The sequence below is a fragment of the Macaca thibetana genome, chromosome 14 (genome assembly GCF_024542745.1).
Source record: "Macaca thibetana thibetana isolate TM-01 chromosome 14, ASM2454274v1, whole genome shotgun sequence".
NCBI classification, from domain to species: domain Eukaryota; kingdom Metazoa; phylum Chordata; class Mammalia; order Primates; family Cercopithecidae; genus Macaca; species Macaca thibetana.
Genome location: NC_065591.1, coordinates 102,002,967 through 102,147,145, shown reverse-complemented (window position 1 = coordinate 102,147,145; position 144,179 = coordinate 102,002,967). Strand labels below are relative to the sequence as shown.

Genomic DNA, 144,179 nt, shown 5'->3' with positions numbered 1-144,179 from the left:
CTTGAGACCAGGAGTTTGAGACCAGCCTGGGCAATGTAGCAAGACCTTGTCTCTACAAAAATTTTGTTTCAAAAGTCTATAGGATTATTTCAATAGACAGAAAACACAATCAAGTAAATTCAACACCCTTTCATGATAGAAACTCCCAACAAACTAGGACTAGAAGGGAACTTAAATAGATGAATGGCATTCTATAAAATACACACAGCTAACATGAGACTTAACAGCAAAAGGTTGACTGTTTTCACCCTAAAATCCATGTAAGATAGAATCTAGATACACAGTGAGCTTGGAGAGTTGGACAAGAAAATCAAGAACAAGAAGAGTTAGTCATAAAAAGAAATGACTTTGATGGATACTTTCCTGAAAAGGTGAACACTGGCACAAATACAAAAGGCTGCAGACCCCTTGGATGGTTCCTGAACCCTATAACAGGAACAATGTTGTCTACCGTTTCAATGAACTGTTTCATAGTCCATCTTGTTCATTGTTTTAACTCAACTATTATTGTAGGGAACATTGGAGTTAGTTACCCTTAACTAATCTCTAAATTTTGGTTTCAATCCTACTGCTAACACCACTACACCAACCACTACTTTAAAAAATCTAACAGATTTTAAACAAACTCTTTTATTATTTTCTGTGTCCATTAAGCAAGAGACCTGTACAGTAGTAATGATGGTGGCTGACATTTACAGAGTACTTACAATGTACCAGGCCCTGTTCTATGTTCTTTATGTGTATTAATTAACTTGCTACAATAGCCATAAAAGTAGTCACTATTATTTTCCTCCCTATTCCAGGTGGGAAAACTAAGGCAAGGAGTTAATAAGTAATTTGCCAATAGTCAATCAGCTAATAAGCAGCAAAGTTAGGATTCAAATCCAGTGATCTGCCCCCGGAGCCTACATACTTGACCTTTATGTAATCCTGCCCCTCGAAGCTCAGCTGTTTAATGTGAAAACTATAGCCAGGGCCCCATAATTCTTTGGTCAGGGGTTTTACACCTTTGTAGAAAAGAAGTTTGGGGTTGGGAAATCTAAGAATTGTGGTAAAAACATCCCTCCTGTTTCCTTGGCAGCGAGCAGGGCTGTATATACGTTTGTTTGTTTTTGTGTTTTTAAATTGTGTAATGAAAGTGGTCAGCTCCAGTAAGCCCACTCCCATGAAGGGGGAGATCTCTGAGTGACGAGTTGTCTCAGAGAATCTGGTACTCAAGAGGATCCATTAGGGCCAGGCGTGGTGACTCATGCCTGTTATCCCAGCACTTTGGGAGGCCGAGGCAGGCAGATCATCTGAGGTCAGGTGTTCGAGACCAGCTTGACCAACATGGCAAAACCCTGTCTCTACTAAAAATGCAAAAGTTAGCCAGGTGTGGGGGCAGGTTCCTGTAATCCCAGCTACTTGGGAGGCTGAGGCAGGAGAATTGCTTGAACTTGGGGGACAGAGGTTGCAGTGAGCCGAGATCGCACCATTGCACTCCAGCCTGGGTGACAGAGTGAGACTCCGTCTCCAAAAAAAAAAAAAAAGAACCACAGAAAAATTATCTGGGAATGGTGGTACATGCCTGTAGTCCCAGCTACTCAGGAGGCTGAGGTGGGAGGATCAGCTCAGGAGGTGGAGGCTGCAGTAAGCCACGATAGTGCTGAGTGATAGAGTGAGATCCTACCTCAAAAAAAGAAAAGAAAAGAAAGAGTATCCATCAGACTAACTAACCAAGTTAGGCAACACAGTATTAGAGCAAGAGCGGTATTTCCGGGGATCAGGACCACAAAGACTAATGGATTGCCAATGCTGAATATGAAGGCCTTGGGACTGAGGGCAGGTTCCTTGCAGAGCAGACAGAGCAGAGAGGGAATTTTTTTAAAATTTATTTAGAAAGAAGAAGAAAGCTGGGCCCAGAGAGTCAGGGGTCTATTTGAAGGAAAATCAGCTGAGTCCCAACCTGGGAATGACAGATAATCTGAAGGCTAATCCCAGAGAATAGACACAGAACCGAGTTCCGAAAAGACCCAAACATTTTTCCTGAGATTCCACCAGAGATGATTTGTTTAACGTAACATTGAACCAGAAATCCAAGGAGCTCAGTCTAGCCTCCACCCTGTCAGCCCAGAGAGTGTGGAGGGCAGAAATAATCGGAGCTGTGCACTTTACAAACTGCTAATCCAACCAGGCTACCACTAGACTGCAGTGAGATTAGGATAAAAGAAAACAAATCTGGGTTTTGTAAACCTATCCGTTTCTGTGCTCTGATATTTTCTCTCTTTTCCTTCAGTTTATTTATTTTGGGGTTTGTTTTTCTCTTTTAATTCCAACCAAGTCCCAGATGAACCAAAAGGAAAACTGATTTCCTACACCTACATCAGGATAAATAATGGAAATACTCCAGAAGCAGATAAGGTGGGTGAGAGCCAGAGAATCCGAGGCTGGGAGAAGCCTGAGGAAGTAGGATGGGGCAGAGTTCTGAACAGCAGGGCACACTAATACCTTCCTTCCTAGAGATTCTTACCTTATCTTTATGCTTTTCCTTGAGGTTTGTGCTTACACAGTGGCCTTGGGCAGAAGGTGAAAGAAGTTTTGTGACTTCCCATTGTCAGGGCAAGAGAAACAAATCAAGGATTGCCTCTGTGGAATTGTGGAATGTTTGTTATCCTGAAGAAAAGCATTTGTCTTCTCTCACGGGGGAAATCCTGTCATTTTATCTTAGCACTGCTCCTGAAATACATAGTCTCCACTGCCTTTCATATAAGGGGCAACCAGAAGTGCAGGCCCTAACCAGGGTACCCATCCAGGGGCAGTGGCTTAAGTTCAAAATCAACCCCTACAACTGCTCAGACCATTAAAATGACCTTAAAATTAAACCCTCTACTTGATCGCTATCTAGCTTCCTGCCCTGTCCTTTCCTCCTTCCTTCACCCTTTCCACAGAACAGAATGGCTACAACCTTGAGTAGAGCAACAGAGGTCAACACCAGAGATGAGAAATGAACTCACGGGCTGATTGTGCAGGGAACCCCTAGTACATCTAAGAGCTGTGAGGAAGCCAGGAAAGGCCCGTGCAAGCAATCAGCCTTGTTCTCTAGCTCACTCTAGCTTGCTGACAGAAAGTGCCCGGATATCCTTATGGGATACCCAGCTGCTTTCGGAACTCTGAAATGGCCCAGATTGAGGCATTTAAAAAAATCTATCCCCCCTCCCCCAAAAAAACTATTTCTATTTTTTTAAATACACTTTCCTCCTTTGGGTTAAGATTTATACATTGTCTTTCCTTAATCTCTTCTACAGAATCTTTGCAAATAAAGTGTGAAATTAACAGACTCTTTTATTATTTTCTGTGTCCATTAAGCATTTTACAATCCTCCTTCCTATCTTTCCCTTCTCTCTTTTCTCTTTCTGATGCTTACTTTCCAACATAGCTTTCCAAAGTGAATTTAGGAAGTAAATGCATGATTTATGTCTTTGTCTCCCTAATTTCACTGGTCTCCTTTGCAGTCTTGTCTATATGACACTCACACACCTACCAAAAGAGAGCACATTCATAAGTTTGTGAGATAATGTCTGAGTTGATATTATCTTTGTCTCATTAACCTACATCTGCAGAGTTGTAAAAAATGCAGTTTAAAAGGTTTAGAGTCCAAATGACAAAATAGTTCCCAGTGCTACAAAAGATAGAACTGAAGGACTATGTAATTAACATGCAAGAAGGATTTTCGGCAAATTTTTTAGCTTCTGCAGCACAGAAGTTAAATAGTGGGGCTGGATGTGATGGCTCACACCTGTAATCCTATCACTTTGGGAGGCTGAGGCGGGTGGATAACCTGAGGTCAGGAGTTTAAGATCAGCCTGGCCAACATGACGAAACCCTGTCTCTACTAAAATACAAAAATTAGCCGGGCGTGCTGGCAGGTGCCTGTAATCCCAGCTACTCGGGAGGCTGAGATGGGAGAATTGCTTGAACCTGGGAGGCAGTGAGCCAAGATTACACCACTGCACTCCAGCCTAGGCAGCTGAGTAAGACTCCGTCTGAAAAAAAAAAAAAAAAAAAAGAAGAAGAAGTTAAATAGTGTGAAGAAGACTGAAAGACACAGTGAAATCTTTATCTCCAAAGGAACAAAGCCGAAATCTTTATCTCCAGAGGAACAAAACCAGCTCAGGAATTTTTTGAGAATGTATTCTTAAATAAAATCAGGTCTTTAAGGTTGTATAATTTTATAACACTGTTACTAACACTGTCTGTTAGCTTATATTTTATCAAATATGACTCCTTTTAAATTACAGAAAATTCTTATTTTAATAAAACTAGAAGGATTCATTGTTAAACTAGAGAAGATGGCTGTCCCAAAGATAACGGCAGCTGACTGTATAATTTTTCCTAAGGCAATATGGTTTTACACATTTCCTCAATTTACAAATAGTGGAAGTTTACTTTATCACATGGGAACCCTGGAAATTTCATCAAATGCATGTTTAATAAACAAATGAGTTGTTGTTTCAGACAAGCAGAGAGAGAGACTTTTAAGCTTCAGACTTTTGATAAACGACAGAAGCTGACTAACTGCTGAGGACCAGTCTGACAGGAATTGGCAACGATAACACACAGAACAATGAAGGGCCATTATCTTAGAGTTCACAGAAGAACGGCTTGGCACCTAGCCAGATGTATAATCAGTTATTTTAGTGTTTATCACACAAACCAATAGATTTTTCCAAGTAATAGTAAATTACGTGTGGCTCTTTTCTTTCTTTTTTTTAGAAAAGGATTTCCTGACGACCTGTCTAGAAGTTATAATAATATCTTTGTATATTTTCATAAAATGGTACATTATGCACCTATGATAAACAATGGGTCTTTGGTATCAGCTTTCTGATTTGGGGGTGTTTGGGGAATTTTATTTTTGGTGGTCCGCTTTTGACTTTCTTAGTCTGTATCAAAGCTGACTTTACCTCAGTCCAAATCTCCTAAAATACATGCTTGTGAGGCTGCACTATATTAAATAAGGAGAGACATGTTGCCCATACAGCAGCCTGGTCTCCATTCATTCAAAGAAGAGAGAGGAGCAGAGGTAACCTGATACCCAAACATCATCTACAATGTGTAACTCAAGGCTTATACATATATATCTTTGTAACCAAATATCTGTATTCATTAGCACATGGCAGCAATTGCTGCTTCATTAACACACCTCCAATTTTAACTGCCTTGTCATATTATAACTAAAATCTAAATTGTTGGTTGTGAAGAGAAAATAGTCCTCAAACTCAAATCATTAAAGGTTGTATTAGTAGGCTGTCATAAAGAAGTCAAGCATTTGTGTTTTTAATGTTAATAGGGACATTCTTAATTTTTAGCAACTGGAGACATTATATATCCATTAATATATTTCCTAGCAAAATTAAAACATGACTTGCTCTTGTCCGTATTTGGTACAAATTTAAAAATTATATTAAAGTAATTGCTCAAATTTCAAATAATGGTTATAATGTTCAAAAATCCAATATCTGTTAACAAAAACTCTCAGCAAAAATATGAATAGTAGGGAACACCCTCAGTCTGATAAAGGGTACTACTAGGGTTTGAATGTTTTTGTCCCACCCAAAATTCATGTTAAAACTCAATCCCAACACACCAGTATTTCAAGGTGTGGCTTTTGGGAGGTGATTGAGTTATGAGGACTCCACCCTCATCAATGGGATTGGTTGCTCTTATAAAAGGGCTTATCTGAGTTTACCCCTTTTTGCCCTTCCACCTTCTGTCATGTGAGGATGCAGCATTCCTCCTCGCCAGAGCGTGCCAAGTTCACAGTGCCACCTTGAAAGAAGAGAGGAGCCCTCACCAGGTGCCAGAACCTTGATCTTGTACTTTCCAGCCTCTGGGACTGTATAAAATACATTTCTGGGCTGGGCACGGTGGCTCACACCTATAATCCCAGCACTCTGGGAGGCCAAGGTGGGTGGATCACCTGAGGTCAGGAGTTTGAGACCAGCCTGGCCAATTTGGCAAAACCTGTCTCTACTAAAAATACAAAAACTAGCCGGGCATGGCTGCCCATGCTTGTAATCCCAGCTACTCAGGAGGCTGAGGCAGGAGAATTGCTTGAATCTGGGAGGTGGAGGTTGCAGTGAGCTGACATCACACCACTGCACTCCAGCCTGGGTGACAGAGTGAGACTTCATCTCAAAAAAAAAAAAAAAAAAAGAAAAAAAGAAAGAAAATACATTTCTGTTTTTTACACATTACCCAATCTCAGGTATTTTGTTATAGTAGCACAAAATGGACTAAGGCACCTGTGATAAACCTACAGCTAACTTCACAATTAATGGTAAAGACCTAATGCTTTTCCCTTGATATTGGGAATGAGCAAAGGATATCCATTATTACAATCTCTATTTGAGATCGTACTGTATATCTTAGGCTGTACAGAAAAGCGAGAAGAAGAAATAAAAGACACATGGATTGGAAAGAAAGAAGTAACACTGTCTTTATTTGCAGATAATATGATCACCTATAGAATATCCTATGGAATTACCGAAAAAGCTACTAGGACTAATAGTTGAGTTTAGCAATGTTGTGGAATACAAGGTCAATATACAAAAATAAATTATATTCCTACAAACTAGTGATGAAAAAACCAAACTTGAGAATTATAAAAGCAATACCATTTATAATAACATAAAAATAGAAAATATTTAGGGATAAACTTTGAAAACGACAACATTGCTGAGAAAAATAAGGGAAGATATAGTAATGCAAACATGCAGCATGTTGATGAATATAGGGGACTCAGTAGTGTTAAAATGTCAGTTCTTCCCAAATTGACCTTTACATTCAATAAAATTCCAATAGAAATTTTAGCATTCTTTTTTTCTGTAGTAATTAAAAAGCTGATTCTAAAATTCATATAAAAATGCAAAGTACATGGAATAGTCCAAACACATTTGAAAGAACAGTTGATAGACATATACTACCTGGCTTCAAAATTATTATATTCAAAATTATTATAAATCTACAGTATCAAAGGTGTGGGGAATTGGCATAAAGGAGACATTTAGAGCAACAGAATGGAAGACACAGTCCAGAAATAGACTCAATTGGTTTTCCACAAATGTACCAAGTCAATTCAAAGGGGGAAAAAATATCTTTATAAATGGTGCCAGAAAAATTAGTCATTACCCATCCGCTATGATTCTCAACACTTGATTCACGTGATATGCAAAAATTAACGTGAAATGCATTACTGGCCGGGCACAGTGGCTCAAGGCTGTAATCCCAACACTTTGGGAGGCAGAGGTGGGTTGATCATGAGGTCAGGAGTTCGAGATCAGCTTGGCCAACATGCTGAAATTCCATCTCTACTAAAAATACAAAAGTTAGCTGGGCGTGGTGGCATGTGCCTGTAATCCCAGCTACTCAGGAGGCTGAGACAGGAGAATCACTTGAACCTGGGAGGTAGAGGTTGCAGTGAGCTGAGATCACACCATTGCACTCCAGCCTGCGTGACAGAGCAAGACTGTCTCCAAAAAAAAAAAAAAAAAAAATACATTACAGACCTCACTGGAGAAGTCAAAACTATTAGATCTAGAAGAAATACATAGAAGAAAAAACATTAAAAAAAAAAAAAAAAAACGAGTTCTCACTCTGTTGTGCAGGCTGGAGTGCAGTGGCGAGATCCGGGCTCACTGCAACCGCCACCTCCTGGGCTGAAGTGATTCTCCTACATCAGCCTCCTGAGTAGCTGGGACTACAAGCAAGTACCACTACTCCGAGCTAATTTTTGTATTTTTTGTAGAAATGAGATTTCTCCATGTTGCCCAGGCTGGTCTCAAACTCCTGGGCTCAAGCCATCTGCCCGCCTTGGCCTTACAAAATGCTGAGATTACAGGCCTGAGCCACCATTGCCTGGTCTTAGAAGAAAATTTTATAGATGTTTAGTTTGTTAAACAGTTCACAAAAAAAATCATGAAATAAAGAGAAAAATAAATTTCACTTCATCGAAATTTAAAATATTTGCTTTTTAAAAGACCTTGCTATGAAAATGAAACAGCAAACCACAACTAGGAGAAAATCTTCACAAAACTTTTATCAGACAAAGACTTTATCTTGAAAATAAAAATATCTCTTCTAAATTAATAAGAAGGCAACTTTTTAATCGACACATAAACACAATAATTTGTTGAAATTGGGATTATATTGCATGTAATATTTCGTATCTTTATCTTATTTATTTTATTTTTATTTTTTATTTTATATATATTTTTGAGACGGAGTGTCACCCAGGTTGGAGTGCAGTGTTATGATCTTGGCTCACTGCAACCTCCGCCTCCCAGGTTCAAGCAATTCTCCCACCTCAGCCTCTTTTTTTTTTTTTTTTTGACATGGAGTTTCGCACTTGTTGCCCAGGCTGGAATTCAGTGTGCTGCGAACTCGGTTCACCACAACCTCCACCTCCTGGGTTCAAGTGATTCTCCTGCCTCAGCCTCCCGAGTAGCTGGGATTACAGGCATGCACCACCACGCCCGGCTAATTTTGTATTTTTAGTAGAAATGGGGTTTCTCCATGTTGGTCAGGCTGGTCTCGGACTCCCGACCTCAGGTGATCTGCCCACCTTGGTCTCCCAAAGTGCTAGGATTACAGGGGTGAGTCACCACGCCCGGCTCACCTCAGCCTCTTGAGTAGCTAGGACTAAGGCACATGCCACCACACCTGGCTAACTTGTATTTTCAGTAGAGACTGGGTTTCAATATGTTGGCCAGGCTATTCTCAAATTCCTGACCTCAAGTGATCTGGCTGCCTTGGCCTCCCAAAGTGCTGAGATTACAGGTGTCAGCCACTGCACCCGGCCTGTATTTTGATTTTAATTTAACATTACATTATAAGCACTTTTACATGTAATGACATAATTTTTAATGCAATTTTTCTTTTGCATAAGAAACATTACATTGTTCATTATATACATTATTATATTGTGGTATATATTGTATAATATAATTTAACGTTTTTGGGGGAACGCTTAGTATGTTGTCCAGTTTTCACTATTGTATATAATGCTGTGTTGAACATCTCTGTATGTTTGTTAAGCCATGTTCTTATTTTTTAGTTCAGATTATTAGAAATTGATAAATGACCAAAGAGTATAAATATATTTAAGACTTCTGATACATAATGCCAAATTGATTTTTAGGAATTTTGTACCAATTTACACTCCTATTGAAAGTATATAAAAGTATATAAGATAGCCCGTCTTACCATATTCTTCAAAGCATTGAATGTCATGGAGCTCTTACATTTTAACACCATTTTTCCTCTCCGTTTAAGGAAACAAGGAAATTCTTTGAAGGAAATTATTATTTTGACATCCTATTTAAAATATATGACTCAGCTTTATGGAAAAGTAAAAACTAGAGCATTACTTTTATGAGATGAGCAGTGTCATATTTATTAACATTGCATTAAACTGTAAGTCATATATTTCTTACTCTAAAAAGCATGTTAATAATTTTATTTTTCTTTTGCTAATATACAAATTCTCTGCCATAAATAGTCTCTGATTCTTGTATATAAGCAAGTAAAATTTTTGTAAGACTTTTAAGGTGTAGCTTGTGAAATGATGAGTTCATTTTTCTTTTTAGCTTAATGTTTTATTATAGGTTTCTGGTAGAAATTGTCACCTGGTGAAAAATGGTGATTACTTAGCAAACTGGTTTGCTAATTCCATCCTAACTGTAGTTTCCATAATCCCCACGTGTCATGGAAGAGACCCCATGGGAGGTAACTGAATCATGAGGATGGTTATCCCCCATACTGCTGTTCTCATGATAATGAGTGAGTTCTCACAAGACCCGATGGTTTTATAAGGGACTTTCCCCACTTTTGCTCGGCACTTCTCCTTTCTGCCATAATCTGAAGAAAGATGTTTGTGCTTCCCCTTCTGCCATGATTGTAAGTTTCCTGAGGCCTCCCCAGCCATGCGGAACTGTAAGTCAATTAAACCTCTTTTCTTTATAAATTACTCAGTCTCAGGTATTTCTTCATAGTAACGTGAGAACTGACTAATACACTTAGCTACAAATATCAAGTATAATTTTATAGACTATGAATAATTAAAACTATTATCACTCTAGGGCCTACAGTCTAAGTAGATTTTCTGGTTTCTAATTGTTGTGTTATGCTCTGGAAAAAAAAAAAAGACACAGATCAAGTGGATTTTCATGTTTGTGCATTCTATAATACAAAATGCTGAGTCATCTGGGTCTTGGTTTTTTTTTGTTTGTTTGTTTTTGTTTTTTTTTGATGATTCTGACCTTCACCCAAGTGATTCATATGTCCCTCCTGGGCTAGCACAAATAAATTATTTTGTCTCAGACAGCCTGTGATGCTGGAGGGCCCTTGGCCCTTGAGAGAATTCAGGCAGGGCCAAGGTCCATAGGCCCAATGTTAGATCAGCTTTGGGTGGGATATTTGAGAAGAAAAATGGCTAAAAAGCAGACAAGTTATATTATCTGAAGCTGAAGAGTGAATGAGTATTCTTTGGATTAGGTCTACAAGAAACTTGCGCAGAAAGTATCTAAAATGTGATTTAGAAGTAAAGCATGTGCATATGCATTAGCAATTGCAGTATGTTATACAAATGGACTAAAATGATGAAGAGTATATTGAAATAATATGTGCAAGTATCTTAACTTTGGTGCTTTCATGGTGCTCGGTCCTTTGTAGGTCTTAACAAAAGTTTGCTAGGTGAACAAATGGTTGATAACATTTGTTTACATAGCAAACTTCTGTTATCAACCAAAGATAACAAATGGTTGTTATCCTGAAATCCAGAAAAAAAGCAGAGAATAAAAGAACTCTAACAAAGGAGAGACACCTTGGATTTGGGTGTTACAAAATAACCTTAGATGATTATTTGTGAGAAGAATGAAGAAATGAATGGGGAAGATAAGTTTGAGTTACCTTTGAAATTTAAATAAATCACACTTGAGCCTTTGTCAGCTATTGGGGTTCAGAAAATGATACCCCAAAATATGGTGCTTTGGCATGCTGAACACTTTGAAATAACAGAAATTGGAAGGCCTCAGAAGTAGCTTTAGAAGCGAAATCTCTCTCTGACCTTCTCTTGCCTTCCTGTCTCCCATGCTCTTCCTCCAGCGAGACAAGCCATAGAAATTAAATTCCCTTTCCCTGAGGCTGGTCAGAGAAACTAGAACCCCTCTGTACCAAAGCCAGTCATAAAACCTGGAAAAATTCCTGAAACTTTCGCATGACTTTCTGTATAAAAGCTGGCCATAAAGACAGTATCTGACCTACCTTGTCTGTCCTGTATGCAGGAAGAAGGATTGCTCCACGGGAATGCCAAGAAGGATCTGACCAGACAGGCCTTGCTGGTTGCAGAGTATATTGGTCTGCTATACCCAGCCCAGCCTGAGAACTGAACTACCCTTCAAATTCATTTCCATAGTGGGGGAAAAACACCTTTTGAGTTCCAAAGTCATTTATAGCATATCTTTTTTGTTGTTTGGTTTGGTTTGTTTTTGAGATGGAGTTTCGCTCTTGTAGCCCAGGCTGGAGTGCAATGGCATGATCTCGGCTGACTGCAACCTCCGCCTCCCGGGTTCAAACCATTCTCCTGCCCCAGCCTCCCAAGTAGCTGGGCTTACAGGTGCCCGCCACCATGCCCAGTTAACTTTGTATTTTAGTAGAGATAGGGTTTCACCATATTAGCCAGGCTGGTCTTGAACTCCTGGCCTCAGGTGATCCACACACCTTGGCCTCCCAAAGTGCTGGGATTATAGGTGTGAGCCACTGTGCCTGGCCTATACCACATCTTTGGACCAAAAGGCCCTTCACTAGTTGAGAATGTCACTCTTGTGTTTCCCCTGAAGAGCTTATTATAACACCTGCACGTGTGTCCTGGAAGCCATCAAGTCTACAGTACAACTGACAGTAAGCCACCAAAGGGGTGCAGAGCATTGGGTGGCTACTATCTCAATGTTTCAGTGCCATCTTGTTCATTCTTTTGGAATCAGGTCATTAAACAGACCAGAGAAAGCTTCTTGAGACAGGGAACAGAGGCATAGCCCAGTGGCTTGACAAGAACTCCAGAGACTAACAATTGGACTGGGTCAAGGACCCAAGCAGATTTACAAAAAGCCTAGAGCTTGCCACCCTTTTTCACAATAGCTCCTAAATACCTGCCGGTAACAGCCAACTGTGACTCAGACAGTCTCTCCAAATTTAACTGTAATCATTACATTTATACATTAAATTATTATATTAAAAGGCATTCACATATTGTTACTAACTAGTTTTTTTTGTCTTTTTTTTTTTTTTTTTTTTGATAGATCTTGCTATATTCAGGCTGGACTCAAACTCGTAGGCTCAGGTGATCCTCGCATCTCAGCCTCCTGAGTAGCTGGGACGACAAGTGCACACCGCCTCACCCAGTTCATTCAGTTACTAACTTATTGAATCTCAACTTGTGTAAAGCAATTTATCTTGGAAGAGTAGGCTGCTCTTGAATTGTTTTAAGTAATGGTGATATTTTAGGAAGTAAGTGGCAGAGTCACAAAGTAAACAAGTCCACAGTACAACCTTGTCATTTAAATACAGTAACCTTATCTAGATATTGTATTCCACTAGTATTGCCAAATACAATATTTGAGGAATACCAGTGATTTTCTTTGCACTTGGTAAGTGCATTATGTTGATGCTCAGAGTTGAGTATATCAAATTGAGATCAAGTGGGTTGTAAGTAACATTAAAAGTGGAGTCAGAAACCCTAGGTTTTAGTCCCCTATTAACTTCTTGGATGCTTTTGTGCATTTATTCATTCATCCAGCCAATTAACAAATAGTTATCAGACATTTTATAATACCCTGGGCATTGTGCTAAGTGCTAAAGCACACAAATACAATGTACATTGTCCTTGCATTTAAAGACTTGTATTCTATTAGAGATGACAGACATCAATTTTTGAAAATGCAACCATTAACAATGTAACTGCGATTTAGTGCTACAAAGAAAAGTTAACCTGGAGATTGTACCAGGGAAGTTAGTACAGACTTGAATTGTGATTTAGATCTGCAGGATAATTAGGTGTCAACTAGGTGAATGGGGCTGCAGGAACTGCATATGCAAAGTCCTAGTGACTTGGATGCAGAATAATCATATTCTAGGAATTATAGAAGGCCAGAATGACTTGAGCTCAGAGAACAAGGGCAAACCAATGTCTAGCAGTCGGAAGTCAAGAAATGGGTCTGGAGAGTGAGGGAGATGGGAGGAGAGGTGAGATCATTGTCATTGTATTTCAATACATTAACTCTGGATGCAGTTTTGAGAACTAATTGTAGGGGCACAAATCGACAAGAGACCAGTTAGGAGGTTATTGCTGGAGTCCAGAAAAGATAACAGTGTGTGGCTTCGTGGATTAAAAAAAAAAAAAGAGGTAGGCAGAGGCAAAAGGATAAATAGCATTAAGTAATTAATAATAGCATCAAGTAATAAGTTGGGTATAGGATGCGTGAAAGAGGCAGTGGGTGTTAAGGATGAGTCCTGTATCTCCAACTGAGATAGAGAACAATGATAGATGACCAGATTCGAGCAAGACAAACTCTGGAGGTCTTAATTTCTGTTTCTGCAAAGTATGAGTAAAACTTTATTTTGGGCCGGGCGCGGTGGCTCAAGCCTGTAATCCCAGCACTTTGGGAGGCCGAGACGGGCGGATCACGAGGTCAGGAGATCGAGACCATCCTGGCTGACACTGTGAAACCCCGTCTCTACTAAAAACTACAAAAAAACTAGCCGGGCGAGGTGGCGGGCGCCTGTAGTCCCAGCTACTTGGGAGGCTGAGGCAGGAGAATGGCGTGAACCCAGGAGGCGGAGCTTGCAGTGAGCTGAGATCCGGCCACTGCACTCCAGCCTGGGTGGCAGAGCGAGACTCCGTCTCAAAAAAAAAAAACTTTATCTTGAAGATCTGTCTAGTTCTAAAATTGTATGCTTGTATTACATAATTCCATCATTTTTCAAAAATCGAGTGGCCTGTCTTGAGTGGGAATTGCTTATAGGTAAATGTATTGTTTATTTATCGCTACATTTAAAAATTACCCCCAAACGTTAGTGACTTAAAACAACAAACATTCATTATCTCACAATTTCTGTGGGTCAGGAAATTAGGAGCAGCTTGGCTGAGTGGTTCTGGTTGAGTTTCCTAGGGGGAGCATTCAGGATGTTGGCAGGGGCTGCAGGCATTTGAAAGCTTGACTGAGGCCACATGTAGCCACTTCCACAATGGCTCACTCACAGGCTGTTTGCAGAAGGCCTCAGATCCTTACGGGTGGCAGGAGGTTTCCATTTCTTACCACATGGGCGTCTCCACAGGCTCCTTGAATGTCCTCAGGACAATGGCATCTGGCTTGCCCCAAAGCAAGATCTGAGGAAGACTAACAAGGAGGATGCAGCCAGTGCCTTTGGTGATCTGGCGTCAGAAGTCACAAGTCACATATCTTAGACTGGGTGATTTACAAATAATAGAAATTTACTTCTCACAGTTCTGGAGGCTGGGAATTCCAAGATTCAGGAGCTGGCAGATTTCGTGTCTGACGAGGGCTGGCTCTCTCTGCTTGAGATACAGCACCTTGTTGTTATGTGTCGTCACATGCAGACCGGTGGAAGAGGGAAAAGGGAGAAAGGCGGGGTGAAGGCTGTTTTATAAAGGCATTAATCCCATTCCTGAGTGACTTCACCACGTCCTAAAGCCCCCACTTCTTTTTTTTTTTTTTTTTTTTTGAGACGGAGTCTCGCTCTGCTGCCCAGGCTGGAGTGCAGTGGCCAGATCTCAGCTCACTGCAAGCTGCGCCTCCCGGGTTTACACCATTCTCCTGCCTCAGCCTCCCGAGTAGCTGGGACTACAGGCGCCCGCCACGTCGCCCGGCTAGTTTTTTTTTTTTTTTGTATTTTTTTAGTAGAGACGGGGTTTCACTGTGTTAGCCAGGATGGTCTCGATCTCCTGACCTTGTGATCTGCCCGTCTCTGCCTCCCAAAGGGCTGGGATTACAGGCTTGAGCCACCGCGCCTGGCCAGCCACCACTTCTTAATGCTATCACATTGGTGATTAAGTTTTCATATTTGAATTTTGGGGCACACATTCAGACTATAGCACATACTGTCAATTCCATTTTATTATTTTTGTTAGAAGCAAGTCACTAAATCCAGCCCACACCAAGGAGAGGGGAATCAGGCTCTCATTTGACAGGAGGAGTATCACACAATTTGTGGACATATTTTAAAACCACAACAGAGACTGGATACAGTGCCTCATACCTGTAATCCCAGTACTTTGGGAGGCCGAGGCGGGTGGATCACCTGAGGTCAGGAGTTCGAGACCAGCCTGGCCAACATGGTGAAACCCCATCTTTACTAAAATTTAGCTGAGCATGGTGGTGGGTGCCTGTAATCTCAGCTACTTGGGATGCTGAGGCAGGAGAATTGCTTGAACCCAGGAGGCGAAGGTTGCAGTGAGCTGAGATTGCACCATTGTACTCCAGCTTGGACAACAAGAGCGAAACTCCATCTCAAAAATAAATAAATAAATAAATCTCATATGCTTGACACTTCAGAAAGTGCTGGGCAACTTTTCTTGATAGTAAATAACACTGTTAAATACAACTAAAGTGTTATGAACTTCTAGAAAACAGCTGCCTAGAATACTTAGTGCCAACATTCTGGATGAATATTTATTCATTTATATATTTACATTTAGATTTCTCTCTATCTCTGTAATGAGATAAGGGCAGTCTACGAATGTACAAAGCTATTGAGTCATAAACTAGTGGATTTTTTTTTTTTTTTGAGACAAGGTCTTGCTCTGTCACACAGGCTGGAGTGCAGTGGTGTGATCTCAGCTCACTGCAACCTCTGCCTCCTGAGTTTAGGGATTCTCCTGCCTCAGCCTCCTGAGTAGCTGGGACTATAGACATGCGTCACCACACATGGCTAATTTTTGTATTTTTAGTGGAGACAGGGTTTCACCATGTTGTCCAGGCTGGTCTCGAACTCCTGACCTCAAGTGATCCACCTGCCTCGGCATCCCAAAGTGCTGGGATTATAGGCATGAGCCACCACTTCCGGCCACTAGTGGATGTTTGTATCTATAATTATAAAATACTATAATAAGTGATTATCTGTGCATACATGCTTTCCGCCTATGTTGTAAAATACACAATGAATTCTGTAAATTACGTATTGTTTTGTATGAGAATCAAATCTTTTTTATGCGAATCAGAGTCAGAGCTGAAGAATTTTACAGCTTGAAGAAAGCTTGCAGATGGTCAAGTTCAACTTTCTCATTTAATAGATGAAAAAACGGCTGGGTGTGGTGGCTCACGCCTGTAATCCCAGCACTCTGGGAGGCCGAGGCAGGTGGATCACCTGAGGTCAGGAGGTTGAGATGAGCCTGGCCAACATGGTGAAACCCATTCTCTACTAAAAATACAAAAAAATTAGCCAGGCAAGGTGGTGGACACCTGTAATTCCAGCTACTCAGGAGGCTGAGGCAGGAGAATCTCTTGAACCTGGGAGGCGGAGGTTGCAGTGAGCCAAGATAGCGCCACTGCACTCCAGCCTGGGCAACAAGAGCGAAACTCCATCTCAAAAAAAAAAAAAAACAAAAAAAAAAAACATGAAAAAACTTGAGTCTGTAATAAACAAACAATTTTCCCCCCTAGAGTTCTCAGTTTGTGGCAGAAAACCACAGAGGGTCTTTTGGTAATAATGTTAGAAATGGAATTCAATGGTCTTTTGAGATCTTTGTTTTTTTCAGTCCTGAATATCTATGTTGTCTTTTTTTTTTTTTTTTTTTTTTTTTTGAGACGGAGTCTCGCTCTGTCGCCCAGGCTGGAGTGCAGTGGCGCGATCTCGGCTCACTGCAAGCTCCGCCTCCCGGGTTCACACCATTCTCCTGCCTCAGCCTCCCGAGTAGCTGGGACTACAGGCGCCCACAACCGCGCCCGGCTAATTTTTTGTATTTTTAGTAGAGACGGGGTTTCACCGTGGTCTCGATCTCCTGACCTTGTGATCCGCCCGCCTCGGCCTCCCAAAGTGCTGGGATTACAGGCGTGAGCCACCGCGCCCGGCTCTATGTTGTCTTAAAACAACTTTCAGGAAAGGCACAAAAGGCATAACATTCTCCCTATTTTAACATTGTTTGCAAGTAAGTTACAGAATAGCCCATTGGATCTTTCAAGGTCACTTAGTAACTTGTTTGTAGGAACTGGGAATGAAGCCAAGGTTACAGATTCATTTGTTTAGATTCTTTCCACTCATTTATTACTTACCTCTGAAATGTTATTGCCATTTATCACAAACTAAATTGGCTTTATTATATATGCAGAGAGGATTAGGTAATAGCTTTACCTTGTCTTTGTGGAAGACCAATATACACTCATATCTGTGAACACATGATGAATTATGTACTTATGTAATTTGATCTTCGATAGGGAGAGAATAAAGGCAGGAATAGACCTGTGGTTTCCTGACTCTTAGGTTAGGTACATTAACCATTAAACTTCTATCTACCGCACTGAAATTTTATAGCTTTTATCAACAATTAAATTTGTATGACTTACTAGGCATACAAAGTAAACGATAAGATAGTTTTATTTACTTTGTCTTTTTTTTTTTTTTAACTGAGAGCCATTATATTGGTGAACACATTGTGAATATGTACTTAATTAAATGTGCAAGATAATGTGGATAGTATGAAATATCTTGGTTTATAACGGAAAATTCTCTTGTATTTCTTTCTTTGTAGAGGTTTGTTTGTTCATTTGTTTTTTTAAGTGACAGGGTATCCCTTTATTGCCAAGGCTGAGGTATAGTGGCACAATGATAGCTTACTGTAACCCTGGGCTCAAGCAATCCTCCACCTCACCACCTCAGCCTCCCAAAGTGCTGGGATTACAGATGTGAGCACCACACCCAACCTGTATGTATAGGTTTTTAAAAAGTAGTTGTAATTTTGCATAATTACAGCTTTTTTTTTTTGTTTTTTTTTGTTTTTGTTTGTTTTTTTTTTGAGACGGAGTCTCGCTCTCTCGCCCAGGCTGGACTGCGGTGGTGCGATCTCGGCTCACTGCAAGTTCCGCCTCCCGGTTTCACACCATTCTCCTGCCTCAGCCTCCCGAGTAGCTGGGACTACAGGCGCCAGCCACCACACGCGGCTAATTTTTTTTGTATTTTTAATAGAGACGGGGTTTCACCGTGTTAGCCAGGATGGTCTCAATCTGCTGATCTCATGATCCACCCGCCTCGGCCTCCCAAAATGCTGGGATTACAGGCGTGAGCCACCGCGCCCGGTGGATAGCTTTTTAAAAATAGTGCTGGAGGTGATGGTTCAGGAGACAGAGGTAGGAGGATTGCTTGAACCCAGGAGGTTGAGTCTTCAGTGAACTATGATTGTGCCACTGCAATCCAGCCTGGGTGGCAGAGTGAGACCTTTTCTCAAAATAAAAGAAAAGAGAAAAAAAAAGTGAATAAAATTTTTGATGGAAAAGCATTTTAGTATATTTTGATGTTTTCAGTTAATTTAGTATCTAATACTGTTATAAAATTATTGGCTTATACAAAACTGTATTTTCCAAAGAAATAGTTGGAAATGAAAGGTCTGTTTTAGCATGCTATGTTATTTAACAAGTATTTATTGCATGTCTCATTTGCCATAGTTTTTAATATTAATAGTTCATATATTTCCAGTTACTGAATACATATTTGTTTCTAGATTGTCAGTAGCTGCTTCAAATTCAGTATGTTCCTAACCTGCCTAATTATCTTGATTTCTTAGTTCTACTTCTTTTATTCTCCTCATTTATCTTAATGGCACTTCTGGAAACCTTGAAGTCATTTTCACATTTCATTTTCTCTTACCCCTCAAAGTCTATCTCCAAATCTTTGAACGGATTCTATTTTCTCTTCTTCATCCTCACAAACTCCCAAGTTCAGACCCTCGTCCTGTCTTGCTTGGGCCTTTGTAGCAAAAGTCTATCTAAAGTAGACAGTTTTGATCTCACCATCTATGCTCACTGTCACTGAACCAGGCAATCCATGTGGCTGCTAAGTTACCTTACTAAAATATAAATCAGATCACATTATTCCTCTTCTTAATACCTCTTATAGGTGCATTCCTGTTTCCTCAAGGGTGAAGGACAAACTCTGCAGTACCTGAATGGATCTCAACTTACCTTTCTGAAGCCTCTACTCATACATATCTTCATATCTAAACATCAATCCCATCTTCCTACTCAGTCTCCAAAGCTGGTTGGTTGTCTTTCCTCTGCTTCTCCTCTTAGAGCAACGGTCCCTACATTTGTTGGTACCAGGGAATGGTTTCGTGGAAAACAATTTTTCCACAGACTGGCAGCAGGGGTGAGGAGGTGCAGCAGGAGATGGTTTGGGGATGATTAAAATGATTCAAGCACATTACATTTATTGCACACTTTATTTCAATGATTATTACATTGTAATATATAATTAAATAATTATACAACTCACCATAATGTAGAATCAGTGGGAGCCCTGAGCTTGTTTTCTTGCAATGAAATGGTCCCATCTGGGGGCGATGGGAGACAGTGGCAGATCATCAGGCATTAGATTCTCATAAGGAACACGCAACCTCGATCCCTCACATGCACAGCTCACGATAGGGTTTGTGCTTCTCTGAGAATCTAATGCCACACTGATCTGACAGGAGGAAGAGCTCTGGCAGTAATGCGAGCGATGGGGAGCAGCTGTAAATACAGATGAAGCTTCATTCCCTTGCCCAACTCTCACTTCCTGCTGAGATGAGGTTCATAACAGGCTACGGACAGGTTCATAGTCCAGGGGTTGGGGACCCCTGTCTTAGAGAACTTCTACTGTCCCTTCCTCCACATGGTGTTCTCTTCTCTAAGCAGAGTGAATTGCCCTCCTCTCTGTCTCCCTTGACACTATGTGTCTATCTTTATTATAGCTCCTATTGCACAGCATTGTTTGCTTTTCCCATTACTGAACCAAAGGGCAGGAACCAGCTCTTATTCAAACTAGCAAGGGGCCTGCAAGTCAATGTTTGTTCTAGATTTAAAAAAAAAACAAAAAAACAAAAAAAAAACTGTTATGTATAAACCATTCTTGGAAAAATGATTTTTTTCCACTTTCAAGAAGTACTTTCATATGTGGTAGGGAGACAAATGCTTTGTTGACTATCATCAGAATTCCAGAATTCAGAATTAGCCAATATACTGTGGTGAAGTAGATTAGGACTGTAGCATAGAACTGTTAGTAACAGATTGGTTTGAGTGGGGTATTTTAATTCTTTTTTTTTTTTTTTTTTTTTTTAGATGAAGTCTCGCTCTTGTCCCCCAGGCTGGAGAGCGATGGTGCGATCTCAGCTCACTGCAACCTCCGCCTCCCGGGTTCAGGGATTCTCCTGCCTTGGCCCCCCAAGTAGCTGGGATTACAGGCGCCCGCCACCACGCCCGGCTAATTTTTGTATTTTTAGTAGAGATGGGGTTTTACCATGTTGGCCAGGCTGGTCTAGAACTCCTGACCTCAGGTGATCCACCGCCTCGGCCTCCCAAAGTGCTGGATTATAGGCGTGAGCCACCGCGCCCGGCTTTTTTTTTTTTTTTTTGAGACAGGGTCTTGCTCTGTCACCCAGGCTTGAGTGCAGTAGCCCCATCATGGCTCACTGCAGCTTCAACCTCCTGGTCTCAAGCAATCCTCCCACATCACTCTCCCTAGCAGCTTGGGACTATAGGTGCGCGCTCCCCCCCCGCCACCTGCCTGACTTATTTATTTTTGTAGACACAGGGTTTTGCCATGTTGTCCAGGCTGGTCTCAAACTGCTGGGCTCAAGTGATCCGCCCACCTTAGCCTCTCAAAGTGCTGGAATTACAGGCATGAGAGCCACTGTGTCCAGCCGAGCATTTCTTAAGTACATTATATGACAGACTAGAAAATTTCTTTTTTTTTTTTTTTTTTTTTTTTTTTTTTTTTGAGACAGAGTCTCGCTTAGTCGCCCAGGCTGGAGTGCAGTGGCGCGATCTCGGCTCACTGCAAGCTCCGCCTCCCGGGTTCACGCCATTCTCCTGCCTCAGCCTCCCGAGTAGCTGGGACTACAGGCGCCCCGCCGCCTCGCTCGGCTAATTTTTTGCATTTTTAGTAGAGACGGGGTTTCACAGTGTTAGCCAGGATGGTCTCGATCTCCTGACCTTGTGATCCGCCCGCCTCGGCCTCCCAAAGTGCTGGGATTACAGGCGTGAGCCACCGCGCCCGGCCTTAGAAAATTTCTTGTAACTAATGATTAATACTATTTTTTCTTAAAAGAAAAGTAGTTTTAGCAAGTGTGTATGGTTTTAACCCTTGAAACCTGAGGTGTTGGAATAAAAATAAGAAAGAAAATTGTTAATTAAATCTCTAATATTTCATTTAAAAGTTCATGTATCTGATGTAAGAAACAAAATTGTTTCTGCATGTGTGTAGATACTACAATCAATAGTAAACCTGACCCCTGACCATAAAATTCTGTCAGCTCAGCTTTCCACAGTTATTCTTAGGAAAGAGTGGCTTTGCTGCTTTTATGTAATTGGCAATCCATTATTGGAGTAAAACTCAACTCAGAAAGTTTTGGGCTGGGTGCGATGGCTCACACCTGTAATCCCAGCACTTTGGGAGGTCAAGGTGGGTGGATCACAAGCTCAGGAGTTCGAGACCAGCCTGGCCAATACGGTGAAACCCCATCTCTACTAAAAACACAAAAAAATTAGCCGGGCGTGGTGGTGCATGAGTGTAGTCCCAGCTACTCCGGAGGCTGAGGCTGCAGAATTGCTTGAACCTGAGAGGCGGAGGTTGCAGTAAGCTGAGATCGCACCACTGCACTCCAGCCTAGGCAACAGAGCGAGACTCCATCTCAAAAAAAGAAAAAAAAAAAAGGTTTTGTTTCGTTTTGGTTTTGGTCTTTTTGGAGACACAGGTCTTGCTTTGTTGCTCAGTCTGGAGTGCAGTGGCCTGATCATGGCTCACTGCAGCCTTGACTTCTTGGGATTAAGCGATCCTCCCACTTCATCCTCTCAAGTAGCTGGGACCACAGGCGTACACCACCATGCCCCGACATTTTTTTTTTTTTTTTGGTAGAGATGGGGTCTCACTATGTTGCCCAGGCTGGTCTTGAACTCCTGGGTTTGAGCAATCCTCCCACCTCCCAAAGTACTAGGATTACAGGTGTGAGCCACCACACCCAGCCAGTTTTCATGTTTTTAATTTTTGCATTTTATAAATAATATTGTGCATTTATGAATAAAGCTTTTGCTGTATTTCAGATTATTTCCTTCAGAAAGAATTCCAGATATGTGATTACAGGTTCCAAGAGTTATGAACATTCCTTTTTTTTGAGACAGGGTCTCACTGTGTTGCCCAGGCTGGAGTGCAGTGGTGCCATCATGTTACTGGAAAGGAGTCCTCATCCAGACCCCAAGAGAGCGTTCTTGGATCTCATGCAAGAAAGAATTCAAGGTGAACCCATAAAGTGACAGAAAAGTAAAGGAATTGGCCAGGCACCGTGGCTCACTCCTGTAATCCTAGCACTTTGGGAGGCCAAGGTGGGCAGATGACCTGAGGTCGGGAGTTCGAGACCAGCCTGGCCGAGAGGTTGAAACCCTGTCTCTACTAAAAGTAAAAAAAAAATTTAGGTGAGCGTGGTCTCAGCCGCCTATAATCCCAGCTACTTGGGAGGCTGAGGCAGGAGAATGGCATAAACCCGGGAGGCGGAGCTTGCAGTGAGCCGAGATCTGGCCACTGCACTCCAGCCTGGGCGGCAGAGCGAGACTCCGTCTCAAAAACAAACAAACAAACAAACAAAAAAGTAAAGGAATAAAAGAATGGCTACTCCATAGGCAGAGCAGTAGCTTGGGCTGCTGGACTAAAACTACCCATAGTTATTTATTGATCATATGCTAAACAAGGGTTGGGTTATTCATGAGTTTTCTGGGAAAGGGGTGGGCAATTCCCAGAACTGAGTGTTCCTCCCCGTTTTAAACCATATAGGGTAACTTCCTGATGTTGCCATGGCATCTGTAAACTGTCATGGTGCTGTCGAGAGTGTCTTTTAGCATGTTTATGTATTATAATTAGCATAAAATGAGCAGCGAGGATGACCAGAGGTCACTCTCATTGCCATCTTGGTTTTGGTGGATTTTGGCCAGCTTCTTTACTGCAACTTGTTTTATCAGCAAGGTCTTTATGACCTGTATCTTGTGCTGACCTCCTATCTCATCCTGTGACGTCTAATGCCAAACCTCCTGGGAATGCAGCCCAGGTCTCAGCCTTATTTTACCCAGCCCCATTCAAGATGGAGTCGCTCTGTGGTCAACGCCTCTGACAATCATAGCTCACTGCAGCCTCAAATTCTTGGACTCAAGGGATTCTTCTGACTCTTCAGCCTCCTGAGTAGCTAGGACTATAGGTACATGCCACCATGCCTGGCTAATTTTTATAATTTTTTTTGTAGAAATGGGGTTTCACTGTTTTGTTCAGGCTGGTCTTGAAAATCCTGGGCTCAAGCGATCTTCCCACCTCAGCCTCCCAAAGTGTTGGGATTACTGTTGTGAGCTTCAGCATGGCCAGTTATGAACATTCTTTTTTTTTTTTTTTGAGATGGAGTCTCGCTCTGTTGCCAGGCTGAAGCGCAGTGGTGTGATCTCGGTCACTGCAATCTCTGGCTCCTGGGTTCAAGTGATTCTCCTGCCTCAGCCTCCCGAGTAGCTGGGATTATAGGCGCATGCCACCACACCCAGCTGATTTTTGTATTTTTAGTACAAAAACGGGGTTTCACCATGTTGGTTAGGATAATCTCGATCTCCTGACCTTATGCTCTGCCTGCCTCAGCCTCCCAAAGTGCTGGGATTACAGGCGTGAGCACAGCACCCTGCCATGAACATTCTTAAGGGTTGAATCACAGTGCCAAATAGCTTTATAAAGAGATTATTTCAGTTTACACTCCCACTCACAATGTCTGAGAGTACCCTTTTTATCTCACCAGCCTTGAATGTTATCTTTTACTTAAATATTTACTAATATGATACCCAACTAAAATGTTGCAATTTTTGGTCTGTTTGCTGTTGTAGAGGATAGGATAAAATCAAGGCTTTTGGAGTCAAATATACATTTGGGTTTGGTCACCGCTCTGCCACTTCCTAGTTTTGTTACATTGGGGAAATTACCTCTTTTTAAGCTGTTTTTATTCATGGATTGTTTTTTAAAAGGGCCAATAACAGTATTTATCCCAGAGGGTTTTTGTAACCATTAAAACAGACAGTCATGTAAAAGAATTTCACACCAGTGTCTGGCACCTGATTAAAAACAGTGAATCCTTCACTTTCAGTTGCAAAAGTGTGTTATATAATTTCATTTGACTAGTGTACTATGTAGGAATTTACAAAATACTTTTTTTCTTACCTACTTCATGGGAAGTATTACATAATAGTTTGACTATGCCTGCAACCTGAAGTGGTAGGCTGAACAATAACCAAGATAATTCTTGCAACCTAGGGAGAAGGTAGGGAGTGATCTTTTGGTGGTCCCTAAGAACCACAAGAACCTATTTGGTTACAAAGCACACACCTGGTTCTCATCCTTGAGGAATTTGCTATCTAAAGGCCCTTGAGTTTTACCCTTGAGTCTCTTGGGGGCTTTTAATTGTTCAGAGAGGTCTCAAAGGGCAATAGTGGAAACTCACTGGAGAGGCAGGCTAGTGAAAGTGATTTACAGATATTTCCTGGAAAAGCTACTGTCTCACCTAAGGTAAATGCTAAGGCAGGAAGTATAGGAGTTATTTGTCCTATAAAAGTACATATACTCAGTTTTGTAATTTGAATCTAAAGTTTGTTCACAAAAGCTAAGCCAAAAAAACTATTGCAAACAGGGCAAGCCAGGCGAATCTGATTTTGTGCGCTTGCTGTTTGTATATTCACAGCAAGTTTTGCTCCCTGAATCATCCCATCCGACAATGCTGAGGGGACGCAGCATGGACAGAAGACTGATCCAGAAATCAGGAGCTTCCTGTCTCATCCCAGCCACTAAAGTGAGTGGGTTAGACTTAGTCTTAAGATTGAATGCCTAACTTTCTCTAAATCTAGAATTATGTAGCTTTGGCGGCGCTTTGGGGCCCTACTTCCAACTTTTTCTTGCTAACCCACTCCTTCCAACTGCCAAAGCATATCGTTGGTAATAAAAAATTATCACACATCCTTGCTTGGATTAAAATTTGCACTCCTGATTTGGGGTCTTATCCATTGAAGTTTTGGTGAAGTTTTAAAATTGTCGCTGAAAAATTAAGTTTTTCTAGTTGGTTAAAACCTGCCAAAATAATGTAAACGTTCTTTGTTGCAAATCTAAATTCCGCTCAGGTAGGCCCTTTTCTCTCTCCCAGTCCAGGATCTTCAAACCTAACAGCCAAGTCTCACGCTCCATTTGGTCCCCGGCTCCCTCTGGGAAGAATTCCTCCTCTGGGGGCGACGGCAACGCCCTCAGTGAGTTTGCTGGCACCAGCGGGAGTTTCAAGTTTCCACTCGTTGGGGAGGCGGCGGGCACACTCCGCGCTTTGGGCTGGGCGGCTCCGCTTCCCTCGACCGCAGGCTTCGCTCGAGCCCAGCGCTCTCCAGAAGGGCTCGACCCTCCGGCGCGTTCGTCCTATTTCCCTGGGGGCTCCCGAGCCCGCAGCCTCCCCCCTCGCGTTGGCCGGCCCTAGACCGCGACCCCCGGCCACGCCCAGAGCCAGGCCTGCGGCTGCGAGCCCGCGGGAGGGGCGGGGCGCGGGCGGCCCCCGGCGGCGGCGTTGGCGCTCAGGCTGCGGCGCGAGGCAGGCCGGCCGGCCGGCAGAGGGAGGCGGGGGGCGCCGGGCAGCCCCGCCTTTTCCCCGAGGAGGCGCCGAGCGGCCATATTGCGGAGCTGTCTGCGGTGGCGGCGGCGCCTGTCGTCTCCCGCGGCCCAGCGCTCGCACCACCGCCTCTCCCTCCCTGCCGCAGCCGAGCCGCCGCGCAGCGCCCCAGCCACACGCCGGCGGGCAGAAGTCGCCCGCTCTCCGGGTAAGCCGCGGCGCCCTCCCTTCCCCCACTCCCCGCTCCCGGTTCCTCCGGAGACGCTGAGGTGGCGGCGAGAAGTTGCGGGGCCCGCGCTGCCCGGCCGTGGCGCCGCCGCCAGGGCCTGGGCGCGCCTCCGCTCGCGCCCCTCGGTCGAGGCGCCACCGTGGTAATGGCCCGGCCGGCCAGGCTCCTATCCGGGCTGGCGGGGGCCGCGAGGCCCTGCCCGAGTCGTGGCTGAGCCGCGGCCCGAACGTGCCTGCCGGGCCAAAGTCGACCCTTGCCGCCGCGCGATTCTCCTCTCCTCGGGGCGCGGGGTCTGCCTTCAGCGCCGGCCTCGGACCCCCGCGCCCTGGGGACGGTGGGCTACCGCTGCCTGGACTGGGCCCCGGGCCCGGGCTGGCGTCGTCCCAAGGGTTGTTTGCAAATCCAGATATTCATCGTAGGTAGAATTCGATTTTGCATTTATTAGAACTTGTCCCCCGGCCTCCGGTTTGAAAGGAGGGGTGTTGAATTACTAGACAGCGTGCGTTCCGCCCCAGTGGCAAAGGGGATGTTGCATGACAGGGTTTGGGGCACCAGCCGCTCCCACCGCCAGCACCCGCCAGGCCAGGGCCGCGGTTCCCGTGCACAGCTCTCCCTGCTGCTGTTGCAGCTTGGAGCCCCTAACTTTCTCGGGCCCTTGAGGCCGCTCAGTTTTAGCGTCTCAGACCCCACCAGACAAGTTCAGTTCATGATAGCCCTCTTTTCCTTTAAAGGATTCTAAGCTCAATTCCCGGACTAAGTTTGAAAGGGGGCAGTGCATTTTTTTTTTTTCTTCAGTTTAAACAGACTACATCACTTCCTAAACAGATGTCACGTTTCTTCAAACATTCCCAATATTTGGTTTTTTTTTTTTTTTTTTCTTAAAGAGTAATTATTAGGTTGGAGGTGTGTTAAAAATCAACTTCATAAAAATATATTTTAAAATCCAGTTGAGATTTTGGTGGAAGACACGTTGCTGAGGAGCTCGATGGCAGTCTTGTGGCACTAACACTGGCAGGATGTAGATATAAAAGCCTAAGATGATAAGGGTTTATTTGATAAACGAGTACTTTGACATAGACATTGCAATCTATTGTTTACGGAGCATACTTCTTTTTTTTTTGGAACACTAAATACTCTTTTATATGACTGATGGAGCTAAGAAGGAACAATTACCCCGTTCATGTTGCTGGATAAATAATGGCTTGATCCATTTGCCAAAACAGCATCACTGGATTTGAGAAAGGAGACTAATATTCAGGATTGCAGTTTTTTATTTTCAGAATTCCTTTGCTTTCCCCAGTGTACTTTATCTTCCAGAGACTAACAATACTTTACTTCAAATACAGCAACATGTAAAACACTCCTTTTGAAGTTAATCGTATGCTGTAAAGAGGATTGCAATGACTTTCTTTGCTTAATCGCTTTTTTATATATGATGGAATTTAATAAACAGTTGGTGTATTAGTAAGGAATGAATAGACATTGGCATTCTTTACAGTTTTATTTAAATGAGACAGAATTTGATTATGGCACTGAAATAACGTTGAGTTCTTGACCTTAGGAAACACATACAATGTTTTGTTCACTCCTGTATCCACACACATGGAAGAGTATGTAGGAGGGGCTCAGAAGTAGTTGTAGAATAGATGTAATTTGGGTGTAGGGAAAATACGTTGAGTCTGTCTTTTTTTTTTTTTTTTGGAAATTTTGATTAATTAACTGAAACTCAATTTAATTACTTTTCTTTTAATGCTAAGAAATGACAGACTTTGCTGTTCTTTCCCTCCCTTGCTGAGTCTCATTAGTCTCTGGGATGGGGAACGCGTTGTTTTTTGTTTATTGGTTTACTATTCCCAAGAGAAGAATTGGATTTTTTTTTTTTTTTGGAGTCAGTACATTTTTACTCAAGGAATTCCATGTTGTGATTTCTTCCACTGTCCATCAAGTTCACTTTAGATTCTCTAAAGAGCTGCAGTCAAAAGATTTATCTTCAAATTAGTCCTTTTTAATGAAACTGATGCTTATTTTAATCCAGTTGTCCTGTCAGCCCATCTTGCTGTCGCCCAGGGTGGTATACAGTGGCGTGATCTCAGCTCACTGCACCTCCGCCTCCCGGGTTCAAGTGATTCTCGTGCCTCAGCCTTCTGAGTAGCTGGGAGTACAGGCGGGCACCACCATGCCCAGCTAATTTTTGCATTTTTAGTAGAGACGGGGTTTTGCCATGTTGACCAGGCTGGTCTGGAACTCCTGGACCTCAGGTGTTCTGCCTGCCTCGGCCTCCCAAAGTGCTGGGATCACAGGCATGAGCCACTGCGCCGGCCAGAATTGGATTTTATTGTTCATTTTTTATCTTTGGCAGGCTGTTGAAGTGAAACTCTTTATGTGTTTTTATTTTGCTTGCAGTTCTCAATCTTTTAACCTACTCTGTGTGATCTGATATAGTAGAGTCTGAAATGGTGAATAATGGTGAGAATCTTGTTTTTTCATCCATTTTTAATTTAATGCATTTTAATTTATGCTACTAATGTTTAAAAACGGGGTCAAATTTTAACCAGTATTTCCTGTAGACCAAAGTCTAAAAAAATATGTTTTATTGAGGTTGTGAAGACTGAGCCATGCTAGTGGAGTTTATCTGTAAGGTGTAGCTAAATATAATTTCATGTTACTTCTGTGAATCTGGGAAGTCAACCAAGTCACTCTTGGGTGTCAGGGACCTTCCTGCAGACCACGAGCTGGCAGGTGGTACTTAACTGATACTGCCCCTGGGGTACAAGATTCAGTGGAGCTGGATTGGGTTGCTATGGACTCCACCCTCATTGTAAGTCTCATGGCGTTACTGATCCAGTTAAGGCTGTTCTGGTAACTTCCTTGATTGTTGCAGCCAGGTTGTGCACACTTCTTTGGTGGTAGAGGTGTCCAGTCTGGCCCCAGAGAGTTCCTGAATTTCTAGCCTATTTTAGAGAAATCCTGCTTTTCCTATTTAAGTTTCTTGTATATATCTTAATATTTATATTGAATGTGTAGTTTAAGCCATTTTTTAAAAAAACTATAAAAGTCATATATTTTTTGGCAAAGTTTAAAAACCCAGAAAAATGTGAAGGAAAAGATCAAAGTTCTCCGTACTCCCTAGAACACCCCAGCCCCTTTCCCAGTCCTGTTTTCCATAGGTAGCTGCTGTTGGCAATTCCTTGTTTACGGAAAATGCCAGTAGGTATGCAGGGATAAACATATACTTTGTATCCCTTATTTGTGATTTTAAAGTCTTGTTAAAATAGGGTTACATTGTAACAGACATTGAAAGGGTGCTTATTAACTTGTGTTAAACATTGAGTAAATCATATTTCTCATGTTTTCATCATTTGAATAAAAGCACACAATAGAATTCCCTATGCTAATTCCCAAGCGTGTATATGTGCAGATTTGTTTTGTACAGATTTTCTTGATTAATGATTGAAGATGAAGTTTACTATTTGTTTTCTTCTAGCATATGGCATATAGTTGACAATGAGAAATGGTGTCTTTTAAAAACAGAAGGTTTATGATTTGATGTGGGAAATATCCACATCTTGCTCTTAACGAAAAAAGTTTGCCAACTCCTTAGAAAAAACATCCTGTTGAAAGGATATTTTAGATACAGAATTGAAGAAACAGGTACTGCACTGTTTATTTTCTCTAAGATTATGGAATTTATAAAGCTATGAACTTCAGTATTAGTAACTGAGATAATGGACTGTTTTCTTCTGAGTTGTAGATAATCTCTATGGCTTTCAGGACGTTAAATGCTTTTTTAAAAATTTATTTGTGAAAAGTTTAAGTCAACTAGGACTGACTGCAGGTAAATTTGTGAAGTGAGCACTCTTCAGTTTTGAGCCTTAGGTCATTTTAGATGCTTTGGCATCAAATAACAGAAAATTCTCCAATTGGTTTAAACAATGAGGAAATTTAATGTCATTTTTTTCTTATTTTTTTTTTTTAAAAATAGGGTCTTCCTCCATTACCCAAGCTGGCGTGCAGTGGTGCTATTACAGCTCACTACAGCCTTGACCTCCTGGGCTCAAGTGATCCTTTAAGTTCCTCCCACCTCAGCCTCCCTAGTAGCTGCCACCAGAGGTGTGTGCCACCATGCCCAGCTTTTTTTTTTTTTTTTTTTTTTTTTTCGAGACAGGGTCTCCCTCTGTTGCCCAGGCTGGAATGCAGTGGCGTGATCTCAGCTCACTGCAACCTCCGCCTCCGAGGTTTAAGTGATTCTCCTGCCTCACCTTCTGTAGTAGGTGGGATTTAAGGCACAAGCCACCAGGCCCAGCTAATTTTTCTATTTTCTTTTTTTTTTTTTTTTTTTTTTTTTTCTTTCTTTTTTTTTTTTTTTTTTTTTTGAGACGGAGTCTCACTCTGTCGCCCAGGCTGGAGTGCAGTGGCCGGATCTCAGCTCACTGCAAGCTCCGCCTCCCGGGTTTACTCCATTCTCCTGCCTCAGCCTCCCAAGTAGCTGGGACTACAGGCGCCCGCCACCTCGCCCGGCTAGTTTTTTATGTATTTTTAGTAGAGACGGGGTTTCACCGTGTTCGCCAGGATGGTCTCGATCTCCTGACCTTGTGATCCGCCTGTCTCGGCCTCCCAAAGTGCTGGGATTACAGGCTTGAGCCACCGCGCCCGGCCTTCTATTTTCAATAGAGACAGAGTTTTACCATTTTGGCCAGGCTGGTCTCAAACTCTTGACCTCAGGTGATCTGCCCGCCTTGGCCCTCCCAGAGTGCTGGGATTACAGGTGTGAACCATCGTGCCCAGACAACAACTAATTTTTTAAAAAACCTTTTTGTAGAGATGGGGTATCCCTATGTTGCTCAAGCTGGTCTCTAATTCCTGGGCTCAAATGATCATCTACCTGGGACTTCCTGCCTTGGACTTTTGGCCTCCCAAAGTGCTGGGATTATAGGTGTGAGCCACCATGCTTGGCCAGAATTTATCTTACATGCTAAAAGTCCAGAGGTTCAAGAATGGTTAAATAATGACATCAAGAACTCCTCTTTCCAACTCTCTTCCCTGTGATTTTTCCCCGTTAACTTCATACTAAGACTGCCCTTCCCCGTATCAATTTGGCTGCTGCAAAGGAGCCAGGAGCAGTGCTGTGGACCTGTAGTCCCAGCTACTCAGCATGCTGAGGTTGGGGGAATCACTTGAGCCTGGGAGGTCAAGCCTACAGTGAGCCCCTTGTCCCAATCTGGCTGCTGCATCCCATCCAGACAGAGCAATATCCAAAGGAGTAAGAGGAACTGTTTCTAGAAACCCCCAAGCAGATGTCTTCTGAGTCTCATTGGCCAGGATTGGGGCACATTCCATATCTAACCAGTCAACTGGCAAGGGTAATGGAATTGCTCTTTCTTGCAACTCTGTTCCCAGTAGATTCTTTACTTCTTTTTTCTTTTTCCTTCCTGCCTCCATCCCTCCCTCTTTCCCTGTCTCCCTGCTTCTCTCCCTCACTGTCACCTCTCTGCTGCTAGAGTGCGGTCTCATGATCATAGCTCCCTGCCACAAACTCCAGGGCTTTGAACTCTACGGTTCAGGCAGTCCTCCCACCTCAGCCTCTGGAGTAGCTAAGACTACATGTGCATACCATCATGCTTGGCTGATTTTTATTGTTTTTAGAGATACGGTTTCACTGTGTTGCCCAGGCTAGTCTCAGACTTCTGACCTCAGGTGATCCTCCTGCCTCAGCCTCCTAAAGTGCAAGCAACCGCACCCAGCCCCGTTATTTTCATTATTCATCTATATTACATGTCTTTGGTTCTTTTTTACCCTCATCCAAAGTCATATCCGAAATTGATCCGTTACAGATAGTCATATGTAGTGAGCTCATATCTTTCTAGGTACCAACTTCAGTTAAATTATGAAAGGAAAAGTGTTGATTCCTGTTAAAATACTTGGCAAATTGTGGTCCATGGGCTAAACCCAGCCTATTCCCTGCTTTTGTAAATAAAGTTTTATTTGAACACATCATAGCTTACTTGTTTACATATTATCTATGACTGCTTTCCTGCTACAACAGTAGAATGGTTTCAACAGAGACTGTATGTATGGCTTACAAAGTCTATAATGTTTACTTAACTGGCCCTTTACAGAAAAAGTTTGCTGACCACTGCTTTAAGGTGTCAGTCATACATTCAGACAGTTATTATATGCCACTACTCTTTGCATTTGAGAATGGAAAGATGAGTAAAATACTGAGGAGTTCTCATGCTAATGGGAATATAGATGTGCCATATTGTATTCATAAAGTGTGTTAAGTGCTTTTTTTTTCTTTTTGATATAGTGTCTCTGTTGCCCGGGCCAGAGTGTAGTGGCTTGATTAAAGCTCACTGTGACCTTGACCTTCCAGGCTGAAGTGATCCCTCCACCTCAGCCTCCCAGGTAACTGGAACTATAGGGGCTTGCCACTGCTCCCGGCTTTTTCATTTTTTGTAGACACGGGGTCTCACCATATTGCCCAGGCTGGTCTTAAACTCCTGGACTCAAGTGATCCTCCTGGCTCAGCCTCCCAAAGTGCTGGGATTACAGGCGTGAGCCACCACACCTTACTTGTTAAGTGTTGTCACAGTAGTGTATATAAATGAATTAATACTCATTGCAGCAGCATTTTGAGTACAGTCTTCTGTGATGTGAGTTCTGGATGATGTTTCTTGCTTTCTTTTTTTTTTTCTTCTTTGTTAAATCTTCCTGTTGTTTTTGTAAATTGATAATCTTTTTTTTTTTTTTTTTTTTTTTTTGAGATGGAGTCTCGCTGTCTCCCAGGCTGGAGTGCAGTGGCTGGATTTCGGCTCACTGCAAGCTCCGCCTCTCGGGTTCACGCCAGTCTCCTGCCTCAGCCTCCCGAGTAGCTGGGACTACAGACACCTGCCACCATGCCCGGCTAATTTTTTGTATTTTTAGTAGAGACAGGGTTTCGCTGTGTTAGCCAGTATGGTCTCGATCTCCTGACCTTGTGATCCGACCACCTCAGCCTCCCGAAGTGCTGGGATTACAGGTGTGAGCCACTGTGCCCGGCCGATAATCTTTTAATAACCAGAGTGGCTGTGTTTATAAGAAAAAGTCCTGGCCAGTACATGGAATAATGTGGATACATGAATGCAACATTAGGACTCTTGTTTTGTTTTTGAGACAGAGTCTCACTTTATCACCCAGGCTGGAGTGCAGTGACATGATCTCAGCTCATTGCAACCTCTGCCTCCTGGGTTCATGCGATTCAACTGCCTCAGTGCCCCAAGTGGTTGGGACTACAGATGCGCACCACCACGCAGGTCACCACGCCTGACTCATTTTTGTATTTTTAGTGGAAACGGGGTTTTGCCTTGTTGGCCAGGCTGGTCTTGAACTCCTGACCTCAAGTGATCCACCCGCCTTGGCTTCCCAAAGTGCTGAGATTTCTGGTGTGAGCCACCGCGCCCAGCTAACATAAGGACTCTGAGTGAAAGGGAGAATGGGAACATAGAAAATCTCAGCTGTGGTTAATTGACTTTAGATCCCTTTGGCTTGGATTAAATTTTCTTAGCCATTGTGAGGACACCTGATAGTTAAGCTGTTTATAAGTTGTAGATTTAGAAAAACTGTAAAAACTTAGTATGGTTGTTTAGCAAAGTTCGTATATATCACCAGAAAGCTTACTACTTATATCTAATCAACAAGCAGCATGGTAATTACAGTTATTAAGTATATCAGATTATCTGGCCTTTAATTTGATTGTTAACTTAATTGAAATTATTGAAACAGTTTTGGATAGAGATGGTTAAGGCTTGAATTTGGGAGGCCTGGTTGTAAAGAGTTTTTTTTTTTTTTTGAGATAAAGTTTTGCTCTTGTCCAGGCTAGAGTGCAGTGGCACAATCTTGGCTCACCACAGCCTCGGCCTCCCAGATTCGAGTGATTCTCCTGCCTCAGCTTCTCAAGTAGCTGGGATTACAGGCATGCGCCACCACGCTTGGCTAATTTTGTATTTTTAGTAGAGATGGGGTTTCTCCATATTGATCAGGCTGGTCTCAAACTCCTGACCTCAGGTGATCCACTCGCCTCGACCTCCCAAAGTGCTGGGATTGCAGGTGTGAGCCACCGCGCCTGGCCGTAAAGAGCTTTTTTTCTTCCCCATGTTCATGTTGGTTCTCTCTTCTTAGTGATGCTTATTAGCTTGGTCATTTTACAACATAAAAAGAGAGAGGAAACTATTGCCCTTGACACTAATCAGCAGAAAAATTTAAATGAGTATTATGTGTAAGATTAATTCAGCAAAATCAACAGACATTTTGAGGCCCAACTGTGAACCAGGCACTGTATCAGTTTTTCTGAAAAGGGCGTTAATATCTAGAAAATTAGAAGCTTAATTTTTTTATAGTAATAGAACTGCCATATAGCCTCATTGACTGCATTAGAGAATATTGTCTAATTATAAAGACATGTAAGAAACATATTGACTTTGTTCTCTTTTGAAAATAAGCTATAATATCTGATGTTTCAAAGCACATCAAGGGTAGAATTATTTGTGAGAATTATTTTGTGTTTGCTTCTTTCCCGTTACATAAATGACTTTCATGAACTTATCTTTGTTTTCCCATTTCTAAACATTTTTATGTGAATGTTTAATGTTTTCTTAAGAGTGAAATGAGGAAGTTGAACTGGATTTAGCTTTCTTACCTTTTAGTATTTCATAATTGCAAATGATAGGGTATTATTTTATTTTCTGTTCACCTTAGGAACCATACAGATATGATTTTGCTTTTTAAATGTACAAAATTCTTAGAAGAGATTCTAAATTCAGTGTAAAACTTTGGTGTTAATATTGCAGTTCAGCTTTATAAATTTTAGAAATTTGCTATGCATTTTCAGTAACATGTATATTACTCAAATGTTGAATATTTCATTTCCTTGAAAATGTCTTTAAACCAGAAATCATTTCTACATGAGCAAGACTTAATATCTTATTTAAAACTGCCTCTCACCCTTACAGGAATTCCACTTACAGAGATGATCATACCAGTTGTTAATGTGCACTTAAAACATCTTTAGAGGTAGTCTCTTGACCTGATAACAATAGAGGAGAGAGCTTTAGTAGCCTACTTCTTGAAAAGCCCTAGTAATTGTTTGGTATGAACTTGTCTAGAATGGTATCTGAGAAAAGTAGAGTAAGATAATCAAAAGAGCCCAAGACTAGGATTTAAATGAACTTCTGTCTTTGTTAAGTAGCCCCCTGACATTGAACAAGTCATTTATCTGAATCTTAATTTCTTTGTTAGAAGAATGAGAGAAACACCTGTCTTGGGCAGGAAGGGGAAGGGCAGTTATAGTGAAGATTAGGAAATATAGGCAGAATGGAGAGTGAACATTCTACAAATGCTCCCTGTATTCACTACCCTTCTTGCTTTTGGCCTTATTTCTTTTTTTTTTTTTTGAGACGGAGTCTCGCTCTGTAGCCCAGGCTGGAGTGCAGCGGCCGGATCTCAGCTCACTGCAAGCTCCGCCTCCCGGGTTCACGCCATTCTCCGGCCTCAGCCTCCCGAGTAGCTGGGACTACAGGCGCCCGCCACCTCGCCCGGCTAGTTTTTTGTATTTCTTAGTAGAGACGGGGTTTCACCGTGTTATCCAGGATGGTCTCGATCTCCTGACCTCGTGATCCACCCGTCTCGGCCTCCCAAAGTGCTGGGATTACAGGCTTGAGCCACCGCGCCCGGCCTGGCCTTATTTCTTTACTTGCAAGATGGAGCTAAAAATTCTTGTCTTCTTTGCTTCACTTAGGGAAGACATGGCGTTATATAGATAAAAGTGCATTATTATTTGTTATTAAATTTATTAACACTGAGCTAACAGCATAATAATCATAGTTCTTTGTGTATTAAAGGCTTTAAACCTGGGTACCTATGACCTTGAATGGGGAAAAAGTTGCATCTTTATTTTTACATTTTCTTCTATTATTAATATAGACAACATTAACATTAGCAGTACAGTACCAGAGACTGTCTGTTTTTTAATTTAATTTTTGTTTTTTATAGCGATGGGATCTCACTCTGTTGCCCAGGCTGGAGTGCAGTGGCACCATCACTCCTGGGTTCAAGTGACCCTTTGGAATAGCTGGGACTACACATGCATATCACCACACGCAGCTAATTTTTTTGTTTTTTGTAGATTGCCCAGACTGGTTTTGAACTCCCGGCCCCAAGCCATCCTCCTGCCTTGGTCTCCCAAGGTGTTGAGATTACAGGCATGAGCCCCCACACCCAGCCCAGAGACTGTTTCTAATAGAAACAGTAGATACTTTTGTAATACGTTAAAGCTGTTAAAATAACTTACTTAAAGTATTAAAAAAGAAGTATATATATTAGTGTGTTTTTTATGTTTTGATAATTATATTCCAGTGTAATTCGTTTCTTTTGTAATTTTCTGTATTTTGTGCATGTATTTTATGCATTTAAAAATACTTTTCTTGGAAAGAGTTCATAGGCTTCACCAGCAGGGCCCATGCGGGAAAAATAAAATGATTAAGAACTTCTTTAGTAGATTCCATTATTGTGTTGATTGGACTGCCAGAGTTGCCTTATTCAGTTTATATTGTTTGTTGTGCTGCTTTCTCCCAGTAAATTGGCAGAGGAGTTCTCTTGGAATATTTTGGTCTCTGGAGAGATCACAATTATGTTCAGAGGTCATTTGTAAGTCTGAAAAGGCAAAAAAAATTAAAATAATTAAAATTAGGCTTAGGAAAAAGAGTATCTCAAAAGTAAAATCAGGCAATCTGCTATGAATTATTGATGCTTCAGTGCAGGCACTGCATGGACTAGACTTTATAACACCTGTTTTACCACCTGACAGGTGGGAGTCTTGTGCTATTGACTTAACAGAGCTCAATGTGTTAAGCGTGAGGCTATTTTTCCATTGTATTAGGTAGAAAGGAGACTGTTTGAGGGTTACCCTCAGAGTTAAAAGACAAAGGAGAGAATGTTTATTGTGGCTATTTTGTCTCTAATGTGTGGCAATGTGTTTGAGTACTTATTCATGTGAGTGGTTTTCTCGAAATGGGAGACGTTTGCTGGCTGGCAGCACCTCTCACGACTTGCTGGGTTTGTTGCTGCCATGACTGCACTTTTATTGCTTTTGGAGGAGTAGGTATGGAAAAGAGCACAATATATTGCTTTAGGAGGAGTAGGTATGGAAAAGAGGCAGGGCAAGACCACTTTAAGACATTTAAGAGTGGGAGAAAATTAAGAATTTAATTGGTTTAATTAAGTTTAAACCAATAAACTTGCAGATTAAAATTAAGAGAATTAAGAGTGGGGAGGAGGGAGTAAATTTTTATTTTTATGAGGGAAGAGTGGAAGTATACAAATATTTGATATATAAATATGTCTTTGATATATAATGGTTTAGGCAACTTATTATTTATTATTATTTTTATGCTTTTTTTAATAGAGGAAAGGAAAGATTTGAAAGACCAGGTTTTGTTTCAAGTTAGAGATGGAACCCCAGGATATGCATCTAGGTTTCTTTGTTTTCCATGTGACATTTTATGAAATTATGTATTCTGCTACTAATAGATGCCAGTTTCAATTAAAAGCATACTAATATATTCATAGACTAGAAATGTCTTTTTTTTTTTTTTGAGACAAAGTCTCACTCTGTTGCCCGGGTTGGAGTGTAGCGGTGTGATCTCAGCTCACTGCAGCCTCTGCCTCCCGGATTCAAGTGATTCTCCTGCCTCAGCCTTCTGAGTAGCAGGGACTGCCGGCATGTGCCATCATGTTCGGCCAATTTTTTATTTTTACTAGAAACAGGGTTTCATCATGTTGCCCAGGCTGGTCTCGAACTCCTGACCTCAAGTGATCCACCTGCTTCAGCCTCCCAAAGTGCTGGGATTACAGGCATGAGCCACCATGCCTAGCCAGAAATGTCTCATTGAGGTTAAACAATATTCTCTTTTTCTTTTGAGATGAAGTCTCACACTATCACCCAGGCTGGATTGCAGTGGCACGATCTTGGTTCACTGCAGCCCCCGCCTCTCAGGTTCACGCGATTCTCCTACCTCAGCCTCTCGAGTAGCTGAGATTATAGGCACACACCACACCCAGCTGATTTTTTGTACTTTTAGTAGAGATGGGGTTTCGCTGTGTTGGCCAGACTGGTCTCGAACTCGTGATCTGCCTGCCTCAGCCTCCCAAAGTGCTGGTATTACAGACTTGAGCCACCGCGCCCGGCAACAATATTCTCTTGATATAAATATTTTCCATTAATAACTAAATTGGTATAAAAACTTAGGTTTTAATAGCATTTGTACATAGCTTTGTCCTGAAAAATTTAAGGTAGAATTTTTACATCTGTGTGTTATATATATAAGCTAATACAAAATATGTATAAGCAATTTCATGAAATATGTTTTTGAAATTCTAATCTCTGATTTTTAAAATTAGAAACTTAACAAAACTCTGTTAAGTACTAAGTGTGTACCCAGACAACCCTTTTTAATAATACCTGTGTTGTTCCGTGTTGATGGATGGGTAGTTACATATTCTGCCTTTCCACTTTACCTTACCTAAATGTTCACAGAGTTTGTTTTAATAATACCAACAAACAAACAAAAAAATCTCCCACAAGCCCGGAGTAGTCCATAATGTTATCAAATAGCGTCGACATTACTTTGGTTATTGTAATCACTGGCTATTGTAAAGAATGCTGCTGTGAATATCTTGATACAGATTACTTTCTTTTATATTTAGTTTGGGGGAAGAAATATCTTCTGGGAGATTTATTACAAAAGCAGAATTTCATATTGAAAAAAGCAGTGTAGCTTTCGTTATGTATTCTCTACTTTATAGAAATGTGGAGCCAATATATGGTGATACCTACAATACTTATCTACTTGTTTGCCAACATTGTTCGTCAACCTTGCCATGAATAATTAATATTTATTTTGCTGGTTTAATGAGTATATCATTGGTAAAACACTTGTAGTTTTAATCAGTAGAACATTTGTGTGTTTTTTTAACATAAGGTTTGTTGGCGAAGTTTCTTATTGAACTGTTTACGGAGTGGAATCTGAGCAATGTCTTTATATGTTTAACCATTTGATTACTTTGCATAACAGCTTTATTATACTGTTGCAGATTTTTCTACTGTTTTTTATTTTGGTATTTATTTTACCTATGTAGAGATTTAAAATAAAATATATTTATCTTTTTTATTATAACCTATATATCTTTCTTAGTCATATTATGTTATCCTTCCAAAACTGGAATTTTTTTCAAGTATCTTTTTTTTTTTTAATTATTTTTTAAAAAACATAGAGACGGGGTCTTGCTATGTTTTCCAGGCTGGTCTTGAACTCCTGGGCTCAAGCAGCCCACCTGTCTCAGGCTCTCAAAGTGCTGGGTTTGCAGGTATGAGCCACTGCTCCTGCTTTCTTTTTGAGAAAAATATTAAGTTACTTACATTTTATTAAATGACATTGTGAAGTTATGGGTCCAACTTTAGTTTACTTATTTAGAATAATTCTGTTTTTTCATTGTAAGAAATTAGTTTTTTAGGCCAGGCGCGGTGGCTCATATCTGTGAGCATCTTGGGAGGCTGAGGCAGGCGGATTACCTGTTGTCAAGAGTTCAAGACCAGTCTGGGCAACATAGTGAAACCCCGTCCCTACTAAAAATACAAAAATTAGCCAGACGTAGTGGTGCACACCTGTAATCCCAGCTACTTGGGAGGCTGAGGCAGGAGAATCGCTTGAACCTGGGAGGCGGAGGTTGCAGTGAGCCAAGATCGCGCCACTGCACTCCAGCCTGGGTGACAGAACAAGACTCCATATCCAAAAAAAAGAAATTAGTTTATTACAAAACCTCTACATTTTCATTTACAAGTTTACAGATTTCATTTTAATTCTTCGAGCCTGTTAATATTTTAGAATATAAACATTCTGGTCTTTTCATTCATTCCTTTTTTTTTAAAAAAGTGGTGGTATTCTATGGAATTTTTTTTTTAAATGTTTTATTTTTTAGATTTTAGACAGAGTCCTGCCCTGTTGCCCAGGCTGGATTGTAGTGGCGTGATCATAACTCACTGCAGCCTCAAACTTCTGGGCTCAAGTGATCTTTCTGCCTTAGCCTCTTGAGTAGCTAGGACTACATGTGTGCTCCACTATGCCTGCTTTATTTTTATTTTTTGTAGAGACACTGTCTCTCTTTGTTGCCCAAGCTGGTCTTGAACTCCTGCCCTCAAGTGATCCTCCTGCCTTGACCTCCCAAAGTGCTGGAATTACAGGTGTCAGCCACCATGCCTGGCTACTATGGATGGTTTTATTACCTGTCTTTATACTTAGTGGTTTGTGAATATCTTCCTATGTCATTTAGTATTTTTCTATAACATTTTGATGGGCTGCATTGTGAGCTTGTGGATCCTGAGATATACCATGATTGACCTAGCTAAACTCCCAGTTTTACATATAGTTTTATAAATTGTACTATAATTAGTCTTTGTAGTTGTAGCATTGTACATATTTGTTAATATTTTCTTCAGGTATATTTCTACAAATGAAATTAGTTAGCAGTCTTTTCCTATCAAAAAAGAGGAAGACAGGCTAATACATTGTAGAGCTCTGGATGCTGGGTGTCAAAAGACTTGTAGTTTGGCCATTTATTGCTCATGTAACTTAGGACAAACCATTTTGGCTTGGGATAAAACTTTTAGTGATCATATTACTAATTGAAACAAATGCTTATGTAATCTAAACTACTATGATTCAAAAAATGGCCAAAGTTTTGATGCAGACACACGTCTTATATATGTGTGAAGAATTTAAATAAAATTGTTCTATGAAATATGAGATGAAGCAATTTTGCTGAACCAATAGGTTATAGCTCATTTTTTGTTTGTTTGTTTTTTGAGACGGGATCTTGCTCTCTCACCCAGGCTGGAGTGCTTTGGTGATCTCAGCTCACTTCAACCTGCACTTCCCAGGCTCAAGCAATCCTTCCATTACCATGCCTGGCTAGTTTTTTGTTGTTGTTGTTTGTTTGTTTGTTTTTTGGTAGAGATGGGGTTTTGCCCTGTTGCCTAGGCTCCTCGCAGACTCCTGGGCTCAGGTGATCCTCCCACTTCTCAAATTGCTAGAATTATACACGTGAGCTATTGCACCTGGCCTGGAGGCTATTTTAATCAAGACCTGAGATGATGAGACCTGAACTAAGGCAGTAATAGTAGTTGGGATGAAAAAAGGGTATAGAATTTAAAAATTGTACTGAAATACATTTAGGTTCATGAAGGTAGGTGAGTGTAGATGGGAATAAGCTAGGAAATGATAAGAATTAAGAAATGAGGGGTTTATACCTCCAACAGAATTTCATTGTCTAGTGGTTCATGCCTGTAATCATAGCACTTTGGGAGGACCAGGCTGGCGGATCACTTGAGCTCAGTTTGAGACCAGCCTGGCCAACATGATGACACCCTTTCTCTACTAAAAATACTAGTATTTTAGTATTAGCTGGGTGTGTTGGTGGATATCTGTAATCCCAGCTGCAGAGGCTGAAGCAGGGGAATCGCTTGAACCCCGGAGGCAGAGGTTGCAGTGAGCTAAGATTGCTCCACTGCGACTTCTGCACTCCAGCCTGGGCGACAGAGCGAGACTCCATCTCAAAAAAAAGAAAAAAATCTTGGGAGGAAGTTTCCTCTGAAGAGGTTTATTGGTAATCAATTACTTGTGATTGAGTAGAATTTGGGAAGTGGCCTTACCTAAATTTCATTTTTATTATAACTTACAGAGAATTTCTCTTTTATTAGTTATGGCATCTTTTCTTTTCTTTTTTTTTGGAAACACAGTCTTGCTGTGTCGCCCAGGCTGGAGTGCAGTGGGACGATCTCAGCTCACTGCAACCTCCACCTTCCGGGTTCAAGTGATTCTCCTGCCTCAGCCTCCTGAGTAGATGGGATTACAGGCACCTGCCACCATGCCCAGCTAATTTTTGTATTTCTGGTATAGATGAGGTTTCACCATGTTGGCCAGGCTGGTCTCAAACTCCTGACCTCAAATGATCCTCCTGCCTCGGCCTCCCAAAGTGCTGGGATTACAGGCATGAGCCACCATGCCCAGCCTTAGTTATGGCATTTTAAACAGCAATCAGTAACTTTTTTTGTTTGTTTATTTGTTTGTTTTTAAGACAGGACCTTGCTCTGTTGCCCAGGCCAGAGTGCAGTGATATGATCACTGCTCACTGCAGCTTCAGCCACCTGGGCTTAAGCAGTCCTCTCACCTTGGCCTCCCAAACTACTGGGATTACAGGTCCCAAAGTGTTGGGATTACCAATGTGAGCCGCCGTGTCTAGCTGAATGCAGGTTGTTAGTGTGCAGAGTTTTGCCTGTTTCATACACATTGGGTGAATAAGCTATTCATATTTTTCTTTATTCATATTTTCAAACTTACAAGAAGAAAAAATAAGCCAGGTGCGGTAATCCTAGCACTTTGGGAGGCACAGTTGGGAGGACTGCTTGAGGCCAGGAGTTTGAGACAGCCTGAGCAACATAGGGCAACCCTGCCTCTACGAAAAAGTAAAATAAAAAAAAACTAGCTGGGCATGGTGGCATGTGCTCATGATCCTAGCTACTTGGGAGCCCAAGGCAGGAGGATTACTTGAACCTGGGAGGCTTAGGCTGCAGTGAGCTGTGATGTCACCACTGTACTCCAGCCTGAATGTCAGAATGAGACCCTGTCTTTAAAAAAATAAAAATTAGTTTCTTCCATTTTTTTACAGATTACATTAATCAGAATTTCCTTTTATTTTTGGCAGTACAGAAAAAAAAACATTGAAAAAGTGTTCTTAAGCTCTTCAGAATCTGAATCCATCTGTCCTCACTTTTATTGTTCCTTTCTCTAACATCTTGGATACAGAGATGAGCCTGACTCAGAGAGTGAGCTTTTGGGCCCTAAGCAATGATGTTTCCTTGTTCTTTGTTGTCTGTAATTAAATTAAAACTTCTAGGTAGATCAGTGTGTTTATACCAAGTTATTTGAAATGTGCGGTATTTTTAATCTTGGATTTTAGTCTTTTTAGGGAATGTGCAATGCTAGTAGAAGACATTGAAAATTAGAATGAAATCACTCCTTGTTACTTTAAATCCACCTTTTCAAATATTTTTATTTATATCTTACACAAATTATAGTTAAAACAAACCTTATATAAAAAGATAATACATTATGCTTTTTTTTTTTTAACAGAAAGTGACAACATAATTCATAGAAGTGAAGAATTTTTAAAGAAGGTAACAAAAAGAGAAAGAAAATGCCAAAACCAGTAAGTGTATTTTATTACATTTGACAGTATCTACATAATAAGATATCATTAAATTCGTTTTGGAACAAGGCAAAGAATGTTGGTAGAGTTGTTGGAAGAAAAAGGCACTGATATTACTGTTGTTTTTAAATTAATGTGACCAGAGCGTAGTATTATGTGGTCATGAGTTCTAAGGTCAAACTAAGTTCTTACCTTGGTTCTGCCACTAATCTGGGTGACTTTTGTTAATTTAGCTCAATCTATCCAATTTTTAATTTCCTTACATATAAAATGGGAATATAATTAGTTACCCAAGGGAGTATGGTAAGGGTTAGAAGAATCTGATATATATATTTAGTGCCCAGTAAATGGTAACATTGTTAAATGGGAGGAAGTAATGAGAGGTCAGAAAGATCTATGAATTTTAGTTTTCTCATAATTCTACTTTAGATGCAATTGATACCCATACTGATACTATATAGTCTTAGATTTTTTTATTTAAGGGTATACTTGTGATTATTTTACTTAGTTTTATAGTTATTTGGTTCTTGACTAAAGTTTATTCCTTTATTCTTAAGGTGTAATTGTTCTTAATCTAATAAAGTAAGTTGTTTTTGTTTTCTGGAATGTTTCTTTTGGCCAATTACAATTTTAAAGAAAGTCATTAGTTATCATTTTTGGGATTTTCTAGCATGGATAACACTTTGGAATGACTGAAAGACTCAGCAGGTCGCAAACTGTGCTTTGTTAGCGGGAGAGAAGACTTAAAAAAAGGCATACAGATCAAAAAGAAAATTTCGTATTTGCAGATGACATGATTGTTTCTGTAGAAAATCCTCATAAATCTACAAAACAATTACTAGAACCAATAACTGAATTTAGCAAGATTGCCAAATACAAGATTGTATTTAAAAAAATGGCCTTTTTAATATAAAAGTAGTTTGGTTATTTAGTTTGGTTATTAAAAAGCATGACATACTTAGTAATAAAGGTACAAATGCTGTACAAGATCTCTACACTGAAAACTAGCTATAAGAAATTAAAGATTTAAATATGTAGAGAACTATAAAATATGTATAGAGATCTTTATAAAGTTGTATTAAGATGTCAGTTCTCCATAAAAGTTTTCATAAATGAAATTCAGTTCCAATCAGTTGACTCCAGGCAGTCTTCTTTGATTAAAATTGACTAGCTGATTCTAAAGTATATTAATATATGGATATGCCAGAATGTGCACAGAATAACTAAAGCAATTAAAAAGAAAAAAAGAAAACTTACACTCCTGGATTTCAAGGTTTATTTTTAAGCCACTAAATAAGACATTGAGGTACTGATGAAAGAATAAATAGATTAATAGAATCAGTGAAATGAAAATACACCAACACACATACATACACATATGTATTCATTAGATTTTTGACAATGCTGTCACACAATTTAATGGAGAACTATAATTATTTTCAACAAATGGTATTGGCACAAAGGGTTATCCGTACAGAAAAACATGAACATTGACTGTTGTCTCACAATTTACAAACATAAACTCAATGGATTATAGACCTACATGCAAAAGCCCAAACTGTAAAACATCTAGAAGAAAACATAGGAAAAAATCTTTGTGACCTTGGAGTAGGTGAAAATTTTTTATATATTAAAATTTTAAAAATTTTATATAATACACAGAAAATCTGAACCATTTCGAAAAAGTTGGACTTAATCAAAGTTAAAAACTTTTGCTACTGAAAGATAGAAATAAGAACATGGAAAGGCAAGACAATGGGATAAAATAATTTGCCACATAAAGTTCTTTTACGGTTCAATAATAACACAACTCAGAATTTTTTTTTTTTGTGGGCAAAATATTTGAGCAGATATTTCACAAAAGAAGCTATATTAAAGACTGGTAGGCCAGGCGTAGTGGCTCACGCCTGTAATCCCAGCACTTTGGGAGGCTGAGGTGGGAGGATCACTTGAAGTCGGGTTTGGGACCAGCCTGGCCAACGTGGTGAAACCCCATCTCTACTGAAAGTACAAAAGTTAGCCAGGCATTGTGGCGCATTCCTGTAGTCCCAGCTACTCGGGAGGCTGAGGCAGGAGAATTGCTTGAACGCAGGAGGCGAAGGTTGCAGTGAGCCAAGATCGCACCACTGCACTCCAGCCTGGGTGACAGAGCGAGACTTGTCTCAAAACAAAACAAAAAAATAACAACAACAACAAAAAGACTGATAATAATCCAGTGTAGATAAGGATGTGGAGCAGCTGTGACTTTATTGTATTTCTGTTAGGAATGTGAACGTTTACAGCTACTTTGGAAAACTCCTTGCCAGTATAATTGAGTGGAGAGTGTTTATTGTTCCTTAAAGAGTCAAAATTATTATGCGCAGTTGGATATCAGTTGTGTGTTGTTGATTCATTAAAGATTCTGGAAGTATAGAACTTGCCTTGTGGAGGAAACAACTCTTGAAGCTAGATAAGTTTCAGAATGTGGAAGTTTTTGGATTTTAGAACAATGAATATATAATGTATTATGTGCATATGTCATTATATCATGAAACTCCCATCAAGGTCTATGGCGTCACCTCTGAAACATTGATATTTTTATAGTTTAATGGGTGAATAGTCGCTTGAAATGGAATAAATTAATTCACTACAAGTGATAGTCTTGTATCACTTCATGTCAGATTTTTGCTCAAAATTAACTCATCTTCAGGTGTCAGTGCTTTTAAGATGTCAAAATTATGGAATAGGAACTGTGGACCCATATTTACAAGACTCACAAAGCCATAATGATCTAGGAGAAAATATCTGACAAATGAGTAAAGTGATTTATATGGAGCAAATTATAAGCACTTCTTTCAAAAGATTTTGAAAGTCATTAAAGGAGATCTAAGTCAATGTAAAGTGAGAAAACCATAGTCATGTATAGAGTCTGTATTAATAAAAATGTTAATTCTTACCAAAAGATACTGAAGAATTTTGTGTTGTTCCAATACTAAATCATAAATGGTGTATTTTGTAAAGTTCACAGTTTTTTTTTTTTTTTTTTTTTTTTTTTTTTTTTTTGAGACGGCATCTCGCCCTGTCGCACAGGCTGGAGTACAGTGGCATGATCTCGGCTCACTGCAACCTCCGCCTCCCAGGTTCACGCCATTCTCCTGCCTCAGCCTCCTGAGTAGCTGGGACTGTAGGCGCGCACCACCATGCCTGACTAATTTTTTTGTATTTTTGGTAGAGACAGGGTTTCACCATGTTAGCCAGTATGGTCTCAATCTCCTGACCTCATGATCCGCCCGCCTCAGCCTCCCAAAGTGCTGGGATTACAGGCATGAGCCACTGTGCCCAGCCCAAGTTCACAGTTTATATGGAGCCAAGAGCAAAGATAATGATCCAAGACTAGTCAAAATAGTTCTGAAGAATAATGGAGACTTGCCCTACCAGGTATCAAGACTTATTTAAAGAAATACTAATTAAGACAATATGATATTAAGAGTAGTTTAATTTACCAGTGGAACAAAATTAGATCCACACTTATGCAGATACTTGATTTGTGACAGCACAGACTTTGGAGAATAAATAAACTAATTAATAAATGATGTTGGGATTTTTTTAAAAAACCCATATTTTCATTCATATGGAGATTGAAAAATGAAATTGGACCTCTAACATCATAAGCAAAAATCATTGAAAATTATGAAAATCAAAATAGGAAATATATGAATATCCTTATGACTCCCGAGTATGGAAGGATTTCTTTTTTTTTTTTTTAATGTTTTTATTTTTTAGTTTTTTTTTGAGACGGAGTCTTGCTCTGTTGCCCAGGCTGGAGTGCCGTGGTGCAGTCTCGGCTCACTGCAACCTCTGCCTCCTGGGTTCACGCAGTTCTCCTGCCTTAGCCTCCCGAGTAGCTGGGACTATAGGCGCTCGCCACTACGCCCAGCTAATTTTTTGTATTCTTTAGTAGAGACTGAGTTTCACTGTGTTAGCCAGGATGGTCTCGATCTCCTGACCTCATAATCTGCCTGCCTCGGCCTCCTAAAATGCTGGGATTACAGGTGTGAGCCACCACGCCCGGCCTGTATGGAAGGATTTCTTAAGGACGACAGAAAAAATTGGCCAGGCACAGTGACTGATGCCTGTAATCTCAACACTTTGGGAGGCCGAGGCAGGTGGATCACTTGAGGTCAGGAGTTCGAGACCAGCCTGGCCAGCATGGTGAAACCCCATTTGTACTAAAAATACAAAAAATAGTCGGGCATGGTGGTGCGTACCTGTAATTCCAGCTACTTGGGAGGCTGAGGCAGGAGAATTGCTTGAACCTGGAAGGTGGAGGTTGCAGTGAGCTGAGATCGCGTCACTGCACACTAGCCTGGGCGTCAGAGTGTGATGCTGTCTTGGGGAAAAAAAAAGATGGTAAAAAATTGATATCTGTGTGTAAAATATTTATAAGTTCAACATTGAAATTAAGTATGTCAGTTTATCATAAAGGAACGCTATGAAGACAGTAAAATGACAAACCACAATATGGGAGATTCTTTTGTAAGAAATAACTGACAAAGGATCAGTATCAAGAATATATAAAGACTTCCTAAGTAAAAGTAAGAAAAAACAACCCAATAGGTGAATAAGCCATATGTGTGAACATTCAAAGATGAGAATGAGTGGTCAGTTAAACATATTGTATTAGTTTTCCATTGGTCTGTGACAAATTACTACAAATTTAGTGTTATAAAACAGCACCCATGTGTTATCCCATAGTTCTATAGGTTAGGAATCTGGGGTGATGTGACTGAGTTCCCTGCTTCAGAGTCTTATAAGGCTGAAATCAAGGTGTAACTTATTCTGCAACCAGCCAGATAAATTGATTAGCTTAGGTCCTCCTAGATAATCTTCCTGTTCTAAAGTCAGCTGATTAGTAATCTTAAGTACTTCTGTAAAATCCCTTTAATCGTGTAATGCACCATAATCATGAGCATGACACCAGGGGCCATCTTAAAATTCTGTATGCACGTGCCATATACAGAAATGTGTACTTCATCAGCAATCGAGGATCCCACTTTAAGACCATACTGAGATACCATTTTCTGCTAACTGAATTGTCAGATATTAATAAATCTGATAATGCCCACTGTTCCTGGAAATAGAGAACAGCAAGAATTCTTATACAATGCTTACGGGAGTATACGTTGACGCAGTTACATTGTACAGTTCAGCATTATGTGGTAAAAGGAGAAGGTGTGCACACTTTATTACTCAAGAATTCTGACTATATTCTGGAGAAATTCTGACACTCGGAGACATGTACAAGAATGTTCATAGCAGTATTGTTCTTAATAGCCAAAAAATTGGAGACAGTGTTCATTGACAGTAAAATGGGTGAGTAAATTTTTGTTTGGCCACATTCAGACTGTTGCATAGCAGTGAAAATTCTAATGACAAAAGCATCAGGGAATCTTAGAAACATATTGTGAAAAATTAAACTAATATAGTGCAATTTTAGAGAATTTATTGAAGTAGAATACACATACCAAATGGTATGGGGGTCCCAGCCACCCAGGAGGCTGAGGCAGTAGGATCGCTCGAGCCTGGGAGGTTGAGGCTGCAGTGCGCTAGGATTGTGCCACTGAACTCCAACCTAGGCAACGGAAAAAAAGTGTGTAGTTGATGAATTTTCATGAAGTGAATATACCCGTGTAAGCATTGCCCACATCAAGAAAGAAAACTTGATCAACAAATATTGTGCGGTTGTATTACAGCTAAAAATCAAGAAAAATGAAGCTATTTTACATATAGATACATATATTTATGTTAGAAGCATTTTTTTAAAAAAGCAAAGAGAATAACACAAAATTTAGGTTAGTGGTTACCTGTTGGTATTTACAAAGAAGAAATACAGTGATATATGCAACATTATTTACCATTTCTTGTTATTCAGTTGGATGGTAGATTTATGGGTTTCATTTTATTCTTCTTCATTGTTTACATATGATACATGTTTTGTATATATCATTTCTTAATAAGATACAGTTTTAGAAAAGAAAAAAATAAGATTATTTTAAAGAAGGATGAATCTGTAAGATTTGATTACAGAAGTTATTCCAGGTGAAAGCTAAAACGTGCTGAGGTTGTGATTGTTAGACATATGGGGAAATAACTCTGATTTAGAGTTTTTATAGTGTGAGTTAAAGTTAGAAAGATAAAATGGCACAAGCTGTGTCCTCAGTAAACCTACAGGCTGATGGAAAAAGATACATAAAAACAAATGCAGTAATACATATTAATATAAAATTTTAAATACAGTTGTTACAGAAACAATGTTAGTAGAAATCGCTACAGATTTATACTGGTTAAGGGAAAAGTAAAGATTGTTAGAAAATAGATACAGAAACAACAAAGGAAGTATGGGAAAATTAAAGGAGAAATAATAAAAGATAAAATAATTTAAAAAGCGAAAAAGATGTATTTGGATCACGTGAAGAATTCTAGGTGAAGATGCTATTCTGTGGTAAAAATTATTTTGGTAAGATATGTTAAGTTTTTGAGATATTAGAAAGGTATTTACACAATAAAATTATTATTTAAAATAGAGTTTGGAGCTAGGCATGGTGGCACATGCCTGTGCTCCTAGCTACTTGGTAGATTGAGGTGGGAGTATAGACTTGGCGTCCAGGAGATCAAGGTTGCAGTGTGCTATGATTGCACGCATGAATGGCCACTGCACTCCAGCCTGAGCACAACGTGGAGATCCTGTCTCTAAAAACAACAAAAAAATAGAGTCTAGCAAATAAAGCACTGTAGATAAATGCTTTCCTAAAGTGAAGAATGTATTTACAGTATGAATAAAATGAAATCTGATTTTTATGTTGAAAGAAATATGGCATAGTTAATCACATTCAAAGAATTTGGAGTTAGACCTCAATTTAAACACCTGCTTTGCCTTTTTGTTTTCGGAGGCAGGGTCTTGCTCTGTTGTGCAGGCAGACGTTCAGTAGTACAATCGTAGCTCACGGCAGCCCTCAAACTCCTAGGCTCAAGTGATCCTCCCAACTCAGCCTCCTGGAAATAACAGGCACATGCCACCACATCCAACTAATTTTTAAATTTTTCGTAGAGACATAGTCTTGCTGTGTTGCCCAGGCTGGTCTCAAACTCCTGGCCTCAAGAGATCCTCGCACCTTGGCCTTCCAGAGTGCTGGGACTAAAGGTGTGAGCCACCATGTCTGGCTCTTGCTCTGCATTTTAATAAGCATGTGTCCTTAGGTGAATAATGGAAACTCTTTGCATTTCTATAGAAATAAAAGTAATATCTCCTAGTATTATAGCAAGGGCTAAATGAGAGTATGGAAAGCCCATAGCTTAGTGTCCAGTATATGTTAAGTATTCAATAGATATTCCTAAATGAGGACTTTATAAGCTCTTTGTTTTTCAAATAGATTTTCTTATTAGAATAAAACTTTATCACTTTAATAAAATCATAAAAGTTTTCTCATGCCTAATAACTTCTCTTTTCTACTTATCATTCATTTTATTTTTATTACAGATCAACGTAAGAGTAACTACAATGGATGCTGAGCTGGAATTTGCCATTCAGCCCAATACAACTGGCAAACAACTTTTTGACCAGGTATCATTTAACTGCTTGAAATATGTGACTTTTGACACCATAGTGTGAATGTTGTTGCATATTTTCTCTATTTTTCTGTACTTTTGCTGATAATCCAACAATGTACCACTTCGAATTTTTTGTAGTAGCTATTCAGATATCCCTACTACAGCAGTAGGGATATTCTTTATTCTTTCACATTTCTACATTTGTGGGAGAGGACTTCTAGAAAATAATTTTCAGCAGGCATTTATTTAACCTCTGTGAGAATCATTGTGATGGCGACTAAAAGGGATTCAAGGATAATCCACAAAGTTGTTGAGTGAAATGAGTAGGAATCCTGGGCAGAAGGAACAGCAGGAGCGAAAGGCATAGGGAATTACAGGTTGAAAGCACCCCTTATCCAAAATGCTTGGGACTAAGATTTAGGATTTTTTTAGATTTTGGAATGTTTGCGTATGTGTAATATCTTGGGGACAGGACCCAAGTCTAAACACAAAATTCATTTATGTTTTGTGTACAGCTTATATACATAGGCTGAAGGTAATTTTATAAAATACTTTAAATAATTTTACGCATGAAATAAAATGTATACTGAGTTTTGACTGCGACCCATCATGTTAGGTCAGGTGTGGAACTTTCCACTTGCAGAGTCATGTTGGTACTGAAGAGGTTTCAGATTTTGCAGCATTTTGGATTTTGGATTTTTGAATTAGGGATGCTCAACCTGTGTAGGCTATATGGAGATCACTAACGACAATTTGGTGTCATAGGTTCATAATGTTTGAGACAAAGGTTGGGATATGGAGGTCAGGTATCCGTTATATTAAGGAACTGGGACTACTCATCTTACCTTTCTTCTCAGTCTTGAGTGCGCATTAGAGTCACCTGTGGAGCTTAAAAAAAGGGCGAGGAGACAGTGCTTGGAAACCCCTTCCAGAGATGCTGATTTAATTGACTGGGCCTACTCTAAATCATCAGTATTTTAAAAAATAAGCTTCCCGGGTAATGTTGTATTGCAATGTAAGCAAGTTTTACTGAGAAAACGAGGTAAGAGATTGGCCCCAGGGATTAAGTAAGAACATGAGGAAACTATTGCAAAGAGAGAGGAAGGTGGTATATATCATGCGTAGCTTGAAACTTAGAGGAGGATAACTTTTACATAAACTTTACATACACTTTTTCTTAGGAGCAAGAGAGCAATAGCCTGTAGTCAGAATAACTTGATCTTAAAGAATGAAAGGGTTTCTAGCATTTCAGCAATAAGTACCACTAGATACCTTGGTTTTGTTAGTTGTCATTCTGTCAAATACAGATTCAAATCTGAAGAAATAAAAATTTTAAATTCTGGAAAGTTGTTTCTTCTGACAAATACTATACTTAGTCTCTTGATTTGGTAATTCATAAATTTAAAAGTTCTGATAAGGTCTTTTTGGATGATGGAAGGCTTTTTGTGTGGATGTGCAAATTTTTAAAGCCAAATCATAAAGAGCTAAGTTCACCATACCTTGTGAACCAATCTCCACTTTTTTCTTTTTTCCAAACCACTTTTGTTCTGGTATAATACTCACTTCTGTTGATTCTTCTGTGCCTCCTATTTATGAATATATTGTCTATCTTATTTGAAAAAAATGTGAGTAGAGTTAGCATTTATTGTACTTCATAGCAAATTGAAATGTTATTTATAGTAAGTGAAATGTTTGTGGCAGCCAAAAACTAATCAGCAAGTTATCCTTTTTGGTATTGGGTACTAAGAAATAAAACTTGTTTTTTATTAAGTAGAATTACTTTCACTTGGATACAGGAAAAAGAAACCTCATTTATTATAGGGCAGTAATGTGTGGTGGTTTAGAAGTGTGGGCACTGGAGCCACACTGCCTGCATTAGTTCCAGTTGTAGCTGTTTGACTTTGGACAAATTAATCTCTTTGCCTTATTTTTCTCATTTGTATAATTAGGATGATGATGGTAACATTATTTCTTCAAAGGTTGTGAGAGTTAAATGAAAATCTGTGTAAAGTGCCTAGAACAGTATTTGATGGTTTTATGTATATCTCTTTCTGTTTATATAGATAAATACAGTGTCATGTGCCGCATAATGACATTTCAATGACGGGCCACTTAGGCAACGGTGGTCCCATGAGAGTGTAATACTATATTTTTACTGTACCTTTTCTATGTTTAGATATGTTTAAATACACAAATACTTAACAGTTGTGTTAGAGTTGCTTACAGTATTCAATATAGTAACATGCTGTACAGGTTTGTAGCCTAGGAGCAACAGGCTGTACCATATAGTGTAGGTGCGTAGTAGGCTATACCATTTAGGTTTGTTCAAGTATACTCTATGATGTTCATACGATGATGCAGTTGTCTGACAATGCATTTCTTAGAATGTATGCCCATCGTTAAGCAACCCTCACTGCACACACACACACACACACACACACACACACACACAATTCATATTGTAAATAGTCTAGATTATTATTTATTTCTTTATTAAAAAAATTTTTTTTTTTTTTAGATAGGATCTCACTCCTGTCACCCCAGGCTGGAATGCAGTGGTGTGATCTCGGCTCACTGCAACCTCTGCCTCCCAGACTCAAGCGATCCTCCCACCTCAGCCTCTTGAGTAGCTGGGACTACAGGTGCGCTCCACCATGCCTGGCTAATTTTTTTTTTTTTTTTTGTATTTTTGGTAGAGATGGGGTTTCGTCATGTTTCCCAGGCTGGTCTTGAACTCCTGGGCTCAAGTGATCTGCCTGCCTCGGCCTCCCAAAGTGCTGGGATTACAAGCATGAGCCACTGCCCAGCCTGGTCTAGATTATTGAGTATTGTTATCTGTTATGGACTCTTCTCTGCAGTTCTTTAGTCCCTATTCTATTTCCTGACTGCTTTCCTTGGACTCAAATGCAATGATGAGCTTTCCTTGAACTCAAATGCAAGGATCTAAAAATGCAGACTTTACTTTTGTATGTAGTGTGTGTGGAATGAGCTGGCAGGTTCAGGTCAAGCCGGTAGTAAACTGGGTCCTCTAAAATGAGACCACATAGCTACATGAGTCCATGTGTAGTAAAGCCCCATGTCTGATTATGATGTTAGATCGAGGCCAGCTGCTCTGTATTTGGGGACTCTTGAGTGCTTGAAGTCCTTTGTTTTGCTTCTTGCTGACTCTTCGTGACTGGCCTCCTCCTTTAGCTGCTTCTTGTGAGATTAAAGTGTACAGAGTGTTCATACCCATGTCTTTAAGCTGGACGTGGTGGCTCACGCGTGTAATCCCAGGACTTTGGGAGGCCAAGGTGGGAGGATTACTTGAGGTCAGGAGTTCAAGACCAGCCTGTCCAACACTGCAAAACTCTGTCTCTACTAAAAATACAAACATTAGCTGGGCGTGGTGGTGCGTGCTTGTAGTCCCAGCTACTCAGGAGGCTGAGGTGGGAGAATTGCTGAAACCCGGGAGGTGGAGGTTTCAGTCTGCACTTCAGTTTGGGCAAAAAACAAACTATATATATATATTATATATGCATTTTTTAAATTTTAAAAAAATGTATGCTTTATAGTGTATTAGCATGATAGACTAACTTGTAAGTGAATATACATATGTTATAGTTATGTGCCCAAGCAGTTTCAGTTCTAAAAGTATGTGATCAAAAGTTTATGGGAGCTCAAAGGATAGCCTCACTAAAGTATATCAATTAAAAAAAAAACATTCTAGGAGCACCTTCTGAAGAAGTAGGGAAGAACCATTGGGGAGATAGGGCGTTTCAGGGAATTTCACAGCTGAGCTCTCTTGTTCCTTGTATTTGTGTAATAGTCTAAAGTTAGTTAAGCTATTATCCCTTGTGCCCACTGTGGTGCATCTCCCTTTTACTTAGCCCCCATTGTGAATCTCACAGAGTGTGGAGGCAGAAGCTGAGCCCAACTGCTTTTTGTTATACTTCTCTCTGCTGCTTTTGACCTGTACATTCCTACTCCTGCCACTCCAAGCTTCCATGTTTTCTACGGCACTGCTGGGGCAACCTATCTTTTACCAAAGTTAGATTATTTGGAATCTCCTTTTGTCCACATTGAATTTTTCATTGTTTGACATTGATCAGCTTGTGCATTATCAATATGAGACTTTATGTTCCACATCTTCTAGAAATTTCTCACTTTTTGCTTTTTTGATGATAACATTTTCTAAATGCTTTTTTCTTGTTTTTATTTTTATTTTTTTTTTGTTTAAGACAGGGTCTTGCTCTGTCACTGAGGCTGGAGTGCAGTGGCATAATCACAGCTCACTGCAGCGTTGACCTCCTGGACTCAAGTGATCCTACCACCTCAGCCTCCTGATTAGCTAGAACTACAGATTTGCATGACTACTCAGCTAATTTTTTTTTTTTTTTTTTTAAAGAGACAAGATCTCCCTACGTTGCCCAGGCTCTTCTGAAACTCCTGAGCTCCTCCTGCCTTGGCCTCCTAAAGTGTTGGGATCACAGATGTGAGCCACTGTGCCCAGCCAGTGTTTTTTTTTTTTTTTTTTTTTTTCTGTCATTTCAGTGAAAATTTTCAAGAGTGGGAAAGTAAATGTAAGGGTTCAGTTTGCTGTCTTGAAACCAAAAGCCTGGAATGTTGTAAGATTATTTTGTGTGTTTGTATGTGTGTGTGATTTTTTTTTGTTTGTTTTTTGCTTTTTGTTTTTGAGACGGAGTCTCGCTCTGGCACCCAGGCTAGAGTCAGTGGCGTGAACTTGGCTTACTGCAGCCTCCGCCTCCTGGGCTCAAGCGATTCTCCTGTCTCAGCCTCCTGAGTAACTGGGATTATGGGTGTGCACTAGCACACCCGGCTAATTTTTATATGTTTAGTAGAGATGGGGTTTTACCATCTTGGCCAGGCTGGTCTTGAACTCTTGGCCTCAAGTGATCTAGCTGCCTTGGCCTCCCAAAGTGCTGGTATTATAGGCGCAAGCCACCGTGCCCCGCCAAATGTTTTAAAATTATTTTTAAAAAACAGGCTGTGCATATAATCCCAACACTTTGGGAGGCCGAGGCGGGCAGATCACTTGAGCTCAGGAGGTCGAGACCAGCCTGGGCAACATGGTGAGACCCTATCTCTACTAAAAATATAAAAAATTAGCTGGGTTTGGTAGTGCATGCCTGTGGTCCCAGCTACTCGGGAGGCTGAGGTGGGAGGATCGCTTGAGCCCAGGTTGGGGGTGGAGGTTGCAGTGAACTGCGATTGCATGACTGCACTCCAGCCTGGGTGACAGAGCGAGGCTCTGTCTCAAAACAAACAAAAAACAAACCAAGGGCCAAGCGCAGTGGCTTGCATCTATAATCCCAGCATTTTGAGAGGCTGAAGTGGGAGGATCACTTGAGGCCTGGAGTTTAAGATCGGCCTCGGCAGCATTGCAAGACCCTTGCCTCTACAGAAAAACAAAAAAACAAAACAAAACAAAATTAGGTGTGGTGGAATGCACCTGTAGTCCCTGCCATTCAGGAAGCTGAGGCAGGAGGATTGCTTCAGCCCAGGAGGTCAAGGCTCCAGTGAGCCGTGAATCACACCAGTGTACTCCATTGGGAGTAGAGTGAGACCCTGTCTTTAAAAAAAAAATAAGCAAAAAATCCCACAAAAAACCAAGAATGTTTATTATTTAAGAACTGATATTGAATCTTTCTGTAAAGCTTTTAAAATGTTAATGAACTTTTACCTCCCTGGATCATTTTCCTCATTTTATTTTAAATATAGATTTTTTTTAGAAAACATATGCTTTTGTTAGGTGTGGGCAAGCTGGATGTGTATCCTAACTTCACCACTTTATTTACTCTTACTTGCTTTTTTTTTTTTGAGATGGAGTCTTGCTCTGTCACCCAGGCTGGAGTGCAGTGGCACTTGGCTCACTGCAAGCTCCACCTTCCGGGTTCACACCATTCTCCTGCCTCAGCCTCCCGAGTAGCTGGGACTACAGGTGCGCACCACCATGCCCGGCTAAGTTTTTTTTTTTTTTTTTTTTTTTTTTTTTAGTAGAGATGGAGTTTCACAGTGTTAGCCAGGATGGTGTCTCCTGACCTCGTAATCTGCCTGCCTCAGCCTCCCAAAGTGCTGGGATTACAGGCGTGAGCCACCAAGCCCGGCCTATTTACTCTTACTTTCAAGTGCATACCACAGGCTAATCATTCTGTGAGATGCTGTGGATTTTAAGACACACAAATCAATAATCTCTGTCCATAAGTATTATGCAGTCAAGGAGGGTAAATAGACACACTGCTAAAAACACAATTATGATAGAGTAAATGTTCTAATAGCGGGATAGATAAAGTCCTGTGGGAATATCAGGGAACAAGTGATTAATTTTATCTAGATGGTAGGAGAGCTTTATTCACAGAAGGCATGTTAGTTGAGCTGGTCCTTAAAGAATAAATATGTAACAAACCTGCACGTTGTGCACATGTACCCTAGAACTTAAAAGTATAATAAAAAATAAATAAATTTTTCTTAAAACAAATTATTCAATAGTTCGTAAAAATACAGAAGACCCATTCTAGGCAGAGGAAAAAACATGAGTAAAAATGTAGAATGGTGGAATTGATGGTATGTTCTAAGAATGGTTTCTTGCTCAGTGAAGGTAGAGCATGGAATATATCAGAAACTTTTCTTATCACCAAAATGATACTATTTGCCCTAAATATACCAATAGGGTACTTGTGGGGGTAAATGGAAATTGGAACGTAGGATTATGAAAACTATATATATATATATTTGAGACTCTTGTTATTTTTGAGGTCATGATAGATAAGGAAAAGGAGGTGTGAAGAAGTGGATCAAGTAAGAGGATTGAAGTGACACTACAAAATCGAGGATAGAGGCTAGGTGCAGTGGCTCATGCCTGTAATCCCAAGACTTTGGGAGACCGAGGCAGGCAGATCACCTGAGGTCAGGAGTTCGAGACCAGCCTGGCCAACATGGTGAAACCCCATCTCTACTAAAAATACAAAAAATTACTTGGGTGTGGTGGTGCATGCCTGTAATCACAGCTACTTCGGAGGCTGAGGCGGGAGAATCACTTGATTGGAGACGGAAATTGCAGTGAGCCGAGATCGTGCCATTGCACACCAGCCTGGGTGACGAGCAAAAAAAAACAAAAAACTTCTCAAAAAAAATAAAAAAGAGTATAGAAAACTTGAATTTGAGTTTTCAAAAACGTTCCTTTAATATCTTAAATTTAGGAAAAGCCTTTTCTATGGCAAAGGAATGTACGTATACTTATGTAGTTTTGTTCTCCTTTGGAAGTGTAGTATTTAGACACAATATGTATCTTGGACTGAAATTGTTTTTTGTTGTTGTGTTTTAGGTGGTGAAAACAGTTGGTTTGCGTGAGGTCTGGTTTTTTGGGCTGCAGTATGTAGACAGCAAAGGTTATTCTACATGGCTTAAACTAAATAAAAAGGTAAAATATGTACAATAACATTAAACTAATAATTACGTTAAGTTGAAGTTATCATGAATTTGTGCTGGAAAAGCTAAGTCTGACTGATTCTAAGCTTCCTTTTGTAGTTATCTGTTAATCATTGTGAGCTACCATCCTTTTTTAATTCAGTCAGGCACCATCAGCTTACCATCTCAAAAAAAAAAAAAAAAAAAAAAAAGACATGCTTGCTTTTCCTATTTGAAAACTTAGCCTATGACAAATATTAAAGCAGGTATTACAAATGGCATACTAAGTACTTCAATTTTGATGTAAATACCTGTAGGATAAGCTTCTCAAGAATATGAAGATAAGTTTTCAATTTGGTTATTGGAATCTGAGTTATAGGTCACATTTAAGAGCATAGAACCTTTTATCACATATATTTGTTTATAGATTTAGAATATTACACACTAAAATGTTCATAGATTTAGAATCTATTTCACTTCATTTTCGTCCAAAAAGAATTTGATATGACTAGGTCTAATTATTGTAAACTTAAGATTTTTGTTGATTATACTTGAAATTATTTTTCCAGGTGACACAGCAAGATGTTAAAAAAGAGAATCCTTTACAGTTCAAGTTTAGAGCTAAATTCTTTCCTGAAGATGTTTCTGAGGAATTAATTCAAGAAATAACCCAGAGACTCTTCTTCTTGCAAGTTAAAGAAGCCATCTTAAATGATGAGATATATTGCCCACCAGAAACTGCAGTTCTTTTGGCTTCCTATGCTGTCCAAGCCAAGTATGGAGATTATAATAAAGAGATTCATAAGCCAGGCTACCTGGCTAATGATAGACTCCTACCCCAGCGGTAAGTGAAACATGCGTTTACATTATATTGTCTGAAAATTATATTCCAGAAGTCTATAAATAAAATGTATTTCAGGTTTTTAAATTTTTTTTTTATTTTTATTTTTTATTTTGGAGACAGGGTCTGGCCCTGTCACCCATGCTGGAGTACAGTGGCGTGATCTCAGCCCACTGCAACCTCTGCCTCCTGGGTTCAAGCCATCCTCCCACCTCAGCCTCCTGAGTAGCTGGGTCTATAGGCACATGCCATTGTGCCCTGCTAATTTTCTTTTTTAATGTATTTTTCATTGAGATGGGGTTTCATCATGTTGCCCAGGCTGGTCTCAAACTCTTGAGCTCAAGTGATCTGCCCACCTCAGCCTCCCAAAGTGCTGGGATAACAGGCATGAGCCACCGCATTGGCCTTTTTTTTTTTTTTCAGATTTTAAGTTGCTAGCTGGATCACAAGGTATACTTCTAAAAATCATTACCTAGCACCTCTGTAGATTTATATGCTCTATAATTACCTAAGGTTGATCTATCTCTTCTTTCCTCATTCCCGTAGGGTAAGCAATACATGGAGGCAGTGATAATTTGAACTTGAGGAAAGGATGTGACTGTTGCTGCTTGGTACAAATTCTAACACAGGCAGGTGCTTAATAAGTGAGAGTAAGTGGCAGGCTGTGTTTTCTTCATAGAATTCCCTGACTTTTTTTTTTTTTGTCCCCTGAGATGGAGCCTCACTCTGTCACCCAGGCTGGAGTGCACTGGTACAATCTCAACTCACTGAGATTGGAGTCCGCCTCTCAGGTTCAAGTGATTCTCCTGCCTCAGCCTCCCTAGTAGCTGGGATTACAGGCGTCTGCTGCCACACCCAGCTCATTTTTGTATTTTTAGTAGAGACAGGGTTTCACCATGTTGGCCAGGCTGGTCTCGAACTCCTGACCTCAAGTGATCCACCCGCCTTGGCCTCTCAAAGTGCTGGGATTATAGGTGTGAGCCACCATGCCCTGCCAAAATTTAATTATTAAATGCTATAGTGTTCTGCCCTTTAATTTTCTAGCAATAGTAGTCACCTTGGAAGAGGATAGAATTATGTTAAGTTGTTCACAAAGAGAGTCAGGAATATGAGATATTTGATAATCTGTTTATATTCTTCTGGTTTTGAATGTTATTCTAACCTAACATCCTTCGTCTTAGATTTAAAGTACTGAATTGAATAATCAGACTATTATGGTGGAATTTCATTTCATATAAGGATTACCTTTTGCTTTATAATCAGAATTACTTTAAAAAAAATTCCAATGTTAAAGAATAAGAATGGTTTATCTAAACAAGTACAGTGTCAGTCTTTCATTGTTAAGCCAGATTGTTGTTTGGTTGGACAGCAGATGAAGTAATTGGCTTACATTTCATAACTCATGTGATTAAAAACATCTTTTAAACACTACAGTTACACTCAAGAACAGTTTATTTTAAATACATGTGTGCTCTAACCCACTCTGTTTAAAAAGAAGGAAAGTGGCTAAATGCTTTAGATAGGGTTGCTTGTGGTTGCTAGTGCAAATTCCCATTTCAAGATTCGTTCCTTAATTTTGTAGGTCAGTTGTTCTTTCAGAGTTGATATTCCATGAAGGACTAATTCAAGCCATCTAGATGAGACTTAGTCATAAAGTTAGAATACCATTTTTTTTTTTTTTCTGTTAAGAACAGAGAATATTTTCACAGCGATTGGTTTATTCCAGTATGGTATATATAGCACACTTTTTCTCAGTATCTTAAAAGTACAACCTGGGGAGGAAATAAGTAATTAGGTTATTTGGTGATGACAAATCAAATAAAATAATTTAGTGATTCTGACACTTTCTGATTTCTTGTATTGAAAAACCCAAATGAACAATCTGTTCTTACTATAGAAAAGTTTAGCTCTCGTGGTATATAGATAATTAGCTCCACCAGACAGTATTGCTTCCCTTTGAAAAGAGCTAGATAGGGCCGGGCGCAGTGGCTCACGCCTGTCATCCCAGCACTTTGGGAGGCTGAGGCGGGCGGATCACCAGATTAGGAGATCGAGACCATCCTGGCTAACACGGTGAAACCCTGTCTCTGCTAAAAATACAAAAAATTAGCTGGGCATGATGGCGGGTGCCTGTAGTCCCAGCTACTCGGGAGGCTGAGGCAGGAGATGGCGTGAACCCGGCAGGCGGAGCTTGCAGTGAGCTGAGATTGCGCCAATGCACTCTAGCCTGGGCAACAGAGCGAGACTCCGTCTCAAGAAAAAAAAAAAAAAAGAGCTAGATATACATAAATTTTTACATACCAGGTTTCTGACCTGGGCAGCTGGATAGTTGGTAATACCTTTATCAAAATGAGAGGAAAAAAATACATTTGAGGGGGAAGATAAATTCAGTTTTGAACCTTTTGAGTTTTAAACATGTACAGTATAACCGAGAGAGATATCTAGTATTTGCATACGTGGGTCCAGACCTTTTAGAACAGTCTTGGACTGTAGATACAGTTTTGGGAATAATCAGTGTATAGATGGTAATTAACCCATGAGAATGAAAGAGATCAACCTGCAAGTACATGCAAAATGAGAAAAAGACCTAGAACAGACCTTGTTGGACCTCAGCTTTTGTCTTTGGGTTCTGCATTCACAGAGTCAATCAACCACAGATTGAAAATATTTGAAAAAATAAAATAACACAGCGATGAAAAAGTACAAAATTTTAAAAATACAGGATAACAATACATAGCATTTGTAGTATATTAGGTATTATTAGCCTAGAGATGATTGAAAGTATACAAGAGGATGTGCATAGGTTATATGCAAATATTACACCATTTTATATCAGGGACTTGAGCATCTACAGTTTTTGGTATCCACGGGGAGTCCTGGAACCAATCCTTTATGGATATGGAGAAACAACTGTACTGAGACAAAATGGCCAGAGATTCAAGAACAATACTAGAAGATGGCTGGGTGCAGTGGTACATGCTTGTAATCCCAGCTGCTCGGGAATCTGAGACATGAGAATCACTGGAACTTGGGAGGCGGAGGTTGCAGTGAGCCAAGATGGCACCACTGCACTCCATCCTGGGCAACAGAGCAAGACTCCGTCTCAGAAAACAAGAGTAATACCAGAAGAGTATTATGTCATGGAAGCCAAGGAAAAAGAATACTTTATGGAGAGAATAGTCAGCACTGCCAAATAGTACCAAGAGGTTAAGTATGAGGAGAACTAAAGTGTCTGTTGGAATAAGGAGATTGGTAGTGACCTTAGAAAGAACAGTTGCCAGCTGGTGTGGTGGCTCACGCTTGTAATCTCAGCACTTTGGGAGGCCAAGGCAGGTGGATCACCTGAGGCTGGGAGTTCGAGACCAGTCTGACCAACATGGAGAAACCCCGTCTCTACTGAAAATACAAAATTAGCTGGGCGTGGTGGCACATGCTTGTAATCCCAGCTACTCGGGAGGTTGAGGCAGGAGAAGCGCTTGAACCCAGGAGATGGAGGTTGCGGTGAGCTGAGATCATGCCATTGTACTCCAGCCTAGGCAACAAGAGCGAAACTCTGTCTCGAAAAAAACAAAAAGAGCAGTTTCCATGGAGTATTGAGTGTTTGAGCCAGATAGTGGTAGATTGGGAGCAGTGGATGTCAGGTATGGAAACTGAGGTTAATGTGTAACGGACAGCGCATAAAGGAAAGTTGTCTCTGAAAAAGAAAAAAAACTAGGGATTGGGAAAAATTGATTATTTTAATTCATTTATTCACTCTACAAATTTTTGAGGCCCTCTTTAGTACTGGCATTGGGCATATAATTGTGGTAAGCAATCGACTGCACTGGGTTATGTCTGCAAGGCTGATTGCATGCCTCTCTGCGAGCCCCGAGGCCAGACAGCAAGAAAGATGAGAAACTAGAAACCTAAGCTCTCTAAGAAGGGAGATAAAACTCTTCTCCCTGGCCGGGTGCGGTGGCTCAAGCCTGTAGTCCCAGCACTTTGGGAGGCCGAGACGGGCGGATCACGAGGTCGGGAGATCGAGACCATCCTGGTTAACACGGTGAAACCCCGTCTCTACTAAAAAATACAAAAAACTAGCCGGGCGAGGTGGCGGGCGCCTGTAGTCCCAGCTACTCGGGAGGCTGAGGCAGGAGAATGGCGTGAACCCGGGAGGCGGAGCTTGCAGTGAGCTGAGATCCGGCCACTGCACTCCAGCCTGGGTGACAGCGCGAGACTCCGTCTCAAAAAAAAAAAAAAAAAAAAAAAAAAACTCCTCCCCAAAAGCAAGAGCTTGGAAAAGATGCCTAGAGAAAGGAGCAGAGTATAATAAGAACATAACAGTATGTCTCAGACCCCATTAAGGAATGTACTCTAGTATGTAACTTGTCCAGGGGGAGATTTTATCATTCCTTTATACTGCCAAGAAATCCCCAGATTTCATGCAAGATTTATAGTAAAACAGTAATATTTTAACACCAGAGCTTCTGGTGTCAGTAAAGTAGGATCTGGTAAATAAAGGTGAATAATTATCATATGAGCCAAAGGGAATAGAAATCATAATCTGTAGTGTGCATAGTAGGTAACTTATAAGCATGTTGACTTTGCTGATTTGGTGTTTAGTAGTAGTGGAATATAATGTTTGTATTTGGCTGGGCGTGGTGGCTCACACCTGTAATCCCAGCACTTTGGGAGGCTGAGGCAGGTGGATCACTTGAGGTCAGGAATTCAAGACCAACCTGGCCAACTTGGCGAAACCCTGTCTCTACTAAAAATACCAAAAAAGAGAAAAATTAGGCATCATGGCGCACACCTGTGATCCCACCTACGCGGGAGGCTGAGAGCATCGTGGCACACGCCTATAATCCCAGCTACTTGGGAAGCTGAGACAGGAGAATCACTTGAACCCAGGAAATAGGTTGCAGTGAGCTGAGATTGTGCCACTGTACTAGAGCCTGGGCAACAGAGTGAGACTCCATCTCAAGAAAAAAGAAAAAAAAGAATGTTTGTGTTTGCTCACGTTTGAATTAAGAACGCTGGAAGGATACAAAAACAAGTTATTTGGGGAGTATTGGACTGGAGTATGACTTTTTACTCTGCTTTTTAATTGAAAGTATTACCTACATAAAACAACAAAATTAGTAGCAAAAAAGTAAATACATAAAGGAAGAATTAGGGCCTAAGAATTCTGGTTTTCAGTCTGGTCTTTACTTTTTCTGTTAACAATGAGCCATTTTTTAATTTAATGTTTTATTCCTTTGAAATATTTGGATTCCTATAAGCTATCTTTATAATCACTTTTTGGAGCAAGTATTATTCCAGAGAATTTAAGGATCCTGGACACTTTTAACTTTGAGATAATTACTGATTATTCTGATGCAGTTTTAAAAAATAAGAGAGATCCCTGGTAACCTTCACCCAGCCTTCCCTGATGGTAACATCTTGTGTAACTACAGTACAATATTACAAACAAGATATTGACATTGATACAATCTAGCCGCTTTATTCAGATTGCATCAGTTTTACCTGCACTCATTTGTGTGTGTATGTAATTTAGTTCTATGCAATTTCATGTTTATTAATATATCTGACAACTACCACAGTCAAGTTACTGAAAGGATTCTCTACTTTTAAAGTGTATGCTTTTGAATCATAAAGTCATTATAATGGGTTATTTTTTTTGTCCTTTTAGTGTATTGGAACAACACAAACTAACAAAAGAACAGTGGGAAGAAAGAATACAGAACTGGCATGAAGAACATAGAGGAATGTTAAGGTATTTGGGTAGCTATTTTCTATGTTTTTTTTTTCCCCCTCATATTAATTTCATGTCATTACAGTCATTATTATTACATTATTTGCAAAAGATTATTTGACTTTTGTAAAGTACTAATTTTTAATTCCAGGTATTTTTGCAACTTTAGTTTGATATGCTCCTACTTAAATATATTACATTTAGTTTTATTTCACCAGGGAGGATTCTATGATGGAATACCTGAAGATTGCACAAGATCTAGAAATGTATGGAGTCAACTATTTTGAAATAAAAAATAAAAAGGGAACTGAATTGTGGCTAGGTGTTGATGCCTTGGGTCTGAATATTTATGAGCATGATGACAAGTAAGTAAAGTAGTTGCATAGTGAACTAGTCATTGTTAGTGGTCTAAATGACTTTAATCTTACGTCTTGTTTTTCAGAGTAGTTTCTTGTCTTGATTACCCTTACTACTATTTGTAAACTAAAAGATTAGTTAATGCTACATAGACTTGTAGATATTTTATCTCCATTTTTTTATCACCTTGCAGTTTCAGGGTTTTACTTTTCAGTGTATTTATCAAATGAGATGATTTGCTTTTAATTGTATTGTGCTGCTTTAGCTCTTGTGAGTTATGTCTAGTAACTTAATTAAAATTTGCTCCCTCGATAGGTGAGAAATAATTCTGTAAAATGCTATTATGCTTGACAAATAGGTTGAAATTGAACATACATACGAAATCAGGAGCAATGAGAGAATGAATTCAATAAATATGTCTGTTACATCTTAGAGGATATTTTTTGAACATTTATATAGGAATTGTTTTGAATATGTTTGGACATTAATACAATAGAATATCCCTGTATTATGCATATTGAACACTGTAATTATATCTTGAAATTGACCAAATATTTTTTATTATATGCGTATAATTCATCAATATTTTATTATATATAATATATATATTTACATATACATATTATATATGTACTATATAAATACCTGGGTAAATACTATATAGAGACAGTATATTATACACATTCACATGCAATATAAAATACATCAGACTCTTTTCAGGATTAATAACTACAATTGTCTTAGACTTTAATTTATTTACCATACCACATAAGCATCCAAGTGTATGCCAGTAATTAATACGTTTTCCTGAGGCATTATTCTTTATTCTAGGTTGACTCCAGAATTTTAGTTTTCATTATTACAGATATCTAATAATATTACTTTCAAAGCATGTGTTATTCCAAACAAGAGCATTTTACTATTTTTACCCTAATGTCTTCTCATGTTTTTATTACAAAGCAAGTTAGAATGTTATGTCATTCAGAAGAGAAATTTTTGAAAAGCAAAAATGACTTCAAGACTAATTTTTGTGAACTGAATCTTTATTTTTTGTTTTATAGAATGGGATCTTGCTGTGTTGCCCAGGCTGGTCTTGAACTCCTGGCCTCTAGCAATCCTCCCGCCTCTGCCTTCTCCAGTGCTGAGATTACAGGCACGAGCCACTGTGCTTGGCTTCTTCATTATTTTTGTTGTTCAGGCACATATTGGAGCAATTTTTTTAAATGTTAAAAAAGTTATTGTATTAGCTTCCAGTCTTACCTCACAAGATTGTTGTGAGAATTATATGAGGCAATTGCTTTAGAATTTTTCAAAGTAGCATATAAATGTAGCATAGTGTTATCTAAAATACTATGTTGCGTTCCTGCAGTCTTCGTTTTAAGCAACTTACTTTGACTTATATCAGGGGCCACGAGAGGGCAGTATAACACGTGCATATTGAGTAAAGAATGTTTTACGTAGTAAAGACTTTGCTGTGCTGCAATACCTATTCTGCTTGAGAACTAAAAGGAATATAAATAGGTAAAAACTCATGCCGTGTTGTCAGAAGCCTGGCTAAAAGATGTCTTCTGGCCAGTATAGGTGTCGAAATCATTTCTCAGTCTTAGTTATTAGGACAATAGGACAATAGTGATGCATTTGGTGGGTAGTCTGCAACAGTAAAATACATGAAAAGGCAGAAACAAAATCACTTATTACAATGTGATTCCCTATGTCTCTGTGTGTAGGGTGGTAAAAAGGAGGCAGCTGCTATGTATAGTCTCAAGAATTTGAATGCCATCTCTACCATTTATGCAAATATTTATGTATGTGAGTGTTTAAAATTTTTAAGTTGAGATAAAATTTGTATACCATAAGATTGTTTCAAATATACTGAAAATTAAATATTTTTAGTATGTTCATGAATATCCAGACATTTTCAAATTAAACACAGGAAGTAAGTACTGTTTTTTTTTTTTTCTGGTAACTTGCCCATAATTCACATGAGAAGTTATAAAGGCCTTTTTTTTTTTTTCTGCCTCCTTCTTACACATATTTAAACTGTAGTTGTAGCTTGAATCCAAACAGAATAAAAACCGAACAGCTAGTTCAAACCCCAAGAGTCTCAGTTCTACATTCAGGTCACCAGCTAGTTTTTAAAGATAATTTTAGGAAAATATACTGCTTTTAAGGTTCATGACACCTTTATGAAATCTTTGGACAGTTATTTGTTTTATGTGATTTATCAATTTTCCCCTTAAAAGATAAGGTCAACTGTAGTTATGAATTAGTTAATACATTTTGAAAATCTGGAACTAAGTCTTAAGATTGGTCATTCAGACAGTTTAGGTCCTAAACAGGAATTTTATTCATTGTTTCCTGCCTTTAATTAAGGAGATGCTTTCATTTTTTAAGGTTAACACCTAAAATTGGTTTTCCCTGGAGTGAAATCAGAAATATTTCATTTAATGACAAAAAATTTGTTATAAAACCAATCGACAAAAAGGCACCCGTAAGTAATTTCTTTAATGTTTTGTGTATTAACTGTTTAGTATCTGCTCCTTTCCTGCGACATCACTTGAAGAATAACAGTGTTCATTTATTAAATTGCTTCTGAGGAACACTCTCTTTCCATAGGTCGGCTTTCCCAGTGACGAAATAATATATGTTAATAAAAATTCAAAGCTTTAATTTTTTTAAGTAAGATGTAAATATTAGAATTTTATTTTATTTGAGATTCAGTTATAAATAGGCAATATTTATTAGGCTAATGAAAATAATCACCATTCCTAAGAAAAAGTTTTAAAGCATTTCTTCATTGGTGACTAGAATTTAGTAGAGGTAGCCCTGTTCTAAATTAACTTCGTTTATACAGTTTTGCTTTATGAACTTTGTATTTTTGTATCTTGAAACCTTTAAGAAATCTTTTTATTTAAATAGATTTTTAAAGTTCCTCTAATGTCAAGTATACTGTAGTATCCTAACCCTGTTAGTTATTGAAAAGATAAAAGTAAGGAGAACAGGCTGGGTGCAATGGTTCAGGCCCATAATCCCAGCACTTTGGGAGGCTTGAGAGTCGCAGATCACCTGAGGTGAGAAGTTCGAGACCAGCCTGGCCAACGTGGTGAAACCTCATCTCTACTGAAAATACAAATGTTAGCCAGATGTGGTGGCGCATACCTGTAGTCCCAGCTACTCGGGAGGCTGAGGCATGAGAATTGCTTGAACCTGGGAGGCAGAGGTTGGAGTGCACTGAGATTGCACCACTGCACTCCAGCCTGGGTGACAGTGAGATTCTGTCTCAAAAAAACAAACAAACAAAAAAACCAATTCTAGGTTAAAAAAAATTCTACAGCCATGAATTAAGAACCAATTTTGACATTAATGGCAAATGGCGTATAAGGAACAGGTACTCATAGTTACTTTGGAGAATGAAAAGGAGTAAATGACGTTTAATGTATTGCAAGGATAAGAATATTAGCCTCTTTACAAAACTGGTAGGATATGAAAAGGTGAGGAACCAGTTACGTGAAAGTATGTCATACTCACGGAAATTGTATGATTTCCTGATTTCTAAACTATATGTAATATGACATTAAAATTCATACCTCATGTTAAAATTTAGTACAGATTGTTATGAGAGACAGTATCCTTCAGGAAGATTTTAAATTCAGAATACTTTATGTTTAGGATTTTGTTTTTTATGCACCTCGTCTGAGAATCAATAAGCGGATTTTGGCCTTATGTATGGGAAACCATGAACTATACATGCGAAGAAGGAAGCCTGATACTATTGAAGTTCAACAGATGAAGGCTCAGGCTAGGGAGGAGAAACATCAGAAGCAGTTGGAAAGGTATGGAGTTTTTGACCTTTCACTTTTAATTGATAGGAGTAAGCTATCTAAAATTTAAGACTACTCAGCTTTTTAAATGTACCTGAAATTTGTATTTTTTAGTATTTTCATTATATTAAAATTCAAAGACAGTACTATCACTCTATCCTTTAACACAAGTATGTATACTTTTCAAGTTAGAAATCTTTGACAGGTATCTCGGAGAAAATAGCGTTTTGTGACTAATTTCTTGCTTTTCACTGTTAGACATTGTTTTAGATATAGTAGTTTGAAATTTTCAAAATTGTTTTACTTGTGACTTACATTTCTTAATTTTTTCAGGGTAAGAGTGTGCTGAATAGTTACTTTGAAACAATGTCAGTGACATTGTAGAACACAATTGAAATATCACTGTGCCAAGTAGGGTAACATCAGTACTCCCTGCCAAAGACCCTAATCTTTTTAACTCTGTTTCTCTTAGACTTAAAAAAGAAACAGTTAAATATATTAAATTGATAATTTTTTAAATTGAATGATAGTGAATAAAATTCATATCAACCCTGGAATCAGATTACTGGGTCCAGTAACATTTATTCCCAAATCTGGTTTTAGATTAATTTCAACTTTGTGCTTTATTGAAAAAATTTAGGGGCCAAACTAAAGTTAACCTGTATTGCATAAATCTTTATGGAACAACGTGATAGTTTTAGAAATAGAGTAGGTCCTTAAAAAAAAATTGAAGAGCCCTAAACATACATATTTTAAATATTGGATATAAGGTGCTTTGTATCTAGTAATTAAGGAAGCCATCTGCTAGATACTGTTTTGCTACTATATTTTTAGGTTTTATATTGAATGATTTTTTTTCTTATTCAACAACTTTTCTGTGTAATTAAGAGATTTTATTGATTTTTACCTATTTTGTAATATTAACTCAAATTATCTGCCTTAGAGAAGTTAACTACATAACAAAACATTTTTTATATGGGTATGAAGCTTGTCAGTAATTACTGATCCCACTATTAAAGATACTAAGTTGGTGAGCTGAGCATGGTGGCATGTGCCTGTAGTCCCAGCTGCTTGGGAGGCTGAGGCAGGAGGATTGCTTGAGCACAGGATTTTGAAGACAATTGGGGCAACAGGCAACATGCAACATAGTAAGATCCTTTCTCTTAAAAAAAAAGTAATGAGTTGGGTTGTTAACTTTGACGGGCTCTGTCCTTTTTTATTGTGGTCATGTGCTTTAGCATTACATTGTGGTTCTAATCTTAAATGCTTTTTAAAAATACTGTTTATTGGGCTTTACTTTCTATACAGTACATTCTTATCCATCATAGCCTTGCATTTGCCTCTGTCAAAGAGAAGACTTCTTTTAGTTTCTACTTAATTTTTTTTTTTTTTTTTTAAGTAGAGACGAGGTTTCTCCATGTTGGTCAGACTGGTCTCGAACTCCTGACATTGTGATCTGCCTGCCTCGACCTCCCAAAGTGCTGGGATTACAGGCGGGAGCCACCACGTCCAGCCAGTTTCTACTTAATTTTTAAAAATCATCTTAAAGCTTTCACTGTCTCTTTAAGGTCTTCTAGCATGAGATAAATGAGGAATTACTTTTTGTACAGTTCCTGTATCATACTCATCACTCTATTATGCCTAACTGTTCTGCTCATTTGTAATGTTGATATATTATTTACATTCTCAACTTACTATATTTATATGTCCTCCATTTCATGGCTTATAGAGGAGTACTGTATGGCTTCTAGTACAGGTAGTGTGTTTACTTAGTATCATTTGGTAATGGTGCTATATTTTAGTTACTCTAAGGCTTAGATGGAAGTGGAAGACTTAAGTTTCTTTTTTGGCACAATAATCCATAGCCTGGATAAATGTTAGAGTTCTTCATTAGTAAGCATTTATTGGCTGCTTTATACTCAGTTGGAATTCAGTAACTTTTATTCAGTTTGAATACCTAGGAGATACATTATTCTAATCACCTAGGAATTGGCAGTCTTTCAGAAATGATGCTGAGTCATTTATTCCCTGCTTTACAGGTCAGAGAGAAATGGCAACTGTATGTGTGGAAACAATTTTGATTAAGCCCACTGGCAAAGTAGCCAGCAGACATACCTGGGAGAATGCTCAGAGGTATGCTGCCTGTGCTGCTAGACTCTCTTGGGCAAGAACACTAGTTGGGAAAGAGTAGCAAAGAGACCTCTTTCCCTTCAATACTTTGGTATATTTGGCTGTATTTACTCCCTATAATTTTCATAACTTTGGGATGTTTTTGGCAATGAAAATGACCTTATACACTATGGGTGGTTATTCCATGTAGTCTTTGCTCTTAAATTATTTGCATCTAAATTGAATTATGACTCATAATTTTTGCACGTTTTTGTATGGCTAAAATTGTTTCCACATGTAAAAACTGAAAGCCCCAAGTTTACAGTTTAGAGTTACATACCCAGGCACCAATTGTAGGTTAGCTGTGGGAGATTCTACATCAAGGCTGGCTAGTGTCATACAAAGAACGCAGGCTTTGGAACTAGATAAATCTGAGTTTGACTACTCTTCTAACACTCATCAAACAGATAATTTTGAGCCTGTGTTTCCTTGCTCTTAATATGGAAATGATATTCTTACCTTCAAGGGTTTTCATAAGAAAGCATGACAGTGGTATACAGGCATTTAGCAAAGTACCCGGTATTTAATAAAAAATAGACATTATAGTAATTCCTAATATTATTATAAACTAAGTTGGATATGTTTTTAATATTCACGGAAGAAAAATGTAATTGAACCTGTTTGATCTTTAAAAAGTAAGGTATTCTAAAGTAATTTTTTGCATGTTAATACAAGGAATAATAGTTTATTAATGTTATTTATGTCCTTGAAATAGAACAACTGCGTTGAAATGAGTGTTTTCAAACCCAAACTCCAAATAAAAATATCTGCATCTATTATTAGAATAATCACAAAAGACTTCATGAGGAAAGTGGGACTAAGGCTTGAAGGTTAGAGAGAGGGAGAGATACGTTCAGAAGAAGCAGCCAATATAGATGAATATGTAGAGATAAAAATGTTTATGGTGTGCCTCTGGGCCAGTGAGGTCCTTTCAAATGAACAGCATCTGGGGGAGCAGCAAGATCTTCTTGTTTCATAAAGGAGACAAGACAGGCCTACAAAAACTAGGTATCACTGAGTAATGTAAAGGGTTGAAGGCATTTGTATTATTTGAATGAAGTGTTGGCTAGAGATGGCCATAGTCAGGGTAGGATTCTTGTAAAATGTGAGATGCGAGCCTCACAAAGTACAGTAAACTACAACGTGTTTTAAATATTATTATCAGGTTAAGTATCTGCTATATACTTACTGCATTTTTCAGTAGGAAGATCATTCCCCACCCCCTCCCAACTTGCATGTGGCCAGATTATCTTGATTCTCTTTTTGTGCTTCCATATCTCCTTCACCTCCATCCCTGAAGAACAAATGAAACATCAATAGGGAAAAGCTAAATAAAACCAACACATCCATCTCCAGAAAGGGCCATATATGCCAGAGCTGGATCTGAAAGGCTCTTAGTTGGTGGAATATGATGGTAGCCTTCTGGTTGAGATCTGGTTTGCAGTGTAAGTCCTTGAGAATTGTCTTGGGACTTTGGGAAAGGAGTAGGGGGAGATAGTTCGCTTGGGAACTGTGGGAGAACTGGATGTGATTGCATAGAGGCTGGGGAGTGGTTGGGTAGTCTAATCAACATCCTAGGGTGGCAGACAACCTGGCATGGAAAAGAATAGCTTTTGGCCATACTAGCAATTACTTGGAAAGTACTGTGCTTTTGCTTCTTTAGCTTTCATACAAAGCCTGATGTTTTAGCTGTCTGAAGAACACAGAAAGGTCAGCAGCCGCTGTAGGGGCCACCAGGCCTTTCTTTTGCCCGGAGAGATTGGGAAACACAAACTTTCCCTTAAATTCATGTCTTCGAGAAGTGTGGAAGCTTGTAACTCCTTAAATCTCTTTGCCTATATATGCTTTATAAATTGAAATAGGATGAAGAGAAAGAGGTGAATGTCCTGCAGAGTGAGCCCAGGTACTGGGGTTAGGTATAGTTATTGGCTCTTCCTCCTTGCTGTTGAGAAAGTACCTCATAGGCATAGGGAACTACAGAACAGAGATGGAGCTTCCCTTGCGTGAATGACCACCACGCCCTAGTTTTTTTGTTTTTTATTTGGCAGGGTCTTGCTTAGTTGCCTGCCAGGCTGGAGCACAGTGGTATGATCATAGCTCACTGCAACGTTGACCTCCTGGGCACAAGTGATCCTCCCACCTTAGCCTCCTGAGTAACCAGGACTATGGGTACACACCACCATGCCTGGCTAATTTTTTATTCTTATTTTTAGACGAGATGAGGTCTCGCTATGTTGCCCTGGTCTTGAACTCCTAACCTTAAGCAGTCTTCCCGCCTTTGCCTCCCAGTGTGGTGGGATCTTAGGCATGAATCACCATGCCCAGCCTCTCTAGATTCCTAAATGGTGGAGGATTCATCAAACTAGCAGCGAGGTGTGGTGACCCTTCATGTTTTGACTTGGTGCATTAGGAGGTCACCATCAGTGTCTGACCTCTTGCTGACTTGTGACACCTCTACTTGTTTGTCCCAAAGGGGAGCTCTCTTTCTGTTTTAGGGGCAAATGGGTATCTAGGAGCTGCAGGAATTTTAAAATTTAGGTTTATAAATAAGGGAGAAATCTTTGATAGCAAAACTTTGCTGATAAGTTTATCAGAGACTGCAACTTGAGAAACTACAGGGTTTTGTGCTTGAAATTCAGAATTGACAGCAGCTGGCAATGCTGTCTTTTTGTGGAACATTAAAGCATACTCGGATAAGTTTCAGAGATGGAATCATAACTGATTTTTTAAGTTATTAAAGTAGTGATTTGAATATTGATTCAACTTAAGTAAACAATATTGTCTGATAAGAGTTTCCCCATGTGCCTTTTATTTTTGTTTATATTTATGGCCCCCAACATAGATTCTGACCCATGGTAGTCTCTTGGTAGATGTTTGGTGAATGAATTTGGCAGTGTTATTTAAAAGAAACACTCTCATCAGGCCCATGGCAGATGCAGCTAAGTGATCAAGGCATTTTTCCCACTGAGCTCTGATGATATTTTTTAAGATCATTAGCCACCTACTATCATTCTAATGGAATTGTGAAAGGAGGTGAAATTGATTTGTCATCTTGTATCTAGGCATAAATGGGTACTACCCAAGAAACTAACTTGGATTAATTCGTTTTTAATGATTGAAAATTGTTGCCCTCCCTGTTGTAAGATACATGCCTTTGTTTGCTCCCTTCAGTCCTTTATTATTTCCCCAGTGGAGGGCTCCTGTTAATCTAAAGATGGCATTTTTGGGGGGCATGGCAACTGTGTGGTTAACTCTTTTGGTGCTGACATTTAATTTATTGTCAGAGTTCATCCCGTATGCAAATGGTAAATCTAATTTTTCCCCCACTAAAGTGTGCCATATAAGCATGTTCCATACACAGGGACATATTTGACAGTTATACTTTACTAGCAGTTTTGTAAACTCATCCTTTGAAGATGTTCCTAAATGTCTTAAGTTTTTAATATTTTTAAAAAATAGTCTCAGTGGTCTTTATTGTGAACCCAAAATAAGTAATACATTGGAACCCAGAACATTATATACATACATGAGTGTATGTATGTTGTAGTCCTGTACTTTTAACTATATATACTATTTTGAACACAAGTGTAATACAATGAAAACTCTGTTAAAATATTTATGCTGTCGTTTCTTCTTAGACGATTCAGTTAGTTCTTAGGGTTCATGTGAATAATATTTCCAATTATTACTATTTTATTTCAATAGTTTTTGGAGTATAGGTGGTTTTTGGTTACATGAATGGGTTCTATCATGGTGAATTCTGAGATTTTAGCACACCTGTCACTTGAGCAGTGTACACTATACCCAATATGTAGTCTTTTGTCCCTCACCCGACTCCCAGCCATTCCCTCTCAAGTCCCCAAAGTTGATTATATTACTCTGTCTTTGCATCCTCATAGCTTTGCTTCCACTTTATAAGTGAGAACATACGGCATTTGTGTGTTCTGAGTTACTTCACTTAGAATCGTGGCCTCCACCTTCATCCAAGTTGCTGCAGAAGACATTATTTTGTTCCTTTTTATGGCAGAGTAGTATTCCATCACATGAATAATATTTCTATTAATTTGTAACAGCAATTGCAATTCCTTTTAAGGGCACAATTAGAGAATGAAAAGAAGAAAAGAGAAATAGCAGAAAAGGAAAAGGAAAGAATAGAACGTGAAAAGGAAGAGCTAATGGAACGTCTGAAGCAAATTGAAGAACAGACAGTTAAAGCCCAGAAAGGTAAAAGCTTCTTTTTGAGAATGGATTAAAAATTATTATTGCTCTGTTGTCAGATAGTGGTATTTTTTTTTACTACTCTTATACCTTATTTGTTATATAGGACAATTGTGTATTTAATTGCCAAATTAATACTTAGTGGAATCACATCATAAACATGTTTCACTAAGACAGATTCATTTAATACAGTGCTGATGTTTCTTTTAAACACGCAAATATTTTTCTTAGTTTTTTATTTTAAACATGCAAGTATTTTTCATATGTATTCTTAAATAATTGTAAATGACTGTATATATGGGCTGTATAAACAGAAAACACATATCCAATACATTATGGCATTTAAACAAAAATATGCAATGCTTTATGGCTGTATAAGTAAGGCATTTAAGTAATTTAAGCTATTCTGACTATATGAACTTTTTTGGAACTCACTTCCTAAAAAGATTTTATTTTATTCTACTAGAAAATACACAGCACAGAGACGTGTTATGTTTTTTGTTTGTTTTTGATAATATGTTTGGAAGAACTTACTTCTTAGGCAATATATAACCAAAGTGCTACTGTATATAGAAAGGATACACTGGATTTATAATATGTGGTTTATATTAAGTAACTTTAGGATATACTACTTTCACTCAGCAAATAGTGGAGAAAGCAAGAAAAAAAAGTATTGCATGAATAAAATGTTTTTCTCCTCTCTAAGCAGCAGGCTCTCAGAGGTAACATGAAGTCGACACTATTTATGAAAGCTCTATTTAATAACCTGGTTTTCTGCAATTGGTAAAACAAGCTATTCAGTTCTGTTGGAAATAGCCAACATGGGTTGAATATCCCTTGTTTAATACTTGGGAACAGAAGTATTCCGATTTTGGGATGTTTGCATTGTCCTATTGAGCATTTCAAATCTGAAAATCCAAAATCTGAGCTTTTTTTTTTTTTTTTTTTTTTTTTTTGAGACACAATCTTGCTCTGTTATCCGTGCTGGAGTACAGTGGCGTGATCTCAGCTCGCTGCAACCCTGCCTTCCGGGTTCAAGCTGTTCTCCTGCCTGAGCCTCCCAAGTAGCTGGTATTACAGGTGTACTCCACCAGGCCCAGCTAATATTTGTATTTTTAGTAGAGAGAGGGTTTCGCCATGTTGGCCAGACTGGTCTTGACCTCCTGACTTCAAGTGATCCACCCGCCTTGGCCTCCTAAAGTATTGGGATTACAGGCGTGAGCCACCGTGCCTGACCCTGGGCATTTTCTTTGAATGTCATGTTGGTGCTTACAAAGTTTTAGATTTTGGAGCATTTCAGATTTCAGATTTTTTGGATTAGGGATACTCAGTCTTTAGTCTTATTTAAGATATATTTTGATTTCTAACACCAGCCTGCTGTGGTTAAGACATACTCTTGAGCAGTGAGTAGAATAATTGTGAGGGAGAGTAGCTAGAGGGGAAAGCCACAAAAATTGCTATAAATGCACAAGCTGATTGATCATTTCAATTCCAAGAGGATTAGAAAAATACTTCTAGGAGAATAGATAGTAATAACCTAGGTTTTATTCTCACTCATTGGAAGACTCACTTCTCAGAGCCATGAAAGCCCTAGAAACTAATTCAGCTCAATGCCCAAGGGTAGTAAAGCATTTGTTTTCAGACCACAACTCAGGGGCAGAACTCGTTTCCTGAATTGCACTTGATGCTGTTTCTGCCACCCTAGGTACCTTTTTTAAAAAATCGATCAGAAAAGACATGTATGAAGTGTTCCTACTTTGTGCTGCATTCTAGGAATACAAAGATTTAGCATAGATGGGAGTAAAGCCTGTAATTGACAGAAATACATACATAAAAATATTAATAAAGTGAGATAATGTGTGCTAAGTGCCACGTGAATAGTATAGGCAATGCTCCTAGAGGAAGAATGCTATAAAAAATGTGGATTGTACCGAAGTATGTTAAAGTTTAAAAACATTACTGATCTGATTTTAAAGAAAATATTAAATCATGGCACTTTATCATTGATATGTTTTCTGGAGAAAATAGCTATTTACTAAATCTTTCAATCTCATTTAGGGTATATAATAAAAATGTTAATGATTTACAAGTTAAGAAGCACTAGAGAATATAAAGAAGAAAGTAGAAGAAAGAATATAGAGCCTTCCTACCAAGATAATTTCAAATCAGTCATCTTAAGGCAAAGGACATCCAATTTTTAAAAAATTTCTTCTAATAAAGCTTGCCCAGGCTGTCCTAAAGTCTGCACGATTGTCTTATAATTTATGCTAATTCTCACACAAATTCAGTAACTTTGGCCATATCTAAGTCATGATTTAATAGACCTATTTGTAATTTTTTATTTAAGAAGAAACTTTTTTATACTTACTGTAATTTTATTTAAATTTTTAAATTTGAAGTCATTATTTTAAGTGAATCATTAATTAATGATTAATCAGGGTCTCATAATTAATCAGGGTCTTACTCTGTTGCACGGGGTGGAGTGCAGTGGTGTGATCAAGGCTTACTGTAGCCTCAAACTCCTGGGCTGAAGTGATTCTCCCGCATTGGCGTCCCAAAGTGCTGGGATTATAGGCATGAGCCATTGCACCCAGCCTTATAGTTGTATTTTTTAAAAAACAAAAATTTGGCCGGGCGTGGTGTCTCATCCCTGTAATCCCAGCACTGTAGGAGACTGAGGCAGGCAGATCACTTGAAGTCAGGAGTTCAAGACCAGCCTGGCCAACATGGTGAAACCCCATCTCTACTAAAAATACAAAATTAGTGGGTGCCTGTAATCCCAGCTACTAGGGAGGCTGAGGCAGGAGAATCACTTGAACCCAGGAGGCAGAGTTGGCAGTGAGCCAAGACTGCACTACTGCACTTCTGCCTGGATGACAGAGCAAGACTATCTCCAAAAAAAAAAAAAAAATCATTGAAGTAGACATAGAGTAATACACATATTTCTCAAGTATGAGGCTCAATTTTTACAAAGTGAATTTACTCCCATAAGTGCCCTGAACATGATAGAGAAATTATCTGCCCTCAGTGTCTCCTTTTCTCTTTTTCTTTTAACCTCAAATGTGATTTCTGTCATTCTGACTTATACCATCATATAGAGCTTAGTTTTGTTTATCGTTTTCTAATAGCTTTGTTGAGATATAGCTTATAATTTACATACCATGTAATTACCCATTTGAAATATGCAGTTTAAGGGTTTTAAGGGTTTTTAGTGTTTTCACAGTTGTACAGCTGTCACTATAATCAATTTTAGAACATTTTCATTATTCCAAAAAGAAATCCCATACCCATTAGCAGTCTCTCCCATTTCTTCTCAGTGCCCCTTCCCTTTGCTCTAGACAACCACTAATCTTTCTCTAAAGATTTGTCTGTTCTAGACAATCATATGAATGGAATCATGCAAAATGTGGTCTTTTGTGACTGGCTTCTTTTGTTTAATATGACATTTTAAAGGTTCGTTCATATTGTGGCATTTATCAGCACTCCACTCTATTTTTTTTTTTTTTTTTGAGACGGAGTCTCGCTCTGTTGCCCCAGGTTAGAGTGCAAAATGGCGTGATCTCGGCTCACTGCAACCTCCACCTCCCAGGTTCAAGCAGTTCTTCCGCCTCAGCCTCCTGAGTAGCTGGGATTACAGGAGCCCGCCACCACACCCAGCTAATTTTTGTATATTTAGTAGAGACAGGGTTTCACCATGTTGGTCAGGCTGGTCTCGAACTCATTTTAGGGATATGGTATATTTTATTTATTTGTTTGAAATCTGATGTTTTTGATTGTTTCTAGTATTTGACTAAGGTGACTAATGCTGTTATGAACATTTGTTGTGTAGGTTTTTGTTTTTCATATGTCTTCATTTCTTTCGGGTGTATACCAAAGGAGTGGAATTGCTGGGTCATGTGGTAACTGTGTTTAACTTTTTGAGGAACTGCCACATTGGTTTCTAAAGTGACTGTACCATATTACATTCCCACCAGCAAGTTTGATTTCTCCACATTTCACCAATACTTGTTAATGTTTGTCTTCTGGATTATAGTAATCTTAATGGGTGTGAAGTGGTATCTTAGTTTTTATTGCATATCTCTAATACCTGGTGACGCTGAGTGTGTTTCCATGTGCTTTTTGTACATGCATATTGCATGTGTCCCTTTTGTTTTGTTTTTTTCTAAGACAGTGTGTTGCTCTGTCACGCAGGCTGGAGTGCAGTGGCATGATCCCGGTTCACTGCAGCCTCAGTCTCCGAGGTTCAAGCAATTGTCATGCCTCAGCCTCCCAAGTAGCTGGAATTACAGGTGTGCACCACCACGCTTGGCTAATTTTTATATTTTTAGTAGAGACAGGGTTATACCTTGTTGGCCAGGCTGGTCTCCAACTCCTGGCCTTAAGCAATCTGCCTGCCTTGGCCTCTGAAATTGCTGGATTATAGGCCTGAGCCACTGCACCCAGCCATGAATCAGTTTTTATTCCTGTTACTAATGATTGAAAGTACATTTGCTCTAAGCCCTTACCAATTGTTCCACTAGTTTATTGTTAGGGTTTGGTTTTGTTAGCCATTCTGGTGCATATATAGTGAATATACAGGTTGAGTAACCCTTATCTGAAATACTTGGGACCAGAGGTGTTTTAGATTTCAGGTTTTTGGTTGTTTATTTTTATTTTTATTTTTTAAATTTTGGAATAGTTGCCTTATACTTACTGGTTAAGCATCCCTCATTCAAAATTCCAAAATCTGAAATGCTGTCAGTAAGCATTCCCTTTGAGTGTCCTGCAAATGCTCAAAAAATTTAGGATTTTGGAGTAATTTGGAGTTCAGATTTTTGGATTAGGATACCCTGTCTGTAGTTTATTTTCTTGATTACCAGTGATGATAAATATTTCATGCTTTTCAGACTACATGGTCTGTGTCCCTTCACCTCTGCTATTGCAGTGTGAAAGCAACCGTGTACTGTAATACCTAAACAAATGAGGGTGGCTATGTTCCAGTAAAACAAACAAAAAAAGCATTAGATTGGGTTTACTCCATGAGCCATAGTTTGCTAACTCCTGTATTAACTCAGTTAATTGGAGAGGAAACAGCAGAAACCATTTATGGGATATATGACTGTTAAAAACCTTCCTTTTTTAGAAGAGACTGGAGTAGACCTGATGTTTTCAGAGTTCTTTTTAAATGTTTTTTAAAACTTACACTTTTATACAATTCTTAGTATACCACAAGATAGCTATGCCTTATCTGTCATTTTTCAAGTTGACCTTTATTACAAAAAGCTGATAAAAATGAATATTGGGGAATGTTTCAAAATTTAACTTTGTAATCCAGACTTATTTCTCTTTTGCATAGTACAGAAACAATTTTTATTATGAGAGAAAATAAAGCATTGAGGTGTTTGGCTTTTTAAAAAATTTTTTTATTTTTATTTTTTATTTTTTGAGACAAAGTCTTGCTCTTGTCCCCCAGGCCGGAGTGTGATGGTGCAATCTTGAGTCACTGCAACCTCCGCCTCCCGGGTTCAAGCGATTCTCCTACCTCAGCCTCCCGAGTAGCTGGGATTACAGGCGCCTGCCACCACGTCTGGCTAATTTTTGTATTTTTAGTATAGAGACGGGGTTTCACCATGTTGGCCAGGCTGTTCTCAAACTCCTGACCTCATGTGATCCGCCCGCCTCGGCTTCCCAAAGTGCTGGGATTACAGGCGTAAGCCACCGTGCCCGGCCAGTTTTTTGCCTTTTTAAGTAATGTAGTTCGTTGATACAAAATATATTGGGAATGTTGTGCAGCCATCACCACTATCCAGCTCCATAATTCTTTTCATCTTGTAAAACTAAAACTCTGCACCCATTAAACAATCCCCATTTCCCCCCTCCCCACAACCCCTGGCAACCACCATTCTACTTTTTGTCTTTATGATTTTGAGTATTCTGCCTGTATAAGTGGTATCATACAGTATTTGTCTTTTTGTGACTGGCTTATTTCACTTAACTTAATGTCCTCAAGGTTCATCCATGTTGTAGCATATGTTGGAATTTCCTTCCTTTAAGGCTGAATGATATTCTATTTATATACCACATTTTGCTTACCTGTGTATCTGTTGATGGGCACTCAGGTTGCTTCTGTGTTTTAGTTATTGTGAATAATGCTGTTATGAACATGGATGTTCAGATACTGCTTTGAGACCCTGCTTTCAATTATCTAGTTATTTGTTTGCTTGTTGAGACGGAAGATAAAACCATGAGCTTTGTGGGTGTTGTTTTATATATCAGTCAATCAGATGAAAAGAATTAATCATAAGAAAAGTTTGAGGCTGAGTGCAGTGGCTCACACCTGTAATCCCAGCACTTTGGGAGGCCAAGGCAGGTGGATCACCTGAGGTCAGGAGTTTGAGACCAGCCCGGCCAACATAGTGAAACCCTGTCTCTACTAAAAATACAAAAATTAGCTGGGTGTGGTGACGCACGTCTGTAATCCCAGCTACTCAGGAGACTGAGGCAGGAGAATTGCTTGAACTTGAGAGGCGGAGGTTGCAGTGAGCTGAGATCGTGCCACTGTACTCCAGCCTGGGCAACAGAGTGAGACTCCATCTCAAAAAAAAAAGAAAAGTTTGATGGGCCAGCTTGATTGTCTAAATTTTAAAAGGCAGATTCTAAAATGAGTAATCCTAGAACTTAGCTATGGTAACATACGGTGCTATGTACATTTTATCTTTATAGCCAAATGGCCACATAGAATTTTTATATTATTTATTTTTTATTGAGGTAAAATGTACATATATAATACAGAATATACACATCTTTACTCTTTTTTTTTTTTTCCCCTTTTTTCTTTTTTTTTTGAGACAGAGTCTCACTCTGTCGCCCAGGCTGGAGTGCAGTGGTGTTATCTTGGCTCACTGCAATCTCCGCCTCCTGGGTTTCAGTGTTTCTCCTGCCTCAGCCTCCCGAGTAGCTGGGATTACAGGTGCCCGCCACCACGCCTGGCTAATTATTTGTATTTTTAGTAGATACAGGGTTTTGCCGTGTTGGCCAGGCTGGTCTCGAACTCCTGACGTGAGGTGATCTGCCCATCTCTGCCTCCCAAATTGCTGGGAGTACAGGCATGAGCCACCGTGCCCAGCCATCTTTACCGTTTTTAAGTATACAGTTCAGTAGTAATAAATACATTTATATTCTTTTTTTCCTCCCTTCAGTTCCCTCCACCCACTTCCTGGCCTTTGGTAATCACCAGTTTATTTATCTTTATGAGATCCACCTTTTTAGCTCTGACATATGAGTGAGAACATGCAATAGTTGTCTTTCTGTGCTTGGTTTATTTCACTTAACATAATGGCTTCCTGTTCCATCCATATTGCTGCAGATGACAGGATTTCATTTATTTTTGTGGCTGAATAATATTCCATAGTGTGTATATGCCACATTTTCTTTATCCATTCATTTATTGATGGGCACTTAGGTTGACTTCATGTTTTGGCCATTGTGAATAGTGCTGCAATAAACATAGGAGTACAACTATCTCCAATGTATTGATTTCCTTTGTTTTGGATATAAACACCCAGTAGTGATATTGCTAGATACTATGGTAATTTCCGTATTTTTAGTTTTTTGAGGACTGTCTATAATGTTCTACAAAGCGGCCTTACTAAATTGCATTCCCACCAATAGTGTATGAGTGTCCCTTTTCTCTACATCCCTGCCAGCATCTGTTACTGCCTTTTTTTTTTTTTTTAAACGGAGTCTTCCTCTATCGCCCAGGCAGCCTTCACCTCCCGTGTTCAAGTGATTCTTAGCCTCTGCCACCCAAGTACCTGGGATTACATGCATCACCATGCCCAGCTAATTTTTATAAATTCCAAAGTCCTGGGATTTACAGGCGTGAGCCACCTTGCCCAGCCTTGCCTGTCTTTTTGATACAAGCCATTTTGACTGGGGTGAGATGATATCTCATTGTGGTTTTGATTTATATTTCTGTGATTATAGTATTTAACATTTTTTTCATATAGCTTTTGGCCATTTGTACGTCTTTTGAGAAATGTCAGTTCAGATGTTTTGCCCATTTGTAAATGAGATTATTTGGTTTTCTGCTATCGAGTTTGAGCTCTTTATATATTCTGGTTATTAGTCCTTTTTTAGATAGACAGTTTGTAGACACTTTATTCTGTTCTTTAGTTTATCTCTTCACTTTGTTGGTTGTTTCCTTTGCTATACAGAGCTGTTTAGCTTGATACAATACCCATTATCTCTCTTTGCCTGTGCCTTTGTGGTCTTACACAAAAAACCTTTACCTAGACCAATGTCCTTTTTTCACTTCTTTGGGTAGACTGATTCCTAGGTGTTTTACTTTTTTTTTTTTTTTTTTTTAAGCTATTGTAAATGGAATTGCTTTCTTGGTTTGTTTTTCAGATTGCTTACTGTTGGTGTATATAAATGGCTACTGATTTTAATTTTAGTTTTTAAGAAGAGATGGTGTCTCACTCTATTGACCAGGCTGGTCTCAAACTCGTAGCCCACGCAATCTTCCCACTTTGCCGTTCGAAAGTGCTGGGATTACAGGCATGAGCCACCATGCCCAGCCCTGATTTTTTAATGTTGATTTTGCATCCTGCAACTTTACTGAATTCATTTATCAGTTCCAGCAGTTTTTTTTTTTTGGTGGGATCTTTAGGTTTTTCTAGGTATAAGATCATGTTATCTGCAAATAATGTTAATTTGACTTCTTTCCTTCCACTTTGGATACCCTTTGTTCTTTCTTCTTTCTTCTTCCTCTTCTTTTTTTTTTTTTTTTTTTTTGGCCTAATTGCTGTGGTTTTTGTATTATTTTATTAAGAATTTAAAACCTAACCGAAGAGTCATTCTTCTCCAACCCTCTCAAAACCTTTCAAGTGTTTTGTTTTGTTTTGTTTTGTTTTGTTGTTGTTGTTGTAGTTTTTGAGACAGAGTCTTGCTCCGTTGCCCGGGCTGGAGTGCAGTGGTGCAACCTTGGCTCACTGCAGTCTCTGCCTCCTGGGTTCAAGCGATTTTTCTGCCTCAGCCTCCCCAAGTAGCTGGGATTACAGGCGCCTACCACCATGCCTGGCTAATTTTTGTATTTTTAGTAGAGATGGGGTTTCACCAGGTTGGCCAGTCTGGTCTCAAACTCCTGACCTCAAGTGATCCACCCACCTCGGTCTCCCAAAGTGCTGGGGATTACAGGCATGAGCCACCACACCCGGCCTAAAACCTTCCAAGTCTTAACTGCAATTACTTAACTAGTTCTGATCAAGACCAACAAAATTAAGGACAGTAAGTAAAAGGTTGTAAGTTACAGTTAGCTTTCAAATTTCATAATATACACATTCTCTTAGTATACAGTAAGGGAGAATCATTCTTTGTAGGACCTTGTACTGTCTTAGTAGGTGGCATTCTGTTGTCTTCTGTCACAGGGCTTAAATAATTGTCAGAATAATATTTAAAGTTAGAACTTTTAAACTCTCTTAAAAATTTATTTTCCTTTCCTGTTCAACTCATTGGAATAAGAAAAGAGATTTGATTTAGTGATCTATACACTTAAGGATTTAAATTCATGTTATTTATCTCCCAATATTACTTATCTTCATGCCGTAGGAAGTGATATATACCAGTAACTCACATTTTTTCAATAATTCATATAATTCACATCAAAATTCCTATTTTTGAGTCAGTAAATACTGTTTTCAATCTTAATTTCTTGGATTTACTTATTAGTTTAGGTAAGTAAAAACTTAATGGAAGTGTTAAAAATGTATTACAGATTTCTGAAACATGGCAATTTGTTTACTGAGATCAAAACTTTAGATGGAGAGATTATTTCTTAAAAATAAAATAAAGTTAATGCTTGTAGCCTTTTTACATAACTTGAATTGCAAAAGATTTTCATGTCTCTTTAAAAATTATTAGGCTTTTGCCAAGTTAGAAATGAAATATAGTGCCTGTAGTCCTAGCTACTAGGGAGGCTGAGGTGGCAGGATTGCTTGAGCCCATGAGTTAGAGGCTGCAGTGAGCTATGATTGTGCCACTGCACTCCAGCCTGGGCAACAGAGCGAGACCCTGTCTCAAGAAAACAAAGAGGTATATACGTATTTACATGTGTGCTAATTTTTAGAAACTGAACAGATTTGATTTCTTGCTACTATTTTAGCTTCTTTTGATAATGAGAATGTTTGGAATTAATCACTGTTGGGGGAAATACACATATTTCACAGAACTAGAAGAACAGACTCGAAAAGCTCTAGAACTGGATCAAGAACGAAAACGAGCAAAAGAAGAAGCAGAACGGCTTGAAAAAGAGCGTCGAGCTGCTGAAGAGGCGAAGTCTGCCATAGCAAAACAAGCTGCCGACCAGATGAAGAATCAGGAGCAGCTAGTAAGGAACTGTCTTCTTAGAGAAAAAAGTTTAAATAAAAGCATAGAGTGAACCCTCTAAAAAGAAAAAACAAAAAGCAACCATTTTGTGCTTTCTGGAAAGCAAGCCAAAGATAACATGTAACTTAGTAACAAAGTGTGGACAAAAACCTAAAACTTCTATTTCTGCCTAAACAAAAACCTAAAAATACAAAAGAATAAGTTTTTTTTTTTTTTTTTTTTTGAGACGGAGTCTCGCTCTGTCGCCCAGGCTGGAGTGCAGTGGCCAGATCTCAGCTCACTGCAAGTTCCGCCTCCCAGGTTCACGCCATTCTCCTGCCTCAGCCTCCCGAGTAGCTGGGACTACAGGCGCCCGCCACCTCGCCCAGCTAGGTTTGTTTTTTTGTTTTTTTTTTTTTGGTATTTTTTAGTAGAGACGGGGTTTCACCGTGTTAGCCAGGATGGTCTTGATCTCCTGACCTCGTGATCCGCCCATCTGGGCCTCCCAAAGTGCTGGGATTACAGGCTTGAGCCACCGCGCCCGGCCTATATTTTTCTATAGATTATTTGTAAATGGAGTCTCTTGTCAGCAAAAGGTTCTGATTCACTTTGACATTGGACAGGTTCCACAATAAGTCAGTTGGCATCTTTTGCTTTAGATAAATTAATATGTTATAGTTCCTATGAGATAACTATAGGCCATAATTGGTTGGAGTTTTTTGTTTATTTAGTGGACTTGCAAATAACGAGGTATAAGCATGTTACTTAAAAGATCCTGGATTTAAATATTAGTTCACACATGCTACTTGCTATGTATGTGTCTTTGGCTCTTTCTGAGCCTCAGTTCCTTCCCTTTGAAAAGAGGAATGATGGCTGGGCACAGTGGCTCACGACTGTAATCTCAGCATTTTGGGAGGCCGAGGCAAGCAGATCACCTGAGGTCAGGAGTTCAAGACCACCCTGACCAACATGGCAAAACCCTGTCTCTACTAAAAATACAAAATTAGCCAGGCATAGTGGTGCACACCTGTAATCCTAGCTACTTTGGGAGGCTGAGGCAGGAGTATTGCCTGAACCCGGCAGGCGGAGTTTGCGGTGAGCTGAGATCGTGCCACTGAGCTCCAGCCTGGGCGACAGAGCGACACTCCGTCTGGGAAAAAAAAAAAAAAAAAAAAAAAAAAGGAAAAAAGGAATGATACTACCTGTTAGGGATTATTGGGGAATTACATGAGATGATTTGACAAAGTGCCATTTAAAGTATATAGCATTATATAAATATATTTTCTCTTTTGTAGACTTTAACAAATAGTTTATTGATGAAAGTTTTCTTTAAAAACCTTTTAAGTTACACATTTTAAGTTCCTGCTACTGAAAGCAGGATTAACTGCTTGTCTGTAGAATAATAGTAATCTTTTAATTTTGTCTCCTCCTTAGCTCATTACTTCAAGGACTTATTGTAAATAAGCTATTTAAGATCTTAAGAAATACTGTATTTTTTTAAATGGAAGACTATCTAAGAAAAACATAAACAGCCTAAGCATGTACATTAAAGCTTTGTTGACTTATAAGATTATTCAAAATATGTTAATCTTGGAATTATATTGTTTACTTTAGGCAGCAGAACTTGCTGAATTCACTGCCAAGATTGCACTTCTAGAAGAAGCCAAGAAGAAAAAGGAAGAGGAAGCTACTGAATGGCAACACAAAGTAATCATTTGTTCATTTACTAGCTTTTATTGAATAGCTTTTGTACCCAGGATTATGCTGACTTTATAGAGATGAATATAAGTTACTGTCATAATTTAGAGTGGGAAAAATACTTGTGTATGTGTATTGTAAATATTTATCTACGGATATAAACCAAGTACTTTGGGAACACAGAAGAGGTGATTAATTTCTGTGGGGTCCAGAGAGTTGTTGGGAGACCCATATACATTTAAGCTGGGTCTTGAATAATGAATTAAATTTTGGGGGTACGAAAGATTGGGACATAAGATTGGGAATAGTTAGAGACTGAAGAGGTGGTCATTCCAGACAGAGGGAACTGAATGACTATAGGAAGTATGAATGTATGTAATAGATTTGAGGATAACCAATAAGCAGCCGAAGCTTTCGTGTTGTTCAGAAATGTTGGAAGATGTGGCCCTCAAGTTAGATAATAGGGAATTGTGAAGGGCTTTAAATAAATGCTGTGCTACAGCAAGGCAGTGGGAGTATCGATTGACTTGGGGCTTAGAAGATTTCAAAACAGGATTGTAACATGATCAGATATGATTTTCTAAAAACCATGTAGTGATCAGTGTGAAGAAAGGATTGGGATAGTGGATACTTAAGAGATAAAGACCCAAACTGAGGATGTGGAAATGAGAATAAAGAGGAATGGGAAGAGATAAGAGACATTTTGTGGTAGACACAAAAGGGCGTGGCAACCAGTGATTGGATATGAAGTTGAATTATTTTTATTTATTTTTTATTTTTTTATTTTTATTTTTTTGAGACAGAGTCTTTGCTTTGTCACCCAGGCTGGGGTGCAGTGGCGCGAACTCGGCTCACTACAAGCTCCGCCTCCTGGGTTTACGCCATTCTCCAGCCTCAGCCTCCTGAGTAGCTGGGACTACAGGCGCCCGCCACCTCGCCCAGCTAGTTTTTTTTGTACTTTTAGTAGAGACGGGGTTTCACCGTGTTAGCCAGGATGGTCTCGATCTCCTGACCTTGTGATCCGCCCGTCTCGGCCTCCCAAAGTGCTGGGATTTATTTTTATTTTTTTAGAGACATGGTCTTACTCTGTGTCCCAGGCTGGAGTGCAGTGGCACAATCATAATTCATTGCAGCCTTGAACTCCTGGGCTCAAGGGCTCCTCCCCTCTCAGCCTCTGCAGTAGCTGAGACTACAGGCATGCGCCATCATTTTTATTTTTGTTGAGAATGGAGGTCTTGCGATGTAGCCCAGGTTGGTCTCGAACTGCTGGCCTCAAGCAGCCCTCCCCTCTCAGCCCCCAAAGTGCTGGGATTATAGGTGTAAGCCACTGTGTGCAGGTGATACTGAGATTTCTAATATGAGTCCTAAGTACATGAAACCACTATTGTCTAAAGTAGCACACAATTGTAAAATCAGGCTTTGATTGGAGGGATGGGGGACTATAAGATAATGAGAGTTTAATTCAAATGACAGTAACTCTTAAATGAAAAGATAATTTTTTTACACCCAAAGATGATATTTAGTTTTAGAAGATGATTTTTCTACAATAAAATGTACTTATACAGAAAACAGTTTTCTTTTACTCTTTTTTTTTTTTTTTTTTTTTTTTTTTTTTTTTTTTTTTTTTGAGACGGAGTCTCGCTCTGCCACCCAGGCTGGAGTGCAGTGGCCGGATCTCAGCTCACTGCAAGCTCCGCCTCCCGGGTTCACGCCATTCTCCTGCCTCAGCCTCCCCAGTAGTTGGGACTACAGGCGCCCGCCACCGCGCCCGGCTAGTTTTTTGTATTTTTTACGGGGTTTCACCGTGTTAGCCGGGATGGTCTCGATCTCCTGACCTCGTGATCCGCCCGTCTCGGCCTCCCAAAGTGCTGGGATTACAGGCTTGAGCCACCGCGCCCGGCCTTCTTTTACTCTTAAGTAAATCTTAAGGTTTCTTTTACTCTTAAGTAAATTTTAAGTAAGTAGCAGTTTAAATTTCATTGGGAAGTTTTAGATGTATTGAAAATTAGTTGTATATAAATAAAACTACAAAAGGAATTCCACTGTTAATTTCCCAGTTACTCTACTTTGTTATTAGAATTTTTTAGATCCCTTTTAGGGATGATTTGTGAAATTTAGAGACACGTAAACTTTAAAAAAATCAGCGTATTACAGATATCAAGTCTGTGAATTATAGAAAATTAGAAAATGCACACAAAAGACAATTGTATTCCCATAAAGTAGGGGCAGTACTGCAAAACCTTAGTACATATCCTTCCAGGATACTTCCTGTTTATATATTCAACGTGAAATCTTACTGTATGTACTATTTCATTTTAGTGTATTTTCATCTCATAGAATATTAGGCTATATTCAGAATTTCCCAAAAAGTCTCATAGCTAATTTGCCAGACAAGTGTTCAGAGGACTTTGCATTGTCTCTATTTGCTGTAAGTCTCTTTTAATGGAGGGCAGTTTCTCTTTGTATTATTTTGATTTATTGAAGGGACCTACAGAATGTCCCAGCTCCTATATTTGTTTAGTTCTTTCCTTGTGTCATTGACCTTATCGTTTAACTCCAGTATTTCCTGTGAACCAGAAGTTAGATCTAGAACCTGGGGAATTCAAATTAAAAGTTTTTGACTACAGTGCATCAGAGGTGAGAATTCCATATAATTTAACATCTAAACTGGAGCACTTGAGAAAAAGGGGATATTGTTCATAATTATACCAGGACAACAGTGTAACAGGACTTTTCCAGGTAAACCAAGATAATATGATCACCCAAATAATTGGTGATGTTAGATATTTCAGATTGTATCATATCAGAAGACAGTATCTATAGTTAACTCACCATTAGTATTTGTTAGTGATCATTGGATTTGAGTAACGACAGTCTCATTCCTCTATTTTTCGGTTACATTTTCCGCTTGTGGCTCAAATAAAATCTATTTGGCATAGGATTCTTCGGCATTATACGAATATCCATTTCTCATCAGCTATTTGCACAACAATTTTAGCAAACAGTTGATAATCCTTGCCAGAATTAGTACTTATTTTTTTTGCATGTATGCTTGTTTTTCTTTTAACCTGTCACTGACTTGAAGCTTGCAGAATTAGTAATTCTAATGGGATTTGCATAATCTTTTGATTTTGTCCTTTACCTGTTGGCATTCTTTTATGAAAATAGAGCTTTCATAAATAGGGCTTATTTCATTACCTTGAAATATAGTTTCTGTTAAAAAAGCAGTATAACTTGATTGTTTTAATTACTAATTTTTGAACTAAGTTGCTCATAAACGTATTTTTAATGTTCAGGCTTTTGCAGCCCAGGAAGACTTGGAAAAGACCAAAGAAGAGTTAAAAACTGTGATGTCTGCCCCCCCTCCACCTCCACCACCACCAGTCATTCCTCCAACAGAAAACGAACATGATGAACATGATGAGAATAATGCTGAGGCTAGTGCTGAATTATCAAATGAAGGGGTAATGAACCATAGAAGCGAGGAAGAACGTGTAACAGAAACACAGAAAAATGAGCGTGTTAAGAAGCAACTTCAGGTATTTAAAATTTGCAGTTGTATGCACATTTGAAATATAGTTTGCATTTTCCCCATCTTAGACAAACTTAGTTAAAAAGAACATAGAAGTTTTAACACTGACTGGCCTTGTGATTGGTTTGTGGGTATTTGGCCTATAGTCGTTATTTCATTTCTTCCGTTGTGTGAACCCATTAGCAAATACCTGTTAGCTTTGAATAAACAGACCTTAGTGAGTTATTTAATTACAACTTGACCCATTTTAAAAGGTACAAAGTATTCTAATGTCGTGTTGAAAAACAAATGAATTTAGTTTTTAATCAGTAATATGTACATTGAGGGCCAGGCACAGTGGCTGGGATTACACCTGTAATCCCACACTCTGGGAGGCCGAGGCAGGTGGATCGCTTGAGGCCAGGAGTTCAAGACCAGGCTGGCCAACATGGTGAAACTCTGCCTCTACCAAAAATACAAAAATTAGCTGGGTATGGTGGTATGAGCCTGTAATCCCAGCTACTTGGGAGGCTGAGGCATGAGAATTGCTTGAACCTGGGAGGTGGAGGTTGCAGTGAGCCGAGATCATGACACTGCGCTCCAGCCTGGATGATAGAAGTGACTCTGTCTCAAAAAAATAAAATAAAATGAAATGTACATTGGAAAGAATGATAGTTAATATACTATGTTTAAGACATTGCATAATCTTAATTATTTGTTCAGATTTTATATTGGCAAAAGGTCAGTATATTACATGGACATAACTAGGTCAAAGTAGAGGATTTTAATATTATGAGAGCTTTCTTTTTTCCCAGTAAGTTATCTAATATTTTAATTGTTGAAATCTTTAAATATTAAAATAAGGTGATAGTTAGAATAAATATATTAAGACTTTTGGAGAACGCTTCCCTTGAGGTATAGATTTTAAATCTCACAGTAATATTAGTCTATAGTGGCTGCATTGAACTTTTTAGCCATTTCAAATATTAGATGAGGAAGTTAAGGACATTTAGAATAATGTACAAAATACCATGATTGATAAATGTGGAAATGAAAGGCCATGTGTATTCTTCCCTTACCACTGCCACCACGATTACCAAAGCAAACTTACACACTAAAGAAAAAGGTTTCACAGTGGAAACGATTTGGTATATGTGTTTATGCATCTTAAAGCCATTTTCATAAATTTTTTTAAATCTCAGAAAATAATTGTTGTACTTTTAATTTTTTAAATATAGGCATTAAGTTCAGAATTAGCCCAAGCCAGAGATGAAACCAAGAAAACACAAAATGATGTTCTTCATGCTGAGAATGTTAAAGCAGGCCGTGATAAGTACAAGACTCTGCGACAGATTCGACAAGGCAATACAAAGCAGCGTATCGATGAGTTTGAAGCAATGTGAGAGCTGTTATTTTGCATATATGTTCTTCATAAGCTGAACCACCAACAGAGAAAAGCAGGCCTTTGCAGATATGATGGAATGCATCCCACCTTGCCAAAGCACTTACACCGGTTTGACTGTGCTAGCTAAAAGACAGATTTAAGGGGAGCTCTTCAGCATTAAGGCAGTATGATATCATGCTTGGTTTTCTTTTTCTTTTGGTCCAGGGAATGGAGAATGGTGTTCCATTGCCTCCTTTCACATTTTTTTTCTTTTTTTTTTTTTTTCTGTTGAAGATTAACACATTATCATGTCTGACAAATGTGTATGTGTGGTTTCAGTTCTGTGTACATTTTAAAGGATAATGTTGATGAACATTTTATGGGTTTCCCTTGTCCCTTCCATATTTAACCTGTGTGTATTTCCACATTCTCTCTCACATTTTCTCAGTGTGCCCGTCTCTTACCTGCCATGTCCATAGCCATAATCCCACCATCATACAGATCAGGCAGTGTTTAAAATGATGGTAGGTAGCACAGTGGACAGTCTTTGATCATTATGTAGAATAAGGCTATGAATCATGAAAGAGATTAGAACATTTAATAATGTATGTACAGCTGGTGGTTAGTTTTTTTAAATCCAAATTTAATTGCCTTATTGGATATTTGATATTTGGTTATTTAATCACAGTCATCTTGAACAGCTTACATTGATTGGCGTTTTATCTCCTCTAATCCTTTGATGGCTTTTTCTGCCTACCATTTCACAGAGGTTTAGACAGCAGTAGTAGCTCCCTAGGAGAGTTTACTGATGAAACAGCCTCTGCAAGATTTTTAAAGTTTTGTTCTTTTATAGACTGATTTAGAAAAACAGATGATTAGTAAAAAAAGAAAATACACATTTGTTGGTAACTGATTTTAATTATTTTTTAAAACCTGGACCTTTCTGGAAGGGCAGCATATAAAAACATCAGTCCCGAGGAGGGGACAACAATACTACCTCACTGCTACACCTGCGATGACTGGTTCAAACACAATGGAGTGTGTAAGCTATATGTTTTATAATTCATGATGATAACCTTGATCATCAAGAAATACTTTTGAAATTTCATTTTCCCTCAGAATATCTTAGAGTGCTAAATTTCTAACTGCCTTTTTGTAGAGTCAAACTGTGGGATTCTGATTTATATTAAAATTGTAAGCTCCTCACTGGTATACTATCATCCTGGAGGGCTGTGGTATGGCTAAGAGAGAGGGGGAATGAGACAGAGAGAGAGACTCTCTGTGTGTGTGTGTGTGTGTGTGTGTGTGTGTGTGTGTGTGTGTGTGTGTACTCTTGTGTGTATGAGAGAGAGATGCTAACCTTGTAACATGAAGAATGTCTGTACCTTGATATGATAGGTACATAATCATTATATATGGCTTCTAGATCACTGTGCTTATTTTTTTTCAATCTCTGACTAAAAATACTTAAATTTTGTTTGTTAATTCTATTTTAGAAATTATAATTTTAGTTTATATTAATTTCAGTTATATCTTACTGAAGAAATCTTTCCAGTCAGAAGGAGGTTCTAATATTCACATGTTCTAATACTTTGTTTATTGTAAAACAGCTAAATTTGGAGATATGTAAAGCCTTGTTTTCTCTGTGTGGTTCAGCTGCTTTCCATTTGGTATTACACAGTCAAATTTACATTTATTAAAATTGCCATTTTATTAAACATTTTCATGCACAGTAGATTCAAGTTGTGTCTGAAAATATCTCTTGTGTTTTTTTGATTTTGCTCACTTTAAAAGGATTAATCTGGGCAGACATTATGAAAAAGAAAGGTTGCGTTTAATATATTTTTTGAACTTTGTAGGACAAAACATAGCTGGTTAACCTTGAAGTGACTGTTGTACCATGGTTGTGCACGTGCTTCAGAATCCTATGGAAGACAGTGTTCCTACTTGCAGTACATCAAAGGAATGGATGGTGGACCCTACTGTTCATGTTTTGAAACATAAATGTTCACTTTAAAGCAATTGCCATAATAGATAAAAACCTGAACTTTCATTGGATTTTTGTTAATTTTCCTCATTTTGAATTATGTGCACTACCATAGCTACATCAGTTTGATACAGTATTGAAAAATTATCAGTTATATTTTGCTGTTAATGATCTATTTGTAGATTAGGATTAAAATGGATTTAATCCATTTTTAAGGCTGTGTGAATTTTTCTAAACAAGAACCATTTGCAATATGGATTTCATAGAGATTAAACCAATTATAACTTATCATTAGCAGTCGTGAGCACATGTTCATATAGTCAATGTAAAAATACACTAATGAGTATTTGGTAAATCCCAGTAGGCTTTTACTAGCATAATTTTGTGTTGTACAATTAAGTTACATTTACATCTCTAATTTTGGATAATATTCATTGGTTAACAATAAAGTGACAAAAGCTCATGCCTTCAAGGTCCACTGTTGTTATTTAACATGGATTTCTTGTATATTTCTTGAAAATTACAGTCTTTATCAGAGCCATGAATTACCACATCTTAAAAGTAAGAAGTAGATAGGAAATAATTTTAAATCCTCATAGATCTACTCTTTCCCCAAAATGATACCTCTTTGGTATGGAAGTAATAGTGATTAATTCTGTGGAAAAGTTAAATTATTAAATTAAACTGACTTTCTTGACAACAAAATGTAATTTAGGGTTTCCAATCACTGCCTTTATTGTATAGTGGTTAGTTTCTTTTGCCTGAGGAAGATACAGTTTTTTGTCATTGATTCATCTCACTATTAGCATTTCAACATTCTTTAAAGAACCATATGCTAAGTATATTTATTTAAAGTACAAGTTCTTATTTTGAAGCTATATTATAGAGCAGTTACTATAAATCTAGAAGTTGATTGCCTTTTTCAAGTCTTCTTACTAATTTTTTACTTAAATGAGTGATAAATCTATAAAAATAGTGAAAGCTAGATTTTTTTGTTGATAGTAATATTTAACTGTCACTTTTATTTCTGTTCTCAAGGACACATAGTGACTTTTTTACTCTGATCCTGTCAGAAAATGGAATTTTAAATAATATTTTGCTTTATGTCTAGAGTTTTTAAGAGCTAGAATGGCCCCTTATAAAGTTATGTTAGATTTTATTGGCAGTCACTCTTATCATTAGAAGTATTTCAATATTACTGTGGTTTTTTTTAAAAATCCCACTATATTCTGTTCCAGTATTGATCACCTTGTTGATTGTTAATGTTTTTAGAAATGAAAAAATTTTTTTAATTCACAGGCATCCCATTTTACATATGCACAATAAAAACAATTAGTCTTAAAAGTTAAAGCTTGAAACTAAAGTCTAAGGGATTACTAACTTTAGCATTAATATACTGAACTAATGACTAAACCAAAGCTTAGATACCGTTAGTAAGAATAAGAGAAAACAGTTCAGTGTGGAGCTGTACTGTTAGGTTCCTCTCTGGAGTCTGTTCTAAATGAACAGAACTTTAGCATTTTCTTATTTTTAACCTATCAAATATTCTAATGTGGTCTGTCACATGGAATGACAGTATTGTAGCTCATACAAAAGCTCTTTGGATTCTACAAATGTTTTTGATAACTTTATGAAATGTTCAGGCAGCCTGACTCCCCACAGTCTACACTAGTAACTAGGAATACCTGGCTCCCTATCATGTTCCATATGTTAAAGCTTACCACATTCTTATCCTTAGCTTTTCCAATTAAATAATTTTAACTCCCAATTTTTCCTTAGTAGTCCTACCTCTTACTGTGTCCATCTATCAAGATTTAAGAACTACCATTTTCCCTGTGGAAAGATCATGGCTATGTGGTTCAGCTACTTTCCATTTGTGGGTAATAGACACTCAGATTTACATTTATCTGTTAAAATTGCCATTTGTCTCCTCAATACTTTGACTTCCCTTAACCTCTGTGGTACAAGAGTTTTCTGATTTGGGGTTATATATACTACTTTAGGAGTTGAAGTATTTCTTACACAATTTTTACATTAAAGATCTTGACTAAGGTGATACCCCATGACACATCCTTTGCATTCAGGTTTATGTTTTGGCTGTGGAGATCCCTAGCTACTCAGTGGCTCCAGGTTCTTATTTAATGGTCGTCATTTAGCCAATACATTTTTATTAAATTCTGGCTATATTCAAGGACTTAGAAGCAAGATTAGGATGATTGTGACCCTTTGTTTTGGCCTATATAGGGGACTTCAAATATTAATTTATTTTAGCTCTTAGATCATTTCCATTTATCTATTACAATATCATTTCTTTTAAAATGGCAATGCCACATTGTTGATTCCTGTTATTTGTATGCCCAGATTCCTCCATGTTTATAGCTAGCTAGTTGCTTCTATCAGTGCAAATTATTATTTTTACCACCCTATTCTAATTGTTCTTCACTTTTATTTAATCATTATTTTAAATATTTGGATTCATTTTTATATTTATGCATGCTATTTAGTTTGCTCCTAAAAATAGTGATACTGGTTTTAGTTTTTTATTACTAAATCAGTATAGCCAAATGTCCATCTTCCTACTGGTAATATGCGATCAGAATTTCTGAGATTATTTATGTGACTATTTTTGGAAAAGTTTCTTTTGCTAAAACATGGATTTATTATATGAAATTCTTGCACTGTGTTACAATGTGTGCTATGATATCCCTTTTATTTTTTTTCAACGTAAATATGATGTTTTGTATTATTTTAGACCTAGGAATCGTGTGTTTTTTAGAATCATAAGGGAATGTGTATCTCCTCCCTCCCTCTCCTTTTATATATATTTAAAAGTCTATGGAATTCAAGTCTAGCATTTGAATTCTATATGCTCTCATTGCATTTAGATAATTATTTACTTTTAAATTTTAGCTGTTTTCATAAAAACAGTTTTGAGATGAAGGAAACTTACACAATAAAAGGAAGATTAATAAGCAGGAAAATTAGTAACTGACAGGGAATATGAATGAATACTCAGTATACATTTCTCAGGTATGCTTGTTTTCTGATAAATTACTTAATTTTCATTTCATAGGCCAAATTTTAAACACCAGTTAATAAAGTTATTCTAAAAGAGTCTCTAATTTTAAAAGTTTTTCTAACCTAGGAAGACTCATTTTAGACCCCCCAGCTGACAAACCAGTCAAATATGAGTAATTGGTAATATCTGTATTAAATATTGAGAAGATTAATAAAGTTAAAAGTTTACAGTTGAATCTTTTTTTATCGTGGTAAAATATACATAAAATTGACCATTTTAACCATTTTCAAGTGTACAGTTCAGTGCCATTAAGTACATTCACGTTGTTGTGTAACCGTCACCATCATCCATCTCCAGGACGTTTTCATCTTCCCAGACTGAATCGTGTACCCATTAAATGATAATCCCCCATTCCTCCCTCCTCCCCAGTCCTTGGTGACCACTGCTCTACTTTCCGTCTCCATAAATTCGATGTTTCTAAGTACCTCATAAAAGTGAACTCATACAATATTTGTCCTTTTGTGTCTGGTTTATTTCACTTAGCATAATGTTTTCAAGGTTCGTTTATGTTGTATGTATCAGAATTTTATTCCTTTTTAAGGCTAAACAATATTCCATTGTACGCATATACCATATTTTATTTATCCATTTGTCTGTTATTGATGGACACTTGAATTACCACTATCATTTGACTACTGTGAATATTGCTGCTTTGAAGATTGGTGTACAAATACCTTAGAGTCCCTGCTTTCAGTTCTTTGGGATACATCATACCCAGAAGTGGAAGTGTTTGGTCATCTGTTAATTCTGTGTTTAATTTTTTTTTTTTTTTTGAGATGGAGTTTTGCTCTTGTTGCCCAGGCTGGAGTGCAGTGATGCAATTTTGGCTCACTGCAAGCTTTGCCTCCTGGGTTCAAGAGATTTTCCTGCCTTAGCCTCCTGAGTAGCTGGGATTACAGGCATGCACCACCATGCCTGGCTAATTTTGTATTTTTTTTTTTTTTTTTTTTTTTTAGTAAAGATGAGATTTCTCCGTGTTGGTCAGACTGATCTTGAACTCCCAACCTCAGGTGATCTGCCCTCCTTGGCCTCCCAAAGTTCTGGAATTACAGGCGTGAGCCACCACACCTGGCCCTGTGTTTAATTTTTTGAGGAATTGTCATAATATTTTCCACAGCAGCAGCACCATTTTACATTCACATAGCAGTGCACAAGGTTCTAATTTTGCCACATCCTCACTAACAATTGTTATTTTCTGGGTTTTTTGTTTGTTTGTTTGCTTATTTGCTTGCTTGCTTGATTTTGATAATAGCCATCCTAGTGGCGAAGGAGTACTTCATTGTGGTTTTGACTTGCATTTTCCTTTGATACATTTATCAAATCATAAAAGAAATTAGACGTCTTGTCATGTGTTTATCGACCATTTGTATATCATTTTTGGAGAAATGTCTATTCAAGTTTTGCCCATTTTAAAAATTGCTTAATTTTCTGTTGTAAGAATTCTTTATATTTGGGATTCAAAATATTAATCCATTATCCCAGGATTTGGAATATTAATTCATTTTCAGGTAGGAGTTCCAAATCTTTTTTCCCATTGTTAATTGCCTTTTCGCCCTTGATATAGTGTAGTTTTCTTTGATGCACAAAAGTTTTTAATTTTGAAGAAGTCCAATTTTGTTGTTGTTGCCTGTGCTTTTGGTGTTTGTGTTTTTTGAAGAGGAAAAATAGTTTTTAATGAAGAAGGTGTTACAGAAAGGCAAAGCAGAAGAGAATACGTATAGTGGTTAGTCTCTAGACTGTAGAAATGAAAGTAAATAGGTAAACAGTGGGCATTGACTGTAGGATGATAAAGCTAGACTGGGTTGGGCCCAGGAGTTTATGGAGCCTTGAATCCTATGTTTAGATGGTTTGATTTGAGGACAACTGGTCGCTTTGGAAAGGCACAGCTACAGAAAGGAACAATAACTAAACCTTGCTTGAAAAAGAAAACTCATGTTGTGATGTAAAGTATACTAGAAAGTGCAGAGGAGATAACATAATAGAAGAGCTATGTCTATTGTAGTTAGCCTAAGAAAGGCCATGGCCATGGGAATGAATTTAAAGGAAATTCTGATAAAGGAAATGTTTAAGTGTAATTTGCTGTCATGTTTGCTATATTGTTCATGTTTGTGGTAATGTATTTGAACTTACTTTCCAGCTGACCTCTTTCGAGACACTTAAAACCTCAGTTTCTTTTCTTTTATCCATGACTTTTTGGGAATGGGTTCTTTAGTGGCACAAAAGAAGTAGAAATTAAAGACATGCAAGAACAAATGGATTTGGTTCTGGGTTCTAACTCCAAGTCTTATACTCTTGTACTCTAGCTTTTATAACTGATTTTATAGTTCTGAATCAGATTGTCCTTTTTCAGAGCATTTCTCTGGATTCAGATTATGGTCACTTCCATTCTAGATGCATTATCTTCATAAAAATGTATGCCTAACCGAGGCTTAATATCTGTATGTTTGAAGTTTTAATACTGGTTTATAGTTGAAAACCGTTACCTCAGAGTAACGCTTATAACAATAGTTTATCAAACTTCTTTTTGCTCTCAGATGACCTTCATAATGTACTGGCTTTTAGAAGAAATTCGAAGGGTTTTTTTTTTTTTTCTTTTTTAAACAGTTTGGGGTTAGTAAAATGATTTTTTCAGCTCATTATGAAAGAATTATGTTCACCAAAACACAACTCAGAGAAGGTTTTCTCAGAACATACAGGCACAATTATTTCCTGGCTGTGACAACCCTTAACAACTCACTTTGGAAATTTCTATAGATTTCTTTCTTTTTTTTTTTTTTTTTTTGAGATGGAGTTTCACTCTTGTTGCCTAGGCTGGAGTGCAGTCGCGCGATCTCGGCTCACCACAACCTCCGCCTCAATCAAGCTCTTCTCGTGCCTAAGCCTCCCAAGTAGCTGGGATTACAGGCACGTGCCACCATGCCCAGCTAATTTTTGTATCAGAGATGGGGTTTCTCCATTCTCCATGTTGGTCAGGCTAGTCAGGTGATCTGCCCACCTCGGCCTCCCAAAGTGCTGGGATTACAGGCGTGAGCCCCTGCTCCCAGCCTAGATTTTTTAAAAGTTGAAAACTGTACTTGATTATGCTCATCCATTTAGCTTTTGCTAGAGGTATGAGTTGATTCATCTGCTTATACCCAAATGACATCTTAGATTTTTTTTCCTTCTTTTGATTGTTTCTCTCAGGCAATTCCTAATACAATCTAGTTCTCAATTTTTAGGCCATAAAGGTTTTCGAATATACGTAGATAAAATCTTTTGATAGAATTTAAGTTACAGGTAGATGGTTTCTCCTCAGTAACTTTATTTTTTTGAGACAGATTCTCACTCTGTCGACCAGACTGGAGTGCAGAGGTGTGATTTCGGTGCACTGCAGCTTTCACTTCTCAGGTTCAAGTGATTCTCCTGCCTTAGCCTCCCAAGTAGCTAAGACTAAAGGTGTGTGCCACCATGCCCGGCTGATTTTTGTATTTTTAGTAGAGACGGGTTTTCACCATGTTGGCCAGGCTGGTTTTGACCTCCTGACCTCAAGTGATCAGTCCCCCTCAGCCTCCCAAAGTGCTGGGATTACAGGTGTGAGCCACCACACCTGGCCTAAAATTTGTGTATTTTTAAAGCATTTGCTGTTGAAGGACATATAATCTTCTGTTGTATGTAAAAGTAAACAATAGTTTACTTCTTAATTCCATCAATATTTGCAAATGTACTTGATAGTAGTTCACTTGGGTTTCTTAAAACGTTTAGGTTGGTTAAACTGCCTATCATTTTTCAAGAAATATTAACATCCTTTAAAAGTAGTTTTTGTTGATAGGTACAATATAAATCCCTGTCATTTAGTAATTTATTTTATTTTATTTATTTTGTTTTATTATTATTATTTTTTTGAGATGGAGTCTCACTCTGTCGCCCAGGCTGGATGGAGTGGTGGCGTGATCTCGGCTCACTGCAAGCTCTGCCTTCCGGGTTCACGCCATTCTCCTGTCTCAGCCTCCCGAGTAGCTGGGACTACAGGCGCCCACCACCATGCCTGGCTCATTTTTTGTATTTTTAGGAGAGACGGATTTCACCTTTCACCGTGTTAGCCATGATGGTCTCGATCTCCTGACCTTGTGATCTGCCTGCCTCGGCCTCCCAAAGTGCTGGGATTACAGGCATGAGCCACCGCGCCTGACCCATTTAGTAATTTTTATGCATTCTTAAAATAACCTGAGATAATACTTCCATTTTGTAAAAGCTTTGTACCAGACAATATAAGACCTGGAATTAGAACCCAGAACCTAATCCTCTGGATAGAGTTTAATGTACTATATTAAACTCTAATCAGTTATATTGGAATACCACTTTGTATTCCAGTATAACTGATGTTTTAAGGATGTTTAAAATGGATTTGGGGGGCATAAGCTGTATAAAAGGCTTTGTATGAAATTATCCATTGGAAAAGTAGGTTTGCATCTCTACAGGTTAAGGTATGTAAATTTTTGGAATGTTCTCAAGCATTGGGAAGACTGCAAGTAAGTATGTCTTCTAGATAACGTGTGATATATACAGATAGGAAAATGTTCTCTGCCACTTCTTATTTTTCAACCATTATGCTTTAGCTCTTAAACATTAGACATTTAAAAGATTTTCAGTGTAATAGTACTATGAAAGGAATGCTGAATTAGGAGAAAAGAAGGCATGATGTTTATTCCCTTTTCCATAAAATAAGATATATATACATTTGCATGCAGAGTCATTCATTCAGTGATTTTCAGAGCAATTGCTGTTTGTGCACTGTTGGAATTATGGGAGATAGATGGATCGATGAGACTTTGCGACTCTGCCAAGAGAATTATAGTTAATCGGGGAGTTGAGTCCTGGACTCAAATTGAGGTATAGAAAGTATGGTAGTAAGTGCCAGAAGAAAAACTGAAATAAAATGTGCAGGAGATAGAGAAATGAGAGGCCACTTCGTTCAGCTTTAGGTCACTTTGATTCAGTGTTTATTCATGTGATACTTCTTGATGAAGCTGAGAAAATGTTCTTTTAGAGTTTAGATTTTAGATCAGATATTGTTCTTGTGCCTATAAACTTTGATCTTAGTTCGTGTGTGTGTGTGTGTGTGTATGTATGTGTGTATGTGTTTTGGAGACAGGGTTTTGCTCTGTTGCCCAGGCTGGAGTACAGTGGTGCAGTCTCGGCTCACTGCAGCTTCTGCCTCCTGGGTTCAAGCGATTCTTCTGCCTTAGCCTCCTGAATAGCTGGGACTACAAGCATGTGCCACCACATCTGGCTAATTTTTGTATTTTTAGTAGAGACGCCGAGGCGGGCGGATCACCTGAGGTCAGGAGTTTGAGACCAGCCTGGCCAACATGGTGAAACCCTACTCTACTAAAAATACAAAAATTAGCCAAACGTGGTGGTGGGTACTTTTAATCTCAGCTACTCGGGAAGCTGAGGCAGGAGAATCACTTGAACCCAGGAGGCGGAGGTTGTAGCGAGCCGAGATTATACCACTGCACTCCAGTCTGGGTGATAAGAATGAAACTGTCTCAAAAAAAAATAAGAGAATCTTTGGGATAGCTGTGAGGCAGCATGATGTTGAGGTAATTGCATGGGTTTTGGATTTCCACATCGAGTTTAAATCTTGGCCTGGCCACTTCTGAGACCTTGGGAATCCACTCAGCCATTTGAGCTTGAGTTGTCTCATCCATTAAACAGAAGTAACACTATTAATCTTGTGAGTGTTGATTGTAATAATAAACATGGAATACTTTGTTTATAGCCTTGGCATATTGGAAATGTTAATAAATAGTAACTTGTGTCATTTTGGTTTTCATCTGTCAGTATTATGAATATTCATATTTGTAGCCAAGTCCTTTGGGCTCCATTTTTAATATGTTTTGTTTACCTTTTAAGGATTCTAGTTATGATTCTCTTAGAAGGTATCACTCCCCATGTTTGTTGAGTGTGTGCCGGGCCTATGCAAAGCATATGGAGATAAGAAAGACATGCTCCTAAGCAGTAAATAGTTTATGGTTTTTTCCGGTACACAAAATAAATCTTTCGTATGTGTTTGTGTGTTATGAATAAGTGAGGTTCTCTCCTCAACCCCTTAATATTATAGTCTGCCAAGTCTCAGTCCTTCTGTCTACAGTTGGATCTCTTAGTGACTTTATCCAGTGTCATTGCTTTAAATACCACCTGTAGGCTGAAAAACTTAAATCTCTAACCAAATTCTCCCCTGAACTTCAGATGTGTGTATCTAACTCTCTACATAACATTTCCAGTTTGATATCTAATAAGCATTTCAAACTTACTATGTTAAACTCAAGATCTTCCCTCCTTAAACTTGCTCCTGCCTCAGTCTTCCCCTTCTCAGTTGATAAATGGCAAGTCCCTTCTTCCAGCTAATTAGGCCAAAACCTTGGCCACATCTATGACTCTCTCAGTCAGTCCATCCAGTCCAATCACAAACCTGTTGGCCCAGCATTCAAGATACATAATGTATCCAGAATATGACCATTTCATCCTCCACAGCTATCAGTGTTCCACCCACAGGATTGCCTGGATTATTGCAGAAGCCTTCCATTCTGTTTTCTGGATTTCCTCTTTGCCATTTTACAGTCTTTTAAGAACTTACAACAGGTAAGTCAGACCATGTCACTTGTGCTCAAAATCCTTCCAAGGTTTCCCATCTCCGAGTAAAAGCCGTGTCCTTTTCAGCGGTCATTTGCAACCTAATCTATTCTGGTCCCTGCCAAAGCTCTTGGGCCTCCTCTGCTAATTTCCTCTTCTCTTGTTAAATTGAAGTCACACTGACTTCCTTGTTATTCTTTAAAGCAGCCAGCTGGTCCAATTCCTCTTACTTAGCTTGGAAGACTTTTTTCCCAGACATTGTTATGATTTACTCCCTTGCTACCTCCAGGAATTTGCTTAACTGTCACCTCAATGAAGCCGCCTCTTACAACTCTATTTAAAATTGTACCTTCCCCAAGTATCTCGCACCCATTTCTTACTTTTATTTTTCTCTATAGCACTTGCCATCTAGCATACTATATATTTACCTATTTGTATTGTATCTGTCTCATTGTGCTAGAATGTAAGCTCCATGAGGGCAGGAATTTTACTGTTGTGTATACTGGTATATGCCCAGGGCCTAGAGCGGTGCCTGGAATGCCATAGATGCTTGCTATTTAATAAATGAATGGATAGATGAGCTCTGAGAGCTCAGAAGGAAGGCACCTGATCTTACTGCAGAGCTCCAGGGAAGGCTTGCTGTAGGAGATGGTCCCTAAGCGAAGTCTTTCAGGATGAGTTATTCTTAATCGAGGAGGCAAAGATAGGAAAGCTTTCTGGAAAGAAGGAACTGCATATGCATATACATTGAGTCACAAAAGGATGTGGAGTGTGCTGGGACTGCCCATTTGTATTGAAAACAAAGTTTGAGATTCAGAAGGTAGTGCCATAAAATACAAGAAAATCATGAGGGACAGCAGGTTTGGGTGTGCCCGTGACATTTCTTTTTGGACAATTTGAATTTGGAATGCTGATGGAATGGCAGATGAAATTTCCCAAGGGGAAAGTGTAAGGAAAGAATTGGTGGGTTTAGTATAGGACCTTGGAGAGCGCCAACCCTGAAGTACTGCCAAAGCAAGGGAGCACCACAGAGACGTGTGGGACAGAAAGGTGACTGCATGTGACCACCAGTGCCACACGGGGAAAAAAAATCTATTACGATACTTAAAATGTATACTGGTTTCAGCAACAAGAACATCATTGAAAAGAGCAATTTCTTTGAGTTAGAATAGTTGTCACTTAGTTTAACCACGTGTCTTCTGGAAAGTGTTTTCCCTAAATCTACACATAATTCTTATGCTCCAAGAATAACAAGAACAGGAAAATGGTGTCTCTAACAATGTCCTCTGTCAACTCCGTATGTCTAAATCTGACACTTTGGCATGAACCCCACTCCATACCCCTGCTCAAGTCGGTGAGATTATGCCTAGTAAGGTGGAAATCTGTTCCCGTATTTGCCATCTAGAGTAGGCTCCACGAAGCACTTGAGTGATGTCATCCATTCAAATAATGTTATTCATTCATTAAACATTTATTAATGCCTCAAGTTAGGCTCTGAGGATTCATAGATAATTTAATACATCATAAATAATTCAAAACATCATCTAGAGGAAGAAATAAGAGTTAAAAAATGATTATGACAATGAGACAAGTAACAAGAGGCACTCAGAGTTAGGTAGTGACCAACCTCTTGCTAACATTGACAAGGTTATAGAGGTTATTGTAATTGTGAGCAATCACCTTAGGAACAAGTACCATTACCATCTCCTCCCTACCCCTTGCCTTTAGGGCCGAGGGCATAGCTCAGTGGATGTTCAGTGGTGGTCTTGATGCTGATTCACAGAGGGGTTTCAGAGTCTATCACGCTTTAGGAGTAATTTCCAGCACTAGAGCCAAAGGTATCAGCTATATGAGTAGAGGCTGAGGAGGTCTGGTAGCACTGCCTTGGGCTGTCGGTTGGGAAAGTCTGTTTATATCTTGGGCTGCTCTCCTCAGGAGAGGTTAAGATGGACTTTGTGCACGTTCTGGAGCTGCTAAGGACTTTTGGTGGGAGGAGTCCTTCCATTCATTCATCCAGATATGTTAGTGCCTAACAGGCACTGTGTACTAGTCATTCAGAATATCATAGTAGCCAAGTCCCTGCCCTAGTGAACTGACTTCCAGTAGGAAAACACAAACACTGGAAAACAGAATCATTAATGCAAATTGTATTACTAGGTTGAATCATGGGTAGTTGCTGATATTTAACCATCCCTGATCTATAAAAACAGCAATGTTATATCCGCTTAAAACTATGAAGGAAACAAGGGACTGAGTTAGAAGAAAATGTAGTGAAGGACAGGAGATAAGAAAAGTCTCTGAGGAGGTGGCATGTAAGTTGCTACCTGAAGGAGGAGAAGGCTAGCTCCTCTTGTTCCTCTGTTTAAATCAAGATGGTAGATGCAAATGCCAGGCAGATGAAAAGAGTGCACTGGGCTTGGTGGGGACTGTGTCTAGTCAGGAGTCTCCTGCGCTGTCCAAAGAAGGAGGAAGAGGGGGCGGGCATCAGCTCTTTACACATGGGGTAGGTAGGCCCAGCGTTGCTATACCTTGTGATCTTCCAAGATAAGCCAGAAACTGGCTTTTAGAGGAAAAGCACTCAAAGATAGAATATTTAAGTTGAAATATAATTTTTACGTGAAGTCTTTCAAATTATACATGTCAGCTATTTCAATGCAGTGGTTTACACCTATAATCCCAGCAATTTGGGAGGTTGAGGTGGGAGGATTGCTTGAGTCCAGGAGCTCAAGACCAGCCTGGGCAACATAGCAAGATCTCATCTCTACAAAAATTAAAAATAAAATTAGGGCCTGGTATGGTGGCTCACACTTGTGATCCCAGCACTTTGGGAGGCTGAGGTGAGAGGATCACTTGAGCCCGGAAATGTGAGACCAGTCTGGGCAACATAGTGAGACCTCTATTAAAAAAAAAAAAAAAAAAATATATATATATATATATGCGTGGTAGCGCACCTGTAGTCTCAGCTACTTGGGATGCTGAGGTGGGAGGATCACTTGAGCCCAGGAGGTTGAGGCTGCAGAGAGCTGTGTCTGTGTTTGCGCCACTGCACTCCAGCCTGGGCAACAGAGCGAGACCCTGTTTCAAAAAAAAAAATTAGAAAAAGTTTTGCAAGCCAAACAAGATACACCTGCTTGCCAGAAGTAGCCCACTGGACACCAATTTACAGCCTTGCTTTAAAATTCCAGGTAGAGGGAACAGCATATGCAAATACTTTGAGGCAAGAAAGAGCTTCACTTGTTCATGGAAAAGACAGAAAAGCGGTATGTCCAGAGCCGAGTGAGCCCAGAGGAGAGTGATGTGTGAGATGAAGTTGAGGAAGAGCTTCCTAAGCCATGGTGAGAAGCCTGCAAGATCTAGGCCAATGTCCACTGAGCAGTTTGGCCCTATAGGACAAAAACATTGCTACCAGAATCGAGCTAAGCAAAGGTAAATTCAAGAGAAGTTTGAGGAACAGAGGTGCAGGGATGGAAGTGTGAGTGTAGTTTGCATTCTTCTCAACAAACTGTACCCTGGGGCTAAACAGGGCTGCATCTGCCTGAGCAAGGGGCACTGTTTCCTTATCCACACAAAGACATCATAAAGGCTGCAGGTGTCCTTGAAGGTATTCCATTTTACAGCTAGGTAACCTGCCCAAGGACAACCACACTGGCAGACTCCGCATTTGGATTTTGGTTTTCTTAGAAGCAAAAGCCCTTATCTTTTTGATTACAAAACATGACCTTTCCAGTTGAAAGCCAACTGAGACATGTTTACTTGCTCTTGGAAGGATTATTTTGTCTATATCACTCAAAGTGAATATATCAATTGATTTATAGGCCAAAGAAGAATGCTTTAAATCTTAAGTTCAACTTGAATACACAGTGGGAGTGACCTGATAAAACCCACTAGATTAAAGACCAGTCTCCTTGAACCACTGCATGTGGCTTGTTACTCTAGTCTGTCCAGTTTAGTGCTCCTGCTTTCAAGATGAGGTCAATATAGCTTAAAGATTTAAAGTTGAAATATATGATTTACTCTTGTAGGGGAGGGAAAGCATTATTATTATTATTTATTTATTTATTTATTTTGAGACAGAGTCTCGCTCTGTCCCCCAGGCTGGAGTGCAGTGGCACGATCTTGGCTCAGTGCAAGCTCTGCCTCCTGGGTTCACGCCATTGCTCTGCCTCAGCCTCCCAAGTAGCTGGGACTACAGGTGCCCACCACCACGCCTGGCTAATTTTTTGTATCTTTTAAGCAGAGATGGGGTTTCACCATGTTAGCCAGGATGGTCTCAATCTCCTGACCTCATAATCTGCCCGGCTTGGCCTCCCAAAGTGCTGGGATAACAGGCATAAGCCACCACGCCTGGCCGAAAGCATTATTATTATTTTTTAAATTATTACTTTGAGACAGAGTTTCGCTCTTATTGCCCAGGCTGGAGTGCAATGGTGTGATCTCTGCTCACTGCAACTTCTGCCTCGGGTTCAAATGGTTCTTCTGTCTCAGCCTCCTGAGTAGCTGTGATTACAGGTGGCAGCCACCATCCCCAGGTAAGTTTTGTATTTTTACAGAGACGGGGTTTCATCATGTTGGCCAGGGTGGTCTTGAACTCCTGGCCTCAAGTGATCTGCCCAGCTCGGCCTCCCAAAATGTTGGGATTACAGGCGTCAGCCACCATGCCTGGCTATTTTTTAAAATTAATAATTGACTGTTAAAGTCCTAGAAATCAAAGAAGAGTCTGTGCTCAAGGAATATTCGAAATCTAGAAGTTGAAATTGGAGAAGTGAAGATGGATGTGGATAGAAGGCTTTTTAAGCCACCCAATAGGTATTGAATAAAACGACTCAGTGAGCAAGTCTTCAGTATAGGAACTGAACTCAGTCTGAAGAAAATTCAAGAGGTTGAGGATCAAAGGGAAGAAGGCTCATACTTGGTGAGTTTTAGCATGTAGAAGAAAGCCAGCAAGGAGGGTGGCCACTGTGAGAGCTGAAAAATGAAGTTATCAGGCAGCATTTGAGACAGGCATATAGTTTGAGTCAACCTCCTGAGTAAATGCAGGAGGAGAAGGCTTCATTCATTTTCAGAACAGAATGTTTCAGAACTGAATGAGTATTTCATTTAAAGGTACCAGTCAATTCTTTGTGCAATTCTTTGTCACTTATTAGAAATTTGAAGAGAGAAAGCGTAACTAGTAACATTTTTCAGATGCTTTATGGGAGTTATCTGAATGGCTTTGTGGATAAAAATAGATCTGGGCCAGGCATGGTGGCTCATGCCTGTAATCCCAGCACTTTGGGAGGCCAAGGCAGGAGCACCACCTGAGCCCAGGAGTTTGAGACCAGCCTGGCCAACATGGTGCCCCATCTCTATTAAAAAAAAAAAAATCTGATTTAATTTTCCTTATGATTCTTTAAACTATTAGATTTTTGCCTGCGTGTAATTAAAATGAAAATTGCATTTTCAACAGAAAATTACTGTAATTATATTTTGCTTTTAGACTAGTAGATTCTATCAAATTAGAGCAAATAGGGCAAATGATTTTTATGAAAAGGTCCAGATACTAAACATGTTGGACTTTGCAGACCAGTCATCTCTGTCCTGGCTATACAACTCTGCTGGTGTAGTGCACAAGCAGCTATAGGCATATGTAAATGAATGAGCATGTTTGTATTCCAATAACATTTTATTTATGGATGCTTAACTCTGATTTTCACATAATTCATGTGTCACAAAATATTCTTCCTCTGATTTGTTTTTTTTTTTAAAAAAAGGTCAAAAATGTTCTTAAATCACATTCTGTACAAAAACAGATGGGAAACTGGGTTTGGCCCACGAGCCATAGTTTCCTAACTCCTGAGTTAAAGGTTTTTAAAAAGTCATATTCTCCTAAGGGTCAGTGCTGTGGCTTTCTGTCTGGATGACTATTAACATTTTCATGTGACCCTAGGGAGGTCTTATTTTGTTATAATGAAGGGATTTCTTAGATATTTGAACAACTTTTGGCAGTGGTTCTCACATTAGCGTGCATCAGAATCACCTGGAGGGCTTGTTAAAACACAGATTGCAGGGCACCCTCCCCAGGTTTCACATTCAGTAGATCTATGCAGCTGCTCAAGAATATGCATTTATGGCTAGGTGCTAGGCGCGGTGGCTCAGGCCTGTAATCCCAGCATGTTGGAAGGCTGAGGCGGGTGGATCACTTGAGGCCAGGAGTTCGAGACCAGCCTGGTCAACATGGTGAAACACTGTCTCTACCAAAAATACAAAAATTAGTTGGGTGTGGTGGTGCACACCTGTAATCCCAGCTACTAGGGAGGCCGAGGCATGAGAATTGGTTGAACCTCGGGAGGTGGAGGTTGCAGTGAGCTGAGATAGTGCCACTGCACTCCAGCCTGGACAACAGCGAGACCATCTGTCTCTCACACACACACACACACACACACACACACACACACACACACACACACACACATTGCATTTCTTAAAGGTGAGTCTGATGCTGCCGTTTTGGGACCACACTTTGAGAATTGCTGATTTAGAGAAATGAGAGCACCCAATGCTGTGGAAATAACACAGTTGCTTCTTTTACTCAGTGTCCTTAGAGTAACTATTGACTACATAGTTTCTTTGAGACCATTGAAATTCAAATGGTTCAAAGACCAAAGATATTTGGAACAAAATTCATAACTTTCCCATCTATTGTAGTATTTTTCCTCCATTACTTTCTGTTTTTAAACACTTAAAAACTAGAGATTGATTTATAACAGGGTTAGAGAATGAAATGCATCTAGTAGAAATATAAATGAAGGAATACATGTATATATACTAGATACTCATCTATCAGTTTGAAAAATAGTATATTGCCAGTAGCTGGCATTGCATGTTCCTCCTCTCCATCTTGTCATCCTTTTCTTTGCTTTTACTATCTGTGTTTGTATCTACAACAATATAATGTCTAGTTTTGTGCACACGTGAACTTTATGAAAATAGTTTTTTTTTTTTTTGGTAATTCGTGATGAAGTTCTCAAAACAGTTTTATTACACACACATGCACATCCATTTTCATGAATATAGCTGTGGTTCATTTTCACTGCTTTATTTATTTTATAAGTGCACTACAATTTATCAGTTCCCCCGATGGTGGACATTTGGATTCTTACCAGTATTTTTTTTTCTTTTCTTTTCTTTCTTTTTTTTTTTTTTTGAGATGGACTCTCTCTCATCCAGGCTGGGGTGCAATGGCATGATCTTGGCTCATTGCAACTTCCGCCTCCTGGGTTCAAGTGATTCTCCTGCTGCAGCCTCCCAAGCAGCTGGGATTACAGGCACCCACCACCACACCTGGCTAATTTTTTTGTATTTTTAGTAGAGATGGGGTGTCACCATTTTGGCCAGGCTGATTTTGAACTCCTGACCTCAAGTAATCCACCAGTCTCGGCCTCCCAAAGTGCTGGGATTACAGATGTGAGCCACTGCCTCTGGCCATAGCATTGTTACCAGTATTTTTAAAAATCTTTAAACAATATAGCCACAGATATTTTTGTCTTCTTCTAGTGAATAAGTGCAACAGTATTTCTACAGCAGAGACCTAGGGGGGGGATTTGTCTCTTGTTATGGGATATGCACTTCTTCAATTTTACTATGTAGGAGGGGATTTGTCTCTGGTTACGGAATATGCACATCTTCAACTTTACTATGTAGGAGGGATTTGTCTCTCATTATGGGATACGCACATCTTCAACTTTACTATGTAACCATTAATTGTTTCCCAAAGTAAGGCTATATCCACATCTTCACCACACTTCATATCACTAGATTTTTCAATTTCTGCCAATTTGATAGGTTTAAGATGATATTGTGCTTTTATTAATAATTTACATTTTCTTAATTACTAATATAGCTGATAATTTTTCTTTAAAGGCCCTTTGTGTCTCATTTTCTTTGAAATGACTTTTTTTTGCCTGCTTTTTATTAGATTGTTTATCTTGATCCAGTTGATTCAGAAAATTTCTTTATATTGTAGTTACTAATCTTTTGACATTTAAATGTTTTAGAGATATTTCCTTCCATGGCTTACCTTCTTTGCCTTTTTATGGTGGTTTTTTTTTTTTTTTTTTTTTGGATACGTAAATGTTTAATACTTTCTTGTAGCTTAATTTATAAATTACTCTCTTTATAATTTGTGGGGATTTTTTCCTGTGTGTGTCTTGTTTTAAGAAATTATTCTCTCACTTGTCATGAAGATGTTTTCCTCTATATTCTTCTAAAAGTTTGGTTATTTTTACATTGAAATCTTTAGTCCAGCTATAAATAACTTTTGTGCATGGTATGAAGTGTGGATCTGATTTTATTTATTTTTTTGTCTAGATGACTAGTTGTCTTGATACTTTATTTAACAGTTCATCCTTTTCCTATTGATCCGATTGCCATTTCTTTCATGTTTCTTACTCTGTTCTGTCATACTCTCATCTGTTGCATTGGCCAGTGTTTCTATCCCTGTGTCAACAGTATTCTGTCTTAATTACTACAGCCTTTGCTTTTTAACAAGTCTTGATATCTGGTTGAACTTTCTTAAAAAGTTGCTACACCTTGTTTGTAAAATAAGCTCCTGACTAGTTTTGGTTCTTTGTTCTTCTGCATAAATTCGTTTAACCTGTATGGGAAAAAAGACTTTGGGGAGTTTTGCTTGGAAATGTACTAACAGATTAATTTGGTAAGAAATTACAGCTGCATGGCTGGGCGTGGTGGCTCATGCTTGTAATCCCAGCACTTTAGGAGGCGAAGGTGGGCGGATCACGAGGTCAGGAGTTCGAGACCAGCCTGACCAACGTGGTGAAGCCCCGTCTCTACCACAAATACAAAAATTAGCCGGCGTGGTGGCGTGTGCCTGCAATCTCAGCTACTCAGGAGGCTGAGGCAGGAGAATCGCTTGAACCTGGGAGGCAGAAGTTGCAGTGAGCCAAGTTCACGCCATTGCACTCCAGCCTGGGCAACAAGAGTGAAACTCTGTTTCAAAAAAAAAAAAAAGAAAGAAAAGAAAGAAGAAGAAAGAAAGAAAATTACAGCTGTACAATATTAAGCATTCCTAATCATGAATATGCAATGTCTTTCCACCAAGTCTTCCTTGATTCAGTAAAGTTGTTTAAATTTTTGCGTTAAGATCATGAATTTATTTTGTTAGTTTTATTATTAAGCATCTTATTTTTTGCTGTCATTTTCAGAGTTACATTTGAAAACTATTTCTGACTGATGTAGAGAGTACAGTTGATTTTTTTTTGCTCACCTTAAGTTAAGGAACCTTGTTTCATTCTCACTGTTTCTAATAATTTGTGAAGTCTTTTGGGCTTTCTACATAGACTTTCTTCATTTTCTGCAAATAATTATAATTTTCAGTCTTTTCCATTCTTAAAACTTACATTCTGTTTCTTACTGAGTTGACTGGCTGCAACTTGCAGTCCCACGTGGAACGTAAGTGGTATCTCTTTTGTTGTTTGAGACGGGGTCTCACTCTGTCACTCAGGCTGGAGTGCAGTGGCGTTATCTTGGCTCACTGCACCCTCCATCTCCCAGGCTCAAGTGATCCTCCCACCTCAGCCTCCTGAATAGCTGGGACTATACAGGGAATATACAGGAGCATGGCACCAGCCTGACTAATTTTTAGTACATGATTTTTATCAGATTAATGAAACTTCCTTTTACATACATATACATATTTTTCTAAGAGTTTTTTCTTTTTTTTTTTTTTTTTTTTTTTTTGAGACGGAGTCTCGCTCTGTCGCCCAGGCTGGAGTGCAGTGGCCGGATCTCAGCTCACTGCAAGCTCCGCCTCCCGGGTTCACGCCATTCTCCTGCCTCAGCCTCCCGAGCAGCTGGGACTACAGGCGCCCGCCACCGCGCCGGCTAGTTTTTTGTATTTTTTAGTAGAGATGGGGTTTCACCGTGTTAGCCAGGATGGTCTCGATCTCCTGACCTCGTGATCCACCCGTCTCGGCCTCCCAAAGCGCTGGGATTACAGGCTTGAGCCACCGCGCCCCGCGAGTTTTTTCTTTTTAAATAAAAAAGGTTTTAAATGTTTTAAATGCAATTTTTGAGTATATTGAGGTAATCGTGTGTGTGTACTTTTTAATTTTTTAATTTTTAAAACTTTTTTTGTAGATGATGCTACTAAAAATTTAAAAATTCAGTTTTAATTTTTATGGACACATAAGTGTATATATTTATGGGGGACATGAAATATTTTGATACAAGCATGCAATGCGTAATCATCACATCATGGGAAATGGGGTACTCATCCCCTCAAGCTTTTCTCCTTTGTGTTACAAATAATCTAATTATACCCTTTTAGTTATTTTTAAATGTAAAATTAAATTATTATTGATTATAGTTACCTTGTTGTGCTATCGAATACTAGGTCTTATTCATTCTTTCTAATTTTTTTTTGTACCCATTAACCATTCTACCTCCCAACCTCCTGCTTCCCCACTACCCTTCTTACCCTCTGGTAATCATCCTTTTACTCTCTGTCTCCATGAGTTTAATTATTTTGATTTTTAGATCCCACAAATCAATGAGAACATACAATTTTTGTCTTTCTGTGCCTGACTTAACATTAGCGATCTCCGGTTCCATCCATGTTGTTGCAAATGACAGGATCTCATTATTTTTTTGTGGCTGAATGAGTACTCCATTGTGTATAAGTACCACCATTTTCTTTATCCATTCATTTGTTGATGGACACTTACGTTGCTTCCAAATCTTGGCTATTGTGAGTAGTGTTGCAGTTAATATGGGAATGCAGGTATGTTTTTGATATAATGATTTTCTTTTTGGGGGGCACATACACAATAGTGGGGTTGCTGGATCATATGGTAGCTCCATTTTTAGTTTTTGGAGAAGACTCCAAACTGTTCTCTATAGTGGTTGTACTAACTTACAGTCCCACCAACAGTGTACAAAGATTCCCTTTTCTTCACATCCTCACCAGCATTTGTTATTACCTGTCATGGTAGGATAAAAGCCACCTTAACTGGGATAAGATGATCATCTCATTGCAGTTTTGGTTTGCATTTCTCTGATGCTCAATGATGTTGAGCACCTTTTCATATGTCTGCTGCCATTTGTATGTGTTTACTTTTTTAAAAAATTGTTGTCTGAGTGCAGCAGCTCATGCCTGTGATCCCAGGAGGATTGCTTGAGCCCAGGAGATCAAGACCAGCCTGGGCAACATGGTGAGACCTCATCTCCACCCACCCCCCGCCCACGAAAAAAAAAAAGGAAAAGAAAGAAAAAAATTAGCCAGGTGCAGTGAAGCACACCTGTGGTCCCAGCTTCTCAAGAGGCTAAGGTGGGAGGATTGCTTGTGCCTTGGAGATTGAGACTTCAGTAAACCATGATCATGTCACTGCAATCCAGTTTGGAGGACAGAGCAAGACCCTGTCAAAAAAAAAAAAAAAATTGTTAATATACTAAACTGACAGATTCTTTGTTTTTGAGATGAAGTCTTGCTCTGTCACCCGGGCTGGAGTGCAAGTGGCATGATCTTGGCTCATTGCAGCCTCTGTCATTGGGGTTCAAGCGATTCCTGTCTCAGCCTCTGGAATAGCTGGGACTATAGGTGCAGGCCACCACGCTCGGGTAATTGTTGTATTTTTAGTAGAGATGGAGTTTCCCCATGTTGGCCAGGCTGGTCTCAAACTCCTGACCTCAGGTGATCCACCCCCCACCTCGGCCTGCCAAAGTGCTGGGATTACAGGTGTGAGCCATGGCCTGTACTAGGTAAACAGATTCTTTAAAATGTTAAACTAGGCCAGGCGCAGTGGCTCATGCCTGTAATCCCAGAAATTTGGGAGGGCAAGGCGGGCAGATCACCTGAAGTCAGGAGTTCGAGAGCAGCCTGGACAACATGGGAAAACCCTAACTCTACTGAAAATACAAAAAAAAAAAAAAAAAAAAAAAAAAAAAATTAGCTGAGTGTGCTGGCATGTGGCTGTAATCTCAGCTACCTGGGAAGTTGAGACAGGAATCACTTGAACCCTGGAGGCGGAGGTTGCAGTGAGCCAACAAGGGGCCATTGCATTCCAGCATGGGTGATAGAGTAAGACAACATCTTATTCAACTAGGTTTGCGTTCCTTGTTATATATTCTAACCCGTAATTTAATATATATTCTTAATATAACTTGATATATATTCTAACCTATGGCTTACCGCTTCACAACTCCTGAGCCTCCTGTGTTGTGAATATTCAGCCCATGTGATTTTTATGTATCACCCTCACTCCCCTTCAGTTGTTGCCGCCTTCAACTAAAATACTGTCATCTAATCTCATGGCGCCACCTGGTGGCAAATCTTGGACATTTCTGACGTCTCTTCACCTTTCTTTCCCTATTAGGGAAACTCGTACATGCAGTTTTCTCCTTCAGTTCTATTCCTTCTCTTGTGCCTTTCATCTATTAACTTTACTCCCAAATCCTCCTTTCTCATGCTCTCCTAAATTTTCTCATTATGTTCATGAAAAGTAATTCTCTTCCGTTGCTTTCTCTGCCCCTTTATGAGTCTAAATCTACATGAATAGTACTACTAGTTAATCACAGTGAGAATACTACTACTAGTGACAATGGCAAAACTACAGCTATACATTTTGAAAGGACTTTTTGTTATTGTTTTGTTTGTTTGTTTGTTTGTTTTTGAGATGGGAGTTTCACTCTTGTTGCCCAGGCTGGAGTGCAATGGCGCGATCTTGGCTCACTGCAACCTCCATCTCCCAGGTTCAAGTGATTCTCCTACCTCAGCCTCCCGAGTAGCTGTGATAACAGGCATGCACCACCATGCCCGGTAATTTTTGTATTTTTAGTAGAGACGGGGTTTCACCATGTTGGTTAGGCTGGTCTGGAACTCCCAACCTCAGGTGATCTGCCCGCCTCGGCCTCCCAAAGTGCTGGAATTACAGACGTGAGCCACCACGTCTGGCCTGAAATGACATTTTATACAATAAAGTGCCAGCCAGACTAACCTTCAAAGTCCTTGAAAACAGTTAAAATTCCCTTTAAAAAGTTCTTAAATTTCAGGTACTATTGAAATATCTAATTATTTCTGCCCAGGTTAACATCAAGCTCACGTATTAAAGAAAAATTATAAAACTGTTAATAAATGTCATTGTTTCTATGTTCCTTAATTACAACCTTTGATAAATTTGGAGTTTCTACTTATTTTACTGCAAAGACTCAGTTTTTCATTATGAGTTACATTGCCTAGAAACAGAATCGCTGTTCATGATGTGGTTTCCATGGAAAACAGCCCACCACAGCTGCCCTTTTGGTACATAACTCATTTGTAAGATAGAGATTGCTAGTAACTGCATTTCTAATTGTTTTACTCACAAGGTTAGAAAATACTGTAACCAGCATTCTTCCCAGTCAGGGAAATGACTCATGGATAAGCTTGGCCAGTTTAGCAGTTTCTTCGTTAAGTTAATTCTGACTTTGTTTTATCTCCAAGGGGTATATCGGAGAATGGCAGGTAAGTCAGCTGAGGAAGACAGACCAGAGAGAGTAGGGCTGAAATTGACCTCTTTAATTCCTGCAATGCCAACGTGTCTGCAGAGGAGGTAGTTTTCATGGTTTGTCTTAACCTATCCAGTCTTTTAGTAGGCAGGTACTGAGTATTTGCTTATTCAAAAACATAGCAACTATTGATTTCAGAGTAGGCACTACAAAGTATTTTGGACCCATTACTCTGGTTGCTGCCTGAAAATAACAATGTCTAGATTAATCAAAAGAGAACTTCAAATAAAATATAAAATCTGGTAGAACGCATAACTGAATGACATGAAGTTCTGATGTTTATGGCTTTAAAAGAAACATCAGAAAGATGTTTCTTATTGAAAGAAACTAGTTAGCTTGTGTAGAGCTGCTGCACTATTTGAAGTCTAGCATCTATTTAAAAGGAAGGTTTAAAGTTATTCTTATTTCCACATTCTAATCGTGGAGTTTCAAAGGTGGACTGGAAAATAAAAAAGAAGTTAAAGATTAGGCAGACAGTTTGACAATAACAGCCCTTACATAATCCAGGCTGACAAGGGCACCCTGATACTACAGTGTGCTGAGCAAGCAGTCAACCTGCCCATTCAGTTTCCTACTGTGTTTTTTGCTAAATGCTTTCTAACCTCTTAATGTCTCTTTTGAAAGGTGGGGACCCAAACTGTATGCATTGTTCCAGATGCGCTCTTGCCAAAGCAGCATAAAGCAAATGTAACCCTTAGGAAGAAGGCTCCCTCCCTCACTAGGTAAGTACAACCGGCAGCCGTGGCCAGGGCCAGCCCACTTGCCCGCTAGACCTGCCATACCTTCCACTGCCAGGATGCTGGTGGGACCTCATAAAACTGAACCTGCTAATCCACAGGACCTGTGGGTTTCAAGTCAAAGGAACTGATCAAGAGCAATCTCTGTCTTTACAGCCTCTGATTCCATCCCCTCCAAGTTCTTTCTCAATAGTTTGCATCTATTGGGCTCTTTGCCAATCAAGAACATCATCCTCCAATTTAATAATTTTGAGGTCAGCTAGAATTTATTAAAATGATGTTTTACCTGTAATCTTGGAGCGGATTGGACCTGCTACTTTAGAGCATTCTCTTACCTTTAGAAAGAGCCCTCTCGAGCATTAAGAATGAAAGTATTATAGTGCAGGTTCTCATATGACACTTGTGTTCTGCTGGGAGGTTTTTCTTATTTTCTAGAAAAACATATTCAGGCCTGGCACGGTTGCTCATGCCTAGAATCCCAGCGCTTTAAGAGGTGTAGGCAGGTGGATCACCTGAGGTTAGGAGTTTGAGAGCAGCCTGGCCAACATGGTGAAACCACATCTCTACTAAAAATACAAAAAAAAATTAGCCAGGCGTGATGGTGCATGCCTGTAGTTCCAGCTACTTTGGAGACTGAGGCAGGAGAATTGCTTGAATCCGGGAGGCACAGGTTGCAGTGAGCCGAGATGGTGCCACTGCACTCCATCCTGGATGATAGAGTGATTAAAAAAAAAAAGAAAAAAGACATATTGAGATTTACTTTAAAATGAAGTTCCGTACATACACATTGAGTAGAACAGTGGTCCCCAACCTTTTTGCACCAAGGACTGGTTTCATGGAAGACAAATTTTCCATGGGCTGGGAATGGGGTTGGGAGGTGGAAGGGATGGTTTTGGGGTAAAACTCCTTCACCTCAAATCATCAGGCATTAGATTCCCATAAGGAGCGTGCAACATGGAACCCTCGCATGCGCAGTTCACAATAGGGTTCGCTCCTTTGAGAATCTGATGCCGCTGCTGATCTGACAAGAGGTGCAGCTCAGGCCGTGATGCTTGTTCACTGCTCAGCTTCTGCTGTGCCACCGGTTCCTAACAGGCCACACCAATACTGGCCTTCGGCCCAGGGGTTGGGGATTCCTGGAGTAGAAGAAGTAAATAATTGGTTCATAAGCTAGGTTAATATAGTACTATGTACTGACCTCGATTTGGTAATATTTTAAAATCATTTTTTCAATATGATTACCATAACAGGTTGTTTTTAAATTCCTTTTTTTTTTTTTTGGCAGAGACTATTTGACTCATCCCATTTCTGAATAAAACCACAGCAATGTTGTTTATGTTGTAAATCTTGAGTTCCCCCAACTTGCTGGTTAAGCCTCCCAAAGTTCTCTAAACCGCCTTCTAGCTAAATGTCAGTATATTTGAGATAATACTTAAAAATGTAGAACCAATGTTCTTTATAGAAATACGATGTTTTTAGACTTATTTATGTGGCAAAAAATGGTCACATGTGTTATTTAAGGTGGAGAACTTTTAGAAGCAATTTGCTCCTTTGGCCTTGAATTGGGCCTGCTCTGAAATGAGTTTAAGGTCATGCAAGATTCTCTCTGATATGTCATCACATTACCAAAACACTTTCATTGTTTCAAAGTCCACTTGAAACGCTACGACACATCCATCATCACTTGCTCTCACTCGCTTTGAAAGGGGTCTAGCTGAGAATCCAGCTGGTCTCATTTCTGATCTTTGAGCTGAAATCCTGGGTTAAAGCACATTCTTAATGTGCCATAGATTGCTGCAAACAATACTCTTCTTAGCTATTTATCTTTAGCCATTTCTTACAGTGCAGAAATTCATTGATGTAACTCTTGCCATTTTGTTTGTCGATTAGTAAAACTCCCCAAAGTAAAATCTACCTGATCTTCTATAATTTTTCCTCCTTGATTTTCATCTGTTAATGTTCTTTTTAGAGCAAATCCTTTGAGTGAGTTTGACTCTGAGCTATTGTCGTCAGAAGCAGGAAAAGAAAGCTTCTGCATGAAAAGTCAAGATCTAATGACAGAAAGAGATTTTGAATTATCTAGCCATGAATTTATGAAGGGATCTGCAGAGCTGGTGATTGCCACATCCTCCAGCTTGAGGTATCACATAGCTGGCAGCCTTGGAAGAACTGCTGGGCCCCTCCAGAGTTGATTATAAAGTTATTGACCCAAGAGAAAGAACAGAGACTCTGAGTGATGTTCTGGTCCTTCCCCCACTGCCCCCAGGGCTTCTCCACAGCACTGTCATCCTATCTTCCTCGTGACTAGGGGCCTGTAGGATTATGGTGACATTAAGGAATTAAAGGTGACATCTAAAGCCATGGACAGGCCAGGCGCTATGGCTCATGCCTATAATCCCAGCACTTTTAGAGACTGAGGCAGGTGAGTTGCATGAACTCAGCAGTTTGAGACCAGCCAGGGCAACATGGTAAAACCTTGGCTCTACAAAAAATACAAAACATTATCTGGGCATAGGGGCGCATGCCTGTGGTCCCAGCTACTCATGAGGCTGAGGTGGGAGAATTGCTTAAGCCCAGAAGGTTGAGGCTGCAGTGAGCCAAGATCATACACCTGCACTCAATCCTGGGTGACAGCGCGACCCTGTCTCAAAAATAAAATAAAGCCATGAACAAGATAGAACTGACTGGTTTCCTCATGGATAGATCCCTATAGCCTTGGGACCAGACTGTACCCAAATTGCTAATCAACTCCAAAGGCTGGCACAGTGTGGTGTATTTAGACTCATGGGCTTTTTGCTCTCAACCTTCAGACCTTTCTCTCAGGCTCTGGGCTGATTTTAGCTGAGGAGACCAGATTAGACCCAGTCTGCAGGTCCTCCCTCTTGGATCCCCGAGGTGGGAAGGGGCCTGAGATGTGTCAGATGGAGCTGGTATAAATAAGATGAACTCATTCCCTAAGCACACACGCCCCGTGGCTGCTCAACAATTTCTCTTGGGATTCACGTCACTAAGGTGTATGTGACTGTGACGTGAAAGAGTGAGTGTTTATACCATGATCTTACATCCACATCATAATTCTGGATCAGAACATTGCAAAATCTATATGTTAGACCCCTTTTGCGGCCAAAAGTAATTCTAGCCAGGCTGAGGTCAGAGTGTAGAGTTTGTGGACGCACCTTTATTTTGGTACAATCTGTACATCATTGCATTTCCTCAGCGGCATTCCATTCCCCTTCATCACCCAACCATCAACTAACCGTGACTAAATGTTAACTTACAAAATGTGGAAAGACATTCAGGGTCATGCCTTTTCAACTGAATGCTGATAATACGAGTATTCGAGTTGAGTTTTCTTCTTTCTTGCCTGACTTTCCTATTCACTTTCTGTGTCTTCATGCAGGCCTCTGGCTACTGACATACGGGCAGCTTTAGGATAAGGACATACCTGGTGTTCTGAATGTGTGTATCCCCCAAAGTCTGCAATCTCAGCTGGAACTGGATGGACCAGTATTCCCTCACCCAGGGCCCTGGCTCACGTTTCTCTCCTCTTCTCAGTTTACTGTTGGATTTCCCTTTCTTGCTATTCTCTTTCTCTCCAAACCCCTCTCAATTGCCTTTCCTAAAGACAGACCTTAGCAAGATGGGCCGGGACTTGGGACTTTGCACGGCACCCTGCAGTCCCAAGCCAGCATCTACTGCACCCCATCTTCAAGACTCTATCCCCCAAACAGATGCTGGAAGGCATCAGCTTCTGAGAACCCACTTTTTTCTGCATGACTAGCTTGTATGGAAGAATCTATGGAGAGGATTTCCAAGAATTTCCCACTTTTTCAAAAAATGTATGTGACTTACATTTGGCTTCAATCCAAGAGCAAACTCAGTGGTGAACAGCTCCATTTCTGTGCACATGTTGGTGGAATCTACAGAAATCGATGCAACATTTCTTTCCTGTCTGGGCTGTTTGTATAATTGTATATAAATGTAGCAATAAATATATTCTACCATCAGCCTGAGGCTTACTGCACACTTGATTCTGCATCCTGGTGGTAGGCGGTGAATATCGCTTGCCTGCCCCACTTCAGGTTCCCATCTTCTCTGATTTCACAGTTACTTCAGACCTGGCCAGTGTTTGGAGAAAGAGCGTTGAGGAGAGTTCAGTGGCAGAGCTGGGATGTGAAGCAGCATTATTAATTCATAAGATGGCAGTAGTCCTAGCACTTTGAGGTATTTTGAATGTCCAAGGAGTGAAGCTTAGAGGATGGGGTGACAGTTTGTGACACGAGTCAGCAGCATTAACAGTCACTCTGGCCGGACGCAGTGGCTCACGCCTGTAATCCCAGCACTTTGGGAGGCTGAGGTGGGCGGGTCACGCGGTCAAGAGAGCGAGACCATCCTGGCCAACATGGTGAAACCCTGTCTCTACTAAAAATATAAAAATTAGCTGGGCATGGTGGTGCGTGCCTATAGTCCCAGCTACTTGGGAGGCTGAGGCAGGAGAATCGCTTGAACCCGGGAGGTGGAGGTTGCAGTGAGCTGAAATTACACCACTACGCCCCAGTCTGGGCGACAAAGCGAGACTCTGTCTCAAAAAAAACAAAACAAAACAAAAAGCAGAAGTCACTCTTACAGCCTTCAAGAGCATGTTGTGCTGTGATTATTTGATTGGTACTTGCTGGGCACAAAGGTGCCCCTTAAAGATTTTCAGAAAAACCCCACAAAATGTACCAACATGACATAGAATTTTCCATCTGTCACTGATGTTTTTTAAGGGTATTAAGTCTAGTTATTTTAGAGACAACCTCCTTCTACAGGGGACACATAAACACAATAACCTTTCACTAGGCAGATACAATATTGTTTGTCTAATATCAAGGAATATTTATTCCCAAAGTGCGTCTCTTGTAATTTTCTTGTGAAATCTTTGGTTATCAGGCACTTTTATAACTTAAAGGATAACCACATAGTTGTGGTTTCTTATCAAATTATGGTTTCTCAGGCCTCTCCTTGATTATAAGTGGAAGTTGGCATAAAATCTTTCAGTCATAAGATCTGAGAATGCAATGAAACGAAAAGTTATAATATCCGGCTGGGTGCAGTGACTCACCCCTGTAATCCCAGCACTTTGGGAGGCTGAGGTGGGCGGATCAGTCGAGGTCAGGAGTTCCAGACCAGCCTGGCCAACATGACAAAACCCCGTCACTACTAAAAATACATAAATTAGCTGGGAGTGGTGGCAGGTGCCTGTCCTCCCAGCTACTCGGGAGGCCGAGGCAGGAGAATTGCTTGAACGCGGGAGGCGGAGGTTACTGTGTGTCAGGATTGTGCCACTGCACTCCAGCCTATTGTTATCCCATGGCAGGGGCAAACAGCACTTGCGAGATTACTTTTTGTGTAATAAAAAATATAGTCTGGAAGAGAGTTGAGGAAAATCATCTGTCAAGCTCTTTAAAACATTGAACAAGTAACTCTGAACAATTGTGCCACGTCTGTTCTTATTCTCACCTTTTAATGGATATATTAGGGAACCTGAGGCTCCAGGTCAAAAGATAAAGAGGGCACAGTGTGGGCCGCTGCCTTCAACAGCTAATTCCTGTGCAATGCACTGGGCAAAAACCTTTTCTACACATGGCTTTTTCTAACCAGGACTGGTGATACGAAGGGACATTATTAGAAAATACATGGGACAAATTACCAATTGCTTCGGTTTATAGTGCGGTAAGAGAGAATCCCAATTAGAGATAATGCTGTATAATCAAAAGTTTAGTTTATGGAGCTGTGAGGGATTGAGAGATTTCAGCCTGTGGGGGTTAAAACCTGGGCATTTGCTGCAGCTCTGCCACGAATTCGTAGTTGGAACTTGGACGAGTCACTCCAACTCTCAGGGCCTCCGATTCTTCTGCTGTAAAAATGAGGTGTTTGGACTCAATGACTTCTAAGGTTCTTTTTGCTCTTAGAGTCTCTTCTTTGGAAAAGGGAAAGGAGTAGCATAATTTTCATGTTAAAGGGGTAGGTCATTAGATGGCAAAAATGTGCAGTTGAGAGGAGAAAAGAGTTTATTTGGTTTTATAGTTTCAACATTTATTTTAGATTTAGGGTGTACATGTGTAGGTTTGTTACATGAATTTATTGCATGATGCTGAGGCTTGGAGTATAAATGATCCTGTCACCGGGGTAATGAGCATGGTACCCAACAGGTAGTTTTTCAGCCCCTGCCCCCGACCCTCTCTCCCATCTCTAGTAGTCCCTAGCGTTTATTGTTCCCATCTTAATGACCATGTGTACTCAGTGTTTAGCTCCCACTTACAAGTGAAAACATATGGTATTTGGTTTTCTGTTCGTATGTTAATTTGCTAAGGTTAACGGCCTTCAGCTGCATTCGTGTTGCTGTAAAGGACATGATCTCTTTATGGCTGCATAGTATTCCATGGTCCATATGTACCACATTTTCTTTATCCAGTCCACTGTTGATGGGCACCTAGGTTGATTCCATATCTTTGCTATTGTGAGTACTGCTGAAGTGAACATATAAGTGCATGTGTCTTTTTAGTAGAGTGATTTCTTTTCCTTTGAATATATACCCAATGATGGGATTACTAGGTCAAATTGTAGTTCTGTTTTAAGTTCTTTAAGCAATCTCCAAACTGCTTTCCACAGCGACTGAACTAATTTACCTTCCCACCAACAGTGTATAAGCATTCTCTTTCTCCACACTTAACGAGCATCTGTTTTTTTTTTTTTTGACTTTTCAATACCTAACCACTCAGACTAGTGTGAGGTGGTATCTCATTGTGTGGTTTTGATTTGCATTTCTCTGATGATTAGTGATGTGGAACATTTTTTCATGTTTGTCATTGCTTGTATGTCTTCTTTTGAGAAGTGTCTGTTCATGTCCTCTGCCTACTTTTCAACGGAGTTATTTGTTTTTTGCTTCTTGAATGATTTAAAATTTTCAGAGACTCTGGATATTAAACCTTTGTCAGATGCATAGTTTGAGAATATTTTCTCCCATTCTGCAGATTGTCTACTTACTCTGTTGATAGTTTCTCTTGCTGTGCAGAAGCTCTTTAGTTACATTAGGTTCCACTTGTCAATTTTTGCTTTTGCTGTAATTGCTTTTGAGGACTTAGCCATAAATTCTTTGCTAGGGCCAATGAAGAGAAGAGCCATAAATTCTTTGCTAGGGCCAAGGTTGCAATTGCTTTTGAGGATTTAGCCATAAATTCTTTGCTAGGGCCAGGTTTTCTTCTAGAATTTTTATAATTTGAGGTCTTACATTTAAATCTTTAATCCAGCTTGAGTTACTTTTTGTATATGGTGAAAGGTAGTGGTCTAGTTTCATTCTTTTGCATGTGGATAGCCAGTTATCCCAACACCATTTATTAAATAGGGAGTCCTTTCCCCACTGCTTATTTTTGTCAACTTTGTCAAAGATTAGATGGTTGTAGATGTGTAGCTTTATTTCTGGGTTCTCCACTGTGTTCCATTTGTTTGTGTGTCTGTTTCTATACTAATATCATGCTGTTTTGGTTATGGCAGCCTTGCAGTATAGTTTGAAGTTGGGTTATGTGATGCCTCTGGTTTTGTTCTTTTTGCTTTGGATTGCTTGGCTATTTGAGCTCTTTCTTGGTTCAATATGAATTTTAGAATAGCTTCTTCTAATTCTGTGAAAAATGACCTCGTTAGTTTGATAGGGATAGTATTGAATCTGTAAATGGCTTTGGACAGTAGGGCCATTTTAATAATACTGATTCTTCCTATCCATGAGCATGGAATGTTTTTCCCTTTGTTTGAATCATCTACGATTTATTTTAGGTTTTTTTTTTTTGAGACAGTCTCCTCTGTCACCCAGGCTGGAGTGTAGTGGCATAATCTTGGCTCACTACAACCTCCATCTCCCAGGTTTGAGTGATTCTCCTGCCTCAGCCTCCTGAGTAGCTGGGACTACAGGCACACAGCACCACACCTGGCTAATTTTTGTAATTTTAGTAGAGATGGGGTTTTGCCATGTTGGCCAGGCTGGTCTTGAGCTCATGATCTCAGGTGATTTACCTGCCTTGGCCTCCCAAAGTGCTAGGATTACAGGCATGAGCCACCTGAACAGGCAAAAGCTTTTTCTGCATCTGTTAAGATAATAATATGGTTTTTGTTTTTAATTTTGTTTATCTGGTGAATCATATTTATTGATTCATGTATCTTAAACCAGCCTTGCATTCCAGTCATAAAGCCGACTTGATCATGGTGAATTAAGTGGGTTTGATTTGCTGGTATTTTGTTTTGGATTTTGTGTCTGTGTTCATCAGGTATATTAATCTGTAGTTTTCTTTTTTTGTGTGTCTTTGCCAGGTGTTAGTATCAGGGTTGGGCTGGCTTCATAGAATGAGTTAGGGGGGATTCCCTCTCCCTCTATTTTTGGGAATAGTTTCAGTAGAATTGGTATTAACTTTTCTTTGTACATCTGGTAGAATTCAGCTGTGAATCCATCTGGTCCAGAGCTTTTCTTGGCTGCTGGGATTTTTATTACTGATTCAATTTTGGAACTTGATACTGCTCTATTCAGAATTTTTATTTCTTCCTGATTCAATCTTGGGAGGTTATGTGTGCCCAAGAATTTATCCATTTCCTCTTGATTTTCTAGTTTGTGCTCACTGATGTGTTGATAATAATCTCTGAAGATATTTTGTATTTCTGTGGGATCAATTGTAATGTCACCTTTCTCATTTCTGATTGTGCTTATTTGCATATTCTCTCTTTTGTCTTCTGTTAATCCAGGTAGTGGTCTATTGATCACTTTTATTCTTTCAAATAACCAACTTTTGGTTTTATTGATCCTTTGTATGGATTTGTGGGTCTCAGTCTCAGTTCTGCTCTGATTTTAGTTATTTCTTTTCTCCTGCTAGGTTGGGGGTTAGTTTGTTCTTGTTTTTCTAGTTCCTCTAGGTATGATGTTAGATTGTTAATTTAAGATATTTCCATCTTCTTGATGTAAGCATATTTATTTATTTATTTATTTATTTATTTGAGATGGAGTCTTGCTCTCTATCACCTGGGCTGGAGTACAGTGGCACAATCTCGGCTCACTACAGCCTCTGGCTTACTGCAGCCTCTGCCTCCCGGGTTCAAGCAATTCTCCTGCCTCAGCCTCCTGAGTAGCTGGGATTACAGGCACACACCACAATGCCCATCTAATTTTTGTATTTTTAGTAGAGATGGGGTTTCACTGTGTCGGCCAGGCTGGTCTCGAACTCCTGACCTCAAGTAATCCACCCAATTTGGCCTTCCAAAGATGTAGGCATTTAGTGCTATAAACTTTCCTCTTAGCACTGCTTTTGTTGCATCACAGAAATGTTGGTATTTGTGTCTCTGTTTCCATGTATTCCAAATAATTTTTTTTTTTCTTGAGACAGAGTTTTGCTCTTGTTGCCCAGGCTGGAGTGCAATGGCATGATCTTGGCTCACCACATCCTCCACCTCCTGGATTCAAGCTATTCTTCTGCCTCAGCCTCCCAAGTAGCTGGAATTACAGGCATGTGCTACCACACCTGGCTAATTCTGCATTTTCAGTAGAGACAGGGTTTCTCAATGTCGATCAGGCTGGTCTTGAACTCCTGACCTCAGGTGATCCACCCACCTCAGCCTCCCAAGTAGCTAGGATTACAGGCATGCACCACCACACCTGGCTCATTCTGCATTTTCAGTAGAGACGGGGTTTCTCCATGTCGGTCAGGCTGGTTTTGAACTCCTGACCTCAGGTGATCCACCTGCCTTGGCCTCCCAAGTAGCTGGGATTACAGGCGTGAGCCACCACACCTGGCTGAAAGATTTTTTTTTGATTCCTGCCTTAATTTCATTGTTTACTGAAAAGTCATTCAGGAGCAAGTTGTTTGATTTCCATGTAATTGTGTGATTTTGAGAGATCTTCTTGGTATTGATTTCTATTTTTCTTCCACTGTAGTTCTAGAGTATGGTTGGCATGACTTCAGGTGTTTTAATTTATTGAAACTTGCTTTTTGGCTGAGCGTGTGGTCAATCTTCCAGTATGTTCTGTATGTAGATGAGAAGAATGTACATTCTGTGATTGATGGGTAGAATAGTCTGTAGGTATCTCTTAGGCCCATTGGTCAAATGTCAAATTTCAGTCCAGAGTTTTTTAGTTTTCTGCCTTGATGATCTAATGCTGTTGGTGGAGTGTTAAGGACCCCACTATTATTGTGTGGCTGTCTAAGTCTTTTCATAGTCCAGAAGTACTTGTTTTGTTAAGCTGGATGCTCCAATGTTGGGTGCGTATATATGTTTAGGATAATTAAGTCTCTTGTTGAATTGATCCCTTTGTCATTATGTAATGCCCTTGTCTTTTTTTTTTTTCTATTGTTCATTTAACGTTTGTTTTATCTGATATAAAACTTGTGACTCCTGTTCTTGTTTATTTTCCATTTGCATGATAGATCTTCCTCCAACCGTTTACTTTGAACCTATGGGTGTCATTACATGTCAGTAGGTCTCTTGAAGATGGTAGATGTATGGGTCTTGTGGTTTTTTTAAAAATCTAACTTGTCACTCTGTGCCTTTTACGTGGGACATTCAGAATATTTACATTTAATGTTAATGTTGATATGTGAGGTTTGGATCCGATTGTGAAGTTATTAGCTGGCTGTTTTGTAATTTTTTTTTGTGCAGTTGCTTTACAGGGTCTGTGAGCCATGTACGTAAGAGCGCTTTGTGGTGATAGGTATTGTTCTTTCATTTCCATGTGTAGAACACCCTTAAGGATCTCTTGTAAGTCTGGTCTGGTGGTCAAAAATTCTCTTAGTGATTGCTTGTCTATAAAAGAGATGATTTCTTCTTTGCTTCTGAAACTTAGTTTGGCAGGATATAGCATCTTTGTTGGAATTTCTTTGAGAATGCTGTAAGTAGCCCCCAGTCTTTTCCGGCTTGTAAGGTTTCTGTGGCCGGGCGCGGTGGCTCAAGCCTGTAATCCCAGCACTTTGGGAGGCCGAGACGGGCGGATCACGAGGTCAGGAGATCGAGACCATCCTGGCTAACACGGTGAAACCCCATCTCTACTAAAAAATACAAAAAACTAGCCGGGTGAGGTGGCGGGCGTCTGTAGTCCCAGCTACTTGGGAGGCTGAGGCAGGAGAATGGCTAAACCCGGGAGGCGGAGCTTGCAGTGAGCTGAGATCTGGCCACTGCACTCCAGCCTGGGCGACAGAGTGAGACTCCGTCTCCAAAAAAAAAAAAAAAAAAAAAAAAAAAAAAAAAAAAAAGGTTTCTGCTGAGAAGTTCCCTGTTAGCCTGTTAGTGGTGTTTGGTTACATGAATAAGTTCTTTAGTGGTGATTTCTGAGATTTAGGTACACCCATCACCTGAACAGTGTACACTGTTACCCAAAATGTAGTCTTTTATCCCTCACCCCCATTCCACCCTTCCCCCCAAGTTCCCAAAGTCCATTGTATCATTCTTATGCCTTTGCATCCTCATAGCTTAGTTCCCACTTGTAAGTAAGAACATACGATGTTTGGTTTTCCATTCCAGAGTTTTTTCACTTAAAATAATGGTCTCCAGCTCCATCCAGATTGCTGCGAATGCCATTATTATTATTATTATTATTATTTTGAGACAGAGTCTCCCTCTTGTTGCCCAGGCTGGAGTACAGTGGTATGATCTTGGCTCACTGCAACCTCTCTGCCTCCTGGGCTCAAGTGATTCTCCTGCCTCAGCCTCCCGAGTAGCTGGGACACAGGGGTGCACCACCATGCCTGGCTAATTTTTGTATTTTTAGTAGAGACGGGGTTTCGCCATCTTGGCCAGGCTGGTCTTGAACTCCTGACCTCAAGTGATCCGTCTGCGTCAGCCTCCCAAAGTTCTGGGATTACAGGCGTGCCATTCTTTTGTTCTTTTTATGAATAGCCATATGCACTTCTGCTGGCAGGTTTTATGTTGGGCAGTGTGGTTTGACCTACAGCCAGTGGATGGCACTTATGGGTAAAAGCCGCTGCAGCCAACACAGATGGGCGTATACTTGATCCTTGTTACTGGAAGAAGCTCTCTTTTTCCTCAGGCAATGGGTTGATCTGTGCAGTGCGCCATGGTCCGAGCTCCCTGCTCAGCCCCCGAGGGGGAAGCCAAGATGGGTGGGTGGGGGGGAATAAGATAACTGGGGCTGGACGGGTAAGGACTGCTTACAGGTCTCCTAATGGCAAGCATAAGCACCGGTGCAGAGGAAGAGGTCCAACGGGCAGCCACCAAGGGCCCAGAGGTGTGCCTAGGTGTGGAACTGGGAAACTTCTCAGCTCCAGGTTCTCTACACAGGGAGTGGGGGCAGCCTAAACTCCTATTCCAGGAGAGCGAGTGGGTGCTCCAGATTGCTGGAGATCTGCCTGGAGGATCATAAATGGCCCCCCGCACCATGATCTCTGCTCAGGAAGCGTGGAGTGAATCAGGCCATCAATCTAGGTAAGAGGGTGCTCTATATGCCTGGAGATCTGCCTGGGCATGAAGCAAAGAGAGCGCCCCCTGCACCACAAACTCCGTACAGGAAGGGTGGGGTGATCTAGGCTGCTAATCCATGGGAGCAGGTGCTTCAAATGGCTGGAGGTCTCCCTGCGTGTGGATCAAAGAGGACCCTGCTACACCGAGGATTCACTCAGGAAGAGTGGAGCAGCTCAGGCTGTTAGTTCAGGTGAGCAGGTGCTCCAAATGTCTGGAGATACGTCTGGGGGTAGAGAGGGCCCTGGTGTGCCACGATCTCTAAGGCACCCAGCAATGACACATGCAGACAGTTCCAGGGTGCCAAGTTGGCTCAGCCTACAAATCTTTTTGCCCAGGAGAAACTGTGGCAGTGGCAGCTCTCCTCCCCTTCCAGGCCTGTGACAGAGGAGAGCACAATTCCAGTGCCTGCTGCTGGGACACCTTCCACACTTGCTGCTCAGTTCTGGCTGTGGAGGGCCCTACCCTGCTCCAGAACAAATGCTCCCATATCTAACCTGAGACTAAAATGCCTGCATGGCTACACTGCCAGGGTCATCAAAAAATGACTGACTTTTTAGGAGCCCAGATTAAAAGTGGCATCCTTCTCTTGATCCCAGGTGTGGGAAAATATCTGCCACTTTTCTGTGTCCAGGCTGCTCCCTAAGTTAGCTCCAGGGCGTGGGAGACATGAAATGCTCTCCCTTGGCCTGGGTTGCATGGAACCCCTGCAGAAAGATGGGCCGTGAGGGATTCTCTCACCCTCCTAGGTTCTGGGGGCTTCACTCACTTTTATTGGCTGGAAGCCATCATGGGGGCTGCCTGCCTACCTTCTCCTTGGGATCTGGGGTGTCTTGTTATGCTGGTGGATTCCCATTTTCCGTCTTAAATTAAAGCTCATAGAATTGATCTTTATGCACTATTTTGCTATTTCCACGTGGCTGAGGCATGCTCGAAGCCTGTAATTCACCATCTTGCGGGGAAAAAAAAATGAGTGATGGAGATTGCTTATATTCAGATACCAAAAGATGCATTAAGATAATGACAAGTCAAAGCACCACCTAGTCAAACCCTTTCTGAGGACACAGAACATACTCAGCTCTCACTTTTCATGCCCTGTTGGCTGGATTTCTTCTTGGCTGTCTTCTGTACAGGGCAGAAAGACTGCAGTGTGTGCTTATCATTGGGATGCTCTGGTGGGAAGCTGAAGCCTCAGAACAAGAACCCACTTCTCTTCACCCATGAATTGCCCACACCCATCAGGCTGGGCAGTGGCCCATGAAGAGTGCTTCTGTAACTATCCAGTGTCAGTCCTGGTCAAGTTCTATTCCCAACTGTGTAAGCCCAAAGCCGATGGGTGTAGCAACACAAAGCGGGGAAGCTAGTCACTAATACTTAGGAAATGCATCGGTTGGGGGCTTCCCTCCTCCCGCGTGGATGCAACTATCATCAATCAGCACCATACCCTTTCCCTGGTGGCATCCCTGTTGCTGCCGCAGTGCTCAGATCAACTCCATCTCCAAGGCCAGGTTATGTTCCATGTTTCCAAGGAGGTGGGATGAGTTGCGTGACTGGTGGGTTTGTAGCTCAGTCCTGTTCCCAGATTTTCCTTTGGGGAAGGAGCTGTCTGCAGGAAGCATAAGCACCTCCATGCCATAGTCTGCTCTTCCCTGCCATAGTCTCACAGAGGCCAGGCTCCCACCTGGGAGGGGCAAGTCTGGGGTTCAGCATTAGAAAGCCCAGTCGCCACAGGCATAAGCCCACGTTCTCTAGTGCTGGCTTTATCAAGGATGAAGGTGGTCTGACAGCTTCACCGCCTTACTCTTTTGCTTTGCTTCTCAATGGATTTAGCACCGTGGTTCTCACTTGAATGTGCAGCAGAACTGCCTGCCGGAGCTGTGAACACACACAAGCTGGGCTCTGCTACTAGAGTTTCTGATTCAGCATGTCAGGAGTGGGGCCCAAGAATCTGCATTTCAGACAAGTTCCCAAGTGAAACCGAGGCTGCTGGACCGGAGACCACACTGAAGACCCAAGGGACACTTGGCTAAGAGAAGGCGTTCTGTTATTGTTCCCTGAAACTCCAGAAGAACCCAGTGTTCTCAAAGCTGTCTGAGTCAGCTGGGCCTCCTTTGCTAACCTTTGCTAACCTGGGGCTGGCAAACAGTCCTCGGTCAGCATGACTAATTCTTACAAATCAATATCCTCTTCTAGCCCACGGCCTTGGGGAGAAACAAATGGTTATGGATTATCCTCATTTCTGTTCTATGTGGAAAGCAAGATGAGTCAACGGCAGCTGTACGTCAGCCCTGAAATGGCTATTTTAAAACAGAGTTGGAGACATGCTCAGTTCTCCTTGGATAAAACCTTGTACAGCACTGTGCGCAAATAAAGACTTTTTAATAATGACGGAGCCAGTGGATTTTAATGACTTGTCATTGAAGTGTAAAAGTACAAACATTTGCAGGTTAGGGAACCGTGTGATGAATTTCAGTGGATTCGGGAGAAGGCCAGAGCAGAGCGCGCGTCCCCGCAGACGTCCCTAGTGATTTTCTCAGGCCCTAGCCCTCCCTCCAAGGTCAGCACTGTCTTAAACTCTAACAGGTAGATATGTTTTACTGGCTGGCGCGTTATAAAATTGAGATCATTCAGCAGGTACTATTTCATGTCTGCTTTCTTTTACTCCACAAAGGCATGAATTCCTGAAAATGTTTCTCCTCTGATCAGCCTTGTTGCTGACCACACATCCTTCACTCCAGCCTCTGTTAGTGGGCTGCCCACCGCACAGCCCGCCTCCCACCTGCCACAAGTTTCTGCAACTTCCTGGCACAGTGTGGCTGTTCCGGTAGAGCCAGTTCCCTCTAGACGTGTCAGCAGCTGGGCCTTCCCATCTCCGGGGCTTCCTTCAGGCCTCCCACCCCCATCAGAAGGGCTTTCCCTTCTCGCCTCTGCCCATTTCATTCAGTCAGAGCAGGTGAGGCTCTACTACCCACCCCTCAAGGCTTATACCTTAGAGGCCCGTGCCTTGCTCTCTGTTCATCTGGGGGCATCTTGCTCTGCACAGTCCCTCAGGGATGTGGATTTCCCTGCACCAGGAGGAACACACGACCTCTTAGGCACCAAGTCAGGGAGATGGAGGCTACAGAACCCCACAGGGCTGTTCACCGCCTCGGCTTGGGAATGACACCTGTCTCTTCTGCCAATATTTCATGGTCAGAACTAGTCATGTGGCGAGTTCTCTTGGCTACAAAGGGGGATGGGAAAGGCAGGGGAGCAGAGGGGAGATTTGGTGAACATCCCTGTTGCTGCCGCAGTGCTCAGATCAACTCCGTCTCCAAGGCCAGATTATGTTCTATCATCCCGTCTGCACTTGGGCTCTCACGTGCTCCCTCTCCCTCCCGTTATTCTACAGTATCCGTACCTTGCACAACAGTGGTCTTCCAGGGCACATGTCTGGGGACGTTTGTGATTGCTGAGATTTGGGTGTGTGTGGCACTGACATCTAGTGGGGATAGGCTAGGGATGTTGGAAAATATCCATGCACAGGACAGCCCTCCCAACACAAAGCACGGCCCAGTCCTAAGCATCTGTAGCAGCGTGGCCAGAGCCCTGTAGTCCAGGATGCCATTTCACCTGGCGTAGGTCTTGCCTACTCCTGCTGAATTGCAACTCTGGGGAAAACAATCATGGTGGCCTAAAGCCAGCCTTGGTGACGGATTGTGGCCTGCTGCCCTGGCCCCTTCAGTGGGCCTGATGACTCCAGGAGAAATGAGGGACAGAAGTGACCAGGTTATGGAGCAGGGGCAGAGAAAATAGGTCATCTGAGTGATATTTGTAATGGCTTCACCAGACTTAAAAATACAGCAAATAGTCTGGGTGCAGTGGCTTATGCCTGTGATCCCAGCACTTTGGGAGGCAGAGGCAGGAGGATCACTTGAGACTAGGAGTTGGAGACTACTCTGGGCATCATAGTGGGACCCTTTCTCTACAGAAAAACAAATTGGCTGGGCTGGTAGCGTGTACCTGTAGTCCTAGCTATGTAGGAGGCTGAGGTGGGAGGATCACTTGAGCCCAGGAGTTTGCAGCTGCAGTAACCTGTGATTGTGCCACTGCACTCCAGCCTGGGTGGCAGAGCAAGAACTTTTCTAATATCTATAGATATAGATATACATATATTAATAGCAGATGGCAAGCCGAGTAGAGCTTCTCACCTGGAGTGCTCCTCCCTCCCTGTGGACTGGGCACTGGGCTGCATCGCCACCTCTGAGAGGAGCTGGCAGGTCCTGAGTGTGTACACTCAGGCCTGTTGCACCCTGTACCCACCATATTTCTTTATCCGTGCCTACTTTTTAGTTGGTGATTGAGCCACCACGCCCAGCCACGTTAATTCAACAAATATTTCTGACCCTCCTCAAAGTCCCAGGCACTGGAGATGCTGCAGAACGAGTGGCGTCTCTGCCCTCCTGGAGTCCCGCCTCTTCTGCATCTCCCTCGGCGCGCAGCACTGGGGCGAGGACTCCGTGGAGCTCAGTAGTCCTCACTTGCTGAGGAGAAGGGTAGAATTGGAAGTCTCAGAGTTTTCCATTCAGAAAGCTGCTAAAGCAGCTGCTGGGTGTCTCTCCCCCACCTTTTCTCGTGCTGACCCTGGAGCACAGTAGGCATGGGAGAGGGTGGCCGAGGGAGGAACAGGGAGGGGTGAGGGGTGTGCAGATGGCCAGATGAGGGGGTGCTTGTACCCAAGTCATCAGGAGTTGACTGAGTTACTGGTGAGTCCCGGGTGTGTCTGAGTCTGAGTCTGAGGTGGTAACAATGTCTCAGAATAAAAGCTGCCCCCCTTTTTTTTTCAGGCTGCTGCTGTGGGACAGTGAAGCAGATTTAAAATGGCTCTGCCCTGGTAAACCACCTGGTGTGTGTGTGATAACATGGCCTGGGACGCCTCTCTTCCCTTGCTCTGTTGGAAGTTGGTAGATACGCTCCAGACTGTACAGCCTGGGACTAGCCTTTGTCCATTACCATTTCTGGGAACTCCTTCATAGCCACACATTGTAAAATGAAGGCACAGGGGCCATGCCCCCATTCTTAGCCAAGCCCTGAGGCTCTGCTGCCCAACTCATCTAGGCCCCCTGACCTCTTGCCTACCAGGGCACAGGGCAGTTTAAGATACTGGGAAGGGGCCAACCTCAAGTAGCTCATGACCTTAGAGGAGCACTAAGATGCAGCCGTGGCTGGGCGTGGTGGCTCACGCCTGTAATCCCAGCACTTTGGGAGGCCGAGGCGGGAAGATCATGAGGTCAGAAGTTCGAGACCAGCCTGGCCAACATGGTGAAACCCCATCTCTACTAAAAATACAAAAATATCAACTGGGCGTGGCGGCAGGTGCCTGTAATCCCAGCTACTAGGGAGGCTGAGGCAGGAGAATTGTTTCAACCCAGGAGATGGAGGTTGCAGTGAGTCGAGATCATGCCATTGCACTCCAGCCTGGGTGACAGGGAAAGTCTTCATCTTGAAAAAAAAAAAAAAAAAAAAATGCAGCCCTGAGCTGGTGTGTGTGTGTGTGTGTGTGTGTGTGTGTGTGTGTGTGTGTGTGTAGCCTGGGTCCTGGCCACTACCTGAGCTGCTCTAACCCAGGCAGATCCAGATGCATTCCAAGGTGATACCTGGAATGGGGCAGCCAAGCAGTTTTATCCATTCATTCATCATATGTGAAGTGAGCAACCAAATAAAATCCCTGCCTTCATGCAGTGCATGTCCCAGGACGGGGACTGAGCAATAAAGGAGCCACACAGTTCATCCAATGGTGGTTCATGCTGTGGAGGAATAGAACATGGGGCACATCCAAGAGGGGGTACTAGAGCTACAATTTTCTAAATGTCAGGAAGGTTTCACTGAGAAGGTGATGTTTGAGCAGATATCTGAAGTGAGAGAGGGATCCACGCCGCACCTGGAAGGATAAAGCCAGGCAAAGGGAATGACAAAATCGTGGAGGTTGCAGCGAGCCGAGATAGAGCAAGACTGTCTTAAAAAAAAAAAAAAAGTCCAAAGCAGTGCAGGGAGGTCTAGAGGCTGAGGCATTCCATAGCTGGATCTGCAGGTACAACTTACCTTGTTAGATTTTATTAGTAGTATTTTTAGACAGAGTCTTGCTCTGTTGCCCAGGCTGGAGTGCAGTGGTGTGATCTCGACTCACTGAAACCTCTGCCTCTGGGTTCAAGTGATTCTCCTGCCTCAGCCTCCGGAGTAGCTGGGATTACAGGCACCCACCACCACACCTGGCTAATTTTTCTATTTTTAGTAGAGACAGGGTTTCGCCATGTTGAGCAGGCTGGTTTCAAACTTCTGACCTCAGGTGATCTGCCCACCTTGGCCTTCCAATGTGCTGGGATTACAGGCATGAGCCACCGTGTCCGGCCTAGATATTTAAGAGAATATTCTGATTACTCTGTGGAGACAGGATTTAGGAGGGCACAAGTGGAATCGGAAAGATGGGGCCTTAACATCCTAGAGACAATGGAAAGGCGAGGGTAGTGACAGGAATGAACATTTGCTGGGTGATGGCTCTGGGCTGAGTGTGGGACTTCCTGGCGTGGTGTTTGTTGCTGCTTTTTGCCACTGGGGCTCAGGCCCAGGATTCCATGTGTGATGGATGGTTACAGGGCAAAAAGCTTATCCAGCATGACCCACATAAAAAGCCTAGTTTGATCCTACTTCCAAAATGTGTCTGGCACTGGTTCCCCTGCTCCTGGCCCTTGGGTGGGCCTTTTGTGAGCTCTCCTGGATGGCCGTTGCAGCAGCTTCCTCCTGGCTGAACCCCTCTACTCTAATCACCCTCCTCAAAATTGTGCTCCACCATTTGGTACCCGTGTAAAAATCTTTGGTATTTTCCTTGGCCCCGGTACTACCTGTTTGCAGAGACCCAAAACTCGAATGTCTGTAGGAGCCTGTTGTAACAAAATCAGCAGGGCTGGTGGCAGCCATCAATGTAGAGAGTACACACATGGCTGGAGGCATTCAACGAAAAGAGAAACGAGTTGTACCGGCCAAAGCAGATGCATCTGTCATCAAGTCAAGTCCTGGTGTTCCCTCTTTATAATCTGTAAAGGCTCAAATCCTGAGCTGCTCAAACAGCGGCCTCTGCAGCCCGGCCTCAGTGTCTCTGGCTTCCTCTCTGTGCACTCAGTACTTTGGCCGCACTATACCTCTGTCCCTGGAAGGTGCTCTGTCATGCCTCCTTGCTTCTGTACCTGATTTCTCCTGACTTTTCTATTTCCTGCCCCCCAAAAGCTATCAACCTTCGGGACATAGGTCCAAGGCCACCTTCTCTGTGAACCTCTCCCATCTTCCCACAGCGTGATTGTTGGTTGCAAGCATCATAGACGAGTCCCCCTGCCCTGACTCAGATGGTGTTCTCCAGGGCAGAAGCCAACTGACGTAATAGCCACAGCATAGCCCTCAACGTGACGTAGACAGTGCTGATCCTTAGTTCTCTCCCCACACTCTTGTTCAGCATGTAACTTAGCAACTGCATCGATCAGTCAAAGGGGAAAATCAACCCAACACAGCCACTGTTTTTGCACCTCTGATTTGGACAAAGAGGGAAAGTACTGAACCCAAATTCAGAATCAGGATGCAGTTGAGTTCTGCACTAGGAGAGAGGCCCCCCGCTTGCTTTTGTTAGAAAGACTGGGAGAGCTGAAGGTAGAGGATGACATTTACATGGAGCTAAGGATTTTGTCTTTGCTGGTGAAGCAGAGATGGAGGTTATCCCTGGCAGGGGAGTCTGCAGGACACACCCTGGAGGAATGAGAGTGCTTGCCAGGCATACTGTGAGACGGGCCAAGGGTCTAGAGGCCATGGTGGGTGGGGAGGGCAGATGGTGGACTTGGGATGTCACTGTGTGGGGAGTTTTGTGTGTTATGGTCAGACATCCCAGCCTGATCAGAGAGGCAGGGAGTGTGCTGGGGAGGTAGGAGGGGGAGTGTCGGGGATGGCACAGGGAATGTCAAAGTTTCTAAGTATATCGTGAGACGGTTAACTCTAGCTACAGGGTAGAAGGATTTGAGGCGGGGTGGAGCAGTAGGGAGACTGGAGAGGAAGTGTTTGCTGTAACAAGAGCTCCCAGTCCGGGAGCGGTGGCTCATGCCTGTAATCCCAGCACTTTGGGAGGCTGAGGCAGGCAGATCACCTGAGGTCAGGAGTTCGAGACCAGCCTGGCCAATATGGCGAAACCCGTCTCTACCAAACACACACACACATACACACAAAAGAGCTGCTCCCAGGCCACGCCAAGGCCCAGCCAGAGCCATAGAGAAGGACGAAAGTGAGGCAAAGGTGATGAAAGTGAGATCTATTCAGAGGCTGAATGGAGGACTTGGGGGGCTGCGTATGTGCTCTGGGAGGGAGAGGGGAGAACGGGGGCCTAGGTGCAGGCCTCCAGCTGGGAAGGGAATTCTGTCTTTGACACCTCTCATGTCCTGGACTCTGGAGCTGGACATCCCACAGCCCTGTGTGGTGGGTTAAAAGATCCCCTTTCACAACAGAGGAAGTTGCTGAGCTTCAAGATTAAGGACCTGCTCAAAGTTGTGCAGTGCGGCAATGGGGGGTACCAGATTAGCAACTGGGTCTGGACCCCACTACCTCACTGCTTCCCACAGGAGTTCGCGCTGTCACGGCCTCAGGCCTCAGCCAGGGAGGGGTTGGAGTCTCATGGTTCCTGTCCCCGGGGGGAGGTGAGAAATTCTTCTCCATGAGCATCTCTCCTTGCCTTGGCTTTTTCTACTTTGCCCCAAGGCATTTTGCTTTACAGCTTGACAGAACCAATGTCTCTGGAAATGTGTTTCTTTTCTCTGGAAGATGCATTTGGACCCAGAAACTCTAGGCCTCTCAGAGGGTCTTTTGGGCAAAGCTTTAGTCATGGTGGAAAGGGAGGTGGTGTGCGCTTGGCCCTCGGCAGGCTGCAGGCCAGCCAACTGTGCAATGTTGCGCTGGTTCCTTCAGGTCAGCAGAGAGGACTCCCAAAGGGCCTGGTGATACTGCCACCTGTTCACAAGAACTACAGCCCTGCAGGATAGGCCTGAGTTAGGGGACGCACCCACCACCCTGGCTCCTTAGGAGTTCAAGAAGCACAAGCTGTGGCCTGACAATGCCCCTCTAGCTTCCTGCTAGGCCTCCAGAGCCTGGCGTTGCTCAATCCTTGTAATCCTTGATTCAAGTATTTCCTGTGCCACCCCTCTCACCATTTGGCATTTCCTGCTACCAATCTGGAAAGCGGTATCAGAAGTCTGTATATTAAGTTGTGAGAGAGATGGAGAAGGATCTTTTAAAGTCAGTTGCCATCTTCCTCTTTCCCCATCTGCCTACAGTCACTGCTAACAGGGTGATCGCAATGTCCCCAGGCACCGCGTGGCTGTGGGGAGCAGGAGGCAGAGTTGAGAATGTTTACCTTTTTGGACGACTCAGAGCCAGGAGATGATAGGGTGTGGAAGGCAGGAGCCAGGGGGGTACTGCCTGGATGGGTTCTGGGGTTCGTGAAAGCTGGTGCTAGGCCGGACACGGTGGCTCACGCCTGTAATCTCAGTACCTTGGGAGGCTGAGGCAGATAGATCACTTGATGTCAGGAGTTTGAGACTCGTCTGGCCAACATGGTGAAACCCCATCTCTACTAAAAATACAAAAATTGGCTGGGTGTGGCGGCATGCACCTGTGGTCCCAGTTACTTGCTTGAACCCGGGAGGCAGAGGGTGCAGTGAGCTGAGGTCGCGCCACTGCACTCCAGCCTGGGCAACAAAGTGAGACTCTGCCTCAAAAAAAAAAAAAAAAAAAAAAAAAAAAAACGGCTGGCGCTGGTGCGCCCTCACCCGCACCCGCCTTGGTCCAGGGGCCTCCTGTAGTCCCCACTCCCGCCTCTCCCACTGCTTCCCACCTCCCTTCAATGTAGGCAATGAAGTTGAGCTTGGACTAGAACAGGCGTCTTGCTCCAATCCTCCTTGTCTAATTTGCAGGGTTTTAACGTGTATTGCATTCACTATGGCACAATGTGCTTTGTCCTTGTCTTGTTAATTTGGCAACATACAGAGCAAACCCATAAATCTCCTCCAGAGTTTATTGAATGGCTTTTCATGTAGTTACCAAATTGTATTTGCCATCTCCCTTAATCTTTTCACATGCATATTTGAAAGAATTATTCAAATGAATGATAATTACATCCTTAGAAAGTGGAGAGCAGGGGGGAGAGGGCTTTGAAGGCTGAGACAGAAAGCCTTGCCTCGGGCAGGCCCCCACCCCCACCCCAGGGGCTGAAGGGGGACCCTCTGTGCACTGACACCCACCCACCCAGACCTCTGGACAAGAGCAGGAAGTGCATTTAAACACTGTACTTGCCATTCTTTCAGTGCTCTGTTCCTCACTGAGTTCTCCTGGGGAACTAGGAAGGGAATCTGTTTGGTTACCTCATTAAACTTTCCTATTTTTAATCTCATGGTGAATTTGTGCAAAATAGAAAGCACAGGGAAACGCCAGCGGCAGCTGCTTCAGCATAAAAGGTGTTGTGTTTGCAGTGGGCATTGTCAAGAGTCTGAAAGCTAAATAGGCCTTCTCTAAAAACACCCTAGAAGGTCCCTGAGCATGATTGGAAACATTAGAAATAAATGTACTGCCTTTTCCTCTCCAGGGCTACAAAGAATGCTACAGTGGAGACAAGAGGCCAGACTCTGAAATAACCTCCTTTGGACACAGAACCTACCACTCTTGCTTATCAGAGGCAGCGGACCCTGGATTTTTCCAGGGCCTTGAGCACTGAACCCTGGTCAGCTGGCTTGAGTCCCAACCCAAGCCCATCACCAGAAGCCTCAAGACAGGAAGATCTCAGTGAAACCTTTCCCTCTAATCCAAGTGACATCTTTGTCGCAGGTGTTTGTACATGAAAGCAGAGTGATGAAGGTGTGGGGGTCCACGGAAGAAGTAAAAATACAGCCCTAGTTCATATTTTTCCTAGTCTCTCCCTGTTCCCAGGTAAAGTTATAGCATGTTCAAGGATGTGCACTTATAGCATAACTGGTTTCATTCCTCAGACCCAAGTTTGTGTAGAATAACTCATACCAAAGATGACAAAGGGCCCGTTCCTAGGCCTGCCTTGCAGCACACTGAAGTTGGAAAAAGAATTCTGAAAGCGTGCACAGTGGGAATTGAATCATGAGGTTGTCTTTGAGCAAGTGCTTTTAGCTCTTTGAGTTTTAGTTTCCTCATTTCTAAAATAGGGATAATGCTTGTTTCATAGAATTTTAATTTGTGTAAATATATAGTACGGGACCCTCAGATGTGAGTACTCTTCTTGCTAGCCTCATCTCTCCAACTTTGAAAGCAGCAGTTGTAAACTAGAAGGGAATGCTTAAGGGAAAAACAGTTGCCCAATGTCATCTGACATCTCCCCCAAGATGTACATCGTACACCTGAGACCACACCGCAGCTATTGCTCTGTCCAGGTTGGCTCTGTAGGTTCTTATGGGAAGGGACCGACATTCCTCTTCCCTTGGGTCAAGGGTGTGTGCGGTGGGGAAGAGGTGCAGACAGGTTTGCGGAGCGCCACCTTCAGGAGTAAAAGTGGAGTGCAGGGGATGTTAGTGATGCAGTCCGAAACTGCTTAACTGTGAGATTCTGAAACCCTTTTGTAATCATCATTTGTTATTCCACTTTCCCTATTACAATGCAGATACAGAGAAAAACCCTTAAACCAAGAAGAGCTGAGTGATGGGAGTAGCAAGGAAATGGGTTCTAAGAACTCTTCCAAGGTTAAAATACCACTTCTGAAATAGACCTCACCATTGAATATATCAAATTACATTGATTGTTAGAATTCACACTCTTCCACAGCATAACTATAGAGACAGGGAAGGCTCCATTGAGAACGTCTCAAAATTACTATGCATTTAAATACCCCTAGTTATTTACATAATAATGGCTGTCACTTACTAAACACACACTATGGATTTGCATGTTCAAAAGGTTTTACTTGTTTCAACTCATTTAGTCTTAACAACCCTTGGAGATGGGGGCAATTATTACTCTGTTTAGAAATTTGCCAATCTGCTACATGTATGATGTGTGGAGCTGGGGTGTGTACTCTTAACCCAAGGCTGATGACTGCACCTAGAGAGAAATACATTTTTTAAAAGGTTATTTTAAAAATCTTTAAAAAGGGAAACCTTTAAAATGTTAAAAAAATTAAAAATCCTTTAAAAACACAAAAATGAAAACCATTAACTCTAAAACAGCAACAGAGGCTGAGGTGCAAAGCCTAACAAATAAGGATGTTCAACTAATGAGAGACCCAACTGCAGGCGTTTTGTTTTGAATAAATTCACTATCACAGTTGCTTTTTACCAAACTCCCCTTCTCACATGCCACTTCATTCATCAATGAGTATTAATCCATTCTTCTCACCCAATGGTATAGGTGGAGAAGAAATAGTCCTTACCCCAGGTAACACTGTTGCCTGATAGAATGTTCTCCTGGATTCTTGGCTCAGCCTGTGGAAGTACCTGGGGAACTCACACCTAATGCTTATTTTGAATATGCTGACTCCTCTGCCAACAATCAAACATCAATAATCAAATCTGCTGACAGAGCCAAAATAAATGGTCTAAATCCACAAGCTGGCAGTTACACAGCTTACAGTAATCGAGTAGGGGGAGAAAAGAATACTTAACAATGCAAATGGCAATTTTAGAGAACAATAAGAAAAGCAAAGGTCCAAAAAGCAATGTAGGAGGAGAAACCTGCTCTCTGAAGTAGTGGCTTGTCACGCAGTGACATAGAACGTCCACATGCTAAATCATGAAGATCATGACAATACGGTGACTGCATTGGAAACAGTATTTCATTAATAGAAAATTATTAGGACAATTGGGTCAGGAAGACGCTGCTGTCTAGAATAGTTGGGTTACAGCGAAGATTGCTGTTTTACTTCAGCAAGAACAGGGTGGATACGGCATTGTATTTGTTTGCATCTGTCCTTGAGTTATCCTTACGCCCACTGTCATCACCACCATGTAGCTAGTGACAATAAGCCTGTGAGATGGGCATTCTGATCATTTCACAGCTGTGCATGAAAAAGACTCTGAAAGAGAATTTGCCCAAATTTTACATATTGTGTGTCTCATATATATAGTTACCATAGTAATATGTGCAGGACTGAGATTCAAACACAGCCCTGGAGTTCCTGACAGCTGTCTGCAATCTCTCCCAATCTGTGCAGGAATTTCACAGAAGCAGAG

At 40.4% G+C, this 144,179-nt stretch overlaps 1 protein-coding gene across 3 annotated transcripts; it reads left to right on the top strand.

Annotated features, from left to right (window-relative positions):
• Positions 1-25,967: 25,967 nt before the first annotated feature.
• RDX (radixin) lies at positions 25,968-141,937 on the top strand. 3 transcript variants are annotated; one of them, XM_050757717.1, is made up of 16 exons: positions 25,968-26,102; positions 43,343-43,418; positions 50,935-51,018; positions 58,330-58,425; positions 58,982-59,256; positions 64,925-65,008; positions 65,206-65,352; positions 67,739-67,835; positions 69,014-69,177; positions 75,428-75,558; positions 85,758-85,918; positions 87,511-87,603; positions 90,891-91,133; positions 92,344-92,504; positions 118,334-118,431; positions 141,578-141,937. In XM_050757717.1, the coding sequence occupies exons 2-15, from the start codon at positions 43,407-43,409 to the stop codon at positions 118,398-118,400; spliced, it is 1,815 nt and encodes a 604-aa protein (XP_050613674.1). In that variant the 5' UTR covers positions 25,968-26,102; positions 43,343-43,406; the 3' UTR covers positions 118,401-118,431; positions 141,578-141,937. The 3 variants fall into 3 exon arrangements, with proteins under 3 accessions (XP_050613674.1, XP_050613673.1, XP_050613675.1); XM_050757716.1 differs by lacking the exon at positions 141,578-141,937 and adding an exon at positions 121,847-122,453; XM_050757718.1 differs by lacking the exons at positions 25,968-26,102; positions 58,330-58,425; positions 58,982-59,256; positions 141,578-141,937 and adding an exon at positions 121,847-122,453.
• Positions 141,938-144,179: the final 2,242 nt, after the last annotated feature.

What these genes read in the sequence shown, in the direction of transcription:
- RDX (XM_050757717.1), top strand. An exon ending in GATAGACTCCTACCCCAGCG is followed by an intron (nt 59,257 to 64,924) that starts GTAAGTGAAACA and finishes TTGTCCTTTTAG; the next exon opens with TGTATTGGAACAACACAAAC. An exon ending in ATCGATGAGTTTGAAGCAAT is followed by an intron (nt 92,505 to 118,333) that starts GTGAGAGCTGTT and finishes CTCTTTTGAAAG; the next exon opens with GTGGGGACCCAAACTGTATG.